This window comes from Camellia sinensis, chromosome 5 (genome assembly GCF_055761805.1).
Source record: "Camellia sinensis isolate YWXY chromosome 5, ASM5576180v1, whole genome shotgun sequence".
Classification (NCBI taxonomy): domain Eukaryota; kingdom Viridiplantae; phylum Streptophyta; class Magnoliopsida; order Ericales; family Theaceae; genus Camellia; species Camellia sinensis.
The window spans coordinates 90196441-90318336 of NC_138965.1; the positions used below are offsets into that span (position 1 = coordinate 90196441).

At 38.1% G+C, this 121896-nt stretch overlaps 4 protein-coding genes, 1 long non-coding RNA gene and 1 pseudogene across 30 annotated transcripts in view; 2 read left to right on the top strand and 4 right to left on the bottom strand.

Moving 5' to 3' along the window:
• Nucleotides 1-734, bottom strand: part of LOC145791519 (disease resistance protein At4g27190-like) — a 1185-nt gene extending 451 nt beyond the window's left edge. Inside the window, exon 1 of the mRNA XM_082871878.1 lies at nt 1-734. This exon is cut by the window's left edge and continues 451 nt beyond it. Coding sequence (XP_082728004.1) covers nt 1-734 — 734 coding nt within the window.
• Nucleotides 735-740: 6 nt separating this feature from the next.
• On the bottom strand, nt 741-1340 carry LOC145791520 (putative disease resistance protein At1g61190). Its single transcript, XM_082871880.1, has one exon. The coding sequence runs from the start codon at nt 1338-1340 to the stop codon at nt 741-743; it is 600 nt and encodes a 199-aa protein (XP_082728006.1).
• A 10332-nt stretch (nt 1341-11672) lies between these two features.
• LOC145791521 (uncharacterized) lies at nt 11673-12320 on the bottom strand. The gene is made up of 2 exons (XM_082871881.1): nt 12228-12320; nt 11673-12134 (listed from the first exon to the last, which is right to left on the bottom strand). The coding sequence occupies exons 1-2, from the start codon at nt 12318-12320 to the stop codon at nt 11673-11675; spliced, it is 555 nt and encodes a 184-aa protein (XP_082728007.1).
• Nucleotides 12321-66570: 54250 nt separating this feature from the next.
• Nucleotides 66571-99038, bottom strand: LOC114268956 (putative disease resistance protein At4g27220). Of its 26 annotated transcripts, XR_014329758.1 has the most exons (10): nt 95163-99038; nt 90226-90978; nt 86546-87187; nt 84856-84928; nt 84444-84515; nt 83361-83477; nt 82582-82870; nt 68132-68176; nt 67558-67667; nt 66571-67479 (listed from the first exon to the last, which is right to left on the bottom strand). XR_014329758.1 is itself a non-coding variant. In XM_082869223.1 (5 exons), exons 1-5 carry the CDS (start codon nt 98154-98156, stop codon nt 83422-83424), a joined length of 4494 nt encoding a protein of 1497 aa, XP_082725349.1. In that variant the 5' UTR covers nt 98157-99026; the 3' UTR covers nt 82363-83421. The 26 variants fall into 26 exon arrangements, 4 of the variants coding, with proteins under 4 accessions (XP_082725349.1, XP_082725351.1, XP_082725350.1 ...); XR_014329763.1 differs by lacking the exon at nt 82582-82870; XR_014329751.1 differs by lacking the exons at nt 84444-84515; nt 84856-84928 and adding an exon at nt 83772-83820 and having other exon boundaries at nt 66811-67479; nt 82582-82764; nt 95163-99026.
• On the top strand, nt 75242-77715 carry LOC114268960 (pentatricopeptide repeat-containing protein At1g08070, chloroplastic-like; annotated as a pseudogene).
• Nucleotides 99039-100212: 1174 nt separating the features above from the next.
• On the top strand, nt 100213-113569 carry LOC114268963 (uncharacterized). Its single transcript, XR_014329771.1, has 4 exons — nt 100213-100487; nt 107115-107197; nt 108213-108252; nt 113014-113569. It is a non-coding gene; the product is annotated as an uncharacterized LOC114268963 (long non-coding RNA).
• Nucleotides 113570-121896: the final 8327 nt, after the last annotated feature.

The window sequence follows — 121896 nt, forward strand, 5'->3', positions numbered from 1 at the left end:
ATGTCTCTTGCTTCGCCTATTGTATCAGTGCCCTTAAACAATTCAAGCCCAATCCCATATCTAACAAGATCATCAATTGGAATATCAAAATCTTCTGGATATAAGGAACAAAACAAAAATAATTTTTGGGCTTCCTTACTTTCTAAGTAGTTGTAACCCAACTCTAGGGACTTAAATACCTTTTCATCTACTCCCCTAATGTTTTTGACGATGGACTTTCGTAATTGAGAAAGAGCAGAATCCCATGAAGACTGAACTTTAGCTCTAAGTGCCCTTCCAACTGTAACAATAGCAATCAGTGGGCCTCCACATTCATTCGCAACTTCTATCTGCGTGCAATGAAAATCAGTTGTAGGACTTGGGTCGTTAGAAATTCCAGCTATCTCCTTGAAGAGATTCCATGCTTCTTCTTTAGGTAAGACTTCAACTGTAAATTTCTGTTGAGCTCCCATATCATCACATACATAATCAAATCTTGAAGTCAGCAAAATTTTGTAGCCTTTGTGATCATCTCCAAATCGAATACCTATGTCATTTAACTCAATGCTCTTCCAAACATCATCCAATATCACAAGAATTCTCTTAATGGTCTTTAGTCTTGCACACAGTCGGCGTGATCTTCCAAGTTCAGTCTCCTCCTCAATTTTGAACTGCAATATATCTGCAATTTCACCTTGAATCTTCTTCACCTCAGGACTTTGGGACACTGTACCAATGACAACCTCATTGAACATATTCCCTTATTTTGCTCTTTTTTCAACTTCTTTCACCATTGTTGTCTTGCCAACACCTCCCATCCCACATATCCCAATCGCGGTGATACTATCATCTGCCAGTGCCTTCATGACTTCTTTCATAGTGGATCTTCTAGATTCAAAATGCTTAAAGCCTCTAGTGACTGTAGATGCCATACCCACTGGAGATTCAGGGTAGAACACCCTAGGGAAATTTCCTTCTCCACAAAGCTTTTCCATGACTTGAGTTTTCTTTGTGGCTTTCCTGCTCAATGAGTAGCGTGACTTCAAATTTGGACACCACCCATTCAGACACCCTTTATTTGCTTTAACTTCATGCTCGATGAATTCCATGGCCTCTTGGCAGAGCTCATTCACTGCTGTCAACCACCGCTTGACATCTGGTCCAATAGTTTCTCTCTTTGTCTCTGCTGCAACAACTAATTGTTCTAATCCAAATTTTTTATCTTCCAACTTGAGGACTTGGTTTTCGAGATTCTTAATGTTGGTTTCATAGAAAATCAAATAACCAAACTGGCGGCTCACTGGAGTAACCAGATATTCTCCAATCTTCACTACTAAAGAAAGAACACTGTTTCCAGCCATTCTTCACCCCACCCGACCTCTTTCTCACGAGTGTTTTAGGACAGTGCAACCTAAAATGTAAAAATGGAACACAACAAAGGGCTTTTCTACAACAATTGAAATGGAATTGAGGAATCTGAGCTTTGCAAATCAAAATGGTACAACGGGAGTATTACCATTTTGTAGAGGATATATAGATAGGAAAGGACCACTTTGCAAAATCAGAAGGGGATACAAATTGCTTTTCAAGCTAATGGTTGAACAAACACAAAAGGGTTTTTTTTGGGGGGGCAAAAAGAAGGGTTGAGTTGAATATAGAGAATTATAATAAAATTGGACAAAGAGAGTTTTGTACTAGAATAGAAATAGAAATAGAAATGAAGAAAGTGAGCTTGGTAAAATAGTAACAGAATGCAGAAAATACTAAATTGTTCAACACAAAAGTTATAATAGAGTTGCAGAGGAGGAGATTACAAAGCTTTCTAAAACCAAAAGGGAATACATAGATTTTTTTTATTTTTTATTTTTTTTTGGCAAGCAAAGATGAAACAGAGAGAATAATAATATTATTATTATTATTATTATTATTCATTGAAGTGGAAATGAAGAAGGGAAAACCTTTGAAATTTTCCCCCATCAACTTGAAGAGCAAAGCTTTTTTTTTTTTTTTTTTATTCAAATGAAGATTAAAACAGAGTTTAATACAGATAAAACATCAAGGGGAGCTCAGTCCCTCCTAGAGCCAGCAGTTACCATGTCTGCAACTAGTGCAGAATGTAGAGCAGTGGGTGGCTCATCTAAGAAAACGAAATGGACAGACTGACTGACTCCTATATTGGCAAGAGCATCAGCACATTTGTTGGCTTCTCTTGGAATGTATGCAATTCTGCATTTGCATCTTCTCAGGAGAAAGTTGGCATCCTCAATCAAGGCTCTGTAAGGGCAAGAGCTGGCGGCACCATCTGTAATCAGTTGCCTCGCATCTTGAGAATCTGTTTCAAGCTCAATATTTGTCAATCCTTTCTGCATGATGATTGTAAGTCCCCGGTAGAGACCTCAAAGTTTCGCTTCCAAGCTCGTACAATTCCCCAGGTAGCCATGGTAGCCCCACAGCCAAGTTCCCACTTCATCTCGCAGCAGACCACCATAACCAGATTGGCCTGGGTCTCCTCTTGAGCATCCATCAGTGTTCAGTTTCAACGACCCTGCAAGAGGTGCAAACCAAATATTTAGACGTGGTATTGAGTAATTTGGGTGGATTGGATTCAATAGAGACGCTTGGATTTCTTAAGCCTGCTGTATAATTCTGCCTGTGCTAACAGCAGCAGTGTGATATTGGGCTTCAAACACCTCTCTGTTCCTATCTTTCCATATGTTCCAAAGGGCAAAGAGGAAGACAATTGCCCATTGAATGTCCTCCACCTTTTGCTGACTTCTCATATTTGATCTGATCCATTCAGTAAGAGGGAGTCTGTCACCTGCTTGCCACCAAAGGAAGCTTTGCAACGTAACCCAGATTGCTTTAGCTTTAGGGCAGCCTCTGAGAATGTGGCTTATGTCCTCCCTAGCAGTTTGACACCGAGAGCAGGTGTCTAAATCCGTGAGCTGTCTTTTGACTCTCATCTGATTGGTGAGCAACCTACCATGCATAACCAACCAAAGAAAGCTTCTCAATCTCTGTGGAGCCTTGAATTTCCAAACCCATTTCCAATCCAAATCATGCTCATCCTGCTGAGTAATAAAATTATAGGCAACAGAAGTAGTGAAATTACCAGTAGTAGTACCTTGCCAAGTAGGAGTATCCATGTAAGTGACAAACCTAGGCCTGAAAATTTGGAGAATGCTCTCTTTTTCTTCTTGGGAGATCAAGTTTTGAATGGAGGCCAAGTTCCACTGGCCTTCCTCATCAAGGATAGAGCTAACAGTTGTAGTGCACTCAAAATGAGGGCCCTGATGGTTACTGTTTAGTGGTGCTAAGCCACACCACCAATTTCACCAGAGTGAAATATGCTCACCATTACCCACATTCCATTTCATGTTAGCCTTTAACACCTCTCTGTTATTAATTATGCTCTTCCAAGTGTGGGAAGCTTTCCTCCTGTTAGGCCAATTAAATATGGAATGATGGCTAAGGTATTTAGTTTTAAGAATAGTACACCAGAGATTATCAGCATGGCTAGCAATTTTCCAGCCAAGCTTGGAGATGAGGGCAGCATTCTGAGCCCTGGCTTTTCTAATGCCTAGCCCTCCATGCCTTTTGCTTTTACAAACTTGGTTCCAGTTGATTAGGTGGACCTTTTTGACAGAATCAGTGCGGTCCTAAAGAAAATTCCTATTTAATCTGTCAATTTTGTCACAGATATGTCTAGGTAATTCCATAGTTTGCATGAGATGGTTGGGTATGGCAGAGGTAACAGAGTTCACAAGGGTAAGCCTACCAGCAAGGGACAAATTCTTGGCCTTCCACCCGGAGAACCTATTAGTCATCTTTTCAATAATGTGAATGATATGATTTTTGTTGAGTCTGCCATGGAGCAAAGGGGTACCAAGGTACCTACCTAAGTCATTGGTAAGGGAAAATCCACACTGATAGCTAAGGGGGACAGCTTCCCTTCTAGGAATATTAGGAGAAATAAAAAGCTTGGATTTTTGAAAGTTTATTTTCTGCCCAGAAATAGCACAAAATTCATTAAGCACTTCCATAATAGCATTGCAATTCCTAGAGTTAGCCCTGGCAAACAAAATAAGATCATCAGCAAAAAAAGAGGTGGGAAATAAGGGGGATGTCCCTAGAAGTTTTAAGGCCTTGCCAATCACCACTCTGAGTTTTAATTCTTATCATATGAGAAAGATTTTCCATGCAAAGCACAAACAGGTAGGGGGAAAGGAGATCTCCCTGTCTAAGTCCTTTCTCAACCCTAATATTTGGGAAGGCTTCACCATTCCAGATAATAGATGAATTGACATTAGAAATACAATGCATGATTAGGTTAATCCAGGTAGGATTAAGATTAAACTCTTTGAGTGTATGGTGAATGAAGTCCCAGGAGATGCGGTCATAGGCTTTTTCAAGATCTATCTTGAGCACCATGCCACCAATACGACCTCTCTTGGACCTAAGGATATGAATGATTTCCTGGGTTATGATGATATTGTCAGTTGTGGTTCTACCTGGGATGAAGCTACTCTAGTTCGGGCTAACTAGCTCAGAAAGCATGGGCCGATGGCGATTGACAATAATTTTTGTGATGGTCTTATAAGTAACATTACATAAGCTTAACGGTCTAAACTGTGTTATATTCTCAAGGTTCTCTAGTTTAGGGATTAAAACAATCTGAGTTGCATTAATCTCCTCAGGGATGGTCTGGGTGGAGAAACACTATTTAACAAAATGGCACATGGATGGGCCAACAATATTCCAGTTTTGATGAAAAAAGACAACTTGCAACCTATCTCTACCAGGAGCTTTGAAGGCTTTAATATTTCTAATGGCATTCTAGATTTCCAGATTGGTGATGGAGGCTTGGAGAGTATCATTATTATTTTTAGTGAAGCCAGTATGAATGATCCCTTTCCAGTTATCCAACATAGTAGTAGCCTCATGTTGAAACAGACCATTGAAATATTGATAAATGTGGTTTTTGATGGTTACAGAGTTAGAGAGCCAATTTCTAGCATCATCCTTGAGCATGTTGATTTTGCGTTTCCTACGTTTATTAATAGTAAAAATATGAAAGAATTTAGTATTCCGATCTCCCATAGTAAGCCATTTGACTCGGGATTTTTGAAACCAAATAAGTTCTTCTTGAAAAAGGGTCATGTTGTACTACTTAATGAGGGTATTTTCAAGAAGGTGTAGATTATGGGAGAACCCGAGAGCTTGAGATTTCTGGATACCTTCTATACGGGCTAACAGATGGCGTTTACGCTTATACACATTCCCAAATACATCTTTATTCCAAATTTTAACATCATGGGTGAAATCATTAATGGCCTCTATAAGAGTGTACTCCATATTGGACCAAGATTTTTTAACAACATCTGAGAAAGAAGGATGACACAGCCAAGCTGCTTCAAATCTGAAAGGTCTAGCAGTAGGATTATGATGATACATACCTTGTGTGAGAACAATGAGTGGGGAGTGATCTGAATAAGTTCTGGGAAGTGTCCTCACTGTTCCCTTAGGGAAGAGAGCTCTCCACTTGTCGTTGCTCATAGCTCTGTCAAGACGCTCCATGGTATTGGCTAGTCAATGTTGGTTAGTCGTCCAGGTGAATCTGGGACCAACACAACCAAGATCAATGAGGTTGCAGTTGTTGATTCGCTCAGCAAATTTCTGGGACCGGTTGTGGTTGTAGTGAGTAGAAAAGCTTCTTCTTTCAATGTGGTTATTGTAGTCATTAAAATCTCCCGCAACCAGCCAGGGTTTCTCTATGCTCCTAGTTGTCTCCTCAAGGTTGTTCTAGAGTTCATCTCTCTGAGTTGGGTGAGGGCTTGCATAAACTGCAGATAGGATCCATTCCTCATAGTCTTCCTTATGGATAGTGGCCTGAATAACTTGGTTTGTAACAATTGAAGCTCTTATGCTGACATGGGCAGTGTCCCAGAGTAACCATATGCCACCTGCTCTTCCTACTGGGTCAGCTATTGTTGCAGCAGTAAACCCCATGTTGTTGAAGAAGTTCCCCATTGAGCTAAATGGGACCTTTGTTTCCATAAGGATGAGTATCTCCGGTTTATGGTTGCTAATAAGTTCACGCATGTTACGTTTAAAGGCACTGTTGCCTGCCCCACGGCAATTCCAAACAAGAATGTTAAGAGAATTCATGGTCGGATATTTAGGGAGGGGGTCAGTGTCCAGTCTAGGAATAATGCACCTGATACGCCTATGATCTTGATCCCTTGATCTCAAGGAGGCCATCTGCATAGAGTGAGTTGGAGACTCGGTTCTGTGGCTCCAATTTGGTTCTATTCGCATCCGGATCTGCTCTATCCACCATACCGTAGTGACGAGGTGAGTTGCTTCTATCCCTTGTTCTAACGACATAGTCAATGGATGTGTAGACACCCCATTTTTGACCGACCTTAAGACTCAGACGTCACCAACTGAGCACTCGGTGATGTTGCATATTGTGCTCGTTCTGAGGTTTCAGAGTCTCGGCTGCGAGCCTTGCCTCCGAACTTCGGGGCTCCTTTTGTGCCTTGCCTCGGTTTGTGAACCGGGTCCTGTTTTCTCCGTTTTCTCTTCCCGAAGGAAGGGAGAGGTCTCGTAGACCATCTCTCAGTGGCCGTAGGCTACGTTTCGTGGTCGTAGGCCATTTTTCCCATTTGGAGCCCGGTTTCCGATTTTCGGAGTCGTCGGCCGTGTGCCTCAGTTCGGGACCGCTTAACTATCTCTGTTTGCTCCGGTTTTTGGTACACACCTTATTTCCTCCCTTTAGAGGGACACTGTGGCCCTGGAGACCACCTTCGTGGTCATACGCCACTTCCAGTGCCTAACAGCCTGTTTTCGGGGCCCCGAACCGCGCGTTTTGCATCCGTTTTGGTCCATTGGTAGGGACCCTTTTTTCATTGTTAGGAAGGTGGTAGGATGGTGGGAGGCCACCTTTTCTCTTAAAAAACTAGTTTTCTCATTTTCTCTCTCCAAAAGCCGATTTTTCTGACCGAAAGCTGGTTTTTCCCACTTTTGGGCCACAATTTCTGGCCTCCCACCACACCATTGTGATCTACTTATCTGGGAGGCCACCAATATGGTAGGCCGACCAGTTTTCTCTTCTTGACCCTTTTGTACCTTGCCTAAAAGCTAGCTTTTCTCTCGCCTGGGTCACATTTTCTAGTTTTTCTCTACATAACTGTGTTACACTCATCTGGGAGGCCACCTTTCTGGGGTGGCCAGCCATAAAATTTTGTTGACCCTTTTGACCCCTGGTCGGCCGACCAGGGGGGGTGGCCGACCGGCCACTTGAACTGGCCGGCCTGCTTCTTGCTTTTTGCTTTTTCTGAGTGTAGTCCAGCTGTGCCAGCTGGAGGCCATTTGGTGTATCCTCCATACACGTGTATGGAGGATACTTGGGGACCTTTCTGGATATTTTGGAGCCTCTCCTCTATAAAGGAGAGGCTTGGCTTCATATCAAAGAGTTGAACAAAATTTACTAAGGCATATAACCTCCCTCCTCCATTGTCACCATTCCAAGCTCCAAAACCCTAATTTTCTTGGTCCATTTGCACTACAACCCTTAGCACCACACCTCCATCATCCATTCCAGCACCTTGGAAGTCATTTGCAGAGGTTGAAAGCTCACCAACTTGGTCCAAAAGCTGCTGGAGGTCGGCTCTTCAAGGGTAAGTGTCTATTTCTCTTAAACTTGCATTTTTTTGCTTCATTACTTAGCTTTACTTGCAAGTATTTCTGGGCTTTGTCATAAACTAGAAAGTGTCATATTTTGAGCTCCTCTTCAACTTTGTTTAAGGGCACTTTGTTGTTTGAGGTCATCTACTTCCCCTTACCCTCTATCTCTCTTTTAGGGCTATTTTTGCATCATACTTTAGCCTTACTTGTGAACATTTTCGAGATTTGTTATAAACTGGAAAAAGCCTTGTTTTGACCTCCTCTTTAAGTTTTCTTGATGTCACTTTTCTGTTTGGAGTCATCTCCTACATTGCATGCTTCATTCCTTCATATTTAGGGCCATACATTAGAGCATTTGCATTGGACTTGTTTAGGCCTCTTAGCCACTGAAATCCAGGGGATTTTCAGTGGCTTTGATGAGGTTTTGAGCTTTGAAATCATAGAGGGGTGACCCTCTCACCCCTCATTTTCTTTACTAGCATCATTGACTTTCCAAAGGGGGTCTATTTTGCATGCATTGAAATCACTTTTTGGGCCCAATTTTGTGGGTTTTAAGGTCTACCTTAGGTCTGTCCGGGGCCCTTTTGATCATATTTTATGTCTATAGTGCATGTGTAGAACAATTCTGTTCAAGGCCTTTTGAGGGGGCCTTTCATCGTATGCTTCCTTGACTAATTTTAGGGCCAATTTTGTGAGTTTTAGGGCTTTCATAACTCGTTTCCAGAGTTGGTTTGGTCATGCTAAGTGTCTATCTTATATGTACTTAACAACCCCTTGAATGGCCTTCCAAAGAAGCCCCTCATTTTTGCCTGCATTGGTTGCATTTCAGTGATTATTTGGGCATATTTTGGCATGTTTTATTCACTATTTTTGGCTAGTTTGATGAGTTCTCATTTGCTTCATATACATGCCATGTAAACCATGCTTGCTAGCCAATGTTGCATGCTATTGTAGTCCATCATGTTAGCATCTTTTGGCCATGCCCTAAGCTAGAAATGTGCATGTTTTGGGACTCCCTTGGCTCTGTCTTTTGACTTCATGATCAAATAATGCTTGATTTGTATACTTGTGGTTCAATGCATGTGCCTAGTATTGAGTTTCGGGGCTTATTCCAAGCATCGGGTGCCATATTTCCATGTTTTAGGATCATTTAGCATCATATTTTAGTGCTGGAAATTTCATGTTTGTATGCCATCTTTCATCCCCTGCCATGCTTTGGTAGAGTGGCATTTGATGCCTTAGGTTCGGTTCTCGGTACGCGTGCATGTGTGCACGCATCTCGGTTGTCTCATTTTCATCTAATGGCCACTGATGTGAGTGTGGCTAAGGTCCACTCATGTTGGTGTAAGTCCATTATGCATTGTGTATGCCTTTTCAATTCATAGCATTGCGTATGCTAGGTTGCCTGTTAGAGCTTTGTGTATGCCATGTTACATCGAGCATTGTGTATGCCATTTCATAGCATTGTGTATGCTAGGTTGTATGTTAGTCGCATTGTGTATGCCATCTCATTTGCATTGTGTTTGGGATAGGAGTTAGCCCAAACACGGGAAATGAGGGACGTTTCGTACTCCGAGTGACGGAACGTGTCTCAAATCCCTGTCGCCGACACTCTGGATTACCCATGATGGAGTTTAGGTCTTGTTGTGTTTTCATGTGCATTCATCTCATATTGAGTCGTGCAAATTCGGCTCATCGGCCATCATGCATCGATATGCGTGATTGGTTGCATGAGGATCGAGGACTACACTCCCTAAAGAGTAGTCATGCATACATATGTGAAATACTTTGCCATGCCCCTTTGTTGCTCTCTGTTGTAGTAAATCAGAAATCAGCGGCCTTCTGGAGCATTGTGCAATATTCCGAAAACAATTGCAAACAGAGGCAAACCGGGGCATCGTAATGGATTTCTGCGCAAGGCAACTCGAGCATGCATCATTCATCATTTGGAACAGAGCTAAGGCGGTCCATGGATTTGCGTACCAGTTTACCTGCTTTCTTAGATTAATTTGTTAATTAATTAGGATTTTGTTTATTCAGATTGTACTATTTATTCAGACTGTATTATTCATTCGGACTGTATTATTCTTTCAGACCCTCCGAGCGAGGGCAATGTTGTAATAAGTGTGCGTGAATGTGATGTATGTCTTCCAACCCCACGTCTTTCTCCCTTTTATTTACCAGCTTATGATGGTTAGATTAGGGCATGTTTCAATTAGCATACAGTATGATAGCATGTTTGCATTCATTCATCTGCCTTGTATGCACCGGGCTCGGCGCATCATACTAACTGCATTTGTATTTCAATTCCAAATTGAATACGCGTTAGCTGTAGCATTATCATATGTCATCTTAGAATGGCCGAGCCTATTGTAGTTGCATTCTTGCATGTGTTGCATTAGGCATTTCAGCATAGTTAGGATCATGCATTGATTTCCAACGTAGTTTCTGTTTTGGCTTGGAGTACTAGATAAACTTTTATGCTTTAGCATCCTTGCATGTGTGTGAGTGACTGCCATGATAGCATACTTACCATGAGGCTATGTGCTTATATGATATACCTACCTGAATGCCTGTGGGTGAAGGTTAGGTTATCCGAATTGGAACAATTCATTAAACGCGAGTTTTAAGCCCACTAGATAGTGGCAAATCATCTTGTTTTCTAAGTCCACCTGAGGGTGGCAAATCCACATTTTAGCCTACTTGCGAGTAGAAAACCGTTTTTTAAAACAAACATGAGATGTTTCATTCCAATTCAGGCGACCCAGTCTATACTTGTTTGCTGTGTGCATCACATAGTAAATCTAGGCTAATAACCGGAATAAGAATGCATAATGTTTTCAAAACTAGATATCATGGTTAGTAGAGGCCAATCTTTGATCGAGCGAGCGGGGCTGCTCACGAAGTGACCTTCCCCAATCGTACCCAAGTTCCCAAGCCGAGGCAACTTTGGTGATGACGGAAACGTGGCCTTAGGCAACGAGTCAGGGTTTCCTAAATTTCCCAAAATAAAATAGTTAGGTGGCGACTCTGTATCTGGCAAAGCAGTCCATGTTTGGCACTTCTTTTAAAAAATCTGTTTTCAAAAACGATTTGCCGGATTTGGACTCTTTGATGATTTCATCGGTCTTGCATTGCACTCTACGAGATTAGATACAAGACCGAGACACAAATTGAGTCCGAACTATAGTGAGGCCCAAGGGCGCGTCTACAGGATGATTCTCCATCCGGTGGGTAAACGCTTCTAGACCTGTGCCCTCCTCTATCTCCATGTTGGATTCCCGGATCAGGGGGTTTTCTGTGCTTTATGGTTATTGATCCATCACTCTATAATGGTAGAGGTGCAAAAGTATGTAGATATGGTGTATGTATTAAAGGTGTTTCAGAGGGAGGGTCAGCCATCGGGATTTCTGGGATGTAGCATCGGTTCCCAACGTACTGGGTTTGTCAGATAAAGAAAGGCTAGACTGGTTCCTAGTGGGTGACTGAGCTGAAGGAACCATTTCTTCAGGTCTGGAGACAATGGAAGGTTTGTGGGTGGATGGAGTGGTGGTACCTGATAGACCAGTCTGAGAGACCTTGGACGGAGTCACAGTTTGTGAGGTAGATGGGCCATGTTGAATTTTCGGATATAGGCTAGATGCCTCTTTTTCAAGGCCCAGTCTAGTGGTTTTCTTTCCCCTACCCATGTCCTCTTCCTGATGGGGTCCCTTTGCTTAATTCTGAGAACTTATTATGGGTAGGGCTTGGTCCAGTGGACTGGGTTTTTCTATTGATCACAGGCTTATGGGTTCGCTTGGTGACCATCATCCAGGGCCTATATGTGTCTTCTTCTTCAACTTCTGATTGTTGCAGGTGACCGTTAGCATTGGGGCTAGCCGTTGGTGTTTGAACATGGTTGCTTTCAACGGTGAGTTGTAATCCTTTCGGCAGAGGATTATTCCAATGGCCAGTTTGAGGCTTGGGGTGTGCTACCTAGTATTTACATAGCTCCTTACGATGATCTACCCTTCCACAGTAAAAACAAATGGAGTGTATGGACTTGTATTATAGCTTTTTTTCCCCAGGAGGAACCGAGGACATAGTGGTTTTCGAAGATCAACTTCAACGCACACCCTTGCAAACCGGCCTCTAGTAGCCATGGCTGTGGTGAGATCAATTTTCACGGGCTTACCAATCTGCCTAGCAATCGTATATAAAACTTTCTCTTGAAAATACTCGATCAGAAGCTCCGAAAACTGCACCCATACTGCAATGGTGGTTTCAAAGGCTTCTGATGCCTTAAAATCAGGCTCCCATTTCCTCACAGTAAGATAATGGTCCATAATAACCCACGGTCCTCCAGAATAGACATGTGTACAATCTTCCAAAGAGGAGAATTTAAACAGGAAATAATTGTTACCCAGATCTATGACAGTAAAGTCCTCCAGTAGGCCCCAAAGGTTCTTAACTCTTGTGCAGAGCATCTTATACCCAATGTTCTTGCCCAATAATCAGACAATCAGTGTGTTGGCCCAGGGTCTACGAATCTGTTCGAGAAGTTTCTTCAGTAGGTGTACTTGTGGAATGCCTTTTTGAGCCGGGTGCAGGTTTTCTTCATGAGTGGGAGCATCCCCTTCCTCCTCTTCCTCATCAGCAGAGAGACAGTCCATGGAATCGTCAAAATAGAAATCTGCATTCCGTGGTGCAGCCAAAGCTTCCTTGAACGATTTAACCTTCTAACCCTCAATCGAGACCTCATTAGGGCCGTGAACTAGTGCCAGCGTAGGCGGGATACTTGAGCTCTCAGTTGTGTCCATGGTCTCCAGGTGATCTTTGCTCTTAATCTTCTTCGTGCTTCTAACCAGATGATCTTCTTCTTCCTGAGTTTTCGTGGGTGAGGCAGAGTTCAAGGGTACTGGCCCGCTCATACCTTCTCAAATCTTAAAAGCCTCTATAATCATGTGTAATAATAATGACACCCACAAAGCTTTTAACAAACAGAAAAAGAGCAATGAGGAAATCGAATAGAAGGGTATTCAAAGCGAAACAATTAGGGTTTGAGAAAAGGCATCTCAAGCAGCCTATATTTGTGCGGATTACTGGTTTGATTGGAAAATTGAAGTAGTTGGAGAAAGTAATTGTAAGATCAAAGACAAGTGATATGGTCTAACAGTGCTCTGGATTGTGAAGATCTGTCGCTACAACAACCAGGCTACAAATTCAATTGGTTACCGTATCACAATCTTATCTCTTAACAGCTTATCTTCTTATTATATTTTTAAAAAATAATTAAAATTCTCATTATAATACTAAAACTAATCTTAAATTAAACTATTTTCAAAACTCCTGCAACTATTTTTAGGGGTTCTTTTTTTAAGGTCCCTCGTATTAAGATTTTATAGCATAAAGGATATCTAATATTTTCATAATGTCTAAGGTCCCTCAAGTTGATCCAAAGAAAATTGGACCAGAGAAAATTCGCATCACAGAGAAAATTGGTCCAGATAAATTCTTCTGGACTTCAAGCTCTTGCACAAAAAGTTCATGACATGTGTTGTTGCTTGTCGGTGAATGCACCACCGTTATCCGGACATGGAAAAGAACAAAAGACTTTGCTTCAATGATTTTGTGCCATTGGTTCAATCCAGGAAATGATTTTCTCTAATCAAATGCATAGGGATCGTCTTCATATGGATTCAGAGACCCTTCTGAGAACAAATCACCTATCATAGAAGTACTCTTGTTGGCCAACAAGTATGCACCCATCTCCAATCCCAAGAATGATGAACTAAGGAAATTATGAGAATTTCTCTACAAGTCCCAGTCACCACACACACACACACAGAGGCTCTGCAATTGTTTGCAACAATGGCAATGACCACCACTCCTCTCTATTTTGCCTTTCTGATTCCAAAACAAAGCAACTCTACAAATCCACACACCTTTTATTTTCTTCATTCTCGCATCTCCATCGCCAAACGCTCGTTTCTCTCTGTCCGATCATCGCCGCAGCCGGTGGCAGCAGTAGTGGTGGCTAAAACCGCGAGTGCAGTTGTGGAAGCTGAGCCAAAGAAGACCGCCACTACTCCGTCCAATTCTCTGCCTTTATCGCCTCATGATCCGGGATGTTCTGTCACTCAAGGTAATCAATTTCTTTTAATTCTTCAACTGCTTAGGCACAATTTGAATGTTATTTGTTGATATCCACTTGATATAGAGAAAGAAAGTTCAGAGAGTAAGGTTTGATTTGAGAAATTTCTCTATAATATATGAGTGTGGGGGTTGAGGGATCTTAGACATCAAAAAATAATATTGTGGATCTCTTCCATTACTAAATATGGGGGATGGACCTTAGACTAATTTTTCCCTATTTTTAAAATTCTCATTGAATTACTTCAATATTATATTACTGAACAAATTACATTTATCCAATCATCTATTATCGCACATTTACAGATTCATTTTTCTTAAAACATTTTTTTTTTTAAATTTATGATCATCATGTGTCGGTTATATATTGCTAAATAATTTGAATAATTCTGGTATAATGTTGCCGAACGAATTAGATTTGTCTAGTTATCTATTACCCACATTTACAGATTCTCTTTTCTTAAAATATCAAGTATCCATAAAAATATAAAATGTACAAACATCCATAAAAACATTCACAAAATTTGTCAACACAAATATCTTTAAATTTGTCAATACAAACATCTATAAAATACATTGAGATGTTATCACAATCTATCTATGTTGATAGTTTCAATAGTTACTATATTGAGGTTGACAAACGTACCACTACAGAAAAAAATAAATAAATAAATTTGGTGACGTTTTTTAGCAACCAAACAAAAATTTAGTTGCCAAAGATTGGCAACGAAATATTTATGGTCTCTAAAAACTAAACTTTTGGCGACAAATTTAAATTTTTGGTCGTTATTGAGTTTGGCGCCAAGTGAAAATTCTACGAGGGAGCACTAAAAAATTTTCGACGACCAAATTAATTTATGCGACAAATATTTTAGTCGCCAATTGTATGTGTTTGGCGACAGACATTATTTAGTCGTCGAAAATCTAAATGACAACCCAATTAATTTGGTCGCCAATAAATTATTTGCCTTTACCCTAATTTTTTATTACCAAAAATAGTTGACTGAACATTTTGGGTGAATAAAAAACCAATTGACCATTACTTCACCATCTCATTTTCTCTCCATTAGAAACGGGGTTTTGCTTCATACACCCAGTGGGGGTCGCGCCCCCAGTGACGTGGCGCGCCCCCACTGGTCGAAAATCAAAAAAAAAAAAAAAAAAAAAAAACTGTTTTTTTCGGACTAACCCCCAGCTGACACCTCACTGGGTGTCACCCCCAGCTGGGGGTAAAATGCATTTTCCTTAGAAACGTCCCGGCAGAGCAATGCTGCAGACCCCCAGTTGGGGCAGACCCCCACCACCCCCCACATACTCGTGGGGGTAGGAAAAGGATGGAAAAAAAAATTTGGGCCAATCAGCACCCCCAGTGGGGTCCCCCTCATTTTCCGGGCACGGCACATGTATATGCTTCTTCTTATCTTCTTCTTCTTCTTCTCACTCTCCCTCTCCCTCTCCCTCTCTTGTGTCGCCCTTGCTCTACCATTGTTGCGACCTCTTTCTGTAGTGAGAAACAAAAGCAAAAGCAAAATCAAAAGCCCCATCACTATTTCGAGCCATCAAATCGCTTTCCTCTAAATCCCTCCAATGTGTCCATTAATCGCTTACTCTGCAATTGTTCCAGTTGACAACATGACATAATCGACATGTCGAAGTACCAAGAAGCTTTTGCGATGAGGATGGCCACAGCTGGTCTCAAACCTCATCACTGTATCGGTCTCTCTTCATACTCTCTCTTCTATTCGATTGAGTCTTTTTTTTTTCACAAATATTTGGATTTGTTGAGTTTATTTGTTTTCATTTTCTTGGGTGAATCCGTTTCTAGACTGTTAAATTTCACCAATCGAAACCAATTAGTCGTTCGCATTAGGCAATATTAGTGAGATTTTACTTCATTCTTTCTAGATGACCTAAATATAAGCAAATAGCAAAATGAGGAATCAGTAAAAACTGAGTATTTCCCTCAGCTACTCCATTTGGTAATTGGGAAAGAGAGGATAGTCAATAAAAACAAAATCTTGAATCTTTTTTTTCTCTATATTTTTTGAAATAATTTTTATCTTTTTTTTTTCTTTCTTTTTTTAGTTCTTCAAAACAGAGGAAATGAACACAACATGAGAAAAGCATTTTCAAGCGAATTTCTTAGAAATAGAGCGTTTTAATGAAACTATTTTAAACACTTGTATGAGTTTCAAAAAATTCATTACATGAAAACATCGAAAACAATAAGAATTTTATAACTGATTGGTATGGTTTGTCATATATTTGAGAAAAAAAATATGAAAAGTTCAAAAATTACTTTCATATCAGTTTTTCTGTTTATGTGAAAATTATTTTTGAAAGTTCAACAATTTCACATTTTGAAAAAAATATGAAAGAAAACATAAAATGAAAATAGTGAAAAATGACAGCAAAAGGCGTGCCTTTTGATATGGATTTTTGTTTTTAATAGAAAGCACCGTTGGAGTCGAAATTTGAAATCTAAGACAAAGACAAGACATTGAATCGTCCAAAAGCCCAAATCCGTTGATCTTTGAGAGCTTATTATTTTTAATTAAATTTGAATTTTCAATTTAGAAGCTAAATAGTATAATGATAGTAGAAAGAAATGAGATAAAGAGATATTATTTTTAATTAGATTCCATGTATATATAATAATTTAGTTGCCATTTGTTCTTAATATTAGCAAAGATACGTATGCATATTCAACAATTCTTAACCTAATGCCTTTGATCTTTGTGTGCTTATTATAGTTAGAATAGCTCTCTGGTGGAAAACTCACTCATATAACAATTTTTACTATGTAATGATTTTGTATTCAATCTCCAACGGGTCAGAAGGAGCCTAAGGTAGTGATGTTCTGCAGCAATTGGGTGTATTTCTTGTTTTGGAGCTAAAATCTCTTCAGCCCTTGGGTGTGTGTTTTCTACTGCTTATACATATATATATATATATATGGTTTTCTTTCTATTGCTTGATTGTTGCTCTTTGGGCTGCACATGATTAGCCCTTCAATTTCTAATTTTGGGTTCTGGGTTTGGGTTTTTTGGTTATGGAGTTTGCATATATGTGAGTATGTTTAGATGGGTTTGGTTTTTGGTTTGGATTGGGGGTTCAATTCATTCTTTGCTTTCTATTTCTGTATTTTTCTTATTTATCCTGTTTTTGGTGTTCTATTTTTTAAAAATTGTTTTTCAAATTTGGGGAATGCTGGTTGCACTTGAGGTGGTTGCTGATGTATCCCAATAAATATACATATATATATATATATATAGAGAGAGAGAGAGAGAGAGATTACATTCCCTCTCAGGAAGGTTTTCTTTCAACTTTTGAGGCTTGAGAAGCTTCCTTCCTCTATGTATATATCTATACAGAGGAAAGAGAAAGAGAAAGAGATGTTACCCAGCATTGAAAATGTTTGATGGAAGCAAATAGATGAAGAAAACCTTTGACCTTTCAGTCAAAAACATTACATATCTTTTGAAACATTAAATACATTTTGAAGTCTTTAATGCACCTCATATCTACATTTGATTATCATAGTTTTTTCTTCTTTTCCTTCACTGTTTGGCATTCGGTTGTCTGCTTAGCAACACATCTTTGTTAATTTAGTGGATTTAGTGGTTAATTTTTCCATGGTCATTCTGTGGGTGTTTCATTCCATTGTGATTCTTGGCTCATACTATTATTAATAAATGTGATTCATGTTTCTTATTTTCTTATAATTTTTTAAGAATACTTTTCTTCTATTCAGGTAAGAAATGCTCTCTTTTAATTTCTTAAGCTTTTTCTTATATGTTTCTTCCCTGTAGTTTTTTTTTTAAGGATGTATTATATGGTATTTGGGTGTATTTTTTTAATCTCTTCTAAATTGTTCTATGTTTTCTCTTATGTTGGTGTGAATAGGTGATGCTTTTTGTGTTGGAAGGACTATATTTACTTTTAGGTAATAAGCATCCTCTTTTTTCTGTTTTGCTTTTTTTTTTTTAATTTTTAATGTTTGTTTTCCTACCCTTGATAAGCACGACACTGTTATGAAAAGAGTACAGTTACAATTCCTAGGATTGAGGTATGGTGCCCTTTATGTGTTTGGTATTTTGTGTGATTAAAAAGATCGTGTCTATTGGACTAACAAGCTCCTCTCTTATGCAGGTCGAGCTCAACTCATTCAGACTATACTCTTCTCGATGCAAAGTGTATTGGTCTTGCCTTTTTATCCTTCCTAGAAAGGTTATTAGGGAAATTGAGAGTCTGCTTAGATCCTTCCTTTGGTTTGGTACTGATATGAAAAAGCATGGTGCTAAAATTGCTTGGAGTTCCATTTGTAAACCTAAGAATGAGGGGGGCTTGGGTTTCAAGGATATGGGCATTTGGAACAAGGCTTCTATAGCCAAGCATGTTTGGTTCCTTTTCTCAGGGGGTGAGGGATCTATGTGGTGCCAATGGGTTAAGTCTTACTTACTCAAAGGCAGAGTTTCTGGTACGTCAAAATTCCTAGTGACCCTTCTTGGGTTTGAAGGAAGATTTTGCAATTGAGAAACATTATTTTCCCGCTCATCAAGTTTAAGATTAGTAGTGGAGAGAAAGTGTCTCTGTGGTTTGATAATTGGCATCCTCTTGGTTCGTTGTGGAGTAGGTTTGGGCCTAGGATTGTCTATGACACTGGTCTTGATCTTAATTCTAAAGTTAGCTCCATCATTTCTCATGGTGCATGGAGTTGGCCCTTCCCTAACTCCTGGGAAATCAAGGAGTGGATTGATTCTACCCTTCCTTCCTTTAAACCGATGGATAGTTCTCAGGATAGTCCTTTGTGGTGCCTTACGGGTGATAGCAGTTTCTCTATTCAGTCTACTTGGGACTGTTGGAGAGATAAGGGTCGTAAAGTCCCTTGGAATAAACTAGTTTGGGGGCCTCCTTTCATCCCTAGAGTTAGTTTCATTGTTTGGTTGGCTATACATGAGAGGTTGAATACTAGGATAGACTTTAGGGTTTTGGCCTTATTCCTCATGCTAGTTGTCCGTTGTGTAATGATCCTGAGGAAAGCCATTCCCATCTATTTTTTAGATGTGCTTTCTCCTCTAAGATCTGGGTTGCTATTCAGAATAAGTGTAATGTCAGGTGGCCTTACCTAACCTGGTTAGAGTATGTCGAATTTGCTGTTAAATCTACTAAGGGGAGGTCTCTAAAGTCTGTCAATGTGAAGTTGTCCTTTATGTGCACGGTGTATCATATTTGGATTGAGAGGAATGGTAGAGTCTTTAACAAGACCAATGCCCCTGCTGAGGTGGTCACTAAGCATATTATCCAAATTGTGAGAGGTAGGTTAATTTCAATGAATAATGTGTTAAATTCTACAAGTGATAGCTGGTACTTGTTGCAATGGAACTTGCCTTCCACCATTATGAAGTTGCCCCCACATTCAAATGTTGGGAGAGGCATGAGAGATGTGAGTGCACCAACATTGAGGGTTGAGTGATGGGAGCAAATACAGTGGGTTTTCTAATAGTTTGTTCTAGTGCAGGTTCTCGTGTTGTCAAGTATTTGATGCTGATAAACACAAGGACTGGAGCTGGAAAATATCATTGTGGGTTGAGTGAAGTGAGCTAGTATATCATTCACTATATCAGTGGGTTAAGAGATGCGATATTTACCAAAATTGATTTTCTAATCTCTCTTCAGATATGTTATCTCATTTCGTTTTTGTAGGTTAGGAATGCGCTCAATGTTTTGTTACTGTCTCAGATGGTATATAAATATGTGAGTTGTGGGTTGAGTGAGATGAGATACTATATGGAGAGGAGAGACATTTCTGAGTGTGGGCCGAGTGTTATGAGATCCTATACAAAGTTTGTTCTGTTTTTGCTTCTTTTTGATATGCGTCGGAGTCTACTTTTTCACATGTTGCTGGATATGGTCCAGGATCACTTTACAAAGTATAGGTGGAGGAGTTGTGGCTACTATCTGTGCCAGTATGGGAGACGCAGCAGTGTGTTGTGTTTCCTCCAAGTGGCAGGTCACGGCTTTAGGGATGGTGGTTGCTTATTGTGCAGTTCCAGATGGCAATTTGAAGAGGGTATTTGTAATGTGGTGATGCCTGCTTCAAGCGCCTTGCTGTGTTACATGAAAGAGAAAAGTAGTTGTCCTTTTTATGGTGTGTACATTGTTAATTTGTGTAATTTTACCTACCCCTACGGGCTGTGTAGGTGGGATTATGTGCGGTTAACTATGCTGTACTATAGGCATTCCTACAAGGATGATATTATGGGTTGTTTCTCCCGTAAGGCTCCTGGTAGGATTCTAGTTTGGTACGTTAGAGGTATAGGAACCTATTCCTACAGGTTGTGTAGGAAGGATCCTAGAAGGCTGGGTATTTTTGGTTTGTGCTGGTCAAAGTTTGGCTACTGCTTATTATTATTGTACAAGGACCCTATCTATTACAAGATATGGCCTTTGTACAATCAGTTGGCTTGTAACCACCCTTTGACCCCTGTTCTTTGGTTGTAGCTTTTCTCGGTTTTTTTTGTGTTCTTGTGGTTGGGCGTCGGTGTTCTGTTGCCGAGGTTCGTGTTTTGTCTTGTTGCTAGGGCCTAGGGCATGCCCTTTGTAATCTTGTAAATCCTTTGTCTTTTATTTATTTCTTATTCACCCAAAAAAAAAAAGATCGTGTATGTTGCTTGTTGTTCATTGATTGAGCCTAAGCCAATGGTTTTGTATATGTTTATTTGATTTTTTAGTTGTTGATTTCTCTTCTTTTTTTTCTTTTTTTGGCTGATATGTTTTTTTATTTTTTATTTTTTTTGGGGGGGGGGGGTGAATATAATATATTTTGGTTGAATATTTTGCTGATATGGTGCTACAACATATTTTAGACAACAAAAGAGGGTCCTTTGATGCTATGGATGGTTCTTGCAGGCGAGACACCAATCATATCTAATGTTGAAATTGCACCAGAAAATTGATGTTAATGCTATGGATGGTATCTAGAATGTAGGGGTCATTTAAACCATTAACAAGTTCCAAGTTTCCAATCTATGTACATGACACTAAACTGATGAAATTAGAAACATGTTTTTGTCACTAGGTTGGGAATACTTGATTCGATTGTTGCCTAGATTAGAAGTACAATCATTTATTTAGATGTGTATATTACATTTTGGTTCGATATATAGTAATTAATCGAATCGTTTATTTTACACATATCCATGGCGAATAAGTATGACAAATAAGGTAGACAATAATAAAAATTAAAGACAGGACATGAGTATCATTTTATGTTATTTGACATTCATTTCATGCCTATAACTCTCCCTTAATTTTTAAAAACTAGCCACCTCTTGAGCATAGCAAGCAACTATGTATTACATCAAAAGTATTTTACTTGACATGATGAAATATTTACCTTAATCTAATAACTTTACAATACTTTAGAGAAATAAATATGAATTGATAAGATGGAAACCTTGGAAGATTAATACAATTAGCAAGAAATTTAGAAGCGAATGCCTTGATAAAACAAACTTAAAAAGAGAAATACTTGCATATTACTAAGAGTTAGGGGACATCTTAAGTCTAAGATTTGTGAGTGCTAGAATGTGCCTATGCACTAATTGAGGAGTTTAAAGATCCTATGTAACGCCCTAAAAAAGATACAATAAACATGATCCAAAGCGTAATTAACAATTACATCAATCAGAGTATAAAGTCCTTTCATTATATGAACATAATAACACAAAAGAGTTTAACATTTATAAATGCCCTTCGGGCTTTCACCTTTCTAAGCCTTGGCTTGGTTACAACAAAAGGAGACTAGCTCATACAGATTTAGCCCTAGGCTATACAAAATAGAACAAAACCAGTAGCTCTTGCTTCCCAAAGGTTCCTCCTATGTTATTGCCTTGGTGGAGGCATGCCATCATTACCTGAAAATATTTTTCCCAAATGGGGTGAGCCACAGCCCAATAGAAATCATCTAACACAATATATGAGGTTTAGCAGAGATATAAGTATAAAGTGCATATACAATGCCTTAGGATAAAACATTCACAACTATGTATATTCGAAAGATACCAAATTCAAATCTTAATCCATTTTCCTTCAATTCATATTCCGTTCATTTATCTTTCTCAATTCATGAGTCAATGTCATTATTTCTCAACAACCAAACTGAGGCTACAACTCAATGGTTTTCAAATCATACAGCACATACACATAAACACTTCAAACTTCCATTTCACGGATATTTCGTTCACGGGCAGCCGTTAAACGGGACCCATGTAAATGTAGACTATACAAGCACTACAATTGCCATTTTACGGATATTTCGTCCGTGGGCTAGGCATCCATGTATAATTTTAGGACTTTCACCCAGGACACTCTGGCCAACTTAATTATAATAGAGTCCATCCCCTTTCTCCTCCCAAACAATCATGCATATGTAATGTTTTTAAAAACATAATCACACATATAGAGTGCATCCCCCTTTTTCCTGCTAAATAATCATACATATACAATGTATTTTCAACAGGATCATATTCAATGATAATCAACCATGGGCTAGTTTCAATTCACCTAATCCACATGTGATTTCTACAACAATCAAAGCTATCCTCCACCGATAGCCCAATACAGATATTTCTAAACAGATATACAATCTTTATAACAGATAATTCATCAAATTTCCATGGGTGAGTGATTAAACAAATCATACTACACCATTTATTTATACTTATCCCCAATTTCACATTTCTCACATCAATTTCATTATTTATAGAAAATAATTATTCAAGGTATGCTAGGGCAAATTTCCCTCTTTTTCGAACATCAATCCAAAGGTTAAAATCTACCATTCTAACCTAAGATAACCTCATACTCAAGACCCCATATTCATTTATGCATCCCAACATGGAAACCCCTCTTTTCAACTTGAACCCAAATCCTAGGTTTGATCAAACTACTACTATATCCCACCATTGTTACACAATAATAAATAACTAAGCTAAAAACCATATGAGAGTGTAGAAAAATCCCTACTTCAAAGGAAGAAGATAAGCCAAGCAAGAGTGAGACTTCAAGAACGACGAAACCCACTTTTAATCGGATCAAAATGAAGATCTTAATGCATTCTACCTTTTCTCAAAGGCACTAGGGTGGAAATCCCAACGGATCTAGATGAAATCTTAGAGAGAACGTGAGTTTTAGAAAGAGAATGTGTAGATCTATGTTTTGAAAAGTTTTAGAGAGAGAGAGAATAGAAAAAATGATTCAAAATGTCATCTTATCGGACTATTATACACGTAGTCCGCTCGAGCGTGTCAGACACAAAGTTTCGCTCGAGCGCAAAAAGTGAAGCTTGAGTGTGGAATACACGTTTCCAGAAGTTTTGCAGACGAAGGACCCCACTCCAGCGTGAGACTGGACGCTCGAGCGTCCAATGCATTCTCCTAGTATTTGTAGAACTGCAAAAAGATGTCCCCTGAACGCCCCGGGAGGGATGAGTCCCCCGTTCCGTTCGATATTGGGCTCACTATAGTTCAGACTCTCAAATTGTCACGGTTCTAAGTCTGAACCAAAGAGTCCAAATCCGGCAAATCGTTTTGAGAAAACAGATTTTGAAAGAAGTGTCAAACATGGACTGCTTTGCCAGATACAGAGTCGCCACGTAAATGTTTTATTTTGGGAAAATTTAGGAAACCCTGACTCGTTTGCCTAAGGCCACGTGTCCGTCATCACCAAAGTTGCCTCGGCTCGGAAACTTGGGTACGATTGGGGAAGGTCACTTCGTGAGCACCCCCGGTCGCCCAATCAAAGATCGGCCTCTACTAACTATGATATCTATTTTTGAAAACATTATGCGTTCTTATTCCGGTTATAAGCCTAGATTTTACTATGTGATGCGCACAGCATACAAGTATAGACTGGATCGTCTGAATTGGAACAAAACATTTCATGTTTGTTTTTTAAAGTGGTTTGATGGTGCTACCCGCAAGTAGGCTAAGACGTGGATTTGCCACCCTCGGGTGGGCTTAGAAAAACATGATTTTGTCACTATCTAGTGGGCTTAAAACACACATTTGATGAATTGTTCCAATTCAAATAACCCAACCTTCACCCACAGGCATTCAGGCAGTTATATCACAAAAGCATATAGCCTCATGGTAAGCATGCTATTCATGGCAGTCACTCACACGCATGCAAGGATACTAAAGCATAAAATTTACCGAGTACTCCAAGCCAAAACAGAAGCTAATTAGAAATCCATGCATGATCCTAATTATACGGAAATGCCTAATGCAACACATGCAAAAATGCAACTATAGCAGGCTCGGCTATTCTAAACATGGCATATGAAATGCTACAGCTAACATGTATTCAACTTGGAATTGAAAATACAATGCAGTTAGTATGATGCGCCGAGCCCGGTGCATGCAAAACAGATGAATGAATGCAAACATGCTATCATACTGTATGTTAATTGAAACATGCCCTAATCTAACCATCATAAGCGGGTAAATAAAAGGGAGACAGACGTGGGGTTGGAAGAAATACATCACACACATGCACACTTATTACAACATTGTCCTCGCGCAGAGGGTCCAATAAATAATATACAGTCCCAAATGAATAATTACAGTCCAAATATGTACAAAACCCTAATTAATTAACAAATTAAATTAGGAAAGCAATAAATTGGCATGCAAGCCAGGGACTGCCTCAAATCTGCTTCGGATGATGAATGATGCATGCTCGGGTTGCCTTGTGCGGAGAATCCCTCGCGATGCCCCGGTTTGCCTCTGTTTGCAATTGTTCTTGGAATGCGTGCCAAGCTCTGGAAGGCTGCTGATTTCTGATTTGCTGCAACAGAGAGCAACAAAGGGGCATGGCAAAGTATTTTCACATATGTATGCATGACTACTCTTCAGGGAGTGTAGTCCTCGGTCCTCGTGCCACCAATCATGCATATCGATACATGATGGCCGAGGAGTCGAGTTGCACGACTCAATATGAAATGAATGCACATATAAACACAACAAAACCTAAACTCCATCATGGATAATCCGGAGTGTCGGTGACTGGGAATTGAGACACGTTCCGTCACTCGAAGTACGAAACGTCCCTCGTTTCCCGTGCTCGGGCTAACCCCTATCCCAAGCACATTGCAATATGCATGACATGCATGAAATGCAACTAAGATACAACAAATCATGCACATTGCTAGGAAATGGCATACACGATGCACGAGATAACATGGCATACACAATGCGCTAACATACGGCCTAGCATACACAATGCTATGAAATGAAATGGCATACACAATGCAATATGGGCTTTCACCAACATGAGTGGACCTCATCCACACTCATATCAGTAGCCATTAGATGAAAATGAGACACTCGAGATGCGTGCACACGTGCACGCAAACCGAGGACCGAACCTAAGGCACAAATGCCACTCTAACAGGGCATGGCAAGGCATGAAATATGGCATACAAACATGCAAGTTTCAGCACTGAAATTTGATGCAAAATGATCCCAAAACATGGAAACATGGCACCCGATGCATGGAATGAGACCCGAAACATGAAATTAGGTACATGGAATGACCTATGGCTATGCAAAGCATACATTATTCGAACACGAAGTGTGAAGAAAGAATCAAGACAGCCCCAAAACAAGCATATTTACAGTTTTAATCAAGGCCAAAAGGTGAACACAAATATGGCTAAGTTAACATGCAAAAATGGCCCCAAAAAAGAGATAATTAAGCAAGTAGCAGCTGCTGGCCCTAAATGGCCAAGAGCCCTTCAACAAAGTTTAAGAGAGGCTCAAAACAAGGTATTGTACAGTTTATGACCGAGCCCAAAACAGTGCACAAGTAAGCTTAAAATACTATGCAAGAAATAGGCCTAAAAGAAGGTTTAAACACAAAGTGTAAAAAGGGAGCCTCAAAAATCAAAATACCCTTGATCAAATATGAAGAGAGGATCAAAATAAGGCTATTTATAGTTTGGACCAGAGCCTAAAAATACAAGCACAAGGGGCTAACAAAACATGCAAAAATAAGGCAAAAAGAGGGATAAAGAGGCAAGTGACAAAAGGAAGCCTCAAACAGTGAAGATCCCTTCAACAATGTTGAATAATGGCTCAAAATAAGCCACTTTACAGTTTATGACCACGCTCAAAACAGTTTACAAATGTGCCTAAAATACTATGCAAGAAAGAGGTATACAAGAGAGGTAAAGAAGCAAGTGTAAAAAGGAAGCCTCAAACAGGGAGAGGCCCTTAAACAAACATGAAAAGGAGCTCAAAATAATGCTATTCTCAGTAAGGGTCAGATCCCAAATATGCAAGCAAGAGGAGCTAATATATTGAGCAAAATAAAGCACAAAAGAGGGAGAATGAAGACTCACCTTTGTAGACCAAGCTTTAGCAGCTCTTGGCTTGAGAAAAGGTGCTCCTAAGCTCTGGAAAACCAGCTCCAAGTGTTGGAATGGATGGTGGTGGTGTGGTGCTATGTGGTGGTGTAGAAAGGGGTGTAGGGTTTGGGGTTTTTGGAGCTTGGAATAGAGATAGAGAGAGAGATAATGCAAGAGCCTTAGGCCAAACTTTTTCTAACCCCTGAAGCTGCTGGAATGGCCTGGATATATAGGCAAAAAAGGGGGGGAAAAAGGGAGAGAAATGAATTCAAGTTTCCCCCCAAAAGTTGGCCCCCCCGGATACACAATCTGAGGGGAAACAAAATACATATTTGTAATGTACCAGAGGAGGGGATCATGGCCGGCTGGTTTGCTAGGGTTTAGGTGGCCGGTCTGCCTTTCCCATGGCCGGTCGGCCAAGGGTCAAAAGGGTCAAGCAGCATTAGTGGCCGGCCACCCCAGAAAGAGGGCCTCTCATGTGTGCACAACACAACCATGTGGTCAAAAACTGGAGAGAATGAACCAGGAGAGAGAAAATACCACTCTTTGGAGGGGCTCAAAAGGGTTACACACAATTACTGGCCGGCTATATGATATTGGTGGCCTCCCAGGTGTGTACAACACAAATATGTGGTTTGGGGCAAGAAAAAGTGGCCTTAGGGTGGTCAACATTGGCTTTCAAGTGAGAAAAACGGGCGACGGAGAGCGATGGAGGAATAAAACTGGTTGTCAGAACAATTGCTGGCCTCCCACCCTTCTACGACCTTCCTAACAATGAAACAGAGGTCCCTGCCAAAAATGAACTCAAACCGATACAAAATGAAGGTTCGGGGGCCGAAACGTGCAGCCCAAGGCCCCGAAAACTGACTGTTAGGCATCGGAAGTGGTGTTCGACCACGAAATTGGTTTTTCGGACCGTAGTGTCCCCCAAAAGGGAGCAAATAAAATGCATGCCAAAAACCGGAGCAAACGGAGGTGGTTAAGCAGTCCCAAATTGAGGCACACGGCCAACGGCTCCGAAAAACCGGAAACCGGACTCCAAACGGGCAAAATGGCCTACGACCACGAAACATAGCCTATGGCCACTGAGAGATGATCTACAAGACCTCTCCCTCCCTTCGGGAAGAGAAAACAGAGAAAACAGAGCCTGGTTCGCAAACCGAGGCAAAGCACAAAAGAGTCCAAAAGTCCGGAGGCAAGGCTCGCAGCCAAGACTCTGAAACCTCTGAACGAGCACGATATGCAACATCACCAAGCGCTCAATCGGTGACGCCTGAGTCTTAAGGTCGGTAAAAAATGGGGTGTCTACAAGTCTGCTCGAGCGTGTCAGACACAAAGTTTCGCTCGAGCGCAAAAAGTGAAGCTTGAATGTGGAATACACGTTTCCAGAAGTTTTGCAGACGAAGGACCCCACTCCAGCGTGAGACTGGACGCTCGGGCATCCAATGCATTCTCCTAGTATTTGTAGAACTGCAAAAAAATACTGAAAGTTGACAAATCTCACTCGAGTGCAAGAATGGCCGCTTGAGCGGAGGAGCAAAATTTGTGAAGCCCGCTCGAGCGCAAGAATGCCTGCTCGGGCGGGAGCATCACAGGTTTGGAAAAACATGCAATTGACCTGTTCCAAACACACAACCACAACCCGATAACCAAAATAAAGGGGAGACAATTAAAACAAGATATGAATCACTATTTAGAACTATACAACCCAAATCTGGAACACAACAAATGGCGGGTCAAAACTGGAATCGCTATATCCTAGACTAATGTGCTTATTATTTTCATACTATATGTCATTTTTGCTAAACATGATTGGTGTTAATTAAGTAAGATTAATTAAGCTTAATCATGATTAATTAAGCTAAGCCAAATTAAGATAAACCTTGATTAATTAGAAGACTAATCGTGATTAATTATAACTAAGATTGATTAACTAAACTAATGATGAGATTAGAGAATTGATGAAGCATACATGTAGGTGAAGCATGTATACACTTTGCTATTTTGTCTTAACCAACCCTTGTCCTCTCTAGCTCAATAAAACCAAAAGATGAAGAAGGAAATCTGCTAGAAAATAAGAGAAGGAGCTAGGGGAAAGGAGAAAGAATAAGAAAAAGAGAGAAAGAAGAAGAATGAAAGAGATAAAAGAAGGGCTTGTGAGAAATCAACTAAAAGTTTATCTTTAATCAATCTAATGTAAGATTTCAGCCCTAAATCTTGTAGTAATCCCACCTACCATCTAAGATCGAGAAGAAGTTAGGATTAATTTGGGTTAGTAATGAAGTTATGAGGAAAAGAGTAGAAAAGAGATGAAAAAGTAGGAAAAAAGCTAACTAGCTAAGATTCTTGCAATTTGGATCGTGATTGTGATGTTATTGTTGCATAAGAAGCTAGACCCTCATGTTTTCATGAAGATTTTAGGAGTTTTGTATGTTTGAATTCATTCTTTGAAAGAATAAAAAGAATTAATTTGGGTTAGTGAGAAATCAACCAAAAGTTTATCTTTAATCAATCTAAAGTAAGATTTCAACCCTAAATCTTGTAGTAATCCCACCTACCATCTAAGATTGAGAAGAATTTAGGATTAATTTGGGTTAGTAATGAAGTTATGAGGAAAAGAGTAGAAAAGAGATGAAAAAGTTAGGAAACAAGCTAACTAGCTAAGATTCTTGCCATTTGGATCTTGATTGTGATGTTCTTGTTGCATAAGAAGCTAGACCCTCATGTTTTCATGAAGATTTTAGGAGTTTTGTATGTTTGAATTCATTCTTTCAAAGAATAAAAAGAATGGTTTGGAAAATAAAATAGGTTTTGGAGATTTGATGTGAAAATCATGTTTTGATTCAGTTTGGACCTTGAAATCTTTTATACAAATGTTTTTCCATGGATTTTCTATCATTAATTTATGTTTTGAGACTTGAAATATCATGATTTGAAGCTTTGGGTGGAAAAGAATGGAAGAAAACACCAAGAACACACACTAATCCGTTTTGTCTACTTGAAATCGCTTGTGTGGCCATAAATTGCGTACGAGTGGATTGAATTTACACTATCGATGGAGGTCACTACCTCAATCCATAAGAGCGAATTTTACAAGCTTAACAAATCCGCTCGTGTGGATTTGCCAGCATATTTACTTGATTTCATCCTTTTTGCTCATTTTGATGCACCGGACCTCATTATACTCTTTTGAGACCTAAAATAGGATTAATTAAGGCTTTGAAACCAACTTAAAGTAAGAGTAGTTAAGAAATAAAATCGAAATTAAGTTGACATATTCATTTTGCATTTCGGTTTATCAATGCTTGTATGCTTTTTTGTGTAGGCCGAGCATGTTAGCGGAGAAACCCTTGTTCAAGAGCCATTTCTGAGTGGTAATTTAGTAACGCTGTGTTTAATAAACTATATTTCAAATGCAAAACTTATTTATGTTTATGAAAGCTATGCTATGATTCATTATGAATGAATATCCTATATTTTTGTATCATGCATTAAGATGACATCCTTAGAGTATGACCTTATCGGGGGGTTTAAATCGGGTATAACATCACCGGGGGTTCAAGCCGAGTACGTCTTTGTCAAGGGATTTATACCAACGTCTTTATCGAGGGACTCATGCCAATATCTTTGGAATGTTCATCACTATGTAAATGTTTACAAGTCAAGAATTATTCATGCTCAAGTTACATTATGTTCAAATTATGAATTATGCCGTGTTTTGTTAAAAGATTTTCGATGTTCATTCATTTACCGCTTTACTTTATTACTATTCACTAGGCAATGGCTCACTCCTCTCCCCTATAAGAGGATTGTAATTAGTCTTGTATATGTTGTATCCTTTGTAAATATGTATGTAATCAAGAATGATATATGTTTCATTACATATAGATAAGCATTGCTCTAAATGGATGTTCAAATGAATTTAATGGACTCCATTAAAGTAATTAATGGCTTCCGCAACTTAAAACAAGATTTTGCCCCAATTATATTCATAGTCTAACTTGGTTTTTGTTTAGTTTGGCCTTTGGTAGTCAAGGACTACTGGCCAATCACTATACCATCATGTTTGAGACGGGTTGAGGTCATTACAGTTTTAGTATTTGATGCCTAGTAAGACTAGAACTTAATCACTTTCCAATGCTTAGTAAGACTAGGGCTGACTCTATTTTCGATGCCTAGCTCAGCTAGGGCTTATTCAATTTTCAATGCCTAGCTCGACTAAGGCTTACTCAATTTCCAATGCCTAGTGTGTCTAATGCTTACTCAATTTCTGATGCCTAGCTCGACTAGGGCATACTCAATTTCCAATGCCTAACTTAGCTAGGGCTTACTCAATTTTCAATGCCTAGCTCAACTAGGGCTTACTCAATTTCCGATAACTAACTCAGCTAGGGCTTTACTCAATTTTCAATGCCTAGCTCGACTAGGGCTTACTCAATTTTTGATGCCTAGCTTAGCTAGGGCATACTCAATTTCTGATGCCTAGCTCAGCTAGAGGTTACTCAATTTTCGATGTGGGTGCCGTGCGTTTTTTGAGTCTAAGGCTCATTTCCCACACAAATGTTATATAAACTCACTTTGACAAATAAAGAGTTACTACTTGATTTTTGAAGGGAAATTAAGAAACATTTAACAATGAAAACTAAGTTAAGGACAGTAACCAAAAATTTTCTAGGCTTGGGAGCTTAGGTACAAAAGGGGAAGGTCATTGAATGGTAATACCTTTTTTTGCCCAATCTGAAGATTGGCCTCCACTCAGTTTCTATTTTATGATTTTAGTAGTTAATTATTCCCACAAATTCATTATTAGACCTAAGAACCTCCACTAACCCTATGAACTAGATGATTTGAATAAAATAAGTATCATTCATTTTTGGATTTAAAGAATAAAGCCATATCTTTCCAAAAAAAAAAAAAAATGATGATCTTTCCAAAAAGAGAACTTTTCATGATTCATGGCTATAGACTCAATCCAAAATAAACAATATTTTTGAAAATCACTCAAAACAACCAATTTTGCGAGAAAAAGCATATAACTTAGATTATTGAAAAACAATGCAACCAAGGACATGCACATGCTATGGAGATTGAGAGGACTTACGCTATTACCCACTTTCAACGCCATACATGCATTACATAAATTAAATATGATCTAATATGCAACTAATACATATAAGAATAGCTCTCAAACTCACTCAAAAAGTTCTCAAGTTGTTAACCGTTTGAAAGGAAGGGGGAGAGGTCCCTTTTATAGGTAGAGGGGAACGTTCTAGAACCCTTCTAGGGTTTTATCTCTTCCCTCTTGTCGCCTCTCTCCATAAATACACTAAGATTGAGTTTCCAAAACTGGCTTCTGATGTGCTCACGCACGACTTGCCTTGGTACATGTGCCCTCCACGAATGCACAAGTGCAGGGTCTCATGCTCTTGACTTGCTTGTGGCCCAAGTAAGCCCGAATTGCTCTTTGATCAATATTTTTAATAAATATTGCCACTAATTTTGAGAAATGGCTTTGATTATAGAACAATCGGGCTTTCCTCACTTTCTCGGGGTTAAAAAGTTAGTTTTTTGCTAAAAACAAATCCATGGATAAAATGGTCATTTTCGCAAAAAGCCAAATTTTTTGGCTAAAACAAGTTGATATAGTAACTCTAAACAACTTTAAACATTCCAAAGATGAAATAATTACCATTTCATCCTCGGGAGGCTTGCAAGTGCCCGAAATCTGAGGGTTAGTCAAAATGGGATGTCTATAGATACCTAAATCAACTAGGGCTTACTCAATTTCTGATGCTTAGCTCAGTTAGGGCTTACTCAATTTTTGATGCTTAATGTGGCAAGGGTTTACTCAATTTCTAATGCCTAGCTCGACTAAGGATTACTCCATCTTAGTGTCCCTAGCCTAGCTAGGGCTTTTTCGTTCTTTGTCTTTCATGCTTAGTAGAGCTAGAGTTTATCTGTTTTTGCTTCCAAGTTTAAGACTTGGGCCTATAGTGAACTCTTCTGTATGTAAATGGCAAGTTGTACTGAATACAAGAAAATGGTGAACTGTGTTGTACACAATTACTTTCTTTATGGTGTGATGACTTTGGCAACTCATATCAGGTCGAGCTTTATTTAGCTTACGTAAGAACATGGGGTCGTCGCAGAATGGCTGTTATTGAATGCTTAAGTTGGGCATCATTTGTTTTATCTTGGCAAAGCCTATTTCTGACATGTAGAGTTTATTCCTTCTAGTCAATAATCGTGCTTGGAGTTATGTACATCTCAAGCTCTTGGTCTTCATCACTTGGTGTTAATGCAATCACATAACTTGTTTGAGTTAAATTTGATAGCTGAGGTATTCTATTACTGCTTGGATTTCTGCACGTGGTGCATTGAACTAAAGACTGGGCTAGTAAGAGCCCACTTCTTTATTAACTTAGCTAGGTCAAGTAGGTTTTTTCCAATAATTTCGTCAGGCGAGAGAGATTGCTCGGACCATGCTCCCACTATATCTTATGGATAACGTTCCTTATGATGGCCTTGCTTTATACGTCTTTATGGCCAACGATCCTAGGTTGGCTTAACCATGATCGTCTTCTGTACTTTGATGCCATCGTGGTACAACTTTCTTCATCTTCATTAAGCTCTTTCAAATTGTGATTTGGTTGAATGTTTATGCTTGATCCTTTATAGTTTTTCAGATTGGATTTTTGTTTGCACAACAAAACTTTTTTTTTTATTGTATTATCTGCTTTTGACTCGATTATGATGCTAAACAGCTGTAGACGCGCCCTTGGGCCTCACTACAGTTCGGACTCAATTTGTGTCACGGTTCTTAATCTGAACCAAAGAGTCCAAATCCGACAAATTGTTTTGAGAAAAACAGATTTTGAAAGAAGTGCCAAACATGGACTGCTTTGCCAGATACAGAGTCACCACCTAAATATTTTATTTTGGAAAATTTAGGAAACCCTGACTCGGTGCCAAAGGCCACGTGTCTATCATCACCAAAGTTGCCTCAGCTCGGGAACTTGGGTGCGATTGGGAAAGGTCAGCTATGAGCACCCCCTCTCGCCCGATCCGAAGATCGGCCTCTACTAACCGTGATATCTGTTTTTGAAAACATTATATGTTCTTATTCCGATTATTAGCCTAGATTTACTACGTTATGCGCACATCAAACAAGTATAGACTAGATCGCCTAATTTGGAACAAAACATTGTATATCCGTTTGTTTGGAAAATGCTTTGGAATTTGCTACTCACAAGTAGGCTAAAATACGGATTTCAACGAGTTATCCTAACTCAAACAATCCAACCTTCACCCACAGGCATTCAAGCAGTTCATCAAATAAGCATCTAGCCTCATGGTAATCATGCTATCATGTTAACGTTCACACTCATGTGAGATGCTAAAGCATAAAGAGCTCACCTAGTACTGTGTGCCAAAACAAGAACATGTTAGCAATCGTGTATGATCCAAGTCCATGTTTAAATGCCTAATGCAACGCATACGGAATGTCACTAGAGTAGGCTCGGCTAGTATATAAATGACATGTGAAAATGCACAAGTAGCATGTATTCAAGTTAGATTTGAAATACTTATGCAGTTAGTATGATGCACCGAGCCCGGTGCATGTAATACTGATGAATGATGCTCCCATCCACGACCCAAGGGGCAAGTTCAAACCCAATTGGACTGGCCCTTACATCATCAAAGCTATCTGGTCAGGTGGAGCTGTGGTTCTGATGGATCTAGATGGCTTGGAGTTCTCACAACCGATCAATATGGACAAGTTGAAGAAATACTATCCTTGAGAGGCTCGCTAGGCCGAAAACCCGAAAGGGCGACCTAGGCAAAAGTCAGAGCACAAAAAAATTAGAAAATATAAAAACTAAGCTCGCAAGGTTGAAAACCCGCAAAGGGCGGCCTTGGCAAAAGTTAGAGCGCAAAAGGAGGGTGAAAATACTCGAGTGAACCTTAGACTGAACTACGTAAGGCTTGATTCCCATCTTTGGGATACGTAGGCAACTTCACCTTGAAGTTCAGCCATAAACTTTTCCCTGATCAACTCTGTCCATCTTGATCGTCTCAGTCATCTTTATCCGTCAGCATTTATCGTGATCTCCGGTACAGTGCTGTTCAGACTAGGGGCAACTTTCCGTTGCTTTGCAGTGCCGCATTGTTCTTCAGACTAGGGGCAACTTTCCAGTTGCGGGGATCTGGGGTTGTGCATCTCAGTGACAGATTTCCGGCGTGTCCAGTTCTGATCCACATCGAAAATAGTTTTGAAAAGTTTTAATGAAAGTTGACTTTGTTCAAATCAATCTTTTTACGACTAAGACCATTTTTGGACCCTAAACGGAAAATTTTCAGTACCACAACTTTCAATTTCATTGATTTCAAAACTGAGTTCTCCTGCTCTTGCATTACAATCGAGGTTGCTTTTTTTTTTTTGGTACATTCATAAAGAAAACTTGAAAATACTAATAAAGCAATAAATTTGGGGTATAGTTGAATCAAGTATCTCTACGTCCCCTCCCAGAGCTGGACGGAGCATCTGATGCCAAGCTAGGCCCGACCTGTGCCTCTTCATTGAGCCAATCCAAGCACTCATCGGACAAAGTGCAACTGAAAGTCGAAGCAGGGGCCAGGAGCTCTCTAGTCCTCCATGCCGTAGCATATCGGGCAAGCTGTGCACCCCGGACCGGAAAAGCAGCTGGGTACTCAATCCCCTCCGGCGGGCAGGTCTGATCATGGCCAAACTGACGCAGGAACCGGAACGGAAAGTAAAATACGCAGTGGGTTAGACCAATCAATTGAATCCCAATCAGCCGGGACATACTATAGCTCATTGCCGGGAGGTTGAGCCAAGGACAACGCCAAGCAATGCCGTCTGCGGACAAATTGCACATCCAATCGAACCACCACCTTTCGTCAAGAGCATTGACTAGGCGCTGCCGAAAGAAGTAGCCTCGAGCTGAATAAGCTGGGCAAGAGTCCACAACCTGCAACTTGTCCATTAACCATACCTAGGGGAGGGATGGAAAATGAGAGAATAAAGAACAGAGAGATGTACGATGAGAGAAAAGTAAGACAAGGGTTTTGTGAGAAAAACCGAGCCTGAGGGTCGAGTGATGTGAGCAAATATATATGTGAGGTCGGGTGGGAAACATTACCTGCAGCAGCAGTGGACTCCCGGCGAACCTAGTCGCCTCCCGACGATAGACAAAATCTAAGCCCATCAGTGTCTCGGCCAAGGTCATGGCAATACAGCTCTTTCCTTCTCTCAAACCTTGGGCGACTTCAATCAGGCGAATGCTAGCTCCGCCAAAGCCCGAAGAAAGCAGAAAGTGAGACAACAAACATAAGCAGAGGGCGTGTTGCCGGAAACCCTGCCGATAATGGTTGCTACGGTCACCGGCGTCGAAAAAACGATGGATCAAGCCGAGGATGTCCAGCTCCCCACTGCAGATCAGAGATCGAGCATCATGCGCCGTGAGCCCACACATCTGCCCTAAAGCCTGAGCATGGCCAAAACGGAGCTGGGGCAAGATCACTTCAGAGCTTTCAGACTCCATCAAAACCTGAAAATCTTCGAAAGTGGGGCACACCTCTTGGCCGCCAAAGCTAAAAACATGCGTCACTAGATTCCAGAACCTTGCCGCGGCATGGAGAAAAGGAAGATGTAGCGAAGTACGGCTCAGCGTGAATAGTGCATTCAAGCCGAAACCCCGGAAATTCAACTTTTCCGAGCCATCTAGAGAAGAGATCCAAGATGTGATATTTTCTGCGAGATACGCCTCCATCTTTGTCTAAAACTAAGATGAAATGAATGTTCCCGAAGTTGAAGCTTTTATAGAAGGAAAAACACTATTCACGGGGACACGTGTCAAAAATCTGGTGGCTGCAGGACTGAATGGCCAGCCAGCCACTTTTTCTGGCTGGCCAGCCATTTACTTTCTCAGAAATGGCCGGCCAGCTGTCTCTCTCCACCAAAAATGGCCGGCCGGCTCCCAGGGATGGCTGGCAATGCTGCAGTGTATCTCCTTGGCCCTGTTTTATCCTTCGAGGGAGAGTTCCAAGTATTTCCATGCAACGGGAAAGTCAGAGGCCTTCATCTCCCTCCGTTTCGGATGCGTTCCGATGCCCAGATTGTCAGAAGAACACTCTGTTGTTGTTGAATTTTGCTTATCGAGTTGTTGTTTTGCTTATCGAGTTGTTTGTCGAGTGGACGTGTTTTGTGTTTTTGAGTCATTGCTCTCTGTTTAAGCAATTTTTGTTGAAATCTTGTTTATTTGCGTTGTTGCATTCTGTTTATCGAGTTGTAAACTTGCTAAAGATTCTGTTGTATCTTAGTAGGTTGAGTTGCTTAGTTTGTTGCGTCGGTTCACTACCTGACTTGGTGATTACACAATGCGCATCTCCATTCAATTTCATTTTTGAGTGCGAAATAAATTGATGCGATACGATGCTAAAAGTTTAAAATACAAACATCTTTTCAAAAGCTATTTCATTTCATCATGCTTTACAACAAACAAAGGTACAAGTTTTACAAAAAATGAAACTGCCTAACAATATGCAAAGTGCTACAAACTACTAGCAAAAAGAAAAATAAAGCAGGAAATAATAACATCAAAGTCCTCGGGAGCGAGAGCGAGAAGCAAGCCTCGTCCACTTTTGCGGGACAATCTCCACAGCATCATCATCATCATCTGAGTCAGCGCCGTCATCCTCAGGATTCCCCTCAGCCTCCTCCTCCTCCTCCCCGGCGAACGTCTCAGACTGACGATCTGTGGCCTCCTCCTCCTCCTCCTCATCAGGCTCCACCTCCACAACGTGAGCCCCGCGTCTGCGGACAGGCCCTCCTCGAGCTCCCCGAAAAGGCCTGGAAGGCCCCGCTCCATGAAAAGACCCAGATAGCCCAGCTCCCCAATGAGGCCCAGGTGGCCTAGTCTGCGGCTGACCGGACCATGAAGGCATCTGAAAACAAAGAGTTCAATTCAAATACATCAGTCCAAATATATACGTCAGATGCGGATACAAGCAGATGCAGATGCAAACAAAGGCAACGTGAAGTGGGAGCATGTAAATACAGTGTACAAGTGGGGTGTGTGTCAGATGTGCTCTACACAAGTGGTCTATCGATGCAGTAGAAATCAGCATGTCATCAGAAGTATGATAAATGCCAGAAAACTGAAGGGTACCTGGATGCCCGCGACAGACAACTGTGCCTCCCTCCGCAGGACCATGCCCTCGAGTGTGGCCACCAGTCCAACCACCTCCTCCATGTATCCTCGCGATGGCTGCAAAAATGAGCTCATAATCATCAGTGAACAGAAGAGTATCTAAACATCTGAATGATGAATGAAAAGAAGTGGAGCATACCGGCGGTGAGTCCGGATCAATGGCGTATCGATCACTGGGCATCGGAGGCTCTAATGGAATCGGAGTCGGAAAGCTAGCCCCATACTGCCATGCCATCAACTCAGTAGGCATATCTGGCCATCCGGGATGAGGATGAACCGACGGAGCCGGAGGAACCGGTCTACTCCCACCTCTAGACGTACCGGCCCTGCTAGTAGAAGGGGCGTCTGCAGCCCGAGCCCGAGCCTGGTCCGAGGATGACATACCGGCAGGCCTCATCATCGGAATACGAGCTTCCGTCAATGGAGGCATCAAGTATATGTGACGGTAAGTGGCGTAGTCCCCCTCCTCAACATGCAGTAAAGCATCAGTGCCCAGCATGGCGCCGACTACCTCTAAGTAAGAGAGCCTGTCAGCAGTCCGCATACTGGCTGGAGGTACTGCGGGAATATCCTGAGAAAGATACCCCCATACCTGGCGCAGAAAGCGTTCACCCAGGAACCATACCCTGCCAACCGGCCCTTCAAGTAGGACCCTATACTGGGAGATGTCCGATGCCCCGGTGTACTGAAGACGGAGGCCGTCACCTAGGGACACCCAGGGCTGCCATGTAATCTGCGAATGATGAATGCATAAACCAATCAGAAATCGAGAATATACAGAGCAAATCAAAGATGAAAATGAAAGGGACTGAAAGTTCTGAGGTACCTCTGAATGTCGCACAGTGTCGAAATACTGTCGCAGGCGAAGGAGGGTCTCTCGAGGCCTCGGCCGGTGCGGACCCTCGAATATCAATGAATATGGGGTCACGGGAATCCCCACCACCTCCAGCTCTGGGGCTAATGATAGACCCATAACTGAGAAAAGCAATGCAGAATGTAAGTACGAAATGCTGAGAGCAAAATACAGACTGTAAAAGTGCGCTGTGTGCAATGTACAAGTAATGAGAAGCAGAAATGTAAATCAAGGGGACAGAAAAGTACCTCCCAGGCTCTCCAGTAGCCGCCAAGTAAGTCGCCCCGCCCGCGGGAGGTCGCGCTCATATAAAAGTAAAGGGTAGCCAGGCTGGCGCCACCCCAGTCATAACGATGGACCTGTGATAGGTCAACCAGAGCGCTCAGCAGATATAGCCCAATGGTGTTCCCTCTGTCGGCGAACAGGGTAGTCCCGAAGAGGAACATCAGGAAACCACGGGCATACTGCTCCGTCTCCTCGGGAGTCTCAGGCACCATCTCCGCCCGTCGGAAATGGGAAGAGAACCAAGTGTATCGGACTCTCCCAGAGACCCTGTCAACAGGTGGGTGAGCCCCCAACAGATACATCCACGCGGCCTCCCACTCGCCCATATCCTCATCGTAGGGGATGGACCAACCTCCGACGTCTAAGCCGGTCAATACAGCGAAGTCAAAAGGGGTCATGGTCATATCCCCGGTAGCAGAGAAATGAAAAGAGTTGGTGGTGTCCCACCATCTCTCTACCAATGTTGCCATCAGCGTCCTCCTGGCAGGACAACGTGACAACCCGACGCAGAAGGGCCCGAACCCTGCCAAGTCGACTAAGTCTCGAACACCCTCCGGGAGCTCGGCATACCAATCCCTCGCGGCAGTGGAACCATACCCCCGCACACTGCGGGAGCAAACCTGCATTCAGAATGAATACATGTGTCAATAATGAGAAGAAATAGGCTGTGTGCCAATGAGATGAAATGGTCTGTGTGCCAATGAAATGAATGGGCTGTGTGCCGATGAAGTGAAATAAGCTACATGCAAACTCTATCTACCTGGACTGCGTGTTCAGAAAATTTGAAATTTGGGCTGCGTGTTCAAATTCAGTTAATTTGTGGGCTGCGTGTTCACTATCTACCTGGGCTGCGTGTTCAGAAAATTTGAAATTTGGGCTGCGTGTTCAACTTTCAGTTAAATTGTGGGCTGCGTGTTCACTATCTACCTGGGCTGCGTGTTCAGAAAATTTGAAATTTGGGCTGCGTGTTCAACTTTCAGTTAAATTGTGGGCTGCGTGTTCACTATCTACCTGGGCTGCGAGTTCAGAAAATTTGAAGTTTGGGCTGCGTGTTCACTATCTACCTGGGCTGCGTGTTCAGAAAATTTAAAATTTGGGCTGCGTGTTCACTATCTACCTGGGCTGCGTGTTCAGAAAATTTGAAGTTTGGGCTGCGTGTTCAACTTTCAGTTAAATTGTGGGCTGCGTGTTCACTATCTACTTGGGCTGCGTGTTCAGAAAATTTGAAGTTTGGGCTGCGTGTTCAACTTTCAGTTAAATTGTGGGCTGCGTGTTCACTATCTACCTGGGCTGCGTGTTCAGAAAATTTGAAATTTGGGTTGCGTGTTCAACTTTCAGTTAAATTGTGGGCTGCGTGTTCACTATCTACCTGGGCTGCGTGTTCAGAAAATTTGAAGTTTGGGCTGCGTGTTCAACTTTCAGTTAAATTGTGGGCTGCGTGTTCACTATCTACCTGGGCTGCGTGTTCAGAAAATTTGAAATTTGGGCTGCGTGTTCAACTTTCAGTTAATTTGTGGGCTGCGTGTTCACTATCTATCTGGGCTGCGTGTTCAGAAAATTTGAAATTTGGGCTGCGTGTTCAACTTTCAGTTAAATTGTGGGCTGCGTGTTCACTATCTACCTGGGCTGCGTGTTCAGAAAATTTGAAATTTGGGCTGCGTGTTCAACTTTCAGTTAAAATTGTGGGCTGCGTGTTCACTATCTATCTGGGCTGCATGTTCAGAAAATTTGAAATTTGGGCTTGCGTGTTCAACTTTCAGTTAATTTGTGGGCTGCGTGTTCACTATCTATCTGGGCTGCGTGTTCAGAAAATTTGAAATTTGGGCTGCGTGTTCAACTTTCAGTTAAATTGTGGGTTGCGTGTTCACTATCTACCTGGGCTGCGTGTTCAGAAAATTTGAAATTTGGGCTGCGTGTTCAACTTTCAGTTAATTGTGGGCTGCGTGTTCACTATCTACCTGGGCTGCGTGTTCAGAAAATTTGAAGTTTGGGCTGCGTGTTCAACTTTCAGTTAAAATTGTGGGCTGCGTGTTCACTATCTATCTGGGCTGCGTGTTCAGAAAATTTAAAGTGTGGGCTGTGTGTTCACTTTCAAATTCGGGCTGTGTGTTCGACAAATCGGTGTTTGAGCCGTGTGTTCTAATGTGGGCTGTGTGTTCGCAAGCAATTAATGAGCCGAGTGTTCAGAAATTCAAATGTTGAAACTACATGTTCAAGATGTAAGCAAAGTACTATGTCATAAGCTAAACTGCATGTTCGAGCATGGCAAAGGTGCGAAATGTAAAATACAGAAGATGAGATAAATACCTCTCGGGCCTCGTGAGAGAGATGCTGCTCCGGCTCTCTGAGAAGCAGATCCCCGGGTGCTCGCTCGTCAAAACTGGTAAAATGACGGAAGACAGCGCGCGGAAGGACGTGTGCTGGCGGACGGTACCTCCCGAGAATGAAAGGTCGGGTCCTCGGAGGTAGAGTCATAGGATCGAAATCATCACCAGCACCTGGAAAACCTCCGCCATGAGGAGAATTGCCCGCCATTTCCAAAGAATCTGCAAATGGGGGCAAAAATGAGCAAAATGAGCCAAAATTGGAAAAAGTCAACAAAAGTCAACTCTCGGGAAACGAAAAGTCAACAAAAGTCAACTCCCGAGAAAATATTCCAAATATTGAGACAAACTTACCTCAAGTGGTGAAAATGCAAAAAGAAGCTCCAAAGCCGGAATTTAATCGCTTCAAAGTGCTTGAAACTGAGTGTTTTTGCGGAAACAATTTGCGCGGGGCGTTGGAAAACGCGCGTGAAACTCAAATCTGGAGAGGAAAGTGTTGAAAGAGGCAAGAAAAGAAGGGGGACTCGGCTGCCTTTTATAGGCCTCAAGCCTTGGTTGAAGAGGCATGCCAAAAAGAGGGAAAAAGACCAAAATAGCCCTGGAAAAAGGCTATGGCCGGCCGGCCCCTATTTCTAGCTGGCCAGCCATCTGCTTTTTGCAGAAATGGCCGGCCAGCCATTAGCTTTTATGGAAACCGGTTGGCCACCTCCCCTTGGGAAGATAAATGGCCGGCCATGCTCCCCACATGCTCACCTAGCTCTCTGCAAATTTTGAGGAAGATCGGAGTTCCCGGGACCTGAAAAAGTTCAAGAAAAGTACACTTCTGGTCGCGAAATGATCCGCCGGGACTTCGGCTTCAAATTCTGACATGTGTTTCATCATCATTCATCGAAATCAAAGTGTATCCTTTTTGAATGAGTTGTAACCTTTCAGGGAAGTAGATCGGAGACCGTGATCGAGTCGCCTTCGCCGAAACACGCGTTTCTGTGCTCATTATTTCGTGACAAATGAACACCCTGATTTATGCTCGTTTTGTACTATCATGCACATAACTTGCATTCTCATGAGCATACTTGCCTTGTCATGTACATTTCTTGATATTGGCATACCTCCATGTTTGAGCATGCGTTGTCACGCATGTTCCTTTCTTGCATTGCGATGCATTCACTCACCGGCACTGCGTGTGTCGAACTTTCGGAATCACATTAAATACATGTTGTTAGCATGTTGTGCTCGTTGAGTTTCTCTATTTTACAGGCACGATATTGTATGTACGGTTTAATTGAGGCTGGTGCGACCAGACGAATCGCGCAGGTATCGTATCTTCTCCGTGTGAGACGTGGCGGGGATTGAATGATCCTCCGCATTCTTAACTGCATGAAATATAGTTGTTGCCTTGCATTCTTGCTTAAAACTGTTGCATCTATTTGCGAATACTTGCTTCATTACAGCTCGCTGCATTTGCATGATCATTGGGTTACCTTCGGCTTCTTGCATATCATTTGCATTTTGTCCCCTGCCTGCGGGCATGCCTGCGGGCACATCTCTGTTTATCTTGTATGTTTGTCTAAGTCTTCGGCCTTGTCAAAAATGGGTCGTCTCTGGGCTTTGACATTCACTCCCGTCACTTGTGACTTCCGAGTTCTGTCAAAGAGGGGCAACTGTAGACACCCCATTTTTGACCGACCTTAAGACTCAGACGTCACCGATTGAGTGCTTGGTGATGTTGCATAATGTACTCGTTCAGAAGTTTCAGAGTCGCGGCCGTGAGCCCTGCCTCCAGACTTCCGAACCCTCTTCTGTGCCTTGTCTCGGTTTGCGAACCAGACTCGGTTTTCTCTGTTTCTTTTCCTGAGGGGAGAGAGAGGTCCCGTAGACCGTCTCTCAATGTCCGTAGGCTACATTTGGTGGCCGTAGGCCATTTTGCCCATTTCGGAGTCCGGTTCCCGGTTTTCGGGACCGTTAGGCCGTGTGCCTCGGTTCGGGACCGCTTAACCATCTCCTATTGCCCTAATTTTTGGCATACTTCCTATTTGCTCCCTTTTGAGGGACACTGGGGTCTGAGAAACCCACTTCGTGGCCGAATGCCACTTTCGGTGCTTAACAACCCATTTTCGGGATCCCGAACTGCGTGTTTTGGCTCCCGAACATTCGTTTTGCAACGATTTTCGTTCATTTTTGGCAGGTACCTCTGTTTTATCACAGGGAAGGTCACTGAAGGGTGGGAGGCCATCAATTGTTGCAGCAACCAGTTATCTCTCCTCCGGAGCCTCCCGGCGCCCGTTTTTCCAACTTCCGGGCTAATGTTGAACACCCTAGGGTTAGTGTTGCCAACTTTCAACCACATATCTGTGATCTACACACATGAGAGGCCCCTAAAAGTTCATGGCCGGCCATTAAGGTTACCTGACCCTTTTGACCCCTTTCTTCCGGGCTAATGTTGAACCCCTTGGACCTTTTTTTTTGAACTTTGAACCACATATCTGTGATCTACACACATGGGAGGCCCCTAAAAGTTCATGGCCGGCCAGTAATTCAACTTGACCCTTTTGACCCCCTCTTTCCGAGCCAATGTTGAACCCCTTAGACCCACTTTCTTGGAATTTTAACCACATGGTTGTGTTGTACACACATAGGAGTACCTCCCCAGTAGCTGGCCGGCCAGAAAATCTCATTGAACCTTTTGACCCCTAGCCGGCCGGCTAGGTGGTGTGGCCGGCCGGCCACCTCCAACAAAAGTGAGAGGCCGGCCGTGTTCCTCGCACTGTGCACTTTATAGCTGTGGGGCAATATCCCCCAGATATTTTCTGTGTCCGGGGGATATTTTATGGGGGAGTTTTGCTCTCCTTTTCCCCCACCTTTACACCCCCTTTTGAACCCTTTTAACCAGCTGGTGGCCTCACTTACAAGGGTTAGAAAAACTCTCCTTCAAGCTTCCATAGCCAACTCCATCTCCATCCTTCTCAATTCTTCAAAAAACCCTAAGCCCCTAACCATCATTCCTTCTACACCACCAAGCTCTACCACCACCATCTCATTTCCAGCAACAAGGGAGGCTTCTCAAAGGCAAAAGAAGCTGCAAATCCATCCAAGAGGCAACAAAAGTTTGAATCTTCAAGGGTAAGTAATACTTTTACCCTTTTGACCATTTTTCTTGATCTATTTCTAAGCCCCACTTCCTTTTTGTTTCAAGCTCCGGCCCTAACTGAAAAGGGCCCTTTTTTGAGCTCATCTTCACTTTTCATGAAGGGCTCAATCCTGTTTGAGTCCTCCATAATACACTTGCTTCATTGATCCTCTTATGTGTCATGATTTTGCATGCTATTTTTGGCCCATGAGCAATCTGTTTTTGAGCATGTTATAAACTGATATGAGGCTTATTTTGAGCCCCTCTTCAACATTGGAGAAGGGCTCAACATTGTTTGGTGCTTCCATGTGTCACTTGTAGTTATATCCCTTATTTGGCCCCATTTTTGCATAAATTGGTATCCCCCTTTGCTTCTGTTTTTGGACCTTGGTCCGAACTGAAAGTGGCCTTATTTTGGCCTATAATTCTTGTTTCATTAACACTTTTTTTTCTGTTTGGTGATTATTTTGTATACTTCATGTTATAGCACTTTTTGAGCTTAATTTTGCATCACATTTCTGTCATGTTCGTATAATGATTTGAGGCTTGTCATATACTGTAAATGTTCATATTTTTGGTCCCTCTTCAGTGTTGTAGAAGGAAATTTTTCAGTTCGGGTTTTTCTTGTATCACTTGCTTCATTACCCCTCTTTTGGCCCCTATTCTTGCATGCTATTTTTACCATACCTATGCTTGCTTTTTGGCCATGTTTATAACTATGAAAGTGCATCTTTTGGGACTTTCTAACTTCTGTCTTTGCATTGCATGTCCATATTGTGTATGTTTGGCATAGCTATAGGCCATTTCGGGTGCCTAATGTTGCATTTCGGGACATTTCCTTGCATTTCATGTCATTTCGCTTCATTTCGGGGCTGTTTTCACCCATATTTTAGTGCTGAAATTCCATTAGTATGCTTGCATATCATTTTTGCCATATTTCATCACATTTTTGCATCGCCTCGATTTGCGTACCCATGTGCATGCATTTCGAGGCACTTCATTTTTATCCGCCGGCATCCTATGTGAGTGTGGCTGAGGCTCACTCATGTTGGTATAAGTCCATATCATGTTTCCATGTCATTTGCATTGCGTATGCCATCGCCTCGGTTTGCGTGCCCGTGTGCACGCATTTCGAGGCACTTCATTTTTATCCGCCGGCATCCTATGTGAGTGTGGCTGAGGCTCATTCATGTTGGTATAAGTCCATATCATGTTTCCATGTCATTTGCATTGCGTATGCCATCGCCTCGGTTTACGTGCCCGTGTGCACGCATTTCGAGGCACTTTATTTTTATCCGCCGGCATCCTATGTGAGTGTGGCTGAGGCTCACTCATGTTGGTATAAGTCCATATCATGTTTCCATGTCATTTGCATTGCGTATGCCATCGCCTCGGTTTGCGTGCCTGTGTGCACGCATTTCGAGGCACTTCATTTTTATCCGCCGGCATCCTATGTGAGTGTGACTGAGGCTCATTCATGTTGGTATAAGTCCATATCATGTTTCCATGTCATTTGCATTGCGTATGCCATCGCCTCGGTTTGCGTGCCCGTGTGCACGCATTTCGAGGCACTTCATTTTTATCCGCCGGCATCCTATGTGAGTGTGGCTGAGGCTCACTCATGTTGGTATAAGTCCATATCATGTTTCCATGTCATTTGCATTGCGTATGCCATCACCTCGGTTTGCGTGCCCATGTGCACGCATTTCGAGGCGCTTCATTTTTATCCGCCGGCATCCTATGTGAGTGTGGCTGAGGCTCACTCATGTTGGTATAAGTCCATATCATGTTTCCATGTCATTTCATCATGTTTTGTCATCGCCTCGGTTTGCGTGCCCGTGTGCACGCATTTCGAGGCACTTCATTTTTATCCGCCGGCATCCTATGTGAGTGTGGCTGAGGCTCACTCATGTTGGTATAAGTCCATATCATGTTTCCATGTCATTTGCATTGTATATGCCATCGCCTCGATTTGCGTGCCCGTGTGCACGCATTTCGAGGCACTTCATTTTTATCCGCCAGCATCCTCTGTGAGTGTGGCTGAGGCTCACTCATGTTGGTATAAGCCCATATCATGTTTCCATGTCATTTGCATTGCGTATGCCATCGCCTCGGTTTGCGTGCCCGTGTGCACGCATTTCGAGGCACTCCATTTTTACCTGCTGGCATCCTATGTGAGTGTGGCTGAGGCTCACTCATGTTGGTATAAGCCCATTTGTCATTTCCATGTCATTTCATCATGTTTTGTCATCGCCTCGGTTTGCGTGCCCGTGTGCACGCATTTCGAGGCACTCCATTTTTACCTGCTGGCATCCTATGTGAGTGTGGCTGAGGCTCACTCATGTTGGTATAAGCCCATTTGTCATTTCCATGTCATTTCATCATGTTTTGTCATCGCCTCGGTTTGCGTGCCCGTGTGCACGCATTTCGAGACACCTCATTTTCTGCCACCGGCATCCTATGTGAGTGTGGCTGAGGCTCACTCATGTTGGTATAAGCCCATTTGTCATTTCCTTGTCATTTCATCATATTTTATCATCGCTTCGGTTTGCGTGCCCGCGTGCACACATTTCGAGACATATATCATCGCCTCGGTTTGCGTGCCCGCGTGCACGCATTTCGAGACACATATCATCGCCTCGTTTTGCGTGCCCGCGTGCACGTATTTTGAAACACATATCATCACCTCGGTTTGCGTGCCCGCGTGTACGTATTTCGAGACACATATCATCGCCTCGGTTTGCGTGTCCGCGTGCACGTATTTCGAGACGCATACCATTGCCTCGGCTTGCGTGCCCGTGTGCACGCATTTCGAGACATCATTTCCATAGCATTGTGTATGTTAGGATTGTATCTTAGTTGCATTTCATGCATGTCATGCATATCGCATCGTATCCGGGATAGGAGTTAGCCCGGGCACGGGAAACGAGGTACATTTCGTACTCCGAGTGACGGAATGTGTCTCAATTCCCCAGTCGCCGACACTCCGGATTACCCATGATGGAGTTAGGTTTTAGCTATGTTTTCATGTGCATTCATCCTATATTGAGTTGTGCATTTCGACTCCTCGACCATCATGCCTCAGTATGCGTGATTGGTGGCACGAGGATCGAGACATGCATATATCTGTGCAAATACATTGCTATGCCCCTTTCCTGCTCTCTGTTGCAGCAAAACGAAGAATCAGCAACCTTTTGGGGCTTGGCACGCATTTCAAGAACAGGTGTAAACAGAGGCTAATTGGGGCATTCCGGTGGATTTCCGCGCAAGGCAGTCCGGACATGCATCATCTACCAGAAGCAAGACAGTCCCTGGCTTGCACGCCAGTTTTACTTGCTTTCTTAGTTAATTCATTAATTAATTAGAATTCTGTAATATTTTGGACTGTAATATTCTTTTATTTGGGGACTGTAATATTTGGACTGTATATTTATTCGGACCCTCTGCGCGAGGGCACAACTGTAATAAGTGTGCGTGAGTGTGATGTATGTCTTCCAACCCCACGTCTTTCTCCCTTTTATTTATCCGCTTATGATGGTTAGATTAGGGCATATTTAAATTAGCATACAGTATGACAGCATGTTTGCATTCATTCATCTGTATCGCATGCACCGGGCTCGGCGCATCATAATAACTGCATTGTACTTTCAATTTCAAAGTTGAATACATGATAGTTGTAACATTTCATATACCATCTTAGAATAGCCGAGCCTGCTATAATTGCATTTTGCATGTGTTGCATTAGGCATTTCTGTATACTTAGGATCATGCATGATTTCTAATGTAGTTTCTATTTTGGCTTGGAGTACTCGGTGAGCTTTATGCTTTAGCATCCTTGCATGCGTGTGAGTGACTGCCATGAATAGCATGCTTACCATGAGGCTATGTGCTTATCTGATATAACTGCCTGAATGCCTGTGGGTGAAGGTTGGGTTATCTGAATTGGAATAGATCATCAAATGTTTCAAGCCTACCTGCGGGTAGCAAAAACTCTTTCAAAAATAAACATGAAATGTTTTGTTCCAATTCAAGCGATTCAGTCTATACTTATATGCTGTGCGCATCACATAGTAACCTAGGCTAATAACCGGGATAAGAACTCACAATGTTTTCAAAAATAGATATCATGGTTAGTAGAGGCCGGTCTATGACCGGGCGAGCGGGGGTGCTCACGAAGTGACCTTCCCCAATCGTACCCAAGTTCCCGAGCCGAGGCAACTTTGGTGATGACAGACACGTGGCCTCACGAAGTGACCTTCCCCAATCCTAAATTTCCTAAATTAGACAGTAGGTCTAATTTATGTTTGACATAGATCTCCTTTGCTGAAACTGGATGTCGTGGACATAGACCACCTTGCCGAATTGATAAGATGGCCGGGAAACTGTCGTTGACTCATAGAGTGGTGACAATCAGTTGCCAATTTGAACCCATAAGATCCGACCATGGTTGCAACAAGTTAAGTACCACTCTTTGAGAGATTTTGAAAGTTGTAAGATGTCTCGAGATTTCATGGACTTGGGTCTTGTTGTTGCTGGATGGCATGTTGCGTTTACTATAGAGTTAGGTTGTTGAGACACATCAATGAGATATGCATGAAGGAGATCGCTGAGCTAGTTGAGTTTCAGCATAAAACGACTGCTTTGGACTGTTGTCTTTGCTCTATGAGAGTATGTGAAATATTGCTTGGAATTTCGAATAAGGTTCAGTAGAGTTGCTAGGTTGTTGAAACATCTTTCCTTTTGACATTTGTAAGAGTTTTTTTGAACTGACATTTGTAAGAGTTTGTCAAACGATTTGACATTCAATTGCGAATCATCTTGCCGAGCTGGCGTACGAAGAGGTTGACCATCCTTGACAAAACTTTTGAACTTTTCGTTATGGAGTTCATGTTGGAAATTTTGGTTTTATAGGCTTTTTTTGGGCCAACTTTGAGCCCAAATTAAAGTGGGGCCCACACATCTTTTGAGGTGGGTTTGAGTGGTGACGTGTTCCTTGTCACATGGTAAGTCACACGTTGAAGTCTATTCGTCAAAACTATTTATGGATGAATGAGAAGTTGACGTCGTTTTTGATTTCGTGAAATAGGAAATTTAAGAGTTAAATGTGGGTTACCTTATTTTGGGTTATCCTACATAGAAACAAGAAGAGAGTTTATATGAGTACACAAACTCAAGGTTGACATACTTGGGATGAGCTCCAAGGGGCACCCCAAGTTTTGTAAGGATGGGAGTTATGGATAAAGTGGGTTTGACCTAAATCCACCACACACACGCGCGCACACCACCGTTGTCTGTTCGGCCAAACCACGTCAGGTCGGCGTAGGTACATGATATGGGTTATGGGTTGGGTCCAACCTTTAATTTTTTTGACAAAATTCATTTGAATAATTGCAAATTCTTGTGGGAAAATTTAAATTTCCAAACGAATTAATTCAAAATTTTTCGGGAAAATTGAAATTCAAATATGCTTCTGAACCAGTGCCTTTTCTAGTCATCTTCCTTCATTTTTTCTAGCGATTCAAATTCATACCTATTCGGAGGGTTTTTCTGCCCTTCTCAACAGACACCACTATGCCTATAAATAGAGCATTCTCCAGCAAGTTCAATCATTCCATTTTTGTTTCTCATTTTTCTACTTTCCTGCATTTGGTCTGCATATTAGTTTATAGAGATTTAAGAGAGTTATAGAACTCAGGTTCTAGTTCCAGACAGATTATTTGTAATGCTACTACCATCTGTGTTCTTGATCATCATATTGTGGGAGATAAACGCCATTAATCTGTAAGCACCTATGCGGCGAATCTGTCTTAACGACAGAGTGTCATATACTCAATTTGATTATTATTTTGCTGTTTTGCTTTTCTGTTACAAGAAAATCTATAAGTAATTTATTTTGTCTGTTTTAGTTATATTATTTTACAAGATTGTTCCAATAATCTTAAGACAGATTCGGAAAATTTCGTTTATGCAGAATTTTTCATTTGTTTCCTTTTTAAACCTCTGATCCAACTAGTGTTGTTATGGGTACTGCGACTGCCCCTTCTACTGTTTTGACAGTATCGGTGAATCACGGGAAAAAGCGAGAAAAGTTCTTAGGAATGGACTTTAAAATATGGCAGTGGAAAATGCTATTCTATTGTATTACTCTGAATTTGGCTCGTTTCCTTCATGAGGATGCTCCTACTCTAAAAGATAATGAAACTAACTGACAAGTGGATACTGTGATCGATGCTTAGAAACATGCAGATTTTCTTTGCCGCAACTACATCTTAAATGGGCTGATAATACATTGTACAATGTCTATAGCCCTATCAAGACGACAAAGGAATTGTGGGAATCGTTGGAGAAAAAATACAAAACAGAAGATACTGGTTCAGAAATTTGTAGTGGGCAAATTTCTAAATTTTGTAACGGCTGATTCAAAAATCGTGATCAGCCAAGTTCAAGATTTCCAACTTATTCTGCATGACATCCATGCAAAAGGCATGTTACTAAGTAAGTCCTTCTAAGTTTCTACCCTAATTGAAAAGTTACCACAAAGTTTGAAGGAATTCAATAACTATCTCAAGCACAAGAGCAAATAAATGACTTCGGAGGAATTGATTGTGCATTTAAGGATTGAGGAAGACAACCGAATTTTTGAGAAGTGGACTGGAAAGCATCCTATTGAGTCAAAGGCCAATATAGTGGAACATGCACAAAAAGCGAAAAAATGCAAATTTGCCAGAGAAAGTTCCTCACAAGGCTCTAAGGGAGAGGACACAAAGAAGTTTAAGTTCAATGGCAAATGCTACATCTATGACAAAGAGAGACATCAGGCCAAAGATTGTCGTAGCAAGCGCAAAAGTAAATGAAGTTCAAGTAAGAAACCTGCTTAAGCCAATGTCATCGAAGTGGACAGAATCTCAACTGGTGTTGATGACATAAACCTTTTAGCTGTTATTGTCACACCCCAAATCCGGGCATGACCGGCCGTGGCCCACAGGGACTTAGCCCAAGGCACACGTAAGCCTAAACACGAATCCAATCACATTGAACAACTGAACAATAGTCCAATAATAAATAACCAAAACTCAATCCAGACATGCCACAATTATAAACGGCAAAATCAACCGTAATCAAAAGCCATCCAAACTTATGGGATATAATCAACCCACATATCAAAAATAATCCTAAATGAACTTCGATAAGAATAAATATAAATATGCACAAACTTGACATAACACTCTAAACTAAAGGAATGCCCTAGAGGTCCATGCAATTGAGTCCCCGCTACGCCATGAGTCCACTCTAAGTCCTTCTAACACCTGGAAATGGTAAACAACTAAGTCAGCTGATAGCTCAGTGAGTAGCAACATGGATAGTAAATACAATTTTGAAAACAGGGTTCAATTCCAAAATAAGATATATATCACAGAAACTAGATTGGCATACAGTTTGGTAAATACAATCTGTTTCAAAAAGAAGGTTCCACAGTTCAACACTTAAAATACTCATGTCTCGCAAGAACATGATAAACAACATTTTCCACTTAAAACAGATTATAACATGAACACCAATAATTTTCTGGGTATCAGTAAAAACAAATAATCTGCCACACAATTCTCAGGCTATAAGCCTCGTTGGATCCAATACCGAACTAAGAGTCATCCTCAGGGTGACACCTGGGCCTTTTCTCAAAGACGATCCGATTGAAGGTCACCTAGTTGTTTTTAAAGGTCTTTTCCTTACAATCGTTGAGCACTAGAGTCATCACGGCCTAACCCGAATCTGTTCCCTAGTGGCCAGAGTCACCACACACAGTGGAATAATTTTCTTGGACTAAATACACACATTGTCCCAATAATCAATACACATCAGTTTCGCAAAACATGGTAGTTCATCATTATAAACATGAGACCAAAACAAATAGTTTACAGTATGCCAAGTTCACACATGTTTTAGAAATAATTTGATTCCATTAATAATATAATAATTTATCAAAACAGTTTAGTCTTAAAACAACAATTTAATTTTCCAATAGTTCACGGTAGGGGAACATTTATATAAATATGTAGCATGAAACTACTCACCTGGAAACGAAATAATATAATCCTCGAATAGAGTGTAAAAGTCCAACTAGTGGCCTGAACCAAGTATAAAAACTACGCGTCACAACTAATTTAAAAATACTAAAAAAAATAGGAACTAAGTAACCTCAAACTAAACGCACTAACACGGCTCAACCCAACTCACCGTTACTCTTAAATATTACCTAAGTTCATATTCTTCAAGGTCTAAAATCACCCAAGACATAGATTCCGATCGAAACTTAACTAAAAATAACTTTAAGATGAAACAGTGTTTTAAACAAGTTTTCCCAATCTATTCGCTAACTTTGAAAATTACAAAACCCACTCCACGCTATTCGAAATATTCCAATAACCTCCAGATATAATCTAATATATCTTAAGTTTCAAACCCAATTGGTTTCACTTGATTTGCTTATCAAAATAATTTTCTACAATTTATTATATCCAAACAGGTTGTTTTTTGCAGCACTTTAAAGAAATTGACGGTTCTCTTAATATACACGAGCAATCAATGCAAGGCCAAAAACGTATGAAACTAGACTCGTAACCGGTTCTAATGACACTAATTTGATAATTTTTGGATTTATACCCAAAGAGAACAACAATCCCGAATTTACTGTTTTGGACTGGTTTCCTGGACAGATTTGAATACCTCAATTTATATGGATTTCGACTCCCAAAAATTATGAGAAAATTCAGATATGCAATTCAATGTGTAATTGATCTACTGTAAAAATTTCAGATTAAAATTCATCCGTTTGATATGGTTTCTTGATTTTTAAAGTTAGCGATTATGTGCAGAATTTTTTGGACTAAGATTCACACCGATTCTTTATACATGAATTTAACTCCTTAGATTTCTTAACAGCATATATATATACACAAAATACATACAACTACAATCTCTCCATCAATGAATTAAATAACAATATTATTAGGATAAAGAACAAAGAAAGAAGAGAAGAAAACCTAGGAAGCCACACAGCACAACACACCCAAAGCTCTCCTTCTTGGCTACAACAATAATCTTGATGATTGAAAAACCCCTCTCTTTTCTTCATAAACCCACGGCTGCTAGGGTTGCTAGTGTTGTGGAAAACAATTATAACAAGAGTTAGGGTTTGTGTTTATTTTATTTTATACTAGTTGTGGGCACACTTAGGTCAAATAGATAGATAAATATACAAAATACATATATAAGTTACATGCAATTCAAATGGTAAGAGTCTAACTTATTAATTTTGTGGTCTAGAGTTCAAGTCACACCCTCTTCTCTATTTTTTTTTTTTAATAATAAATCTTGCTTCTCAATCAATGACTTTCACCATAAATTTATTTTAGGTTTAAAATTAATTAAAAGATCCTCTAATAATATTTAATTTGCACTTAAAGATTCATAATAAAATATTTGAGATTGTAAAATTATTATTTAATTATTTACTTAATTTTTATATTCGGGTTCTCACATTCTCCCCCACTAAAAAAAAGTTTCGTCCTCGAAACTAACCTGAGTAAATCATGAGAATAGATGTGGGTACTTCTCGCGCATCTCGTCCTCGCATTCCCAAGTCGCCTCTTCAACTAGATGATTACGCCACAGTACCTTAACCAATTTAATGACCTTTGTACGCAACATTTTCTCTTTCGAATCCAAAATCTGAACAGGTATCTCCTCATACGAAAAAATCCTTTCTAATCTGAAGCGGCTCATAATCTAACACATGCGACGGACTGTGCACATATTTCCTCAGCATAGACACGTGAAACACATTATGCACTCCTGCCAACCTAGGGGGTAAAACAACACGGTACACAACCTCACTAACCTTCTCTAATACCTCAAATGGTCCAATGTATCTAGAACTCAACTCTCCTTCCTTTCCAAACCTGATGAATCCTTTCCATGGTGATACTTTCAAGAATACCATATCCCCCACATGAAACTCTAAATCTCTCCTACGATGATCAACATAACTTTTTTGTTTACTCTAAGCAGTCAATAATCTCTCTCTAATGGTGATAATTTTTTGTGTAGCATCCTCCACCAAATTAAGTCCCAACATTTGCCTCTTACCAACCTCATACCAGCACAAATGAGACCTACACTTCCTCACATACAAAGCCTCATAAGGCGTTACTCCCAAACTAGAATGATAACTATTATTATACGCAAACTCCATGAGCGGCAAATAATCATCCCAATTACCTCTCCACTCCAAAGCATAAGCCCTCAACATATCCTCAATGATTTGAATTGTCCTCTCCAATACCCCATCTGTCTAAGGGTGATAAGCTGAACTAAAATTTAACCAAGTAACCATAACTGACTGTAACGCACCCCAAAACTTAGACACAAAACGAGGGTCCCGATCTGACACTATTAACACAGGTGCACCATGCAATCTAACAATCTCCTTCACAAAAAACTGTGCAAATCGAGCTAGAGAATAGTTCATCCGAACTGCAATAAAATGTGTTGACTTGGTTAATCTATCAACAACAACCCAAACTGCATCGTGATTACTACTAGTACAAGGTAAACCACACACAAAGTCCATGGTAATATGATCCCACTTCCACTCTGGTATAGGTAAGGGTTGTAGTTTCCCCGCAGGTTTCTAATATTCTACTTTAACTTGTTGACACACCAAACACTGAGCCACAAATTCTGCAATATCTCCCTTTATACCATTCCACCAAAAATGTTCATAAAGATCCCGATACATCTTAGTACTTCCAAGATGAATGCTATAACTAGAACTATAACTATGTGCCTCTACCATAATCTCCTTCCTCAGATCACCACCAACAGAAACACAAATTCGGCTACGGAATCTAAGCAACCCGTCATCACTAACCACAAAGTCTGCATTCTTACCCTCTGCCATCTCTCCTTTAATACGCTCACACTGGGGGTCAATCACCTATGCTAAACGAATCCGTTCTCTCAAGGTTGGCTGAACTATCAATTGACTACAATAAGCCATATCACCAGGTGTAACAACCTCAAGCCTCAAACATCTCATGTCTTCCAGCAAACAACTCTCAATAGACAAAGCAGCTACATCTCCGACTGCTACTTTCCTACTCAAGGCATCTACCACCACATTTGCCTTTCCCGGATGATACAAAATATTCACATCGTAATCTTTTAGTAACTCAAGCCATCTTGTTTGCCTCAAATTTAGTTCTTTTAGTGTGAAAATATACTTCAAACTCTTATGATTAGTGTAAATCTCACATGACTCTCCATAAATAATGTCGCCAAATCTTAAGAGCGAAAATCACTGCTACTAACTCCAAGTCATGCATAGAATAATTTCTCTCATGTACTTTCAACTATCGTGACGCATAAGTAATCACCTTCCCATGTTACATGAGCACACATCCTAAACCCTATCGTGAAGCATCACTATAAATCAGAAAACCACCACCATTAGTAGATAAGGCAAGGATTGGAGCTAATATCAACCTTTGTTTAAACTCTTGGAAGCTACACTCACAATCATCATTCCACTCAAACTTTACCTCTTTCCTAGTGAGGTTTATAAATGGCAAAGCAATACAAGAGAATCCTTCCACAAACTGTCTATAATATCCAGCAAACCCTAGAAAGCTACGTACCTCTATCACAGAAGTAGGTCGTGGCCAATCAACGATTTTCTACCACCTTTGTGCTATCCACAGATACCCTATCTTTACTCACCATATGACCCAAAACGGATACACTGCTCAACTAGAATTCACACTTCTTAAATTTTGCACACAATCTCTTCTCCCTGAGGATCTGTAGTACTACCCTCAAATGCTGCTCATGCTTCTCTTTACTCGAATAAATTAGGATGTCATCAATAAACACTACCACAAATTTATTTAGTTGGGGTTTGAATACTCTATTCATCAAATCCATGAATGCGGTTGTTGCATTTGTGAGACCAAAAGGCATCACCAAGAACTCATAATGCTTATAACGGGTTCTAAAAGCGGTCTTAGGAGCATTCTCATCCCTTACTTTCAACTGGTGATAGCCTGACCTCAAGTCCATCTTGGAGAATATCTAAGCTCCCTACAATTGGTCAAATAGGTCATCAATACATGGCAAAGGACACCTATTTCTCATTGTGACTTTGTTCGGTTCCCCATAATCAATACACAATCTCATAGACCCATCATTCTTCTTCACAAATAACATAGGTGCTCCCCAAGGTGACATGCTAGGCCTAATAAAACCTTTGTCTAACAACTCCTATAACTGAGTTTGTAACTCTCTCAACTCCAACGGCGCCATTCTATAGGGCACTTTAGAAATAAGTGTTGTGTCAGGGACCAAGTTAATGGAAAATTCTACCTCACGATCTAGAGGAAATCTAGGTAGATCCTTTAGAAAAACATCAACACAATCACTCACTACAGGCAACTCCTCTAACTTCCATTATGGCAGTTCAATACTCACCACACAAGCTAAGTAACCATGATACCTTTTTCTCAACATTCAGTTAGCCTAAAGGGAAGAAGTAAAACAGATAGAAGACCCTTTCTTATCTCCCTAAAAGAAAAACTCAAGTTGTCCCAACATAGCAAAAACTACCATCTTTCTAAAACAATCAACAGAGGTATGATGCTCGGTCAACCAATCCATCCCCGAAATCACATAAAAATCCTTCATCTCTAAAGAAATCAAATCCACTGGAAAAATTCTACCATCCATCTCTATCTCACAAGATCTACAATCACCTCCTAACACCATTGTTTCTCCCAATATTACTATTCCACCTAATGGAGTAGACAAGGTAATACAAACATCAAAGGCTCACTAGGAATAGACAATCAGTGTAGATATCTAGGTGCCAACTCTTAACCTTCAAAATGAAATCAAGAACGACTCAACACAAGCTTAAACAAAACTAACTTAACCAAACACTACTAAGGACTATAGGGACCCGGACCTCGTCTAAATGATGAAATGCAAGGTATGTAACTTGATAAATCTATAGCTCTGATACCACAATTGTCACACCCCAAATCCGGGCATGACCGGCCGTGGCCCACAGGGACTTAGCCCAAGGCACACGTAAGCTTAAACACGAATCCAATCACATTGAACAACTGAACAATAGTCCAATAATAAATAACCAAAACTCAATCCAGACATGCCACAATTATAAACGGCAAAATCAACCGTAATCAAAAGCCATCCAAACTTATGGGACATAATCAACCCACATATCAAAAATAATCCTAAATGAACTTCGATAAGAATAAATATAAATATGCACAAACTTGACATAACACTCTAAACTAAAGGAATGCCCTAGAGGTCCATGCAATTGAGTCCCCGCTACGCCATGAGTCCACTCTAAGTCCTTCTAACACCTAGAAATGGTAAACAACTAAGTCAGCTGATAGCTCAGTGAGTAGCAACATGGATAGTAAATACAATTTTCAAAACAGGGTTCAATTCCAAAATAAGATATATATCACAGAAACTAAATTGGCATACAGTTTGGTAAATACAATCTGTTTCAAAAAGAAGGTTCCACAGTTCAACACTTAAAATACTCATGTCTCGCAAGAACATGATAAACAACATTTTCCACTTAAAACAGATTATAACATGAACACCAATAATTTTCTGGGTACCAGTAAAAACAAATAATCTGCCACACAATTCTCAGGCTATAAGCCTCGTTGGATCCAATACCGAACTAAGAGTCATCCTCAGGGTGACACCTGGGCCTTTTCTCAAAGACGATCCGATTGAAGGTCACCTAGTTGTTTTTAAAGGTCTTTTCCTTACAATCGTTGAGCACTAGAGTCATCACGGCCTAACCCGGATCTGTTCCCTAGTGGCCAGAGTCACCACACACAGTGGAATAATTTCCCTGGACTAAATACACACATGGTCCCAATAATCAATACACATCAGTTTTGCAAAACATGGTAGTTCATCATTATAAACATGAGACCAAAACAAATAGTTTACAGTATGCCAAGTTCACACATGTTTTAGAAATAATTTGATTCCATTAATAATATAATAATTTATCAAAACAGTTTAGTCTTAAAACAACAATTTAATTTTCCAATAGTTCAAGGTAGGGGAACATTTATATAAATATGTAGCATGAAACTACTCACCTGGAAACGAAATAATATAATCCTCGAATAGAATGTAAAAGTCCAACTAGTGGCCTGAACCAAGTATAAAAACTACGCGTCACAACTAATTTAAAAATACTAAAAAAAATAGGAACTAAGTAACCTCAAACTAAAACGCACTAACACGGCTAAACCCAACTCACTGTTACTCTTAAATATTACCTAAGTTCATATTCTTCAAGGTCTAAAATCACCCAAGACATAGATTCCGATCGAAACTTAACTAAAAATAACTTTAAGATGAAACAGTGTTTTAAACAAGTTTTCCCAATCTATTCGCTAACTTTGAAAATTACAAAACCCACTCCACGCTATTCGAAATATTCCAATAACCTCCAGATATAATCTAATATATCTTAAGTTTCAAACCCAATTGGTTTCACTTGATTTGCTTATCAAAATAATTTTCTACAATTTATTATATCCAAACAGGTTGTTTTTTGCAGCACTTTAAAGAAATTGACGGTTCTCTTAATATACACGAGCAATCAATGCAAGGCCAAAAACGTATGAAACTAGACTCGTAACCGGTTCTAATGACACTAATTTGATAATTTTTGGATTTATACCCAAAGAGAACAACAATCCCGAATTTACTGTTTTGGACTGGTTTCCTGGACAGATTTGAATACCTCAATTTATATGGATTTCGACTCCCAAAAATTATGAGAAAATTCAGATATGCAATTCAATGTGTAATTGATCTACTGTAAAAATTTCAGATTAAAATTCATCCGTTTGATATGGTTTCTTGATTTTTAAAGTTAGCGATTATGTGCAGAATTTTTTGGACTAAGATTCACACCGATTCTTTATACATGAATTTAACTCCTTAGATTTCTTAACAGCATATATATATACACAAAATACATACACCTACAATCTCTCCATCAATGAATTAAATAACAATATTATTAGGATAAAGAACAAAGAAAGAAGAGAAGAAAACTTAGGAAGCCACACAGCACAACACACCCAAAGCTCTCCTTCTTGGCTACAACAATAATCTTGATGATTGAAAAACCCCTCTCTTTTCTTCATAAACCCACGGCTGCTAGGGTTGCTAGTGTTGTGGAAAACAATTATAACAAGAGTTAGGGTTTGTGTTTATTTTATTTTATACTAGTTGTGGGCACACTTAGGTCAAATAGATAGATAAATATACAAAATACATATATAAGTTACATGCAATTCAAATGGTAAGAGTCTAACTTATTAATTTTGTGGTCTAGAGTTCAAGTCACACCCTCTTCTCTATTTATTTTTTTTTAATAATAAATCTTGCTTCTCAATCAATGACTTTCACCATAAATTTATTTTAGGTTTAAAATTAATTAAAAGATCCTCTAATAATATTTAATTTGCACTTAAAGATTCATAATAAAATATTTGAGATTGTAAAATTATTATTTAATTATTTACTTAATTTTTATATTCGGGTTCTCACAGTTATCTCCATGGCTAACCTTGTTGGAAATCTCAAAGAATGATGAGTGGACACTGGCGCCACTCGTCACATCTATGCTGACAAAAAGATGTTATCCTCCTATTTTGTGATGGAAAATGGAAAACAACTGTTCATGGGCAACTCCTCGACTTCTAAAGTTGAAGGACAAGGATAGGTTATTTTAAAGATGACGTCTGGAAGGAATTCGCGCTCAACAATGTGCTGCATGTGCCAAACATTCGTAAGAATCTTGTCTCCGTATCTCTATTGAGAAAAACTGGGTTTAGGCTAGTTTTTTAGAGTAACAAATTTATATTTACCAAAACAGAATGTATGTAAGAAAATGTTACATGACTGATGGCTTTTTTAAAATGAATGTAATGACTGTTGTACTTTCTATTATTAATAAAAATACATTTTCTTTTTACTTGCATAAGTAGGACATGTTAATTATGGATCTTTGCATAGATTAATTAATGTGCAATGTTTATCTAAATTTGAAATTGATCTAAATCATAAATGTAAATTTGTATTGAGGCAAAATTAACAAAAATTCATTTTCATCTTATTGAAAGAAATACAAAACCACTTAAATTAATTCATAGTGAGATTTGTGATTTTAAATCAATTCAAACTAGAGATGGAAAAAAATATATTTTATCACTTTTATAAATGACTATATTAGATATTCGAACTAAGAATGAAACTTTGAAAACTTTCATTTAATATAAGAATGAAGTTGAAAATCAACTTGGTAAGAAAATTAAAATTCTAAGAAGTGATAGAGGTGGTAAATATGAATCACCTTTTGGTGATTTTTGTAAAAAACATGTAATAATTCATCAAACCGCCACTTCTTACTCACCTCAACAAAATAGTATTGTTAAAAGAAAAAATAAAACTTTAAAAGAAATGATAAATACCATGTTAATAAGTTTTGGATTAGTTCAGAATTTGTAGGAGGAAGCATTATTTTCTAGTAATTGTATTCTCAATAAAATACTCGAAAGAAAGTGAATCAAACATTTTATGAAATGTGACATGAAAAAGTACCATCCTACAAATACTTAAAAAGTGTGATAGTATTTAGCTATAGTGGCTATTCTTAATACTAAAAAAACTAAGATAAGTACGAAAATCGTTGATTATATAATTCATCGGTTATATCAAGAATAGTAATACATGTCAATTTTTAATTTATAAGGCCAAACATGCAGAAATGCATATAAATATTATTTTTGTTGCTCAATGGCTGTGTTCTGTCAATTCCGATTGACGTGACACCAACTATCAAGATTTCGACCGAGCGCACCATTAACTGCTCTTGGCTCTTTGTTTACAGAAAGCACTTGATCGGTAACTCTTCTTGGCTGTTTGGCTTCGCCAAGAAAACTTTTCTGCACTTGCAATACTGTTGCCAACAAAAATAGTATACAAATGAAAGCCACACATGCAAAAATGGTGTGCATTTACATAAATAAAGAAAGAAAAAACATATGAATGTAGGTATATTTCTACAACACATCTTTGGTCTTCAGCTTTGCCAAGAGTTTGATCGACATCTCTCAGTGCTTTCCAACAAGTGATTTCTACATTTTCAATTGAAATATGTGTGTGTGTGTGTTTTCATTAGAGTTGTAAGATAAAATTGATAGAGAGAGAGAACAAGTGAATAAATGAAATGTGTATTTCATGGATTGATTTACAAAGGGAGCCTAGCTCTCTTCTTATAGAGAGAGAGCCACCGAAAGCATAAAGCTAAAGCAAGCTAATTATGAAAGCTAATTCTACACTAATTATGAAAGCTAAAGCTATACTAATTATTAAAGCTAAAGCTAAACATAATAATATACATAATATTATACTAACATAATATATTATATATTCTAACATCCCCCCTCAAACTCAAGGAGGATAGGTAAAACCAACTTGAGTTTGGAAAGGAATAAAACATGAAGATAAACTAATACATAAAATAAAAGAGGATAGTAGACACTGTATGGTCGTGTCGGACTGTTGGTGAAGACACTGTATGGTCATGTCAGACCGTTGTAGCAGGACAGTTTACGAGGTCATGCCGGACCGATGTAGAAGCTAACCGGAATCAATGTCGGGACAGTTTACGGGGTCATGCCGGACGGTTGTAGAAGCTGACCGGAATCAATGTCGGGACAGTTTACGGGGTCATGCCGGACCGTTGTAGAAGCTGTGGTGGTGCACCGAGGAGGCGACTTAGGGAGTGCGCCATGGGGTGGCTTGGGTGGTTCCCATGGTATATAACCATGCTCACCATGATATATGTATAACCCCCCCTCAAACTCAAATAGGTGTGAAGATAGAAACCTATTTGAGGTTGAAACAAAGAGATTGATAAAGGGGAGCAAAATAGCTCAACACAGAGTGAAGATGTGAAAAAAAAAAAAAATGGTAGAAAGGTGTTTTTTTTTTTTTTTGTTTTTTTTTTTTTTTTGTGTGGTGTATAACTGTGAGCGGGGTGGATCTATGATAGGAATAAAACAAGGGTGTTGTGCAAGCTGGATGGCAAGAATGGTACAAGGTTGTTGGAGTAGAAAAATCAGGGAGGTGGTATTGAATTTGTGTTTTTTTTTTTTTTTTTTGTGGTTGTTTTGGTTTTTGTGTAGAATGAAATAAAATAAAGATATGAAAAATCAGAGGTGGTTTCTGAGGCCTGGTGTGGAAGGATAATATATAAACATATATATATATATATATAATAAAGAAAGTAAAAATCAGAGGAGGCTGGGTGTGTTGGGAGAATGGAATAAAAAAAAAAAAAGAAGATAAGAGTGGTTTTATGTTTAAATAAAAGAAGAGTGAGTGGACAATATTAAAATAAAAATAAAAAAGGAAAAGAGGGGGTTTAAAGGGAGATAGAAAATCTGTTTCTATGGGTGGAGGCATACACTTGTGGGTCCACGGTTTTGGTCAAAAACACCAGCCCATAGTTTGGATTTTCTTTTTGCACACTACCAGCAATGGGTTTTGCATAGTGGTTTGATTGGAGATGGGGCCCGCCACTACACATGTTGGGCATCTAATATTGTTGTTAAAGCCATGTTTGAGGAGCTGCTTTTGGGTAGTGGGATTTTTTTTTTTTTTTTTTGGTTCAGTCTGTGGCAGGCAATGGTGTCAATGGTCAAAACCCAGAATGTGTGTGCACGGTGTTGTGTGTAGGTAGTATCCATGCATGCTGGGTCTGTGTATGATCAGAGAGAGAGAGGTGGGATAGAACAGCCTAGGAATTTAGAGAGAGAAGAGAGAGCTCTGTTTTGTTGTCCATCTTCATGTAGGAATTTAGAGAGAGAAGAGAGAGCTCTGTTTTGTTGTCCATCTTCATGTGTGTCTGGTCCGTGTGTCCCCCGTGTGGTGTGTGTGTATCTGTATATGTAGCCGAGAGAGAGAGTGGATGTTCTGAGTGTGGAGAGAGAGATCAGTGCCTGTGTGTGAGTGTTTCTTGAGTGTACCAGTGTGCATGGTGAGTGTATGGTGTGTGTGTGCGCCGTGTGAATGGTGTGTAGCTTTATGTGTGGTGTGTGTGTATTGAAAACTCCAGCGGACAGTGAAGGCAATGTTGCCGGCCGGAGTAGCTGGTGATAGAGTAGCCAGAGGTGGAGTGGCCGGTGGTGGAGCTGAAACCGGCGGAGCGGACACCACAGGAGGTGTGACCGGAGATTGACCTCCAACGCCGGCGACGACAATGCAGATAAAGCTACAACATAGACGGACCTGCGATCCATATCCACGGCCTCACTGGTGTGAAGGTGTTGATTATTCCCTCAGAGAGACAAGAGTTCAGTTCAGTTATGGAATTTATGACAGCGGAGTGAAGGTATGTGTAGAGGTCCGGCGGGCGGCCAAGGCGAGGCTGCCGCCCGCCGATGAAGCAAAATGACTAGATTGTTAACCTAGCTCTGATACCATGTAAGATAAAATTGATAGAGAGAGAGAACAAGTGAATAAATGAAATGTGTATTTCATGGATTGATTTACAAAGGGAGCCTAGCTCTCTTCTTATAGAGAGAGAGCCACCGAAAGCATAAAGCTAAAGCAAGCTAATTATGAAAGCTAATTCTACACTAATTATGAAAGCTAAAGCTATACTAATTATCAAAGCTAAAGCTAAACATAATAATATACATAATATTATACTAACATAATATATTATATATTCTAACAAGAGTCATGTATGACCTGATTGCCCATTTTCACATTAAGCTTGTGCTTGTTCGGCGATGACCGGAATGTTCGACAGCCCTTGTTTTGGGGCAATGGTGAGTGGCAACTTGGCCATTCGGCTATTTGTTGCAGGAGGCATTGATGCCCTTTGCCAAAATGATCTTTTTACATTGTGTCGGTGCCTCCAAGAAGATAATGGTATTCCCGAACAACTTCAGTGGAGAGAGTGGTATCGCGGAACAAATTAACAACTTCTTTAGGCTGAGCATCACTTCGGCAAGGTTGCCGTTTGGGTCTTGACACTCTGGTTTTTGGCTTACCGAAACAATTGGTTGACTTGTCCTTTTCTCTTGATATTAACCCAATTATGGGGTAATTATTCAGTAATTACAAAGTATAGACATGTGATATTTTAAAGTATTATGATTGGTGGAGAAGGTGCATAGGTGAGATATTATATTGAGTGATTGAAGAGCATGATGGAGTATATTGAATAATAATTAGTTAAGAAGTATAGACACATAGTATTCCGAAAATATTCTATAATTTCTCCAATCATGGTGTATCAAGGTATCTTCATGCAAAATACTTCAATAAAATTCACATCTTCATGGTCCACCCATGCTAATTAAAGTTGCCCAATTTATCGAGTTTTGTATATATATATATATATATATATTCTAGCCTCATACATAGCCAATCAAAGCATTACCACAAGCTATTAATTTTTTCATGATCTAACTTTGTCATTTTTTTTAAGCTGAGAATACTCCTAGAGAGAGAGAGAGAGAGAGAGAGAGAGAGAGAGAGAGTGTGGAAACCTAGTCATGGGTCTAACAACAATATATTATTTTTGAGCCAAAGAAGTCATAAAGCTTTTTATGAGATAGATATATAAATGCATGCAAATATTAGCTCAGTGTAGGAGAGAAGAGGCCTTCAGCTCGGCTATGCTTTTTATACCGTGTCCATGATCATTTTGCTTTATATTGATAATCGACAGAAATTCAGAATGGTATCTTGTTATTTTCTCAGTTAATCTCAATTGTGAAGGCAAAAATTGTCTCACATATATTAATTGAGAAGTTAACAAAAAATTGAGCTCCACCATTCTGAATCTGCAAAAAAAAAATAAAAATAAATAAATAAATAAATAAAAATTCAACAATTAGTGCCCCCGACGGTTGCCGGTCAGAGAGCACTCCAACGATCAGGTTAGATAGCATATATCTAAATAAAGCTGAATAAATAAATATAATAGTTTAGGCATCCCTTCCTGGGAGTCGAAGATTGTATCCCTTTATATATGCTAATTTGCCACTCATTTTGTCCAATGAGCTTAAATCACTAATTTGATCCAATGAAAATTAGTCACTTGTATGGTTCAAAACTCATCTGATGCATGTACGCTAGGGTAACTTGGCAAATTGTATTGTAAGATACTGTTTTATTATCTTAATTCTATTTCTATATAAGCATTGGATGGACCACATCACATGAGTTAATTTTTATCCCTCCACCGCAAAAAAAAAAAAATGAAATATTTTAAGTGAAAATTGGCCAAAAGCTCACATTGTCTAATGTTTTCTTCGTGAATAATCAAAATTTGTTTTTGTTGGTTGTAAAGGCACACACAGTACTTTCTAGTTGTTAAGTCCAACCTTAAGGTCGCAAGGACAATTCATGATATGTTTGTCCTTTGCGTATTTTGTCAGTAAAAGTGTTTCCAGTTCCATTATGGGAGGAATATCAAAGAGCATTTCTTAAGAAAGGGTCGTGATTTGGCTGCAACAGTGGATTAGTGTTAACACAAGTTGCTCGCACCAACAGAAATCAAGTTAGGGGATTTTGGTTCTCCCAAGTCTGAAAGTACACAACAGACACAGTAAAATGACATAAAGCTCAAAAGTGTATTGTTTGCATGTTAATCCCTTGCATAATAATTCAGTGAGCATGCAGTGCATACCAATCATGTCTCCACAACTCTGAGAGAGAAAGAATGGTTTGGAAAGTTTACACAAATTAGACAAATGGCTCATATCAACGAAGGTTATATTATACTGACAAATCTCTATACACCAGTGCCAATGAAAAAAAACAGAAGGGAAAAATGTCTGGTCAAAGGATAACCACAGAACTAGGGTGAGAGTCTTACAAGAAATGTAGTTTTATCTGCAAAACAAACCCTGCACGATTTGACAAAACAGTCACATTGAGCAAAAATGGGTTTGAATATGGGGTGTTTGGGAAAGGATTTTATTTATTTATTTATTTATTGGGGGGCTAAAATCTATAAAATAGTAAAATGTGTTAAAATATTTAATAAGATAAAATATCACATCAAACTCAATCTTTTTTTTTTTTCTTACAAAATCACATATAATTACAAAAAAAATCCAACTCTTTCCAAACACAAATATTTTAACCTTAGCCAACCTCCCAAACGAGGCCATAAGATGATTGTTGCAACTGAGGGTGTGCATGTTGCGGTTTGAAAGGTTTGAGAGTAAAATTACAAACCGAATGACGGATTAGCGAATTAACAAATTGCGTTTTGGACGGTTTTTGACAGATTAAAATATTCTAACTAATTATCATACATTTGTATAATATATAACACTAATTTGTATAATATTTTTTAGATATATAATACAAAATAATTTTACATAATATGTTTCATATATATAACCGTTAATTTGTGATAAATTTCATATCTTAAATCTCTCTCACACTCATTTTTACAATGATATTTCATTAGACGTTAAAATATATATATATATATATTAACTATAGTAGAGCGGGGTGGTTTGGTTGGTAAATTATAAATTTTAAAGTTTAAACCGCAGTTAACAGTTAGAGTGTGCGGATTGATGTAGATTGATGCGATTTTAACAATTTTAAACAACTCTAGTTGCAACTGCCATAACAAGCTTGGGAGTCCTTGAATGAGCAGTTCAAATGGTGTTGGGTGCTGCTAGAATTTTCAGGCCCCATCTTTCATCCCGTGTCTCCAAATGCCATCTTTATGGCCAGAAATCACACAATCCACATGGGCATTGTAGTCACAGCTGGTACAACAGTAAACATGTAGCTTTGAATGGCTCTAGACTCGCCAATGTTGTGAACTCATCTGAAACTTTTTCAAGAAATTACTCAGTTTGAATTGGCATGGCAACATTTTGTAGTACAGAGTCCATGGCAACGCAGCACACTGCCACTGAAATTTATGAGCGCTTTTGGTGTGGAATTGCAGGCCAAAGTTGAATTTGAATTCAAATTCATGGAATCAAAGTAGCAAAATATGGAAGGAAGATATCAGAGGTCCTCAACTTCTTTATACTTCCATTGAAATTCAGGTCTCAAACCCCAGGCAGTGCACATAATCATCCCTGCAACCAACAAAAATCCGGCCACCAATCATCACTGGAGAAGAAAAAATGTCTCCTTGGAGGTCCAGCCTAGCAAATTCCTGTACCACATCTTTCCTCACACTGTTTAGTTCTCCAACACAATCCGAGGGAATACGAAGCAAATATATACTTCCAGAACTTGCACACACACAAATTAACCTGAAAGAGAAAGTGGTTATGTCACCAAAATAAAAAGAATATTAAAATAATCCAATCAATTTAGTGTAGTTTACATACCTATCTAAAATAAGAGAGGAGGTAGATACCAACTGTAAGTTTTCATCAACATAAGCGGATGACGTAATTGGAACTCCAACATTGTATTCCCAGAGTAGATCTCCCTTTTCCTACATAAAATGAAACCAAAATAGTGTTCCTTTGCTATACCTCTGCCAAAATGTTCAGACATCATATGTAAAGTATCAATGGACTGTATCCAGGACGAATTCGAGATTATCACTATGGGGGTGCGGAAATGTTATAATTTTAAATTTTCTAATATAATATATGATGTTTTTCAAATTTTTTGGGGTGCGGTCGCCCCCCCATATCCATCCTTGACTGTATCTATTATCCTTCATGTCTTCTAAATATACAATGAACATTTTGAAGGTCCTAGTGCAAATTAATTGAAAATGCATCCTTAGGTAAAAATTAAGAAAACATATTTTATTCCATGATTTTAATTTCAAGCATGAGCTATATTCCAAATAGTTGTACAAAACCAACAAAATTAATGGATTCTGTATGCAAGGTAGTAGATGATGATCACTGAAATAGAAAGTAAAAAGATGTCAATGCTAGATCTTACCAATTCAAACGAATAAATATTCCCATCTCTGGAACATATGAGCACCTGTACAGGAATAAAATCAAAGACAGTTTGCAGTATCAGACAAAGTAAAAACCTATGAAGCATAAAAAGTTAGGGTGAACTTGCATTGTGTGTAATGTGGCACATAGATTTTATTAATAATAAATAATTAAATCTTTGAAGACTAGAGTGCAATTGCAATTAATTGGTAACTTTATCCTTATAAGGTGTAGACTCCACTTATATCTAGCTTTTAGAGGGACATTAGAAGTCCCAATCCCAACCTACATGGATTAGGCCCTAGTACTTATGTAAGCACATATATGGCCAGCCAAGGAGTACGATTTTTTTTATAGCACTCTTTTCTTCTACTACCATATTGTGAGGGTAGAGAAAAAAAGAAGGATCTCACCATCCTACCTTGGTCAATGCTGACCCATCCCTCAGGTGAGTGAGGCACTTGTCTAAGGACCCAATGTTTCAAAGGCCTAAAATTTTATCCTCTTAGATATTTGTCAAAAGGTTCAGTTGAAAAAAAAAAAAAAAAATTCACCTTGTCTAAAAGCCCTACAAAACCAAATTAAAAACCGTCTAAAGCCCCAAGTACTTTCAAGGTCGGTTCTTCAACAAATGTTAGAGGTGGCTCTACTTTGAGTGGACCTGTGTTTTAAAAGGTGAGGCAAGTCAAGGCACCAAGACGTGAGGTGAGGTGAGGTGAGGTGATGAGGCAATCGCTCACTGGGTTTTATTATGTTTGATAGTGTACAATATGTTTTAGTGAATCAATGATTGGGGTTAATTGGAGGTGATTTTGTTGAAGAGGAAACCCTGGCTCTTATGATGAGGAAGAATCTATTTGTGCCTAAGCCAACAAATGAAGAAAATTGGTTGAGGAATAATGTTTTATATACTACTAATTTGCAACATTGGTGGTAGAGTTTGTAGCATGGTCATTGATGCAGGAAGTTGTAAGAATGTGGTTTCTCAAGAGGTGGTTGACAAGTTGAACATTGAGGTTGAAAATCATCCTCATCTTTACAAAGTCTCTTGGATTAAGAAAGATCATGAAATAAAGGTGTACAAGAGGTATTTGGTAGACTTCTCTATTCATAAGAAGTACTTTGATTACGTGTGGTATGATATCATGCCTCTGGATGTTTGTCACATCTTACTTGGCCAACTATGGCAATATGATAGACAAACTACACATGATGCCAAGAAATACCTGCTAGTTTAGAGAAGAGAAGGAATTACAGAATGAGTTAGACTTCATTCCCTTTTATATTAATAATACTGAATAATTACAAGAGTGCCATAATATGGGTCAACCCATTACACCAATCAAAGGAATAAATAAAAATAATAAAATACAATCACTTATTTCCTATTCCAACACTCCCCTCAAGCTAGTGCAAAAATATCTCTCATGCCCAGTTTGTTGAGAATGCCATGAAATAGTTTGCTCCCTAGCCCCTTGGTAAGAACATCGGCTAGTTGGTCTCCAGTCTTCACAAGAGGAATGCATATGATGCCACTAGAGAGTTTTTCCTTGATGAAGTGCCTATCAATCTCCACATGCTTAGTTCTATCATGTTGAACTGGATTATGAGCTATGTTGATTGCGGCCTTGTTGTCACAGTATAGTTGCATGAAGTCAGTCTGATGGATTCCCAAGTCATCCAACAATAGTTTAATCTAGAGTAACTCACATACACCCTGAGCCATAGTCCTGAATTCTGCCTCAGCACTAAATCTAGCAATCACATTCTGTTTCTTGCTTCGCCATGTTACTAGGTTGCCACCAACAAATGTGCAGTATTCGGAAGTTGATCGTCTGTCAGTGACTGATCCGGCCCAATCTACATCAGTAAATGCCTCCACACTGAGATGACCATGTTTAGAGAAATAGAGACCCTTCCTAGGAGAAGACTTCAGATATCTCAAGATTCTCATAATTGCCTCCAAGTGAGAAGCTCTAGGAGCATGCATAAACTGGCTCACCATGCTCACAACAATGTCAATGTCCTAACGTGAATGGGATAAGTACATGAGCTTGCCCACTAGTCTCTAGTATCTCCCCTTGTCCACTGAATCTCCCTTTTGATCCTCACTCAGTTTCTGGCCTGGTTCAAGAAGTGTATCACATAGTCTACCTCCAAGCACTCTAGTTTCCTTCAGCAAGTCAAGTACATACTTCCGCTGGCATATGAAGATGCCATCCTTGGATCGAGCTACTTCAATGCCCAAAAAATACTTCAAATAGGCTAAGTCTTTGATTTCAAATTCCTTGGCTAAGTATTCTTTCAAACGAGAAATCTACTCAACATCATCTCTTGTCAGAACAATATCATCAACATAGACAATAAGATATGTGGTCTTACCATCTGAGGAGTGTTTCACAAACAAGGTGTGATCAGCTTGACTTTGCTTGAACCCATATTTCAACATAGCTTGAGCAAACCTTTCAAACCAAGTCCCATGAGACAGCTTTAGCCCATAAAGTAACTTTCGAAGCCTGCGTATTTTACCATTGGACTTAGCATCCGCAAAACCAGGAGAAATATCCATATAGACCTCTTTTGCTAGGTCTCCATGAAGGAAGGCATTCTTCACATCAAACTAATTAAGTGGCCAATCCAAATTTGCAGCAAGAAAGAGTAAGATTCTTATAAAGTTCATCTTACCAACCGGTACAAATGTCTCCTAGTAATCCACCCCATAAGTCTGAGTGAAGCCCTTAACAACTAGTCTTGCTTTGTACCGTTTTATGGAACCATCTCCTTTGTGTTTTACCGTGTACACCCACTTACACCCAATTTTGGCAATCCAAATGTCCTTTGGAACCATCTCCTTTGTGTTTTACCGTGTACACCCACTTACCCAATTTTGGCAATCCAAATTTGAAGTGGCCAATCCAAATTTGCAGCAAGAGAGAGTAAGATTCTTACAGAGTTCATCTTACCAACCGGTACAAATGTCTCATAGTAATCCACCCCATAAGTCTGAGTGAAGCCCTTAGTAACTAGTCTTGCTTTGTACCGTTCTATGGAACCATCTCCTTTGTGTTTTACCGTGTACACCTACTTACACCCAATTGGATTTTTTTCTTCTAAGTAACTCCACTAACTCTCAACTGCCATTCTTGCTGAGAGCTCTCATCTCTTCCATCATGGCATGTTTCCATTTAGGAATAGAGAGAACATCCTGAAAATTGATAGGTAGATTCATAGAAAACTCTTTAGACAGAAAAGCTTTATATGAGGAAGACAGATGAGAATAAAAGACATGATTACTAATAGGATGCTGAGTACATGACCTAACCCCCTTCCTATTAGCAATGGGAACATCAAGATTTGACAAAACAGGAATAGAAGCACTAGAATCAAAATTACTTGGACTCTCAGAAGAAAGGGTTGACTCTGGACACTCATCCAGAGAAGTTGGCAGTAGAGGAAGGAAAATAGTCTCTTGCATCCAGGTAACTTGCTGTCTATCTTTGTCCCTGATATAAACTTTGCCTGCTTCCTTTTCCTCAACAACTGCTGGCTCATCATCTTCTATCTGTTCAACCACTGTCGGAAGTGGAACAGGAATTTCTTCACACCAAGGCTCCCCATGAAGAGATGACTGTGAGACCAGGAGGGTCGAAAAGTACGGCTGAAACTCAAAGAAAGTGACATCCACAGAGACAAAACATTTGCGAGTGGGAGGATGATAACACTTATAACCCTTTTTGGTGGCAGAATAATAATAAAAAAAACACACTTAAGAGACCTAGGATCCAATTTACCACGAGTAGGTAAATGATTATGGACAAAGCAAACACAGCCAAAAGTCTTAAGAGGAATGGAGAACCCAAAAGAGGTAGACCCGAACAAAATTTGAGCAGGTGTTTGTTTGTGAAGGACCTGGATAGGAAGACAATTAATCAAATAAGCGGAATTGAGAATCACTTCCCCTCAATAGGATCGAGGAACCCACATCTCAAAGGATAGACAACGAGCGACATCAAGGAGATGACGATTTTTGCGTTCTGCAACACCATTTTATTGAGGGGTATTAGTGCAAGAAGTCTGGTGAATAATGCCATGTGTGGCGAAGTAAGTGGCAAGACCAAAGTCAATATACTCTCCTCCATTATCAAAACATAGAATTTTGACAACCGCCCCAAACTGAATACAAACCATTTTATAGAAGTTTTGAAACACAAAAAAAACCTCACTTTTATCTTTCATCAAATAGGCCCAAGTGACCCTGGAACAATCATCTATGAAGGTAACAAACCATTTTTGACCAGTTAAAGACACAAAATGGGATGGGCCCCATATATTAGAATGAATCAAAGAAAAAGAAACTAAACTTTTATTAATAGAAGGAGCAAAATAGGCTCTGTGTTGTATTCCAAGTTGACAAGACTCACATTGAAAATCTAACACATTATTTGTCTAAAAAACAGAGGGAAATAAATGCTTAAGTAATAAAAAGAGGGATGTCCCAAGTGATGATGCCATAGCCAAATGTCGTCCTTAGTGGATAGTAACTGAATAGAAGAATGAGCCAGCTTGTTTGTCTGATCCAGAATGTAAAGCCCATGTTCCTCTCTACCATTGTCAATCCTCTTCTTCGTGATAAGGTCCTCAAAAAGACAATGATCAGGAAAAAAAGTCACGCTACAATTTAAGTCATGGGTAATACGACTCAAAGATAAAAGATTAACACTGGAATTGGGAACATGAAGGACAGAAGACAAAGGAAGGGAAGATGTGGCATGAATTAAACATTTTCCTGACACAGACAAAATGATATCATCAGCGATATGGACTTTTTCCTGACCTGAGAAGGGGTTATACTCAGAAAATAAATTAGAGGAGCCAGACATATGGTCAGAAGCACCGGAATCAATAATCCATGGTACAGTCATATGAGATAGCAATGCACATGTGGAGGAAACTAAGTTACCTGAATTGGCAAAGGAAGAAGATGGTGCACCTGTAGCAGAAATGGAGGCTCGACGGTCTAGCAAATGGCGAACAACAATCTCAAAATCCGAGGTAGATAACCCCGAAACATCAACAGCGGTGGAGACAACTGGAGAAAAAGATGATGGCTTAACAGTGTCTGAAAGGTGAGCTCGTGCATTGGCCCCGCGGCCTCTAGGACCAGGCCGACCTCTGCGAGTACCAAGACGGTCGCCTCGGCCACCAGAGGGAGTGTCATGCAGCTTCCAACAAGTCTCTCGTGTGTGGCGAGATCGACGACAGTAATCATAGTACAAATTATCCTTCTCAGAGGAAAGACGAGACCCATGAGTTACATGGTCACCATCGCGAGAGGGTGCAAAAACCAAGGCCGCGCGATCAGTAATAGCAGAAGGAAGCATCGCAGAACAGCGACTCTCCTCATTTTGCACAAAAGCAAAGGCTTCCTGGAGAGAAGGAAGCACATCCATGCCAAGTACCCTACTCCGAACCGGATCATACTCCACATTTAGGCTTTCCAAGAACTTAAAGACCCGCTCTTGCACCACAAACTTCCGGTAACTAGCAAAATCAGTGGGACAGACAGGCTTGTAATCCTGAAGGTGATCAAGCTACTTCCACCTATTTCTAAGAAAGGTAAAGTACTGGAGGATAGTCTGCTCACCTTGTACCGGCCTTTCAATAGAGCGACGTAACTCAAAAGCCTGTAAAAAGTTTCCGTTCCTGGAGTAAGTAGTTGCTACGGCCTTCCAAATATCTTGGACAGTGTCAATAGACAAGTAGCCCTCTCCAATCTTTGGAACTATAGAATGAACCAACCAGCCCATATCCAGATTATGCCATAACAGCAAGTATATCACATTTGAAATTTTTCTGAAATTTTATGGTATTTTCTGAAATTTTAAATAATTAATAAACACACAAAAAATCATAAATAAACATTCCAGAATCTGAGAAAATGCAACAACCATATCAGTAAATATTAAACCATTACAATGGTCTATAGTAAAAATTTCAGCTCCAAAAACTTAATCATGCAACACCAGATGCATTTTAAAGCAGAAATAATGAATTATTATTTTAGGAAAAATATTTTTTATTTTTATAAAATTTTGAAAATGTTACAGAAGATAGAAAATTTAATTCTGAGTCTAACAGTACCAACCATGCTTAAAACAAAGCTATTACGAATTACTTATGACCATTTAAAGCAATTTTGAATTTTTAAAACAAACAAAAAGAACCTTATACCCAGCTGCCAAACCAGCCAAGCCGACACGGAAAATGGCGCGGCTCGGCTCAGCTCAGCTCGAAGCTCAACAGGCGGCTCAGCAAGCAGCCCAACATGCGGCCCAGTACGCGGCTCAACTCACGGCGCGCGTGTGGACAGCGCGACTTACGCGAGCGTGATGGCGCGTGACAGTGTGTGTCCGCTGTTGACGGCGTCATCTGGCGCGTTAGGATCACGCGTTGCCTTCCGGGGTGTATTTCTGGTCCAATTTTGGTACTACCAGACTCCATTTTTCAAAATAAACATTTATGGTCTTAAAAATAACATTTAATGAACATAAAAATGAGGTATTTTACACTCTCAATCTAATAAGAGTGGAAGTGCAGAAACCCTGCACTTCATCTTCCTCCTTCATTAATTTTCATGCATATAATGTGTATATATTTATAAAAATTATACACATGATTTGAAAATAAGCACGAAAATACCCATATTTGCTCTGATACCAATGTAAAACAAAAGTATAACGCAGTGGAAAAATATTTCAGATCATACCTTAGGTGTTAGAAGTGAAAAATCTTGTGGGTAAATCACGTGCTTCAATAAATGCGAACAATGAACTCTTAGCAATAGAGTGATACCACAATATGAGTATCACACACACAAGTCACAGTGCAAAGGCTAGATCGTTCTCATAATGGGAGAGAGTTAGAGAGAGTATATAAAAAATGTTATGGGTAAAAAACCACATAATGTATCTGATGTGATCGTATTTTATAAAATATAAAATCAGATATATAACCATATATATCAATCTATCCATATCAGTTGATATGATAGATATATGATTATCCAAATAAGTTTTGAATTCAAATTCAAACTTATATGGATAAGGTTCAAAGGGTCATGCCACATAAGCGCCCAATTTCTAACAATCTGAAATTGGCATCATGATCTTGTACGTAAGGCCCCTCATTTTTTTTTTTTTTTTGGGGATCGAAGTGAGGCCCCCATGTTGGTAGCTAAGTCTTTTCACTAACCGTTCTAATCGTTAAAAGCCTCAGTTCTCTGTTTTTTTTCATCGCGTCAATCTATTGATAACATCTTATGCTCAATCACTCAATCAAAATCCACAAATTCCAGAAGGCCATGAGCTTCTCTAATTCTTCTTCATCTTCTTTATCTTTGATAATCCCACATGCCTCTCATGCTGATCCCCAAGAACTCTCAATCATTCGCAGACTCGATTCCCGCAAATCCACCCGTGAACTCAAACAAATCCACTCCTACATCATCAAAACAAAAGCGACTCTTCAAACCCAACTCATATATACTAAATTCATCTCTATATGTGCTATATCTCATAATCATACAGACCTCAGCTACGTCAATGCCATTTTCACCCAAGTTTCCAACCCAAGTATCAGTGTATACAATGCCATTATCAAATGCTTTTCTCGTTGCAATAACAGCAATGACTCGTTCACCGCGTTGTTGTTTTATCGTGAATTGTTTGTGAAAGGCTTGGTTCCTGATAACTACACATATCCTTTTGTTCTCAAGGCGTCTGCACAATCCCGTGCAATTAGGGAAGGCCAGGAGGTTCATGGGCGTGTAGTCAAGAATGGGTTGGTGTTAGATTTGTATGTTGTGAACACATTAATGAGAATGTATGCTATTTGTGGGGTTATTGGAGCTCTCCGCGCGTTGTTCGATGAATGTCCTGAAAGAGATTTGGTTTCATGGACGACATTGATTCAGGGGTATGTTAAGATGGGGTTTTGGACGGAAGGCGTCAAGGTGTTTTTTGAAATGTGCAAAGCAAATCTTCAAGCTGATGAAATGACAATGGTAGTTGTCCTTCCTCCATGTGCTAACTTGGGAGATTTAATTTTAGGTCGGAGGATACATAGGTATATGTGTGATCATAACATGAATTTTGATGTCTTCGTTGACAATGCATTGGTTGATATGTACTTCAAATGTGGTGATACTGATCTTGCTCGTAAGGTTTTTAATGAGATGCCTGTGAAAAATGTGGTTTCTTGGAATTCGATGATATCAGGATTGGCTCAGCAAGGGGAATTCAAAGAAGCCTTTTAGGAAGATGCAAAGTAGAGGCATGAATCCAGTGATGTCACTATAGTTGGTGTGCTCAACTCATGTTCTAATCTAGGCATGCTTGAGTTGGGGAAATGGGTTCATGCATATGTGGATAGAAATCGTATAAAAGCAGATGGGTATATAGGGAATGCACTAGTAGATGTGTATGCAAAGTGTGGAAACATAGATGAAGCCTTTAAAGTATTCAATGGCATGAAATGCAGAGACGTCTATACATACACGGCTATAATTGTTGGGCTAGCCGTGCATGGTCAAGGAAGGAGAGCATTGGATCTATTCTCTAAGATGCCTAAAATGGGCATAGAACCGGATAGCGTGACATATGTTGGTGTCCTCATGGCATGTAAACGATGCCGACCAGGGATCAGCGGATATTACTTTTAGGACTCCGCTGGCACCTTATGAGAAATCAAAGTTTTTGGGTTCCGGAGGGAGTATGGTCGCAAAGCTGAAACTTAAAGGAATTGACGGAAGGGCACCACCAGGAGTGGGGCCTGCGGCTTAATTTGACTTAACACGGGGAAACTTACCAGGTCCAGACATAGTAAGGATTGACAGACTGAGAGCTCTTTCTTGATTCTATGGGTGGTGGTGCATGGCCGTTCTTAGTTGGTGGCCCCACAGGACTTATGGGCGAAGGCCGTAAGCATTTTTCACAATTGTCAAGAGTATACAACCTTGAACCTCAAACAGAGCACTAGGGTTGCATGGTTGATCTATTGGGTCGTGCAGGGTTGATAAATGAGGCAGAAGAGTTTATCAAAAACATGCCCATTGAACCGGATGCTTTTGTTCAGGGAGCATTACTGGGAGCTTGCAAGATCCATGGAAAAGTTGAGCTTGTAGAGATTGTTATGGATAAACTTGTTAGGATAGAGCCTGAAAGAGATGGTGCCTACATACTCATGTCAAACATATATTCCTCTGCAAATAAATGGAGAGATGCAATAAAGTTGAGAAAGGCATTGAAAGAGAGAAACGCGAAAAAGACTTCCGGCTGTAGTTCTATTGAACTGGATGGTGTGGTTCATGAGTTCCCAAGGGGTGACAAGTCACACCAAAAAACTAAAGCGATTTACATATTACTCGATGAAATTACAAGTCTTTTAAAGAATAGTGGGCAATGGGTACTGTGAGAACTCGAATATACAAATCAAATAAATAATTAGATAATAATAATTTTACAAATCTCAAAAATTTTATTGTAAATCTTTAAGTGTAAATTAAATATTATTGGAGGATCTTTTAATTAATTTTAAACTTAAAATAAATTTATGGTGAAAGCATTTAATTTAGAGGCAAGATTTATTATTTTTTAAAAAAAAATAGAGGACAAGTTAGTAAGTATATTTTGTTATAATAATAGTTATATTTTATTTAAATTAATGGGTTAAAAAATAAAATAATATAAAGAGATAATAATTTAGAGCCTTTTGTTTAGATATATAAAGTAACCCTAGGTTGCCTAATGCAATATATAACAACAACAACAGCAACCACGGGGAGATAGAGGTTGAGAGAAAAGAAGAAGAATAAAAAAAGGGTTGCAAACAAGGAAAAACTTTTGAGTGTGTGCTAGGTCTCTATCTTTCTTCTTCTCTTAGTTTTTGTTCTTTATCCTTTCTCTATTATTATTTAGTTCATTGATAGAGAGGTTGTAGGTTTATGTATTTTGTATATATATACTGTTACGAAATCTAAGGAGTTAAATTCATGTATAAAGAATAGGTGTAATTCGTAGTCCAAAAATTCTGTTAAACTTTTGAGTGTGTGCTAGGTCTCTATCTTTCTTCTTCTCTTAGTTTTTGTTCTTTATCCTTTCTCTATTATTATTTAGTTCATTGATAGAGAGGTTGTAGGTTTATGTATTTTGTATATATATACTGTTACGAAATCTAAGGAGTTAAATTCATGTATAAAGAATGAGTGTAATTCGTAGTCCAAAAATTCTGTTAAAAATCAAGAAACCATATCAAACAAATGAATTTTGAACTGAGATTTTAACAGTAGATTAATTACATATCGAATTTCATATCTGAATTTTCTCATAATTTTAGGGAGTCAAAATCCATATAAATTGATGCGTTCAAATCTGTCCAAAAAACTTATTTAAAATAGTAAGTTTGGTAGCATCATTCTCTTTGGGTATAGATTTGAAAATTATCAAATCAGCATCATTAGAACCGGTTACGAGTCTAGTTTTTTACATTTTTGTCCTTGTATTGATTGCTCATGTATACTAAGAGAATCATTAATTTCTTTAAAGTGCTACAGAAAACAACACGTTTGGGTGTAATTAATTGTAAATAATTATTTTGAATAGTAAATCAAGTAAAACCAATTGGGTTTGAAACTTAGGATATATTAGTTGATATCTGGAGGGTTTTGAAATTTTTCGAATAACGTAGAGTGTGTTTTGTAATTTTCAAAGTTAGCGAATAGATTGGGAAAACTTGTTTAAAACTCTGTTTTATCTTAAAGTTACTGTTAGTTAAGTTTCGATCGGAACCCATGTCTTGGTTAATTTTAGACCTTGAAGAACATGAACTTAGGTATTATTTCAGAGTAACGGTGAATGGGATTGAGCTGTGTTAGTGCGTTTTAGTGTGAAGTACTTAGTTTATTATTCTCTTTACTATTTTTTAAATTAGTAGTGACGTATAGTCTTCACACTTGGTTCAGGGCACTAGTTGAACTTTTATACTCTATTCGAGGATTACATTATTCCGTTTTCAGGTGAGTAGTTTCATGCTACATATTTTTATAAATGTTCCCCTACCCTGAATTGTTGGAAAATTTAATTATTGTTTCAGGACTAAACTGTTTTGATAAATTATTATATTATCAATGTAATTAAATTATTTCTGAAACATGTGTGAACTTGGCATACTGTAAACTATTTGTTTTGGTCTCATGTTTATAATGGTGAACTATCATGTTTTGTGAAATTGATGTGTATTGATTATTGGGACCATCTATATATTTTAGCCCAGGGAAATTATTCCACTGTGTGTGGTGACTCTAGCCACTAGGGAACAGATCCGGGTTGGGCCGTGATGACTCTAGTGCTCAACGATTGTAAGGAAAAGACCTAGGTTAGGCTAGGTGACCTTCAATTCGATCGTTTTAGAGAATAGGCCCGGGTTGCCACCCTGAGGATGACTCTTAGTTTAGTATTAGATCCAACGGGACTTATAGCCTTGAGAACTGTGTGGCATGTTACTTATTATTTCTTGGTACCCAGAAAATTATTGGTGTTCATGTTGTAATCTGTTTTAAGTGGAAAATGTCATTTATCATGTTCTTGAGAAACATGAGTATTTTGACTATTGAACTGTGGAATCTTCTTTTTGAAACAGATTTTCTTTACCAAACTGTATGCCAATCTAGTTTCTGTGATATATGTCTTATTTTGGAATTGATCCTTGTTTTCAAAACTGCATATACTAACTATGTTGCTACTCACTGAGCCATCAGTTGACTTAGTTGTTTACCATTTCCAGGTGTTAGAAGGATTTAGAGTAGACTCATGGCATAACAGAGACTCAATTGTATGGACCTCTAGGACATTCATTTATTTTGTTTTAGACTGTTATGTCAAGTTTGTGCATATTTATATTTATTTTTATTAGGTTCATTTAAGATTATTTTGATATGTGGGTTGTTTATATCCCATAACTTTGGATGGTATTGATTACGGTTGGTTTCGCCGTTTATACTTGTGGCATGACACTGGATTGAGTTTTGGTTATTTATTAATGGACTATTTTATAGTTATTCAATGTGTATGGATTCATATTTAGGTTTACGTGTGCCTTGGGCTAAGGCACTGTGGGCCACGACCGGTCATACCCGGGTTTGGGGTGTGACAGGTACATACTGATGAACTTTCTTAACGGAACAAAAGATAGCATTTACAATCGATCTCTCTTTTTTTTTTTCTATCTAATAGCATAGTGAGCATCAAGCATTTTGAAGATTCATCATGGTCGGTTAGAGATGAGCAAGAGTTTTTGTAGCCTCTTACTCTCTTCCATTCATTTAGCGGAGGCTGGTGGTCTTTTCGTCTAAGTGTATAACTTAATATGCAGGTCTTGTAATTAATTAATGTCTATATTTATCACAGCCAAACATATCAAAATGTTAAAATCCCCATTTGTTTTAATTTTTTTTTTAGTACATGCAACTCCCATTCAGAAGTTGCTTCATTGTCTTTAAGGTAACAGTAATGTCATGAGATTTAGAATGGATTTTCATATCAAACTTGTAGACTAGTTACCATTTGACTGCTGGTGTGGTTAAATAAAATACCAAAACTACTTAGAAGAATATTGGTAATATGTTCACAGTTGAGGTATTAAATAAAAGACAATACACGGAAGGACTTCTTATAAAACATAAAATCAGTAATTAAAATCAATCCAAAACAAAGCAGCAAACAAAATCTATGATTTGCAAACAACATTCCAATCTTTGGAAATCCAAAGGAACAGGACCCCTCTAAAAGAAGGGGACACTAGGACCCAAAAAGATGCCAAAGTATGAACTTTATCCCACATTGAATCCACGCTCCCAAATCTATCTTCAAAAATCCTTGCGTCCTTTCCATCCAAATAACACAAATTATTGCACCATCCACACCAAGCCACAATGCTTTTGCTCTCCTCCTACCCCCAAATCTCTGAAAGTCAATTAAAAGAACATGAATACTTGCCCTTGGAGCCACGCATGACAGCTCCACCGAACGAAAAAGTCATGGCACAAGTTCAACACCACAAGGCAATGTAAGAATAGATGATTCAAAAACTCCTCATCTTTCTTATACATGACACATCATTGAGGAGAAAGATAGCAATTAGGCCTCTTTTGTAAGGTATCATTGATCAAAAGGCCTCCACGAGCCAACAACCACATAAAATTTTTCACCTTAGGCAGTACAAAAAGGTTTCCAAATGTTGTTGTAAAAGGTGAAGGAAGGCACTCTCGGATTGTCAATGATTTTGTCAAACAAGGATTTATATGTCAAGTCCTCAAAAGAATGAATGGACCAAACCCCGTTTATCACCCCTATTTAGCAACAATGAAAGATGATCCAACTGGGACAGCAAAGAACACTCGTGGCCCTTTTTGTAGATATAATTCTACAATAGAACACTCATGGCTCATGTCACACGTCATGACTCCTATGCAAAGTCGTTCATGCCTGCACAAGCCACGATTCAGCTCGAACACATGTTGCTGCTAGTGAGATCTCACAGTGGCATCACTTGAGGAGAAAGAATGAAGTCCCGGGATACCCGTAAAAGTGGACAGGCAAGACATGAGGCTGGAGTTTGTAACTGAATATTGATAAATGTATTTGGGTAGAAAAACTGAAGATCACATATGTGAGATGGTCTCATGAAAACATTCAAAAAGTTGTGATTTAGTTTATCATTTTATCCTTGAAAGTCGAATTTAAATTATATAAATTCAAAAAACATTTACCTTAAAACAAAAACTTTAATAAACACCCAAAATCACAACATTTACCATTCTCAATTACATTGCACAAATTAATAACAGCTGGTCAGTTGGCATACAACATACAAGGAGAAGGATTCTCATTACTGGTTGTATAGTATAGTAGACTGTTTAGGATACTTGTACATTTCTGATATTATTTTTGAAGTGACATCAGAAAACAAAACCAAAAAAAGAATAACTTTTAAATTCTCCCATTATTTGGGAACAAAATATTTGAATACGTCAACACAAAGCATGCTCTTAAAATAGTAAAATATGATTTAAGAAAAATATATATATATTTGTTTGTTTAGGTTGTTTACTCAGTCGGTACCCTTTTTTTTCTTCTAATTTAATTAACCATGTCCTTTACAATTATTCCAACAACATTTTGAATCTCCATCATAAAATTGCACATGCACATGCCAAGTTCAACCCCAAATATATGGGTGTGTGTGAGAGAGAGAAATTCAAGTAAACAGCCACAGCCGTCATGCTTATGTTATTTCAAACATTAATTACAACCAAATAGATTTGAGATAAGGATGAAGGGAAGAAAAACAAAGTCATGGTATAAATAGACCGAAGTCATAGAATCTCACATGTACCTTGTGTCATAGTCTGATACTCAACCTTTGCAAAAGATCTAGAAACAATCACCTGTTTCTTGCTTTTCCATGATACAAGATGATCACCATAGAAAGTACAGAAACTAGACGTGGAACACCGATCAGTTCTACATCTTGCAAAGTTAGCATCGATAAAATAGAAGAGCCCGAATTGAGAACCAGCTGTGAAGAATAGTCCCAATCCAAGAGAAGTCGTCAGATACCGCAAAATGTGGTGAATAGCATCAAGATGCTCTAACAAGGTACCTGCATAAATTGACTCACAACACTAACCGCAAATGTCAAATCAGGTCTAGTGTTGGTCAAATAAATGAGATGGCCAACAAGACACTAATTCATTCATATGTGAGTCATTTAATTAGAATTTTCATTCGTAAAGGAAACATATTGGTAAGAGGGTTCCCACATAAGGGAGAGTGAATTGAAAAGCTCAACTTTCTTGAGTGGACAAATCTTCTGTACTGCCCCCTATAAGTAAAGGTCGAAGCTTGCTGGGTTGGTTGGGTAGGAATTGGAAGGGAGAGAATTAGGGAAACTTAGGAATAGCAAGTTGTGCCCATTATACTCTTGAAAGCCTAATCTACTAAAATTAGAGGATTTTGGGTTTAAGAGTTTTCATTGGTTCAAAATAAATTTAAATCAATATAGCAAAATTTGGTTACTAGCTAATTAGGTGTGCTAAACTTTGTGCAAAATCAAAGTGCTCTAAGGTCATACCACAAGGAGATAAAGTGGATTTTATCCTAAAATATATATACCTTTTCTTTGAAGAGTTGGCAATCTAAACAGCATCGCTAATAGTCATCGTCATTGTCATTATCATTGGCCATCTCTAACTCCATTGCCATCCCCATTGCCATAGCCTATGTCGTAATCTATGCAATAATTAAAGAAAAAGTAATGTTAACATTTCACAATGTTTTTGAAGTAAAAATGTCACGCCCCAAACGCCGTGACAACGGCGCACACTCATCTAAATGAGCATGCAAGGCTAGGAGTCCAATCAAATAAACCAACAATATAAAATACTCAAATTGATCTTTAATTATTATAATGCCAAAATCCATAAATAATAAACAATCCTTGTCATATGAAATTATCCACCAAGTACACTAATATAATCCATTAACAAACTAGTAACCCAAAGTAATTTAAAATCATAGTCCTACTCTCAGCACTCCCGTAAGTAAAAACCCGCGCAGCTCTACTCCTCAGGATCTGAAAATAACAAAATAAGGGTAAGCTAGACAGCCCAACAAATAACCAACGAACACTGCTAACTGGATCAAGTGTACAAAAAAAAAAAAAATAGTCGAAAACCAATAAATATATTTTTGTTGTAGTTCAACAAATGAACCAATATTTTGTAAGATGGTTTCGTAACTGAAAATAAACAATGTAGCAATACAATTTAATTGAAAAGACAGTGAGATAATTCAAAGTAGTTTTGTTGTTCAAATCGATGGTTCGATATTCAGACAGTTCAATGATTCGATTCACAAAACTCAAGTCTTTGTGACTATGGTCACTTAGCTCATGACAAAGCCCAAAACCACACATAGGCCGGTGGTAAATCCCTAAAAGAAACTAGTTTCTATGCCAATAAATAACCCCCATTGGCTAGGGTCCAAATCATAGTCAGACTTGAGTGATATTCAAAATTTAAACAATAAACAACTTGTAAATAAAATATTCACTATTTTCATAATAAAATTCGACGTTGTTTTATACCTGACCCATATTTTATTTTAAGAGTACAGAACAATTAGAAATAAACATTTATAATTTCAAACGATTCAATGGAAATAAAAATGAACCAATAATGACAGACGATTACTTACCTCAAACAGCTAAAATAATATTCCACCACACTAACTCCAAACACCCAGCTCCACCATTTCAATCACGCAAACCTAATAAATAAAACCTCAAATAAATTAATATTTTGATGTCTTTCACACATCAACAAGAACCCAATATATATATGCAGTGCTTAAAATCCAAGAGACACCAAATCAATCCACCCAATTTAATAGCCAAACACACCTTACCCAATGTACAAAACTCAAATGTCAAACCACACCCACACAAATTGGTCCACTGTTTCTACTCTTTACCCGACTACACTCCACACATTGCACCATTCACCAAGCTCTCAAAATCAAGTAGGCACATACAGGTTTACATAAAGTTTCGATTGTTTTTTATTTATCAATAGAAAATTAATAACTAGTGATACAAGAAGGATCTTACCTTAGTCAATGGTTGTATCAGAATATCCCCAACGTACTGCCCTCAATTCCTATCACAGCCTCACTTGAACCATCTGTAAAATTATGACACAACAACATAACATGAAAACTCCCCCTTTTTTTTTCTTTTTTTTTAAAGGGTTGATACCCTAATTGTTAAAATTACTAAATTACCCATACAATTTATTTTAATTATTAATCTATCCAAAAATAATTCTATACATAACTTGGTTTTTACAAAAAAGCAGTTGTTTGTAAAATAATAACCTTAGCCATGCAAACTACAATGTCAATAGTAATCGTCTATTGTTTATCATTGATAAACTACTAAGAACATATACCTGAGATAATGATGAAAAAAAACATCACATTAGTAACAATCATTTCTCCAATAATTGTGTATTCTCATATCTTTAAAAAAAAATAGGCGTAGACAAATGCTGGTGGCGTGGAACATATCTTAAGGATATAAATATGCTATTAATTCTTAAATACACAGCTCACTATTACAAAAATCAGTTGTTCCTTAAGGATATTGTTTCCTAATGATAGGTAGCTCTTGGAGACACTATGGTTGCTAACGAGGCAGATGTTGTGTGTACTACCTTATTTCACCCTTTTGACTGGTTCTAGCCTCATAAAAGGTCTCTGTAATTTGCATTTTGTATTAATTTGATCTCTGTAATTCTAATTGTTATCAATTTTACCCCTTCATTCTTCACATTGTGTCAATTCAACCCAATTGACAACATCCGTTAAGAAATTGTAATTTATACATGAATCAATGGCAAAATAATTCATTCAAAAGAAATGGATCATTTCAAATTAGATGTCAACCCCTCAATCACTTTGGAGAACGTGAATGAACTATTTTTTCTCTTGATTTTAGTCAATTTTCTAATAGGGCGTTATCAATTAGCCTAAATTGACACAACGTGGAAAAAAAAAAAAAAAAAATTAAGAGTGAAATTGATTTAATTAGAACAAGAAGGACTAAATTGACCATGAAATAAAGTACAAGAATTACGAGTGCAAATTGCCCATAATATATATATATATATATATTTTTTTTTTGATAACCCAGGACACAACCGCACTCAAACTTGGGGATAATAAGATGCACCACTCCTTTATCAACAACAACAACAATAACAACGACAACCAAAAAAAAAAAAAGGAAAGAAGAAGAACATCACTCCTCATTACCAGGTGGAAAGCAAGAGGCTTGATTTTGCTAAGAATTGAACTAGAAACATAGAGGCTATAACCCTCAAGTCTTACGAACAAAATTATTTTGAAAGTTAACATTATTAGCAATGCTACTAAAGTCGAAAAGGTATGAGCAATTCATTCTAACATAATTTGTGGGCCAATTCATTCACTGTGGCTCATGTGACACATAAGTGGGCTTCGGCCAATAAGTCAGCCTAAGATATTTTCTTTGTATTAATATCATTTTTAGGATTACCTCAATTGTCAATTTACAAACTTATGTGCACCTAATTGTAATTATCCCTATAGTTAACCATGTTCATGAGTAATGTGGCAGTTGTCATATAGTCATTGTCTGTAGTCATTTACCATGACTACCATTTTCTTAGTTGTAAGATGTAAAACAGCTAAAAAATTGATCGGTGAAGTTGTCTTCTTGAGTTTGTTGAAAACTTGGAAATCTATAATTGGAGTTTTACCTGGAAATTTGGGAGAAAACGGTAATGGCATTGATCGGCTGGAATTTGAGTATCATTTATGTTAGGGCCGAAACACACAAGACTTGGAAGATCATGAAGTTCGACACGGCGAAATTGGGGCAAATGGATTTCTTCTTCTTCGTTTTCCCTGGTGACAATCTTTTCTACCTTCTTGCAATGTCTAATTATTAGATCTTTTAGATTCACGAGGACTTTGGCCATGGAAATTGTGAATATATATCTCAAGTTGTCACAATTCTTCACTTTTAGATAACTTAGATTTCTGAAACAATGAGTTTGTTGGGGAAGACAATTCCATATATGCGTCAGCTTGGGCAAATACTTCACTTCCAATTTGCTTAACTGAGTGATTGATGTTCCTTCGTCACCAACACCAACACATACCTCCTCTTTGAGGTCAAATATCATTTCCAAGGAATCACACCACCATACCTTTAGCTCTTCAACTTCGTGTAATCTTTGTATTAAATTAGACGAAACAATACTTAATAATGTCCTACAGCACTGGACCCACATGACTCTTACTTTGTGAAGGCACCCGACTCCAAGTTGATTGTGCCATATCTCAGTTGGCTCATCTATTCCCGTGACAGTAAGTTCCCCCTTGCTTCTTAAACTAAACTGCAATTGCAATCACTTGTGTTAGTAACATATTTACAAATTACTGAATAAAACAAACCGACTTTAAAACCACACCTTAACTAAGACCAATGTGGCAATAAAATAAAATAAAACAAAACTCATATTGTGATATGTTCAACAAAATTCAAAACCATTGGAAATAATAAAAGTTGAAAAATTATGAATCACTGAATAAGACAAACATGACTTTAAAACCACATGTTAACTTAGACCAACGTGGCAATAAAATAAAACAAATAAAACTCATATTGTGATATGTGCAACAAAAATCGAAACCATTGGAAATAATAAAAGATGAAAAACGTAAACAAAATTCAAAACCATTGGAAATAATAAAAGTTGAAAAATTATGAATCACTGAATAAGACAAACATGACTTTAAAACCACATGTTAACTTAGACCAACGTGGCAATAAAATAAAACAAATAAAACTCATATTGTGATATGTGCAACAAAAATCGAAACCATTGGAAATAATAAAAGATGAAAAACGTAAACATACAGAAGCTCCATTTACACTATTAACCCCTTGTACAGGTCTCTAGTAAATACTAGAATAATGTAAGAATACCAACAATGGATACGATCTCCACCATATAATTGAATTAAATGAATATGTAGTTTGATATTTCATGAAATCTCTGCCAACCTACATGTCCTTAACTAGAAAATCAACAAATTTACTTTGGCATATTTGGTGAAAACCTAATAATATGATGTTGAAATATTTCTTCTACTATTTTTTCTTCAACATTTTTCTTTTTCTTGGTAGCTGTCCATGTTAAAAATAATCAGAAAATAAATAATTTTGTATAACAATAACGAAAATTATTTATAGAGGTGCAATGCAAATACATAAAATATGATCGTAACAAATATTTATCAACAAAGGCGTGTCAATCGCTATTCTAAGGAGTAGGCTCTGCCCCCACAGAGTGCGTCACCTGGTTCACCAAGTTAATGATGTCTTATCCTCCAAGATTCAGCTATTGCTTTCCCACAAACATGCACAAGCAATGTAGAGGCATAAAAAATAGCTCGTTTCATTATCATAAAAATCAAATAAAATAATATATACATAGGAAAATATTTATGATCTTTGACATGGCCAGTTGATGGAAGAATAGTATAGAATTGATAAAATATTAGAATTTTTTTTGGGATTTCATGTCTCCTATTAGAATTATACACACACACACACACATATATATATATAGATGTTCTTTTAACAAAAGCTATTTGTAACAATACAAACGAAAACATGTTCAATGTGATTTTAATATTTATAGAAAGGTTCCACACCAATTTGGACCCAACGGTTAAAGCATTCAAATTCAATGTCCACTTGATACACAACGTAGGCAAGCGGTTATAAAGAATAAATAGGTGATGAATACGTAATATAATATTATAGGGTGAATTATACTAACGGTCCTATAGCTTGGGGCTTGTGTCACTTTGGTCCTTGACTTTTAAATTGTGACGCATTTGATCCTAACTTTTGAATCTTGTTCCAAGTAAGGACAATTGAAGATACCATTACTTAATTTCAAAGGCAAAATTATCAATTTGATAAAATATAAACTAACTTGACAAAAATAAATGTCAAAAAAAATATTTTTAAATTTTTAAAAATTATTTCTCTCACTAAAGATAAAATTATGTAAAATTAATAAATCTTTTAGACATTTATTTATTTATTTATTTACCAAATTAATTTTTATTATGTGTTTGGATGATGATCATGTAATAGGTGGTTGTTTTTATTTTCATGAAATTAGTTTCTATTTTTGTAAAAGTCAAATATAGCGACAACTTTAATATTATTATTAAACCAATCCATTAAATCAAAAAATCCAAAATTAAAAACATTTCATATATTAAATATATCGATTACACATTAAAATCTTAACAATCACCCATTACATGATCATCATCTAAACACGTAACAAAAATTTATTTAGTAAAATAAATAAATAAATAAATGTCTAAAAGATTTATCAATTTTATATAATTTTATTTTTTGTGGGTACAAATAATTTTTAAAAATTTAAAAATATTTTTTTTTACGTTTATTTTTGTCAAGTTAGTTTATATTTTATCAAATTAACAATTTTGCCCTTGAAATTAAGCAATGGTATCTTCAATTTTTCTTATTTGAAATAAGATTTAAAATGGAAGGTCAAATGTGTCACAATTGAAAAGTCAGGACCAAAGTAACATGAGTCCCAAACTATACGGACTGTTAGGGTAATTGGCCCAATATTAAATCATATAATTAATGAAACTATTTGAAACCAAACAGATTTGTATTTTGAAATATGTCTGCAATTCTAACAGTTCACATAACAAACAATATCACATACAATTGGAGAATTTACTCTATTTTATATCTGGGTATGAAGATTGCCGACTAGCATTACTCTAATTAAACTGAACTCAACACAATCAATTTTAACCCCCGTTTTATTTGGGATTTGGACACAATTGCCAAAAAAAACAAAATAAAACAAAGATATATAAATAGAAAAAGTATATGAAATTTATATATAGAATGATGTGGTTGTATCAGTTTTATCATTTTTGAACAGTGTACCTATTAAGATAGAGTAATGCTAAGGACCCCAAATATTCTACCAAATCTCTCACATAGGTATGAGACCCACATACATGTGGATTTGTGTGAGTTTCACCCCATGTAAGAGGTTTGGTAGAATATTTAGTAGAATATTTGAGATACATAGCATTTCTCATTAAGATAACATTTAATTAAAAAATGTCATCATCATAATTTCTTTTAGATAAGTGTCATCATCATCATTACACTGAAAAATTTTATGTAAAATCTTGGACCACATTGGTAATAAATAGCTTACTCTACGATTTTGTTTACCGAAAAATTCTTTCCCTTCAACATGTAGACGTTCATCCTTAGTTCAATGGATCTTGAAAACAGTTTCTTTCAAAGAATGGATTATTAATGGTGAATGTCATAAGTTTAAGAAAACTAATTTACCTTTCCATCCAAGAAATGGTGTTGAGCTGAGTTAAAAAATTCCTCTTTTTGAACATTGCTCCTCCGTAACTCTTGCAGGCATTGGAATGCTGAAGGGAGTTCATTCAAGTTGGGACAATTGATTACTTTCACGATCTTCAACAATGTTCCTTCAAACGTGGAAGCCTGAAGGCACAAACTCCTAAGGTTTGGCAGATCACAGAGTTTGAGACTCCTTAGTTGAGGGAATATGCAAATATTTGTTGTGACATCATAACCTACTTCTGGTTCCTCATCAATGATCGCTTCCATCACACCACATTCAATTACCTCTATTTCCTGTAGTTTCCCCAGAAGTTTGGCTAGAGAAACTGAGAATATATATCTCAAACTGCCACAACCTTTAATTAATAGGGATGTTAGGTTTTGTAAACCTCGAATTCCTGGTAAATTGTCTTTCCAAACATGTGTCAACTTTGGTAGATGTCGTAGGTTCATATTTGTTAATGAATGCAATAGTGTATCTGGATGGCCTTCCCTAGTAATTAGTCCTTCAAGGTCAAATAATACTTTCACAGATCGACACTGTTTCACTTCAAGTAGTTCAAGACTTTGCATGCCCTTAATCAAATTAGATGGAAAAAGAATATTCAAAAACCCATGACACAATTGAACTCTGATCTCTCTTAGTTTAGCTTGAAGTTTGTCAGGCCATATCTCTATTAGATTATCCATTGCAGTGACAGACAACTTCTCAAGGGAAGTCAATTTAACCTGTAAAGTTGATTTCGCAAGGTTAAAAGCATAATTAAACACACCAAACTTTATTTCCATTTAATATTTAAATTAATATACTTCAAAGTTAAATAATTAAACTTCAATATTTCTTAAAAAAATTTGAACATTCAAATTTAACTATGCATTACTTAAAGTTTCTAATTTCAAAGTGTTATAAGAAACAAGATAATAATCATAGGAAATGAGATACGTATAACTGTACAAGTAATAACATTAATGGGTAAATAAGATTTCAACACCTAACATCAAAGAAGTAAATGTGAGACAAACTCTTATCCAATGAGAGCATGTAATTGAAATTTGGATGTAATTGATGGATCAATAAAGTAGAGCCTACATTGCTGGTCATTACTATTACTATTATCAATCATCATAGTGAGTTAATTATCGAAGAAGTAAACCATTGGCCAATAAAAGAATAATCTTCTTCTTTTTTTCTTAATGTAAGAACAATCCTATCTTTAAACTTGCTAACTATACCTTTTCTTTTCTTTCTCCACTTTTTCTTCACGAGGAGAGACTTACAACCCTTTTTTTCTTTTTTTGATCAGCAAAAGAGAATTCATTGATGAAGAAAACAATGTATAAGTACATAAGGGAGTACAAGAAACCCTAACCAAAGACCACATCATTGCTAGATAAGATCATTCCAACTAGGTTGGAACCATCTACCTAGCCAATCATGTGCAAAGTCTCAGGAAGAGAGCAGGAGAAGAAAAAAAGAAAAGAAAAGAAAACACCACAGATGGCAAGATGCTATCTGAGGAGCTGAAGAGACAAAGGAAAGTTAAGCATTGATTCTCATATTCTTGACACCATCCAGGGAGAAGATGAAATCATTGATTTGCGTACTCTGTGATATTAGCAAAACTTTTCTCCCAAAAGGAGATTCTGACTTTCACCAGTTCCACAAGCTCATCCCAATGGTTTTCCTTCAGATTCTTGACTTACTACCTTAATCAAAATTAGATGGCAGAAATCATACTAAACTCAAAATGTCTGTCGAGTTTGAGTTCAAATAAAGACTGATCAAGAAAACAAATCAAATATTGACTGTCTGTTTGTTTGTGTGTACATGTGTATACGTTACAACATTAGAAAAATCAAACAAAAGCAGCACATGGTTGAGTTTTTTGCTGTCTTGTGAGGTTTGAAAGGATTCAAGAATGGCTTAGGCTTTAAGGATTGAAAAGAAACAAGTTAAATTTAGAACAGGGCGTATGAAATCACAAAAAAAAATAAATAAATAAATAAATAAAAAAGAAAAGGAAAAAAGTGTAGATGAAATTATTAGATGGTAGCCCAAGATGAAATTATTCCATTCCACCAAGTCAAACACTTTCCCAAACATTAAATTTGCAATAAAAAAAAAGACATTAAATTTAAAATTTAAAATAGTTGCAAAATTTGTGAAAAATTATGTAAATTTATTTAATTTAACTGAGCATAATGACAATGCAAAATGGCAGGGAAAAATATTTCATTTGGCCAATTTCACTTGATTAAGGCACTAGAATTAGTTTGATTTAATTTGATAAAATAGTTACAAAATTCCAATTATATCCCTTGTAGAGTCAAAATATAAAAGAACTTGTAAACCAAACATACGGCATTCATTGTTTTTGAAATTAAAAAATTACAACTTCAAAAATGAGGAACATCTCCCTTTATCTATGAAGCACCAACACGTCCCCAGGGCCTGCGTATGAGTGTCGGACACAGACACGCGTCCGACACGCGTCCGACACTCTCTCTAACGTGTCCCTTTTTTTTTGAATTTTTCTAGTCGGACATGCCGTGGACACGCGATGACACTTTCCGGACACACGCAACGTGGAACAAAGAAGCCCTAACCTGTTGGAGAGGAGAGAGAGAGAAAGAGATCGAGGGAGAGATCGATTGAAGGAAGAAGCCCTAACCTATTCAAAAGAGATCAATCGAAGAAGCCCAAGAAGCACTGAGGTATTCTTCTTCGTCTTCTCTATTCTTCTTCTTCTTTTCGTCTTCTCTATCCTTCGTCTTCTTTCTTCTTCTTCTTTTCTTCATTTTCTTCTTCTCCTCCGTATTCTGTTTCGCCTCCGTTTTCTCTTTCTTCTCTTCGTCTTCTCTGATGTTTTCTCTCCCTTTTCTGATTTCACCTCTCCCTTTTCTGATTTCACCTCTCCCCTCTTTCATTTCTCTTTATTTATTTATTTTTTTTTTTCCTATTTCTCTCTCCTCCTTTATTTTCCTGATTTCTCCCCTCCCTTTTTTTTATTTTTTCTTTTATCCTTATTTTTGTTAAACCTAGAATTCATAGAATAAATTATTTTTATTTAAAAAACTCATTTTTATTAAAAAAATTAAGGAAATATATTTATTAATTTTATTATTATTGTAATTGTATAAGAACCAACAATTTTTTTAAAAATTTTAGACATATAATAAATAGCTAATTATATATATTAAATGTGTCCCCAGCGAATCGTGTCCCCCATTTTTAAAAAATTTACGTATTCGTGTCGTGTCCCGTGTCTCGTGTCCGTGTACATGCATCATAGCCCTTTATATATCTAGATGAGAAGAAATCACATTTAAAAAAAAAAAAGTAATAAATAAATAAATATATATATATATATATATAAAGTTAGCAGGTAACGGACTAAGCTTTATGGCTATTCCCCTTTATGGTTGAATGATTCTTTAAGGGTTCACGACTATGCTTTATTTTTTCAACCCTTCAAGGTAATTAATAGACAATGATTAATAATTTTAAAGTAAAGGATGTTGTAGAGATGTGGATCATGCATTGTGTTAATATTTTTGTACAAGAAAGATTATTTCTTGCTAAAGGCAATGAATGATTATTTCTTCCTTATTATGGGTCTTTCTTATCTTATATGGTGGTTGTTAGTGTTGGGGTTGCAAGTATGTACTATTTGACTTTTTTAAATGATTGATTGTACCGTTTGACGTAATTTACTTGATATTGTAAAAATATAATATTTTCCACCAATATATATATATATATATATCTTGCCTACATGTGGTCTTTCTTAGTTGTTCCTTTCCTCTCTGTCGGGGTCTTCTTGTATTATGTAGTTAGTGGTGTGCTTGTGGGTATGTATTGTTCACCATTCTTAAATGGTTTAGTTGTCCAATTTGACATAATTGTCTTGATATTTGTAAAATTCAATATTCCATTACCAATTGATAAAACTAAATAAATAAGATCCTTTGGGACACGTTAGTTTGCCCAGAGTGATCCATGTAGCTATCCCTTGGGAAAGTGGGAAAGTGAGAAAGTCAGAGGTTCAAGGTTCAAGTCAATGGAGTGACTGCGGCCTTTCATTGTAAATTTGTAATCTTACTAACCCACTAACAACCTATCGTTTATGCCAAAACAAAAAAAGAACAAATTTCAAATAACTATGTTAATCAAGTTTCAAATTCATTTATCAAACTCTGAATTCATTCTTAAAATCAAGATATAAAATACTACATTAAGCTAAAAGTTATATTCTGAAAATGAGTGGTGTCAAGTTCATACCGTAAAATAGCAATTTAAAATTCCACCAAGTAGAATTCTAGTAAAACAAAAACCCTTGTAAAAATCTATATCGCACAACTACACGAACCTCCTTTTAAGGTTATGTTTGGATCATGAATTTAGAAAATGATTTATAGAGTGAAAAAAAAAAAAAAAAGAAAAGAAGAGGGATCCAAATCCAACAATCAAACATAGCCTAAGTGCTTTAATAGAATATTAATAATCAAGCATCTTATATATATATATATATATATTGTCTTAATGTCAAATCCCTCCATTTCAAATTCTTCCATCCCAACATAACCCTAATGTTTTAAATAATTTGGTCAAAGTTCACAAAATTACAACCTGAACTTCAACTAAGCTTTTAATCAAAATACTAAGCATATTAACACGATGAACATACAAAACTTTAAGGTGGCCATTTATTCCAGGATATACTAATTTCAGGTTTAGTTTGATATTCTTATCTTCCATCTAAACATATTCAATTCAAAATATATTATATTCACGTTTATACATTGATACATCAAATGCAATTATGCAAAAAATCATTCATACACGTTATAGCCCAAAAGTTGCACAGAAAATTGGAAAACGAGGTGCTCTTAAATAATCAAAGAAAGCATACCTTGTTGTAAAAGAGCGACTGAATGTAGGCAAAAGCAGAAGCAGAAGCGGAAGAAGGGCAGAGACTATTGAGCTTTGGTATTTCCTTGAGATCCAAATACTCCAATTTTGGTAGTTCAATTGCATTCATGGCTTTGCCGAATGCTGTAAAACTTGGCAGTTTCCGAAGAACCATACTTTTTAGTTTAGGAAATTCGACTTTATCTGTTGTTGCCACTGCTATATCACAATCTCCTCCTTCATTCGAAACAATTACGTCCATCATACAACATTCATATATCTCAATTTTCTCCAGATGCATAAGATTTTTAGCCATAGAAAGTGAGAACACACTTTCCAGTTTATCACAACGATACAAATCTACAAATCTCAATTTGCCAAGCCATTTAAGTGGAGGGGGACCCATCCACAAATGTGTCAGTTCAGGCAAAAAATTTTGTAGCTGGCCACGACAAATAATCCCTTTGAAATTATTTAGTCTAGAAAGACGTATATTCTCTAACACAGGGAAAGGGAACGCTCTCTGCAAAACCACCTCATCTTGTTTGTTGATAAGGTATTCCAAATCATCACAATATGACAGTGACAAATTCGTCAAGTTTTCAAAACCATCTTTGTCTAAATCACTGAGAATATCCTTCAAACCCTTAATTTGCGTTAAGGCCAGAATTTTAGTGCTCTTCAATAGCATCTTAAGGTTACTATCCATAAGATCAGTCACATGCAGTGAACTGAGATTCAACTTATTCGGTAACAGATAATAAGGCCGGTCCATGATGGGATGAGATGGGTCAACTCTTATATTGAACTTTTTCACCTTCTCAATGACCCAATCTCTTGGCAAGGATTTAATATTTAATAGACCAATATCCAAAGCCACCAAATTGGACAAGGATGCAAGCTCAGCGATGATTGCAGTTGTTCTTTCCATACTTTCTTCTGTTCCAGCTTCACCAAATCTTCTAAAGCTGTACCCAATATACAGCTCTTGTAGCATTGATAAACTTGACAAAACACCTGGGTAAATCCTTTCCACTATGCAATTTAACAAATCAAGTACCTTCAAGTGAGCAAGGTGACCTATTATTTCTTTTGGCAATTCCTTGATACGAGAGTTGGTAAATCTCAAAATTTCCAGATTCTCTAATGCTCCGATTACAGAGACATCATCATCAATAAGTTCGCAACGAAAAAGTGACAAGGTTCGGAGGTTGGTCAAATTTCGGAGTGATGTGGGCAGTGATCCGTATATATTGGACAAAGCTAGCACTCTGAGTTCTTTCATCCCTTGGTAGAAACTATCTGGGGTCTCTTGCACTTTGACCTCCTCCATCCTTTTGTGGAAAAAAAATGAGAATAATGATGGTAATCCAGCATTGCAATCTAGATTTAGAAGCTGGAGTTTTGGAAATTCTAAACCAGGAAGCCCATGCATACCATTAAGTTTTAATGAGATTACAGCGTAATTTTTTAGTCGATCTTTCTCCGGCCAATCTTCCAATGCTTTGTCACATCTCACCATAAACGAATGCTCCTCCCTAGATGCAATAGATATAGCCACATCGCGTATGATATCATGTATTTTCACAGACTCTGTTCTCTCACTATCTATTAATAGATAGCATTTTTTGAGGTAATCAATAACGTCATGTACTGTGTCTCTTGCTTCGCCTATTGTATCAGTGCCCTCAAACAATTCAAGCCCAATCCCATATCTAACAAGATCTTCTATTGGAATATCAAAATCTTCAGGATATAAGGAACAAAACAAAAATAATTTTTGGGCTTCCTTACTTTCTAAGTAGTTGTAACTCAACTCCAGGGACTTAAATACATTTTCATCTACTCCCCTAATGTTTTTGACGATGGACTTTTGTAATTGACAAAGAGCGGAATCCCATGAAGACTGAACTTTAGCTCTAAGTGCCCTTCCAACAGTAACAATAGCAATCGGTAGGCCTCCACATTCATTCGCAACTGCTATCTGCGTGCAATGTAAATCAGTCGTAGGACTTGGGTCATTAGAAATTCCAGCTATCTCCTTGAAGAGATTCCATGCTTCTTCTTTAGGTAAGACTTCAACTGTAAATTTCTGTTGAGCTCCCATATCATCACATACATAATCAAATCTTGAAGTCAGCAAAATTTTACAGCCTTTGTGATCATCCCCAAATGGAATTCCTATGTCATTTAATTCAATACTCTTCCAAACATCATCCAATATCACAAGAATTCTGTTAATGGTCTTTAGTCTTGCACATAGTCGGCGTGATCTTCCAAGTTCAGTCTCCTCCTCAAGTTTGAACTGCAATATATCTGCAATTTCACCTTGAATCTTCTTCACCTCAGGACTTTGGGACACTGTACCAATGACAACCTCATTGAACATATTCCCTTCTTTTGCTCTTTTTTCAACTTCTTTCACTATTGTTGTCTTGCCAACACCTCCCATCCCACATATCCCAATCATGTTGATACTATCATCTTCCAGTGCCTTCATGAGTCCTTTCATAATGGATCTTCTAGATTCAAAATGCTTAAAGCCTCTAGTGCCTGTGGATGCCATCCCCACTGGAGGTTCAGGGTAGGACACCCTAGGGAAATTTCCTGCTCCAGAAAGCTTTTCCACAACTTGAGTTTTCTTTGTAGCTTTCCTGCTCAATGAGTAGCGTGACTTCAAATTTGGACACCACCCATTCAGACACCCTTTATTTGCTTTAACTTCATGCTCGATGAATTCCGTGGCCTCTTGGCTGAGCTCATTCACCGCTGTCAACCACCGCTTGACATCTGGTCCAATAGTTTCTCTCTTTGTCTCTGCTGCAACAACTAATTGTTCTACTCCAAATTTTTTATCTTCCAACTTGAGGACTTGGTTTTCGAGATTGTTAATGTTGGTTTCATAGAAAATCAAATAACCAAACTGGCGGCTCACTGGAGCAACCAGATATTCTCCAATCTTCACTACTAAGGAAAGAACAATGTTTCCAGCCATTCCTCACCCCACCCGACCTCTCTCTCACGAGTGTTTTAGGACAGTGCAACCTAAAATGTAAAAATAGAACACAACAAAGGGCTTTTCTACAATAATTGAAATGGAATTGAGGAATCTGAGCTTTGCAAATCAAAATGGTACAATGGGAGTATTACTATTTTGTAGAGGATATATAGATAGGAAAGGAACACTTTGCAAAATCAGAAGGGGATACAAATTGCTTTTCAAGCTAATGGTTGAACAAACACAAAAGGGTTTTTTTTTTTTTTTTTTTTGGCAAAAAGAATGGTTGAGTTGAATATAGAGAATTATAATAAAATTGGACAAAGAGAGTTTTGTACTAGAATAGAAATAGAAATGAAGAAAGTGAGCTTGGTAAAATGATAACAGAATGCAGAAAATACTAAATTGTTCAACACAAAAGTTATAATAGAGTTGCAGAGGAGGAGATTACAAAGCTTTCTAAAACCAAAAGGGAATACATAGATTTTTTTTATTTTTTATTTTTTTTGGCAAGCAAAGATGAAACAGAGAGAATAATAATAATAATAATAATTGAAGTGGAAATGAAGAAAGAAAAACCCTTGAAATTTTCCCTTGTCAACTTGAAGAGCAAAGCTTTTAACAAACAGAAAAAGAGCAATAAGGAAATCGAATAGAAGGGTATTCAAAGCGAAACAATTAGGGTTTGAGAAAAGGCATCCCAAGCAGCCTATATTTGTGCGGATTACTGGTTTGACTGGAAAATTGAAGTAGTTGGAGTAGGTAATTGTAAGATTAAAGACAAGTGATATGGTCTAACAGTGCTCTGGATTGTGAAGATCGGTCGCTACAACAACCAGGCTACAAATTCAATTGGAACAATCTTATCTCTTTACACCTTATCTTCTTATTATATTTTTAAAAAATAATTAAAATTCTCATTATAATGCTAAAACTAATCCTAAATTAAACTATTTTCCAAAACTCCTGCAACTATTTTTAAAATTCTCATTGAATTATTTCGATATTATATTACTGAACAAATTACATTTATCCAATTATCTATTATCGCACATTTACAAATTCATTTTTCTTACAACATTTTTTTTTTTTAAAATTTATGATTAGGATGTTCGGTTATATATTGCTAAATAATTTGAATAATTCTGGTATAACGTTTCCAAACAAATTAGATTTGTCCAATTATCTATTACCCACGTTTACAAATTCTCTTTCCTTAAAGTATCAAGTATCCATAAAAATATAAAATGTACAAACATCCATAAAAACATTCACAAAATTTGTCAACACAAATATCTTTAAATTTGTTAATACAAACATCTATAAAATACATTGAGATGTTATCACAATAATAGTTTCAATAGTTACTATATTGAGGTTGACAAACGTACCACTACAAAAAAAATAAATAAATAAAATAAAATAAAATTGGTGACGTTTTTTAGCAACCAAACAAAAATTTAGTTGCCAAAGATACATAATTGGCAACGGAATATTTATGGTCTCTAAAAACTAAACTTTTGGCAACAAATTTAAATTTTTGGTCGTTATTGAGTTTGGCGCCAAGTGAAAATTCTATGAGAGAGCACTAAAAAATTTTCGACGACCAAGTTAATTTATGTTACAAAAATTTTAGTCGCCGATTGTATTTGTTTGGCGACAGACATTATTTAGTCGTCGAAAATCTAAATGACAACCCAATTAATTTGGTCGCCAATAAATTATTCGCCTTTGTCCTAATTTTTTATTACCAAAAATAGTTGACTGAACATTTTGAGTGAATAAAAAAACAATTGGCCATTATTTCACCATCTCATTTTCTCACTCCATTAGAAACGTCCCGACAGAGCAATGTTGGAGACCCCCAGTTGGGACAGACCCCCACCACCCCCCACATACACGTGGAGGGTAGGAAGAGGATGAAAAAAAAAAAAACTTGGGCCAATCAGCACCCAGTAAGGGGTGCTGGGGGTCTCCCTCAGTGGGGGTCCCCCCCATTTTCCCAGCACAGCACATGTATATGCTCTTCTTCTTCTCTCTCTCTCTCTCTCCTTCTCCCTCTCCCTCTTGCTCTCTTGTGTCACCCTTGCTCTACCATTGTTGTGACCTCTTTCTATAATGAGAAACAAAAGCAAAAGCAAAATCAAAAGCCCCATCACTATTTCGAGCCATCGAATCACCTTCCTCTAAATCCCTCCAATGCGTCCATTAATTGCTTACTCTGTAGTTGTTCCAGTCGACAACACGACCCAATCGACTTGTCGAAGTATCGAGAAGCTTTTGCGAAGAGGATGGCCACGGCTGGTCTCAAACCTCATCACTGTATCGGTCTCTCTCTTCATACTCTCTCTTCTATTCGATTGAGTCTTTTTTTTCCACAAATATTTGGATGTGTTGAGTTTATTTGTTTTCATTTTCTTGGGTGAATTGGTTTCTGGACTGTTAAATTTCACCAATCGAAACCAATTAGTCGTTCGCATTAGGCAATACTAGTGAGATTTTACTTCATTCTTTCTAGATGACCTAAATACAAGCAAATAGCAAAATGAGGAATCAGTAAAAACTGAGTATTTCCCTCAGCTACTCCATTTGGTAATTGGGAAACAGAGGATAGTCAATAAAAACAAAATCTTGAATCTTTTTTTTCTCTATATTTTTTGAAATAATTTTTATCTTTTTTTTCTTTCTTTCTTTTTTTAGTTTTTCAAAACAAAGGAAATGAACACAACATGAGAAAAGCAATTTCAAGCGAATTTCTTAGAAATAGAGCGTTTTAATGAAACTATTTTAAACACTTGATGAGTTTCAAAAAATTCATTTCATGAAAACATCGAAAACAATAAGATTTTTATAACTGATTGGTATGGTTTGTTATTGTTTTTCATATATTTGAGAAAAAAAATATGAAAAGTTCAAAAACTACTTTCATATCAGTTTTTGTGTTTATGTGAAAATTATTTTTGAAAGTTCAACAATTTCACATTTTGAAAAAATATGAAAGAAAACATAAAATGAAAATAGTGAAAAATGAAAGCAAAAGGCTTGCTTTTTGATGTGGATTTTTGTTTTTAATAGAAAGCACCGTTGGAGTCGAAATTCAAATCCTAAGACAAAGACAAGACATTGAATCGTCCAAAAGCCCAAATCCGTTGATCTTTGAGAGCTTATTATTTTTAATTAAATTTGAATTTTCAATTTAGAAGCTAAATAGTATAATGATAGTAGAAAGAAATGAGATAAAGAGATATTATTTTTAATTAAATTCCATGTGTTAATGTATTATATTAATATGTATTATATTAATGTATCCTAATATTATATTAACATGTATATATTATATTAACATATAGCTGTATCATACTAATGCATATATTAATATATCATATATAGCTATAGGATGCCAGAGCAGTGCCTTCGCTTTCGGCTGCTTTATCTTATTTTATGTTCTGCTTTCATAATAATGTTGTATCAAACAACTCCTATAAATGGAGTCCCTTCTTACACTTTCAGATACATTCAATATAAGAGTTTTCTTACTCTCTCAATATCACTCTCTTATTTGTTTCATGGTATCAGAGCACAGGTGTATTGCCTAGTCTCTTCTGCATCGCATTTTTATTTTGAGTAGATTGTTGCATATCTCGTCCTTATCTAAATTACAGATTGGACCACACCAGAACCTTCGTCTCCTCACGACGAATCCAACGCCACCAGATTCATCATCATCCGACGTTCCACGCGCCGCCAGAACTTTCATCCACGCGCCTCTTCGCCTCTCAGACGCGCTCTACGCGCCTCACACTTGCCCTGTGCTATCGTGCGCCGCAGCCTCATCTGCTAACATAAGCCGCGTGTTTTTGACGTCAGCTGACGTCAGCCCTGGCTGCTTCCGTGCGCCGCTTGCTTCCTCTGCTATCGTGCGCCGCGCCTGTCTGTGCTAACGTGCGCCGCTCCTGTGACACAGCAGTGACGTCATCTTTGACCAGATTGTAACGTCATCTTTGACCAGAATTGTTGACCAACTTTGACCAGCCAATTTAGTGCCTTCTGGTCATCTTTTTTTTTGGTCCGTTCACTCATTTCCCACTGATTTCGACCCTCTGCATTCACTGGTAACCTCAGATTTTTCAGATTCGGCTTCGAGAGTACTGCTTTTTTCTCATGGATCGCTTGGACTCCTCCAACCACCCTATTTCCGTTGTTCTTGACGGAACTAACTATGTCTTATGGGCACAAGCTATGTCTGGGTTCCTCAAAGGAAAGAAACTTTGGCGCATCATCACTGGGGATGTGTGCAAACCCATCCCAGCCACCACAGAATCCGCTGCCACCACGGACTCCGTTGCCAAATATGTTGACCGTCTGAAGGATTGGGATAGCAAAAACTATCAGATCATCACTTGGCTCCGTAATACTTCTATTACTTCTATCAGCCTTCAGTTTGGTCGATTCCAACTTGACTTTGCTTCCTCTCCAGCCAAAGCCATCTGGGATTTTTTACAAGAACGCTACCAGACTACTGGCCTTGCTCACCAATATCAGCTTCTGAGTCAACTTCACCGTATACGCCAAGACACAACTCAAACCATTAATGATTTCCTCTCACAAATGTATTATGTTTGGGATCAGCTCGCTCTCTCTGAACCTCTCTAGGATTGTACTAAGGATGCTGCCTTGTTCACTACTTACCGTGACCAACAACACTTGGTTCAGTTTCTCATGGCTCTCACTCCTCGTTTTGAGCCAGTCTGCGCATCTCTCCTTCATCGCACTCCTTTACCCACTCTTGAGCAAGCAATTTATGAACTACTGTCAGAGGAAACCACGTTTGGTACTCTCCATCCACACCCTGTGGACTCTGTTCTTGCTACTCCCCAGATTCGAAGTTCTCCTTCACCATCTTCCCCACAGAAGACACCTATCTGCAACTACTGTCACAACCGCAGTCTTCCATCGACTCATCTTCTGGTTAATTGTCCAGTTCGTCTTTGTCGGTTTTGCAACAAGACTGGTCCTGGTCATCTCCAGCATGATTGCTTCCGCAACCCTGCCCGTACCTCTCGCAATGGTCCCTCCCCTGGGCATTTTTCCCGCAACAACTCTCACCGTTTTGGGACTCCGTCTAAACCAATGCCTGCTCCACGCACTACTGCTGCTGCCTCAGAGGATTTACCTGCCTCTGTCCCTATAGATCCTTCCACTCCAGTCTTCTCTCACACAGATGTCGAAGCCCTGTTTCACAATTGGTAGAATTCCGGTACTCCTCCATCTCCTGCTTTGTCTGTCACCGCAGGTAACACTTCCTGGTACTTTGACTCCGCTTGTTGTAATCACATGACCTTTGACCCTACTATTTTTACTCCTCTCTCTTCTACTTCTCCTGTTCCTTCTATCCATACTGCTGATGGGTCTCTTCTATCTGTAAGTCATGTTGGTTCTGTTTCTACCTCTCACTTATCTTTATCTCATGTCTATCTTATGCCTGCTCTCACTTTAAATCTTATATCCATTAGTCAATTATGTGAGCACGGTCTAACTATTACCTTTTCCACTACTGGTTGTTTGGTGCAGGACCCTCGGACGGGGCAAACTCTTGGGATCGGCCGTAAGCATGGACGTCTCTACGAACTTATCCATCTTCATGTTCCGGATTCCTCTCAGATCACCGCTCCTACCACTGCTCCTCCTTTATCTCCTTTTCAGCTTTGGCACTGTCGTTTAGGCCATCTTTCTGTTAGTCATTTAAAATTTTTAATTTCTCGTGGTCATTTAGGTCCTGTAAGTTCTGATGCTTTAGATTGTGTGTCCTGTCAACTTGCCAAACAACCTGCTTTGTCATTTAATAAAAGTGACTCTGTTTCTCTTGCACCATTTGATCTCATCCATTCTGATATTTGGGGACCCTCTCCTACTCCCACTATGGGCGGCGCCCGCTATTTTGTTGTTTTTGTAGATGATTTTTCTCGTTTTACATGGTTGTTTCTTATGAAAAAATCGATCTGAGCTCAAACAACTTTATTACAATTTTGCTGCAATGGTTAAAACACAATTTTCTAAAACTATTAAACTTTTTCGTTCCGACAATGCCATGGAATATAAAGATTTTGACTTTCTTTCTTTCCTTCAGAGTCATGGTACTCAACCTCATCGATCCTGTCCCGGCACGTCTCAACAAAATGGACGTGCTGAACGGAAACATCGGCATATTCTCGACACTACTCGCGCTCTTCTTTTGTCTTCCTCTTGTCCGGAACATTTTTGGGGAGAGGCAGCTCTCACTGCTGCTTACACTATCAATTGTATCCCTACCCCTGTCATTCATAATCACACTCCTTATGAGCGTCTGCATGGCACCCGTCCCCCCTACACCAACCTTAGAGTCTTTGGCTCTGCCTGTTTTGTTCTTCTCCAACCTCATGAACGTACCAAACTTGAACCTCGTTCCCGCCTTTGTTGCTTCTTGGGGTATGGTATTGAACATAAAGGGTATCGTTGTTAGGATCCTCTCTCCCAACGACTTCGTATCTCTCGTCATGTGGTCTTTTGGGAACACAAAATGTTTTCCTCTCTCTCTCCCTTCCGTTTGTCCGTTCCCTTACCCTCTCTTTTTTTTACTGACCCTTCCACAGATCTATTTTCTGATGACCTTACTCCACCACCCTTGCCAGCCTCTCTCGAGTTTTCTGATACGGTTGCTCCACTGCCCCTGCCAACATCTCTCGAGATCGCCTTGCCTACCGGTTTGTCCCCTGCACCTACTCCCTCTGATGGTCCTGCTCTTGCTCCATCGGGATCCTCCCCTCCTGCTGAGTCTCTTCCTCTGGCTCCTCCTCCCTCTGCTCGACCACATCGGGTAACCCAACCTTCTACTCGTCTTCGTGACTTTATTGTTGGTTCTACTGCTTTTTCTACTTATGAACCGACCTCCTATCGTGAGGCTCGCTCTAATCCTCTTTGGCAGCAAGCTATGACTGATGAATTGCAGGCTTTAGACAAAACTCATACTTGGGACATTGTTGATCTTCCTCCTGGCAAGACTGCCATTGGCTGCAAATGGGTATACAAAATCAAGACTTGTTCTGATGGATCTATTGAGCGCTACAAAGCCCGCCTTGTTGCAAAAGGCTTCAATCAAGAATATGGTATTGATTATGAGGAGACCTTTGCTCCTGTTGCTCGTCTCACCTCTGTTCGCAGCTTGATTGCTGTTGCTACCGCTCGACAATGGGACCTTTATCAACTGGACGTGAAAAATGCTTTTCTTAATGGTGTTCTTCTCGAGGAGGTCTACATGCAACCTCCCCCTGGGTCTGCTTATCTCCCGCATCAAGTCTGCAAACTTCGGCGTGCTTTATATGGTCTCAAACAAGCTCCCCGTGCTTGGTTTGCCAAGTTCATCTCCACTATTCAGAAATGTGGTTTCACCTCCAGCTCTTATGATATTGCTCTTTTTATCCGAAAAACAGCTCAAGGGACCACCCTGCTTTTACTTTATGTAGATGACATGATTATCACCGATGATGATTTCGATGGTATTCTTCGCCTTAAACAGTTTCTTAGCCATCATTTCGAGATGAAAGATCTTGGTCCTCTCAGCTATTTCTTGGGTCTTGAAATCTTCCATGATTCTATGGGTTCTTTTCTCTCTCAGGCTAAGTATACCTCTGATCTTCTTACACGTGCTGGTCTTACGGATTGCAAGACTGCCTCTACTCCCCTGGAACCTCAGAGTCGTCTTACACCTCTTGATGACACTCTTCTCTCTGATGCTACACTCTATCGTCAGCTGGTTGGCAGTCTTGTCTATCTCACAGTTACTCGTCCTGATATTGCCTATGCCGTTCATATTGTCAGCCAGTTTATGTCGGCTCCTCGTACCCCTCATTATGCTGCCTTGCTTCGTATCCTTTGGTATCTCAAAGGCACCCTGTTTCATGGTCTTCATCATTCCGCCCGCTCATCTCTTCAGCTTCGTGCTTTCTCAGATGCTGATTGGGCTGGCGATCCTACTGACCGGCGCTCTACTACTGGGTTCTGCTTTTTTCTGGGTGATTCTCTTATTTCTTGGCGCAGCAAGAAACAATCTCTTACTGCTCGTTCCAGTACCGAGGCCGAATACCGTGCTCTTGCTGATGCTACTCAAGAACTTCTCTGGCTTCGTTGGCTCTTCGCTGACATGGGTGTTACCCCCTCTGGTGCTACTGACCTCTTTTGTGACAATCACAGTGCTCTTCAAATTGCTCACAATGATGTTTTTCATGATCGCACCAAGCACATTGAGATTGACTGCCATTTTATTCGTCAACACGTCACTCGTGGTACTGTCCATCTCCATCCGATTTCTTCTGTTGATCAACCTGCTGATATCTTCACCAAAGCTCATTCTCCTGGCCGCTTCGTTGAACTTGTCTCCAAACTCCAGTTGGTTGATGTTTGTCCTCCTTGAGTTTGAGGGGGGCTGTTAATGTATTATATTAATATGTATTATATTAATGTATCCTGATATTATATTAACATGTATATATTATATTAACATATAGCTGTATCATACTAATGCATATATTAATATATCATATATAGCTATAGGATGCCAGAGCAGTGCCTTCGCTTTCGGCTGCTTTCGGCTGCTTTATTTTATTTTATGTTCTGCTTTCATAATGATGTTGTATCAAACAACTCCTATAAATGGAGTCCCTTCTTACACTTTCAGATACATTCAAAATAAGAGTTTTCTTACTCTCTCAATATCACTCTCTTATTTGTTTCACCATGTATATATAATAATTTTGCCATTTGTTTTTAATATTAGCAAAGATATGTATGCATATTCAACAATTCTCAACCTAATACCTTTGATCTTTGTGAGCTTATTATAGTTAGAGTAGCTCTCTAGTGGAAAACTCACTCATATAACAATTTCTACTATGTAATGATTTTGTACTCAATCTCCAACAGGTCAGAAGGTGCCTAAGGTAGTGATGTTCTGCAGCAATTGGATGTGTTTCTTGTTTTGGAGCTAAAATCTCTTCAGCCCTTGGGTGTGTGTTTTCTACTGCTTATATATATATATATATATATATTTATGGTTTTCTTTCTATTGCTTGGTTGTTGCGGCTTGATTGTTGCTCTTTGGGCTGCACATGATTAGCCCTTCAATTTCTAATTTTGGGTTCTGGGTTTGGTTTTTTTGGTTATGGAGTTTGTATATATGTGAGTATGTTTAGATGGGTTTGGTTTTTGGTTTGGATTGGGGGTTCAATTCATTCTTTGCTTTCTATTTCTGTATTTTTCTTATTTATTCTGTTTTTGGTGTTTCTATTTTTTAAAAATTGTTTTCCAAATTTGGGGAATGCTGGTTGCACTTGAGGTGGTTGCTGATGCATCCCAATATATACATATATATATATATATAGAGAGAGAGAGAGAGAGAGAGATTCCATTCCCTCTCATGAAGGTTTTCTTGCAACTTTTGAGGCTTGAGGAGCTTCCTTCCTTTATGTATATAGCTATACGGAGGAAAGAGAAAGAGAAAGAGATGTTACCCAGCATTGAAAATGATTGAGGGAAGCAAATAGATGAAGAAAACCTTTGACCTTTCAGTCAAAAACATTACATATCTTTGGAAACATTACATACATTTTGAAGTCTTTAATGCACCTCATATCTACATTTGATTATCATAGTATTTTCCTCTTTTTGCTCACTGTTTGACATTCGGCTGTCTGCTTAGCAACACATCTTTGTTAATTTAGTGGATTTAGTGGTTAATTTTTCCATTGTCCTTCTGTGGGTGTTTCCATTCCATTGTGATTCTTGGCTCATAATCTTATTAATAAATGTGATTCATGTTTCTTATTTTCTTATAATTTTTTATGAATACTTTTCTTCTATTCCGGTAAGAAATGCTCTCTTTTAATTTCTTAAGCTTTTTCTTATATGTTTATTCTCTGTAGATTTTTTTTTTTTTTTTGGGATGTATTATATGGTATTTGGGTGTATTTTTTTAATCTCTTCTAAATTGTTCTATGTTGTCTCTTATGTTGGTGTGAATAGGTGATGCTTTTTGTGTTGGAAGGACTATATTTACTTTTAGGTAAGAAACATCCTCTTTTTTCTGTTTTGCTTTTTTTTTTTTTAATTTTTAATTTTTGTTTTCCCACCCTTGATAAGCATGACACTGTTATGAAAAGAGTAGAGTTACAATTCCTAGGATTGAGGTATGGTGCCCTTTATGTGTTTGGTATTTTGTGTGATTAAAAAGATCGTGTATGTTGCTTGTTGTTCATTGATTGAGCCTAAGCCAATGGTTTTGTATATGTTTATTTGATTTCTTAGTTGTTGATTTCTCTTCTTTTTTTTCTTTTTTTGGCTGATATGTTTTTTTTATTTTTTATTTTATTTATTTATTTATTTTTTGGGGTTGAATATTTTGCTGATATGGGGCTACAACATATTTTAGACAACAAAAGAGGGTCCTTTGATGAGACACCAATCATATCTAATGTTGAAATTGCCCCAGAAAATTGATGTTAATGCTATGGATGGTATCTAGAATGTAGGGGTCATTTAAACCATTAACAAGTTCCAAGTTTCCAATCTATGTACATGACACTAAACTGATGAAATTATAAACATGTTTTTGTCACTAGGTTGGGAATACTTGATTCAATTGTTGTCTAGATTAGAAGTACAATCATTTATTTAGATGTGTATATTACATTTTGGTTCGATATATAGTAATATAATCGAATCGTTTATTTTACACATATCCATGGCGAGTAAGTATGACAAATAAGGTAGACAATAATAAAAATTAATGACAAGACATGAGTATCCTTTTATGTTATTTGACATTCATTTCATGCCCATAACTCTCCCTTAATTTCTAAAAACAAGCCACCTCTTGAGCATAGTAAGCAACTATGTATTACATCAAAAGTATTTTACTTGACATGATGAAATATTTACCTTAATCTAATAACTTTACAATACTTTAGAGAAATAAATATGAACTGATAAGATGGAAACCTTGGGAGATTAATACAATTAGCAAGAAATTTAGAAGTGAATGCCTTGATAAAACAAACTTAAAAAGAGAAATACTTGCATATTACTAAGAGTTAGGGGACATCTTGAGTCTAAGATTTGTGAGTGCTAGAATGTGCCTATGCACTAATTAAGGAGTTTAAAGATCCTATGTAACGCCCTAAAAAAGATACAATAAACATGATCCAAAGCGTAATTAACAATTACATCAATCAGAGTATAAAGTCCTTTCATTATATGAACATAATAACACAAAAGAGTTTAACATTTAAAAATGCCCTTCGGGCTTTCACGTTTCCAAGCCTTGGCTTGGTTATAACAAAAGGAGACTGGCTCGTACAGATTTAGCCCTAGGCTATACAAAATAGAACAAAACCAGTAGCTCTTGCTTCCCAAAGGCTCCTCCTATGCTATTGCCTTGGTGGAGGCATGCCATCATTACCTGAAAATGTTTTTCCCAAATAGGGTGAGCCACAGCCCAATAGAAATCATCTAACATAATATATGAGGTTTATCAAAGATATAAGTATAAAGTGCATATACAAAACATTCACAAATATGTATATTCGAAAGATATCAAATTCAAATCTTAATCCATTTTCCTTTAATTCATATTCCGTTCATTTATCTTTCTCAATTCATGAGTCAATGTCATTATTTCTCAACAACCAAACTGAGGCTACAACTCAATGGTTTTCAAATCATACAACACATACACAAACACTTCAAACTTCCATTTCACGGATATTTCGGCCGCGGGCAGTCGTCAAACGGGACCCACGTAAATATAGACTATACAAGCACTACAATTGCCATTTTACGGATATTTCGTCCGTGGGCTAGGCATCCATGTATAATTTCGGGACTTTCACCCATGACACTTTGGCCAACTTAATTATAATGGAGTCCATCCCCTTTCTCCTCCCAAACAATCATACATATGTAATGTTTTTAAAAACATAATCACACATATATAGTACATCCCCTTTTTCCTCCTAAATAATCATATATATACAATGTATTTTCAACGGGATCATATTCAATGACAATCAACCATGGGCTAGTTTCAATTCACCTAATCCACATGTGATTTCTACAACAATCAAAGCTATCCTCCACCGATAGCCCAATACAATATTTCTAAACAGATATACAATCTTTATAACAGAGAATTCATCAAATTTCTATGGATGAGTGATTAAACAAATCAAACTACACCATTCATTTATACTTATCCCCAATTTCACATTTCTCACATCAATTTCATTATTTATACAAAATAATTATTCAAGGTATGTTAGGGCAAATTTCTCTCTTTTTCGAACATCAATCCAAAGGTTAAAATCTACCATTCTAACCCAAGATAACCTCATACTCAACACCCCATATTCATTTATGCATCCCAACATGGAAACCCCTCTTTTCAACTTGAACCCAAATCCTAGGTTTGATCAAACTACTACTATATCCCACCATTGTTACACAGTAATAAATAACTAAGCTAAAAACCATATGAGAGTGCAGAAAAATCCCTACCTCAAAGGAAGAAGATGAGCCAAGCAAGAGTGAGACTCCAAGAACGACGAAACCCACTTTTAATCGGATCAAAATGAAGATCTTAATGCATTCTACCTTTTCTCAAAGGCACTAGGGTGGAAATCCCAACAGATCTAGATGCAATCTTAGAGAGAATGTGAGTTTTAGAAAGAGAATGTGTAGATCTAGGTTTTCGAAAAGTTTTAGAGAGAGAAAAGAAAAAGTGATTCAAACTGTCATCTTTTCGGACTGTTATACACGCAGTCTGCTCGAGCGTGTCAGACACAAAGTTTCGCTCAAGCGCAAAAAGCGAAGCTTGAGCGTGGAATACACATTTCCAGAAGTTTTGCAGACGAAGGACCCTACTCGAGCGTGAGACTGGACACTCGAGCGTCAAATGCATTCTCCTAGTATTTGCAGAACTACAAAAAAATACTGAAAGTTGACAAATTCCACTTAAGCGCAAGAATGGCCGCATGAACGGAGGAGCAAAATTTGTGAAGCCCGCTCGAGCGCAAGAATGCCCGCTCGGGCGGGAGCATCACAGGTTTGGAAAAACACGCAATTGACCTGTTCCAAACATACAACCACAACCCGATAACCAAAATAAAGGGGAGACAATGAAAACAAGATATGAATCACAATTTAGAACTATATAACCCGAATCTGGAACACAACAAATGGCGGGTCAAAACCGAAATCGCTATATCCTAGACTAATGTGCTTATCATTTTCATACTATATGTCATTTTTGCTAAACATGATTGGTGTTAATTAAGATTGATTAATTAAGCTTAATCATGATTAATTAAGCTAAGCCAAATTAAGATAAACCTTGATTAATTAGAAGACTAATCGTGATTAATTATAACTAAGATTGATTAACTAAACTAATGATGAGATTAGAGAATTGATGAAGCATACATATAGGTGAAGCAGGTATGCACCTTGCTATTTTGTCTTAACCAACCCTTGTCCTCTCTAGCTCAATAAAACCAAAAGATGAAGAAGGAAATCTGCTAGAAAATAAGAGGAGCTAGGGGAAAGGAGAAAGAATAAGAAAAAGAGAGAAAGAAGAAGAATGAAAGAGATAAGAGAAGGGCTTGTGAGAAATCAACCAAAGGTTTATCTTTAATCAATCTAAGGTAAGATTTCAACCCTAAATCTTGTAGTAATCCCACCTACCATCTAAGATTGAGAAGGAGTTAGGATTAATTTGGGTTAGTAATGAAGTTATGAGGAAAAAAGTAGAAAAGAGATGAAAAAGTTAGGAAACAAGCTAACTAGCTAAGATTCTTGCCATTTGGATCTTGATTGTGATGTTCTTGTTGCATAAGAAGCCAGACCCTCATGTTTTCATGAAGATTTTAGGAGTTTTGTATGTTTGAATTCATTCTTTGAAAGAGTAAAAAGAATTAATTTGGGTTAGTGAGAAATCAACCAAAAGTTTATCTTTAATCAATCTAAGGTAAGATTTCAACCCTAAATCTTGTAGTAATCCCACCTACCATCTAAGATTAAGAAGAAGTTAGAATTAATTTGGGTTAGTAATGAAGTTATGAGGAAAAGAGTAGAAAAGAGATGCAAAAGTTAGGAAACAAGCTAACTAGCTAAGATTCTTGCCATTTGGATCTTGATTGTGATGTTCTTGTTGCATAAGAAGCTAGACCCTCATGTTTTCGTGAAGATTTTAGGAGTTTTGTATGTTTGAATTCATTCTTTGAAAGAATAAAAAAAAATGGTTTGGAAAATAAAATAGGTTTTGGAGATTTGATGTGAAAATCATGTTTTGATTGGTTTGGACCTTGAAATCTTTTATACAAATGTTTTTCCATGGATTTTCTGTCATTAATTTATGTTTTGGGACTTGAAATATCATGATTTGAAGCTTTGGGTGGAAAAGAATGGAAGAAAACACCAAGAACACACACTAATCTGTTTTGTCTACTTGAAATCGCTTGTGGCCATAAATTCCGTACGAGTGGATTGAATTTACACTATCGATGGAGGTCACTACCTCAATCCATAAGAGCGAATTTTGCAAGCTTAACAAATCCGCACGAGCGGATTTGCCAGCATATTTACCTGATTTCATCCTTTTTGCTCGTTTTGATGCACCGGACCTCATTATACTCTTTTGAGACCTAAAATAGGATTAATTAAGGCTTTGAAACCAACTTAAAGTAAGAGTAGTTAAGAAATAAAATCGAAGTTAAGTTGACATATTCATTTGCATTTCGGTTTATCAATGTTTGTATGCTTGTTTGTGTAGGTTGAGCATGTTAGAGGAGAAACCCTTGTTCAAGAGCCATTTCTGAGTGGTAATTTAGTAACGCTGTGTTTAATAAACTATATTTCAAATGCAAAACTTATTTATGTTTATGAAAGCTATGCTATGATTCGTTATGAATGAACATCCTATATTTTTGTATCATGTATTAAGATGACATCCTTAGAGTATGACCTTATTGGGGGGTTTAAATCGGGTAAGACCTTACCAGGGGTTCAAGCCGAGTACGTCTTTGTCGAGGGATTTATACCAACGTCTTTATCGAGGGACTCATGCCAATATCTTTGGAATGTTCATCGCTATGTAAATGTTTACAAGTCAAGAATTATTCATGCTCAAGTTACATTATGTTCAAATTATGAATTATGCCGTGTTTTGGTAAAAGATTTTTGATGATCATTCATTTACTGTTTTACTTTATTACTATTCACTAGGCAATGGCTCACTCCTCTCCCCTATAAGAGGATTGTAATTAGTCTTGTATATGTTGTATCCTTTGTAAATATGTATGTAATCAAGAACGATATTTGTTTCATTACATATAGATAAGCATTGCTCTAAATGGATGTTCAAATGAATTTAATGGACTCCATTAAAGTAATTAATGGCTTCTGTAACTTAAAACAAGATTTTGCCCCAATTATATTCATAGTCTAACTTGGTTTTTGTTTAGTTAGGCCTTTGGTAGTCAAGGACTACTGGCCGATCACTATACCATCATGTTTGAGACGGGTTGAGGTCATGACAGTTTTAGTATTCGATGCCTAGTAAGACTAGAACTTAATCACTTTCCAATGCTTAGTAAGACTAGGGCTGACTTTATTTCCGATGCCTAGCTCAGCTAGGGCTTATTCAATTTTTTATGCCTAGCTCAACTAAGGCTTACTCAATTTTCGATGCCTAGTGTGTCTAATGCTTACTCAATTTCTGATGCCTAGCTCGACTAGGGCATACTCAATTTCCAATGCCTAACTTAGCTAGGGCTTACTCAATTTTCAATGCCTAGCTCAACTAGGGCTTACTCAATTTTCGATACCTAACTCGGCTAGGGCTTTACTCAATTTTCAATGCCTAGCTCGACTAGGGCTTACTCAATTTCTGATGCCTAGCTTAGCTAGAGGTTACTCAATTTTCGATGTGGGTGCCGTGCCTTTTTTGAGTCTAAGGCTCATTTCCCACACAAATGTTATATCAACTCACTTTGACAAATAAAGAGTTGCTACTTGATTTTTGAAGGGAAATTAAGAAACATTTAACAATGAAAACTAAGTTAAGGACAGTAACCAAAAATTTTCTAGGTTCGGGAGCTTAGGTACAAAAGGGAAAGGTCATTGAATGACAATACCTTTTTTCGCCCAATCTAAAGATTGGCCTCTACTCAGTTTCTATTTTATGATTTTAGTAGTTAATTATTCCCACAAATTCATTATTAGACCTAAAAACCTCCACTAACCCTATGAACTAGATGATTTGAATAAAATAAGTATCATTCATTTTGGATTTAAAGAATAAAGCCATATCTTTCAAAAAAAAAATAATGATCTTTCCAAAAAGAGAACTTTTCATGATTCATGGCTATAGACTCAATCCAAAATAAACAATATTTCTGAAAATCACTCAAAACAACCATTTTTGTAGAAAAAGAATATAACTTAGATTATTGAAAAACAATGCAACCAAGGACATGCACATGCTATGGAGATTGAGAGGACTTACGCTATTATCCACTTTCAACGCCGTACATGCATTACATAAATTAAATATGACCTAATATGCAACTAATACATATAACAATAGCTCTCAAACTCACTCAAAAAGTTCTCAAGTTGTTAACCGTTTGAAAGGGAGGGGGAGAGGTCCCTTTTATAGGCAGAGGGGAAGGTTCTAGAACCCTTCTAGGGCTTTATCTCTTCCCTCTTGCCGCCTCTCTCCATAAATACACTAAGATTGAGTTTTCAAAACTGGCTTTGGATGTGCGCACGCACGACTTGCCTTGGTACATGTGCCCTCCACGAATGCACAAGTGCAGGGTCTCATGCTCTTGACTTGCTTGTGGCCCAAGTAAGCCCGAATTGCTCTTTGATCAATATTTTTAATAAATCTTGCCACTAATTTTGAGAAATGGCTTTGATTACAGAACAATAGGCCTTTCCTCTCTTTCTCGGGGTTAAAAAGTTAGTTTTTGGCTAAAAATAAATCCATGGATAAAATGGTCATTTTCGCAAAAGCCAATTTTTTTGGCTAAAACAAGTTGATACAGTAACTCTAAACAACTTTAAACATTCCAAAGATGAAATAATTACCATTTCATTCTCAGGAGGCTTGCAAGTGCCTAAAATCTTAGGGTTAGTCAAAATGGGATGTCTATAGATACCTAAATCAACTAGGGCTTACTCAATTTCTGATGCTTAGCTCAGTTAGGGCTTACTCAATTTTTGATGCTTAATGTGGCAAGGGTTTACTCAATTTCTAATGCCTAGCTCGACTAAGGATTACTCCATCTTAGTGTCCCTAGCCTAGCTAGGGCTTTTTCGTTCTTTGTCTTTCATGCTTAGTAGAGCTAGAGTTTATCTGTTTTTGCTTCCAAGTTTAAGACTTGGGCCTATGGTGAACTCTTCTGTATGTAAATGGCAAGTTGTACTGAATACAAGAAAATGGTGAACTGTGTTGTACACAATTACTTTTTTTATGGTGTGATGACTTTGGAAACTCATATCAGGTCGAGCTTTATTGCGATTACGTAAGAACATGGGGTCGTCGCAGAATGGTTGTTATTGAATGCTTAAGTTGGGCATCATTTGTTTTATCTTGGCAAAGCCTATTTCTGACATGTAGAGTTTATTCCTTCTAGTTAATATTCGTGCTTGGAGTTATGTACATCTCAAGCTCTTGGTCTTCATCACTTGGTGTTGATGTAATCACAGAACTTATTTGAGTTAAATTTGATAGCTAAGGTATTCTATTTCTGCTTGGATTTCTGCACGTGGTGCATTGAACTAAAGATTGGGCTAGTAAGAGCTCACTTCTTTATTAACTTAGCTAGGTGAAGTAGGTTTTTTCCAATAATTTCGTTAGGCGAGAGAGATTGCTCGGACCATGCTCCCACTATATCTTATGGATAACTCTCCTTATGATGGCCTTGTTTTATACGTCTTTATGACCAACGATCATAGGTTGGCTTAACCATGATCATCTTCTATACTTTGATGCCATCGTGGTACAACTTTCTTTATCTTCATTAAGCTCTTTCAAATTGTGATTTGGTTGAATGTTTATGCTTGATCCTTTATAGTTTTTCAGATTGGATTTTTGTTTGCACAACAAAACTTTTTTTTTTTTATTGTATTATCTGCTTTTGACTCGACTATGATGCTAAACAACATTTGTTCTTTGCAGAGGAGATATTGTCGAATAGCTTCTTAGAGGTGAGATCTTGTTAGGTGATGTGAACAATTGCATCAACATTTTGATTGTTGAAGTCAAGAGTTTAGCTGTCTCGTGGATGCACGACGTCTAATTTATGTTTGACATAGATCTCCTTTGTTGAAACTGGATGTTGTGGACATAGGCCAACTTGCCGAATTGATAAGATGGCCGAGAAACTGTCGTTGAATCATAGAGTGGCGACAATTAGTTGCCAATTTGAACCCATAAGATCCGACCATGGTTGCAACAAGTTAAGTACCAATCTTTAAGAGATTTTGAAAGTTGTAAGACGTCTCGAGATTTCATGGACTTGGGTCTTGTTGTTGCTGGATGGCATGTTGCGTCTACTATAGAGTTAGGTTGTCGAGACACATCAATGAGATATGCATGAAGGAGATCGCTGAGCTAGTTGAGTTTCAGCATAAAACGACTACTTTGGACTGTTGTCTTTGCTCTATGAGAGTATGTGAAATATTGCTTGGAATTTCGAATAAGGTTCAGTAGAGTTGCTAGGTTGTTGAAACATCTTTCCTTTTGACATTTGTAAGAGTTTGTCAAACGATTTGACATTCAATTATGAATCATCTTGTCGAGCTGGTGTATGAAGAGATTGACCATCCTTGACAAAACTTTTGAACTTTTCGTGATGGAGTTCATGTTGGAAAATTTGGTTTTATAGGCTTATTTTGGGCCAACTTTGAGCCCAAATTAAAGTGGGGCCCACATGTTTTTTGAGGTGGGTCTGAGTGGTGACGTGCTCCTTGTCACATGGTAAGTCACACGTTGAAGTCTATTCGTCAAAACCATTTATGGATGAATGAGAAGTTGACGTCGTTTTTGATTTCGTGAAATAGGAAATTGAAGAGTTAAATGTGGGTTACCTTATTTTGCGTTATCCTACATAGAAACAAGAAGAGAGTTTATATGAGTATACAAACTCAAGGTTGACATACTTGGGATGAACCCCAAGGGGCACCCCAAGTTTTGTAAGGATGGGAGTTATGGATAAAGTGGGTTTGACCTAAATCCACCACACACACGCGCGCGCACCACCGTTGTCTGTTCGGCCAAGCCACGTCGGGTCGGTGTAGGTACATGATATGGGTTATGGGTTGGGTCCAACCTTCAATTTTTTGGACAAAATTCATTTGAATAATTGCAAATTCTTGTGGGAAAATTTAAATTTCCAAACGAATTAATTCAAAATTTTGCGGGAAAATTGAAATTCAAATATGCTTTTGAACCAGTGCCTTTTCCAGTCATCTTCCTTCATTTTTTCTAGCGATTCAAATTCATACCTATTCGGAGGGTTTTTTTGCCCTTCTTAACAGGCACCACTATGCCTATAAATAGAGTATTCTCCAGCAAGTTCGATCATTCCATTTTTGTTTCTCATTTTTCTACTTTCCTGCATTTGGTCTGCATATTAGTTTATAGAGATTTAAGAGAGTTACAGAACTCAAGTTCTAGTTCCAGACAGATTATTTATAATGCTAGTACAATCTGTGTTCTTGATCATCGTATTATGGGAGATAAACGCCATTAATCCGTAAGCACCTGTGCGGCGAATCTATCTTAACGACAGCGTGTCATACACTCAACTTGATTATTATTTTGCTATTTTTCTTTTCTGTTACAAGAAAATCTATAAGTAATTTATTTTGTCTGTTTTAGTTTTATTATTTTACAAGATTGTTCCAACAATCTTAAGACAGATTCGAAAAATTTCGTTTATGCAGAATTTTTCATTTGTTTCCTTTTTAAACCTCTGATCCAACTGGTGTTGTTACGGGTACTGCGACTGCCCCTTCCACTGTTTTGACAGTATCGGTGAATCACGGGAAAAAGCCAGAAAAGTTCTTAGAAATGGACTTTAAAATATGGCAGTGGAAAATGCTATTCTATTGTATTACTCTGAATCTGGCTCGTTTCCTTCATGAGGATGCTCCTACTCTAAAAGATAATGAAATTGACTGCCAAGTGGATGCTGTGATCGATGCTTAGAAGCATGCAGATTTTCTTTGCCGCAACTACATCTTGAATGGGCTGATAATACATTGTACAATGTCTATAGCCCTATCAAGACGACAAAGGAATTGTGGGAATCGTTGGAGAAAAAATACAAAACAGAAGATACTGGTTTAGAAATTTGTGGTGGGCAAATTTCTAAATTTTGTAATGGTTGATTCAAAAATCGTGATCAGCCAAGTTCAAGATTTCCAACTTATTCTGCATGACATCCATACAAAAGGCATGTTACTAAGCGAGTCCTTCTAAGTTTCTACCCTAATTGAAAAGTTACCACAAAGTTTGAAGGAATTCAATAACTATCTCAAGCACAAGAGCAAATAAATGACTTTGGAGGAATTGATTGTGCATTTAAGGATTAAGGAAGACAACCGAATTTTTGAGAAGCGGGCTGGAAAGCATCGTATGGAGTCAAAGGCCAATATGGTGGAACATGTACAAAAAGCGAAGAAATGCAAATTTGCCAGAGAAAGTTCCTCACAAGGCTCTAAGGGAGAGGACACAAAGAAGTTTAAGTTTAATGGCAAATGCTACATCTATGACAAAGAGAGACATCGGGCCAAAGATTGTCGTAGCAAGCGCAAAAGTAAATGAAGTTCAAGTAAGAAACCTGCTTAAGCCAATGTCACCGAAGCGGACAGAATCTCCACTGGTGTTGATGACATAAACCTTTTAGCTGTTATCTCCATGGCTAACCTTGTTGGAAATCTCAAAGAATGATGGGTGGACACTGGAGCCACTCGTCACATCTATGCTGACAAAAAGATGTTATCCTCCTATTTTGTGGTGGACAATGGAAAACAACTGTTCATGGGCAACTCATCGACTTCTAAAGTTGAAGGACAAGGATATGTTATTTTAAAGATGACGTCTGGAAGGAATTCGTGCTCAACAATGTGCTACATGTGCCGAACATTCGTAAGAATCTTGTCTCCATATCTCTATTGAGCAAAACTGGGTTTAGGCTAGTTTTTTAGAGTAACAAATTTATATTTACCAAAACAGAATGTATGTAAGAAAATGTTACATGACTGATAGCTTTTTTAAAATGAATGTAATGACTGTTGTACTTTCTATTATTAATAAAAATATATTTTCTTTTTACTTGCATGAGTATGACATGTTAATTATGAATCTTTGCATAGATTAATTAATGTGCAATGTTTATCTAAATTTGAAATTGATCTAAATCATAAATGCAAATTTGTATTGAGGCAAAATTAACAAAAATTCATTTTCATCCAATTGAAAGAAATACAAAACCACTTGAATTAATTCATAATGACATTTGTGATTTTAAATCAATTCAAACTAGAGATGGAAAAAAATATATTTTATCACTTTCATAAATGACTATACTAGATATTCGAACTAAGAATGAAACTTTGAAAACTTTCATTCAATATGAGAATGAAATTGAAAATCAACTTGGTAAGAAAATTAAAATTCTAAGAAGTGATAGAGGTGGTAAATATAAATCACCTTTTGGTAATTTTTTGTAAAAAACATGTAATAATTCATCAAACCACCACTTCTTACTCACCTCGGCAAAATGATATTGTTTAAAGAAAAAATAAGACTTTAAAAGAAATAATAAATACCAGGTTAATAAATTTTGGATTAGTTCAAAATTTGTAAGAGGAAGCAATATTTTTTACTAATTATATTCTCAATAAAATACCCCAAAAAAAGGGAATCAAACATTTTATGAAATGTGACATGAAAGAATATCATCCTATAAATACTTAAAAAGTGTGAGAGTATTTGACTAAAGTGGCTATTCTTAGTATTAAAAAAACTGAGATAGGCTCGAAAACCGTTGATTATATAATTCATCGGTTATACCAAGAATAATAATGCATATTAATTTTTTATTTATAAGTCACAACACACAGAAATGCATATAAATATTATTTTTGTTGCTCTGTTCCGTCAATTCCGATTGACGCGACACCAACTATCAAGATTTCGACCGAGCGCACCATTAACTGCTCTTGGCTCTTTGTTTACAGAAAACACTTGATCGGTAACTCTTCTTGGCTGTTTGGCTTCGCCAAGAAAACTTCTCTGCACTTGCAATACTGTTGCCAACAAAAATAGTATACAAATGAAAGCCACACATGCAAAAATGGTGTGTGTGTGTTTTCATTAGAGTCATGTATGACCTGATTGCCCATTTTCAAATTAAGCTTGTGCTTGTTTGGCGATGACCGGAATGTTCGACAGCCCTTGTTTTGGGGCAATGGTGAGTGGCAACTTGGCCATTCGGCTATTTGTTGCAGGAGGCATTGATGCTCTTTGCCAAAATGATCTTTTTACAATGTGTCGGTGCCTCCAAGAAGATAATGGTATTGCCGAACAACTTCAGTGGAGAGAGTGGCATCGCGGAACAAATTAACAACTTCTTTAGGCTGAGCATCACTTCGCAAGGTTGCCGTTTGGGTCTTGACACTCTGGTTTTTGGCTTACCGAAACAATTGGTTGACTTGTCCTTTTCTCTTGATATTAACCCAATTATGGGGTAATTATTCAGTAATTGCAAAGTATAGACATGTGATATTTTAAAGTATTATGAATGGTGGAGAATGTGCATAGGTGAGATATTATATTGAGTGATTAAAGAGTATATTGAATAATAATTAATTAAGAAGTATAGACACATAGTATTTCAGAAATATTCTATAATTTTTCCAATCATGGTGTATCAAGGTATCTTCATGCAAAATACTTCAATAAAATTCACATCTTCATGGTCCACCCATGCTAATTAAAGTTGCCCAATTTATCGAGTTTTGTATATATATATATATATATTCTAGCCTCATACATAGCCAATCAAAGCATTACAACAAGCTATTAATTTTTTCATGATCTAACTTTGTCATTTTTTTTTAAGCTGAGAATACTTCGAGAGAGAGAGAGAGAGAGAGAGAGAGAGAGAGAGAGAGAGAGAGTGTGGAAACCAAGTCATGGGTCTAACAACAATATATTATTTTTGAGCCAAAGAAGTCATAAAGCTTTTTATGAGATAGATATATAAATGCATGCAAATATTAGCTCAGTGTAGGAGAGAAAAGGCCTTCAGCTCGGCTATGCTTTTTATACCGTGTCCATGATCATTTTGCTTTATATTGATAATCGACAGAAATTCAGAATGATATCTTGTTATTTTCTCAGTTAATCTCAATTGTGAAGGCAAAAATTGTCTCACATATATTAATTGAGAAGTTAACAAAGAATTGAGCTCCACCATTCTGAATCTGCAAAAAAAATAAAAATAATAAATAATAAATAAATAAATAAATAAAAATTCAACAATTAGTGCCCCCGACGGTTGCCGGTTAGAGAGCACTCCAACAATCAGGTTAGATAGCATATATCTAAATGAAGCTGAATAAGTAAATATAATAA

Excerpts from the sequence above, each read along its gene's own strand:
- LOC145791520 (XM_082871880.1), bottom strand. The coding sequence starts at position 1,340 with ATGGCTGGAAACAGTGTTCTTTCTTTAGTAGTGAAGATTGGAGAATAT.
- LOC145791521 (XM_082871881.1), bottom strand. The coding sequence starts at position 12,320 with ATGGACTGTCTCTCTGCTGATGAGGAAGAGGAGGAAGGGGATGCTCCC. Across the intron at positions 12,135-12,227 it reads CTCAAAAAGGCATTCCACAA|ATGCTCTGCACAAGAGTTAA; the intron begins GTACACCTACTG and ends ATTGGGTATAAG.
- LOC114268956 (XM_082869223.1), bottom strand. The coding sequence starts at position 98,156 with ATGGCTGGAAACATTGTTCTTTCCTTAGTAGTGAAGATTGGAGAATAT. Across the intron at positions 87,188-90,225 it reads ACCATTTCTTGGATGGAAAG|TTTAGTTTAAGAAGCAAGGG; the intron begins GTAAATTAGTTT and ends TTGCAATTGCAG. Across the intron at positions 83,821-86,545 it reads GTTTTCTCCCAAATTTCCAG|ATCCTGAGGAGTAGAGCTGC; the intron begins GTAAAACTCCAA and ends TGTTATTTTCAG.